The sequence below is a fragment of the Plecotus auritus genome (assembly GCF_963455305.1).
Source record: "Plecotus auritus genome assembly, chromosome: 7".
NCBI lineage: Eukaryota > Metazoa > Chordata > Mammalia > Chiroptera > Vespertilionidae > Plecotus > Plecotus auritus.
In genome coordinates, this window is record NC_137774.1 from 59,811,928 (window position 1) to 59,954,477 (window position 142,550).

A 142,550-nucleotide genomic window follows, 5' to 3' on the forward strand; every position below is an offset into this window, starting at 1 on the left:
TTTAGTTGTAGTTTTGAAATTGTTGTGCGAGGCAGCAGTTTAGGTGCTTACCTATGCCTCCATCTTGGTTTCTCCCCTCCCCCAAACACTCTTAACCCTCAAGGTGACTGTATAAACCCATATTCGCCTCTTGGCTCCTAATCCTTTACTAGTGGCCCGGTGCATGTATTCGTGCACATTGAAAGGCAGTTAATTAGAAGAAATATTTCAATATCGCTATTCGCCCTTTTTCTATAATAGAAGTGTCAACCAAATTCACGATCAACAATGACAGATCGAAACACACATGTGTGATTGGCGCCAGCGAGAGCTTTATATGTTTCGCACATGCGCGAGTCAACTTAGCCTTTTATAGATATAGAATAAACTTGCTTAATTAGACCTGCTTTCTGATGTAGCTAAACTTTTCCAGCCCAGTGAAGCACCCCAACTTCTCTTTCAGGTAATTATCAGCAACCAAGCAGTAAATATCAATAGGAAGCAGATTATTATTGCAGATCACGCAGGGAGAACAAAGGATAAAATATTTAACTGCAGCAATGTTTGACTATATTCTGTGCAGTGAGAAAACCTGAAGCTGTTTTCAAGGTCCACCATTTCTTCTTTTCAGTAGGGTCAAGTTTCTAAACTTTCTAAATCTCCATTTTCTGGCTAATGAAAAGAAAATAGGATTCCACTGAGTCTCCTATCTACCTACTCCAGGACCTCTGTGAGGATCAAATGAGATGAGGCACAGGAAAACACTTCACAGACATTTGGTTAAGGAATGAAATGTTTGCACCTGGCTATAAAGCAAGTCATGTTCCTGGGCTGAAGAAATTGTAAGGAGGCTCGTCAATAGGGAGAGGAAGCTGGGCGTTCCTATGTGAACTCATTACCCGGCACCCATGGCCACCATTTCTGGGCAGGGCTGGACTGTGGGCTGCATTTTGCACTATGGGGTCTCTGTGGCGTTGGCTGCAATTTGGTGGGCTGTTGCTTTGGGGTGGTGGCAGGGCCTGTGCCTACTTGGGAGAAGCCAAGTGTTGCTTTGTGGGTGCCAGGTCCACAGTGCCATTTCTCTTTGTGCATCACGGCAGCTCCTGCATTGAACGTCTGCCCCCTGGTGGTCAGTGCACATCATAGTGACTGGTGGATGGTTGGACACTTAGCATATTAGTCTCTTATAGCCTATATAATAAAAGCCTAATATTCAAATTATCCCCTTGACTGGGATTTCGACCGGGAGTTTGACTGGAAGTTTGACCAGGGGGTGAGGCCAGCCGGCCAACTGCCCACAGCCCCTCCCCCTGGCTGGCCCCGCCTCAGCTTATGGCAGCAGCAGACAGCTAGGGGAAGGGAGGCCCTGGCCGGCAGCCACTAGGGACCCTACCCATGCACGAATTTCCTGCACTGGGCCTCTAGTATATAGATAATAGCATTTACCCACATTATATTGGAATTAACCTATTTCTGCATTTTCCCTAGTACAATGGACTCCTTGAAAACATGAATCATGTTTTATTCATTCTACTACCTGCTAGCATGTAACCAAATACCTGTAATTAAGGCTCTATATCAGTGTTTATTAAATATTCCATTAATAATGTCATATCACAGGTTATGGTTTTAGACCTTCCTTTACAATTAATTATAACCCTCATGTTTGGATATATGTTAAAATCACCAGAATCTATAATATTTTAATAATTTGCCTATGCTGCTGTTCTCAATAATAATAATAATTTGATATGCCCTGATTTAATCTTTACAGAAAGTATGCTCATGTGAATTGCTGAAGTACGCAGTTCTGGGCAAATCCAGTGTTCCCAAACCTAGGTCTGAGATGAACTTAAATGGTGGGGATAGAACTGAGGTTTCAAACCAGTATCTAGAGGTCATATCTGCCTTGATTGACATTGTTTGCCATACAGAATTTCCTAAAAAACAATTTATGATAGTTGTCTACAGTTTTATTTAGGAATCTATATATATATAAAAGACAAGCAGAGAGGAGGATCCAAGATGGCGGTGTAGGTAAACACCTAAACTGCTGCCTTGCACAACAATTTCAAAACTACAACTAAAAGACAAAACGTCTATCACCCAGAATCACAGGAAAGCTGGCTGAGTGGAAGTTCTACAACTAGAAGGAAAGAGAAAAGAGCATTGAGACGTGCACAAGTGCTGAAAAGCTGAGGTACGGAGGCACATGAATCGGGCTGGCGGCGGGCGACTGGGAGCGCTGCTTTTTTCAACCCGAAGGGAGACAAGCTCCCGATTACTCCTAACTCCAGTTTCTGGGGAGATGCGGGGAACCCAAACTCCTACGGGGAGAAGCTGGACTGTCTGCCGTGGGGTCAGAAAGTGAGGGTGGCTTGCTTGCAGGGCTGCGCGCAGGAATAATTGTTTACTGTGCTGGGGCACGGGACGCGGGGTCACGGTCGGAGACGCAGAGCCAGCTTACTGGCAGCCATCGCTGTTTGCCACGCCCTAGCCTAGTGACACCCTGAGACCCCGCCCCACACAACCTACAAACCCACCCAAGCTCTAAGCAGTGGCTTTAGCATGTGAATGGCCTGCCCTATCGCAGCTTAACCTAGCAAACTTGCAGCCCGGGTCAGACAGCTCCAAAACCTCCAAACCCCAAGCAAAGAGGAGAAAACTGTAGTTCTCGCTTTTGCTCCTGCTGGGTGGCCTCAGACAGTAGCTGACCTGCACCCCATTGGAGATCCAGAAGCCAGTGTACCTAGTGGTCAGTGTGAGACACCAGATTTCAACTCCTCACATCCATAAGTGACACATTCAAGAGGCAGACTCAGTGAGCACCAAAGCCCCACTGAAACAAGTCCTGCACCATAAGCGTGTCTCCAGCACAGCAGTTCTTCCATTATAGACACAGCAGGTCCTCACAGCCAATTGGCCTGGAGGTCAATTCCTCCCAGTGTACCAACAGCAATCAAGGCTTAACTACACCAAGACTTTGCACTCAGCCCACAAAGGGATGTACCAAGAGTGTCCACCTCAGGTGATTGGGGAGGCTGAGCTACTGGCCCCTATAGGTCACCTACCACACAAAGCCACTCCATCAACACAGGGAAGCAGCAAAATGCGGAGACAAAGAAACATGTCATGATTGAAAGAAATGGAGGAAAGCAAACTACTGGATGACCTAGAGTTCAGAACCATATTTATAAGGTTACTCAAGAATCTTCTAAAAACCGCTGAGGAACTTAGTGAGACCTTTAAGGATCTTAATGAGAATGCCAAAAAAATGGAAAAGGACCAGTCAGAAATTAAGCATACACTGTCTAAAATAAAGAATATACAGAAACTCAACTATAGATCAACGTACCCCAAGAATCAAACCAAAAATCTGAAATATGAGGAAACAAAAAACACCCAACCAGAAAAACAAAAAGAAAAAAGAATCCAAAAATATGAAGATAGTGTAAGGAGCCTCTGGGACAACTTTAAGCGTACCAACATCCGAATTTTTGGGGTGCCAGAAGAAGAAAGAGCAAAATATTGAAAACCTATTAGAAGAAATAATGACAGAAAACTTTCCCTACCTGGTGAAAGAAATAGACTTACAAGTTCAGGAAACGCACAGAACCCCATACAAGAGGAATCCAAAGAGGACCACACCAAGACACATCATAATTAAAATGCCAAGGGCAAAAGACAAAGAATATTAAAAGCAGCAAGAGAAAAACGGTTAGTTACCTACAAGGGAGTACCCATACGACTGTCAGCTGATTTCTCGGCAGAAACTATGCAGGCCAGAAGGGAGTGGCAAGAAATATTCAAAGTGATGAACAGCAAGAACCTACAACCAAGATTACTCTACCCAGCAAAGCTATCATTCAGAGTTGAAGGTCAGATAAAGAGCCTCACAGACAAGAAAAAGCTAAAGGAGTTCATCACCACCAAACCAGGATTACATGAAATGCTGAAGGGTATTCTTTAAGAAGAGGAAGAAGAAGAAAAAGGTAAAGATGAAAATTATGAACAACAAAATGACATCAAATACATACCTACCAACAAGTGAATCTAAAAATCAAGTGAATAAAAAATCTGAATAACGGAATGGACTGGTGAATATAATAGAATCAGGGACATAGAAAGGGAGTGGACTGACAATTCTCAGGGGGAAGGGGGTGTGAGGTGTGCGGGAAGAGATTGGACAAATATCTTAACACCTATGGATGAAGACAGTGGCGGGGGGTAACGGCATGGGGTGGGGTGGGGAATCAGGTGGAGGGGAGCTATGGGGGAAAAAAAAGAGGAACACCTGTAATAATCTGAACAATAAAGATTTATTTAAAAAAAAGCAACTGGAATGACAGAATGTCCAGTCACTATGAAATGCACTGCGGCAGCCAACCAACCCAGTCAGGGCCCCGATTGCCCCCCACCCTAACCTCCCATGGCCCCTCCCCCTGGTCGGCCCTGCCTCCAACTGGCCCCCCACCCTGGCTGACCCAGCCCCGATCAGCTCCCCCACCCCAATCGGGGGCAGGTCCAGCCGGCCAACCTCCCGCGTCCCCTCCCCCCGCTAGTCTGGCTCTGATGACCACCATCGGGGCGGGCCAGCTGGACCCCACCCATGCACGAATTCATGCACTGGGCCTCTAGTTCCTTTATAAAGATTCAGAATTTTGACTTCATCAAAAACTCAGAGATTTGCAACTGTCCCTGTATTTACACACAGCAATAGTTTGTCACAGCTGAATAGTGGCCTCCCCCTTTGGATGGGGCATGTGCAAACTTCAGTGTCCCACCTGGCCAGCTTCCCTGGTTGACAGTACCTGTCTGGTGGCTATAGGTATTTTGGCTTGTAACCCCCAGTGGAGACCCAGTTGAAATAACATGATCATAAACAAGTGTTGGCAAGAATGTGGAGAAAAGGGATCCCTCTTCTTGCACTGTTGATGGATTATAAATTGGTGCAGCTTCTGTGGTAAAGACTATGGAGGTTCCTCAAAAAACAGTTAAAAATGGAACTACCATAAAACCCAGCAATCCCACTTCTGGTTTTTTATCTGAAGGAAATTAAACAATAATTTGAAAAGATATTTGCATCTCAGCATTATTTACAAGAGCCAAGATAGGGAAGCAGCCCAGGTGTCCATCAATGGATCAATGATTTTAAAACATATGACGCATATGAATACAATAGAATATTATGCTGCCAAAAAAGGGAAGGATATCTTGCCATTTACAACAACATGGATGGACCTAGAAGGCATTATGCTAAGTAAGTCAGAATGACAAATACTCTATGATCTCACTTATATGTGGAATCTAAAGAACCAAATAAATGAACAAACAAAACAAACGACTTACAGATACAGAGAACAAACTGATAGTTGCCAGGGGGGGGGGGGTGTGGAGATGGGTGAAAAATGTGAAGGATTAAGAGGTACAAATTGGTAGTTACAAAATAGTCATGGGGATGTAAAGTACAGCCTACAGAATGTAGTTAATCCTTTATAATAAAAGCCTAATATGCAAATCAACCAAACAGTGGAACAGCTGTTCGGCGGAGGGCAGGGCTGGTGAGAATGCGGTACCAGGCCAGCCAGGGTGGGTGCCAGCGGACAGAGGGAGGGAATGGTGATCAGGGACAGCGGCAACTGGTGGCGGTGGAGGGGCAATGGCGGGGGGCAACTGCTCTCCAGCCAGTGCCGTCCCCCGATCAGTCTGCCGGTTGCCTCCTGCAGAGGGAGGCCACTGGCGGCAGCGGGGCCAGAGCTGCCCCCTGGTGGTCAGTGCGCTCCCATAGGGGGAGCGCCACTCAACCACAAGCCAGGCTGACGGCTGGTGAGCACAGCAGCGGTGGCAGAGCCTCTCCCACCTCCGTGGCAGTGCTAAGGATGTCTGACTGTGGCTTAGGCTGCAGGGAGCAGGCCTAAGCTGTCAGTCAGACATCCCCAGACGGCGCAGGCCGGGCTGAGGCCCCCCCCAAGTGCATGAATTTTTGTGCACCGGGCCTCTAGTATTGTAATAACTATGTGTAGTGCCAGGTGGGTACTATAATTATTGGGGGGATCACTCCATAAATTACATAAATATCTAACCACTATGTTTATACCTACAATTAATATCTATAATAATAAAAGCATAATATGCAAATCGACCGAAAAGCAGAACGACCATCCGGATGACCTTCCGGACTACCATGCTGTGACATGCACTGGCACCAGGCCAGCCAAGGTGGGTGTGATATGATTGGTCAGGGGGCCCCATCTTCACCCCATGATTGCCCCGCAGCGGGAGGCCCAGGCCACCAGCCAGCGGGGCGATGGATTGGGGTGGGGAGGGGGGATCGTCCTAAAGAGGGAGGCCCAGGCCACCCTCTGTGCGGCAATTGATCAATCGTGGAGCCTCGGCCAGGTGGGCGGGGCCTCCTTCTGCTGGGCGATCGATCACAGAGCCCCCCCATCCATCGCTCCAAAGAGGGAGACCCAGGCTACCGGTTGGCGGCACTGTGGCGGGTGGGCAGGGCCTCCCGGCTGGTGGCCACAGAGGGAGGCCCGGGCCACTGGTCAGCGATGCTGTGGCGGGTGTGCGGGGCCGGCCAGCAATCGCCCCTCAGAGGGCAGCTCAGGCCAGCCAAGCGATCGCACTCCACGCCTGTCGCCCACAGAGGGAGGCGACTGGTGGCGGGGGTGCGAGAGAGTAGCGCCACACAGGTGGCAAGCAGTGGCAGCAGCAGGGGTGGGGCCAGCTACTGGCAGCCAGGGGAAGGAAAGCCCCAATAGGCCCTGGTTGCCGCCCAGGCCTAGGGACCCTACCTGAGAGGTCCTGGATTGTGAGAGGGTGCAGGCCAGGCTGAGGGACACCCCCTTCCCCCCATGCACAAATTTCATGCACCGGGCCTCTATTGAATATCAACTATAATTGAAAATTTAAAAATTAAATTAGAAAAGAAAAAAAGTGAAATAACATGATCATATGTTAAGAATCCCAATCTTTTTTCCTCCTTTTACATTGAAAGTGCAAAGAGAATTTACTCTTCTGATATCATTAATGCCGTTATTAAATGTGTAATGAAAGTTGCTTTTTTATATGTACCAATCAATAGAGAGATTTTCAAATGTGCACCTCTGTCTGGGGGAGGTTGGTTAGATACCCCAAAAGCCATCTTCTGCATTAACAAGTATTGTCACTGGTCTGTCAATTTGTCCAAAACCAGCTTTCTTGAGCCTAGGAAGAACTGCTCAGCCAGGTTGGGATCTTGAGATTGGTTCCTATTTAAAACAAATTTGAATTTAAGATTTGAAACACATTTTAACAGAATTTTGGATTTGAATACAGGCAGTTCTCAGGTTACGTTGGACTCGATGTACGTCATTTTATGGTTACGTCGCCATCTCCCACCCTATATAATAAAATAATAGAAGGCTAATATGCAAATCGATTGACCAGTTGCTATGATGGGCACTGACCACCAGGGGGCAGACGCTCAATGCAGGAGCTGCCCCCTGATGGTCAGTGTGCTCCCATGGGGGTGTGCCGCTCAGCCAGAAGCCGGGCTCAGGGCTGGTGAGCGCAGCGGCGGTGGCGGGAGCCTCCCTCACCTCTGCTGCAGTTCTAAGGACCCTTTGGGGGATGCCCACCTGCCAACTTAGACTTAGGCCTTCTCCCTGCGAGAGGACGCAGGCCAGGCTGAGGGACAGCCCGCCCCCCCAGTGCATGAATGTCGTGCACCAGGCCTCTAGTTTTTTTATAAAAAAAAAAAGTTGCGTCATTTCGATGTATGTACATATGTGCTTTATGTTTTTTATTATTTATTTACCACAAGTGAAGATCAGGAATTGTTATCTTTCTTTTACATTTTTTTTACTGTTTCACTTCATTACTGTTGTGTATGTGCTCCATGTGAGTTACGTAGGTGCTTATGTAGGTGGGTTCCGACTTATGGCGAAAATTGTGTTACTTCGTGCCATAGGAACGGATCTCCGACGTAACCTGAGGGCCTACTTTACATTGCTTTTCACATGCTATTGTATTTAATTTGAATGTAATAAATAATTAACTCAAGAGGTCTGTATTTGAATTCTGGGCAGTAACAGCAGTTTTTAATTTCCAGGCAGTCAGTGAGTGATGATAAACTCCATTAGCTGTTGCTCACTGCTTTTTTCCACACTTCCCTTCTGTATGCCTGTAACTGACTTGATGGTATCACTCTTAGCTGTGTTGGCTTGATTTTTCAACAGTTGGTGCCAGCTTTTTTACCAAAACCACCTGAACAACGTCGTTTTTGTACTGCAGGGACTGAGTCAGCTACACTTTTCCCGGTTCTACTTGGAGTTTGGATTTCTCTGAAAGGCATTCAGACATGTAAGTTAACAAAACTTTATACTGAATCAGGGCCTCCCACCCGGCATTAGTGCACATGTCCCAAACCCGTGCTCCTGGGTGACCTGATTGGAAAAGTGAAAGAGTTGTGGAAAATGAAAAAGACTAAGATGCAGAAATCTCATTTGGAGGTTGGGTTTGTCTATGATAATCTAGGCAAAACTTTTATTCCCAGATTGTGGTCTATAATTCCCAGGTTGATTTTGTCTTATTTTATTTGGGCTGTGGTGTTTTCAAAAATTGTAAAATTTACGTAAAATTTGTATCTCTTGACAACATCACAAGATTGGGCCCCCTTAGAACAGGATCTGGAGCTGAATAGCAGCTGTCATCTTTACAGGAGATGTGTGCTCTCCATTCTCCCACAGCTGCCACCAGTTTCTATTGGACTGTCTCATCTATTGACCCTTGAGGGCACTTCAGTTGGTGAAGCCTAATTTAATCTCCTTGGGTCTCCATTTTCTTTTGTGCTTCATTTCTTGAACACTACCTATGTGCTCAGCCCTACATTAATCATGCTGCGTGCATCATCTTTAGTTCTCATAGTAGCCCTGTAAGAGACAGATATTTTATTTCCATTTTATACAGAGGGAAACTGAATGACTTATCCAAATTACAGCAAGTGGTGGAGCTGGAATTTCAGCCCAGGGGAGCCTGAGGCTGGAGCTCTCAGCCGCTTTGCTTTGCTGTCATCTGTTCTAACTTACCTGGCATGCTGTCCACTGAAGTAATAGATTTGGGAGTGCTTTGAAAAACATAAGGGATTTTTTAAAGTTATACATTTCTGTAGTGTTTGTCTTATTTGCAACGTATAGAAGCAAAGAAAATTTCTGGGGTGGGATAAATGTAAACTCAGCTCCCTAGTTACTTTTATGCATTAAGGAAATAGTCCTCCTTTTACAGTGCAAGCAATTAAGTTCCAGACCTTCTCTAGCACTGAGCTGACAGTGAAATGAAAGACCAAGTTTTTGATGGTATTTTGACTGTTTCAAGTATTTTTGTAAAAACCTGTTACGTTATTTGCACAAATTCCGCTTGTCTTTTCCATCATCTGATTTTCTAGCTGATATCATTGGGCTGCAGAAGAAACGAACCTCTGGGGATCTGTCCAAGACAAGTCACAGGTATGGCGCTGACTCTGTGTTGATTTGTTCATTCTAAAAGATATTGAGTAGCTTTATCAGTCATTTTTATTCTTGCAAGCACCAAAACTAAATTCTAACTAATTTAAGCAGGAAGCAATTTTTTAAAGGGAAAAATGGGCAATATCCAGGGAGATTAGATAGCAGAAATCACAGCTAGCATTTAATGCCTCAGAACCATCTGGTTACGTTAGAGTTAAGGCTTTCTCTGGTTATCACTGACATTCGACTCTTACGAATTACTGTGAATACTTTTTAAACTGTCACTGGGTCTTTGTACCTCCCAGAGTACAGATGGGAAGGAAGATCTTGCTTTGACTGACATAAAGGCCACCTTCTGCCTAAGGGACACTGTTCCTCACAGTGGAGAATAAGCAGGAGGTTTAGATGCTGGCCAGCTAAAAGACAAAATGTCCATGATAGCAATGCTTTTCAAACTGTGGGAGGTGTCCCATGAGTAAATTATAGCTAACCTGTTTTTGGGGAGGGAAGGAGGTGAGTGGTGGAATAGAATGGAATAGCACTTATCAGCCTTCATTACACATAGTAAGGTACGTATTGTTCAGTGATGCTTTTTCTGTTTTCCAAAGTAGTTGAATAGTTGCACTCAATGGATGTCGAAAAGCGGTGAGGAATAACCAGCGATCGCTTCCCCTCTCCTCCAGGACTGTGCTTCCTATGACCCTCTGTCTCCAAGGCACCTAATTTCCTACCCGTCCATTACTTTCCTGTCTAGTAGATGCCCTTATCTGACTTGGAGCTGTGTTTGCTTAAACTTGAACTGTATTATAAACATTTTTGAGTAAATCACAGAGTAGTCATGAGATTCAAAGCTTATGTAAAAATGGCGAGTTGTAAAACAAAAGATATCAGGAAAAATAAATTTGATATGACTGTAGATGTTTGGGATGATTCAATAGGGGTAGTGATGGAATAAGGAGGGAATGGTGAGAGATAAGGCTTGAGGGGTAGGTTAAAGCCATGTCCTATAGGTTGTAAAGGCCATGGGAGGACTTTGGAGTTTATTATGTAGGCATTGAGGAGTCAGAGGTTTATGGCTATTTCTCTGTCCCCTTAAAGATTTTGCTTTGTTTTCTCATCCTAAATAGCAAAGTTCCCAAGGTATCGTCTATAGCTCTCTGATCTTCTTTTGGAATATCCATCTATTCTTTCCAAGATTCCATACACTCTTCTGTGGATAATCCTATATTTTTATCTCTAGGCCTGCTGTCCCAGATTCCAGGCCTGCATTTTTTATAGCCTAATGGATGTTGCTACTTGGATATTCCTCAATCATAACACAGCTAAAAGCATTTTCCTCATCCCCAAATAAGGCTCCCATCTTCCAATCCCCTTTCCTCTTAAGACATCAGTGTGTGTGTGTGTGTGTGTGTGTGTGTGTGTGTGTGTGTATATGTATATGTATATGTATATGTATATGTATATGTATATGTATATGTATATGTATGTATATATATTTCAAAGAGGAAGGGAGAGGGAGAGGGAGATAGAAACATCAGTGATGAGAGAGAATTATTGATTGGCTGCCTCCTGCATGCCCTACACTGGGGATCAAGCTGCAACCGGGCATGTGTCCTGACCAGGAATTGAACTGTGACCTCCTGGTTCATAGGTCAATGCTCAACACTGACCCACACTGGTGGGGCAAGACACCAGTCTTTAATTTAAGGACTGCTTTTCTTTTAGCTCCCCATACCCAGTCTGCATGGCTCCTTCCCTTTGCTCCTCTGAATCTCTGTTCAGATGTCAGCTTATAAGAGAGACTTAACCTGATCATTATAGTACAACAGTAATCCTTTTCCTGCCCCACAACTCTGTCTCCTTCTTTCCCTCCTTTACTTTTCTCCATAGTCCTTATCCTCACCCGTTGTTTAAAATGTTTTTTATTGAGCCCTGGCTGGTTTGGCTCAGTGGATAAGCGTTGGCCTGGGGACTGAAGGGTCCCAGGTTTGATTCTAGTCAAGGGCACATAAGCACTGAGTCGTTTTTAGTATTTTGTTCACTAAATTGAATTTTTCTGTCACTGTGCTCTACCAGTTTTTCTTGTGTAATGTTTCTTCCATATATTCCTTTTCCTCCATCCCTTCCACCATCCTAATCTAGACCTTTTCTCATTTATCTCCCTGCTCCATTTTTTGCATACCTCTGAGATTGATCTTTCTGAAAATATGGTTTGGTTATGCTACTTCCCTTCTCAGGAACTGTCTTTTGTTCTCCATTACGTATTGAATGATGGCCTAAAGTGCACACTCTTGAGCCAGACATTCACAGTGGCCTACAATTTACCTCACCCTCCTCTCCCAGCTTGTTGCCTGTACTGCTCTCCTACACAGACTTTTTGTTTTTCCCCAACTAGTCTAGTCACTGCCTTACCAGCGGCGCTCTGTGTATTTCTGTCTGACCTGGACTGCCTCTTTCTACTTAGGAGACTAGCTTTTTTGTTTGCAAGGACCAGAAACTCATCCAGGCCACCTTAAGTGAGAGGGGCATTGCTTGAAGGAAACCTGTGGCTAGGAAGCCATCTGGAGTCTGAAATGCCTCTAGTGAGGAGCTGCTCGCTCTTCCTCTTAGGGCTGCTTCTCTTTTCTGTATTCTTCTAACTGGTCAGTTTTCTGTCTTTCCTGGTTCAATTCTGGAAGCAAGCAATCTGACTAGCTTAGCTGCCATTGTCACTTTTGAACATGTCTTGGCAAGCACGTCATTGGCCAGTTTATAGATGGGTCCCTCCTAAGCTAGGCTGGTGCTTTAGTAAGTGGCTAAGGATGGAGTAGCTTTTGCTAGAATGGGCTGTTCGGAGTGACAGGCACTGTAATGGATGGGTCTGATATACCAATTATATGAATTCTTCCTTCAAGACCCAACTAATCTTTTTTTCTCTTGAACCATCTCTGACCACCCCAGCCAGTGTGTTCTCCTCCTTTTCTGTTTGTAGCTGTTGTTATTATACATTGTTTGGAACTTGTTTTCTCTTGTGTTCCTATAATTGTATTAGAGTGCAAGCTCCTTAAAAGCTGGGCTTGGGTCTTGCACATCTTTTGATTTTCTCCATACTTACCCTTCACAACATAAAGAGCCATGTCCTCTGAGATCTCTTAAACACAAATGGAATGGAATACATTCAAATGTCCTTCTCGTTTCAGGGTCTTTACCTTCTGCCAGTTAAAAAGTCAGCATGAACCTGCAGAATTACCCCATCATTCAAAAGTACGGCTCTAAGGAAATGGGCTTGACCCGGCGCCTGCTCACCAAGGAGGAAGTGAAAAGATTTCACTTTCCAGTACAAGGTTGGTTTAGATCTAATCTGATGTTGGTAACAATGTAAGAATATCTAGCAGTTTATTTAAAAACATTACTGTTGAAAGTTCTTTTTTGATGGGCTGCTTTCCAAGTGACTTGTTCTATCTTCTGTTAATGGGGAATTGAAACATTTCCTAAAGTGCAGGATGTGTGCCATGGTTGGTAAAGTGCTGAATTGACGTAGTACATGAACATGACCTTAAATAGCATTTAAATATTTAATCTGAAAGTTATTCCTTTTTTCAGTTTTCTTTCATTTCTTCTTTGTATATTAAAAAGTCAGTATGTCTTTAACACTTCTCCAGTACTTCTAATCGCCCCCCGCTCCCACCTCCATTTTCTTCAATGAATAGAACAGGTCTGGGCTCAGCCTTGGTCGATTATGTAGCAAGAATTGAATAAAAGCGATTTGATTTCTTTTTTTTAAATTTTGTTAATCCTCACCCGAGGATATTTTTTCCATTGACAGAGAGAGTAAAAGTAAGGGAGATCGAGAGAGAGAGAAAAACATAGATGTGAGAGAGACACATCGATTGGTTGCCTACTGCACCTGCTGGGGATTGAACCTGCAACCCAGGTAGGTTCCTATGACCAGGAATCGAACCCAAGACCCTTTGATGCACAGGCCAACACTCTATCCATTGAGCAACACTGGCCAGGGTTCATTTTATTTTATTACCTCTTAATCACAACAGTGATGTTAAATTTCTGTGTTTTTTTAAATAAAACAGCTCTATTGAAGTATAATTAACCTACCATACAACTCACCCATTTAAAGTATACAGTTAAAAAAAAAAAAAAGTACCCAGTTCAATAGTTTTTACTATGTTTTTACAGAGTTTTATAGCCACCACCACACTCAATTTTAGGACACTTTTATCACCCCCAAAGAAACCCCATACTATTGTTTCTCCCACAATGCCCTTAGCCCTAGTCACACTAATCTATTTTCTATCTAGATTTACCTCCTGTGAACATTTCATGTAAATGGAGTCATGGTCTTTTGTGACTGGCTTTTTTCATTTAACATGAAGTTTCAAGGTTCATCCATATTGTAACATGTATCAGTATTTCATTTATTTTCATTCTAATTCTAGCTGATGTATGAATATAACACATTTGATTTATTTATTCATCAGTTGATGGACATTTAGGTTGTTTCCACTTTTTGTTTTTTTGTTTGTTTTTTGTTTTTTTTTGGGTAGTATGGACATCTTTTTTTTAATTTCTTTATTGATTAAGGTGTTACATATATGTCTTTATCCCCCCTCCCCTCCACTCCCTGTTTCCACTTTTTGGCTCTTATGAGTGAGTAATGCTGCTGTGAACATTTAGGTACTAGTTTTTGTTTGGACATGTTTTCATTTTTCTTGGGTATATAATATACCTAGGAGTGGCACTGCTGGGACATGGGGTAACTCTGTGTTTAACCTTTTGAGGAACTACCAGACTATTCTCCAAAGCAGCTGCACTGTTTCACACTCCCACCAGCAGTGTATGAGGGCTGCAATTTCTGCACATTCTTAACAACACTTGTTATTCTCTGTCTTTTTTATTACACTCTTTGTAGTGGGTGTGAAGTAGTATCATTGTGGTTTTGATTTGCAGTTCTCTGATGACTAATGATGTTAACCATGTATCTTTTCCTCTGCTTATTGGCCATTTGCATATCTTTTCAGATCCTGTGTCCATTTTAAAAAAATATATATTTCTTTATTGATTTCAGAGAGGAAGGGAGAGGGAGAGAGAGATAGAAACATCAGTGGTGAGAGAATCATTGATTGGCTGCCTCCTGCACACCCCCCAACTGGGGATTGAGGCTGCATCCTGGGCATGTGCCCTGACTGGGAATCGAACCGTGACCTCCTGGTTCATAGGTCGAAGTTCAACCATGGAGACACAGCTGGGCCTCTGTCCATTTTCTAAAAATATTTTTTAATTTTATTGATTTTTTAGGGAGAGGGATAAAGAGATAGAAACAACAATGCATTTCTCTGATGACTGATGATGTTGACCATCTATCTTTTCCTCTGCTTATTGGCCATTTGCATATCTTTTCAGATCCTGTGTCTGTTTAAAAAAAAATTGTTTTTCTTTTGATTTTTAGGGAGAGGAATAGAGAGATAGAAACATCAATGAGAGAGAAACATTGATTGGCTGCCTCCTACATGCCCCTACGGGGGATCAAGCCTGCAACCCGGGCATGTGCCCTGACCGGGAATCAAAAGAATGACCCATTGGTTCATGGGAGGATGCTAAACCTCTGAGCTACATAGCCTGGCCTGTGTCCATTTTTTTAATTGGGCTGTTTATTATTGAGTTATTAGAGATCTTTAAATATTCTGGAAACAAATTTCCTTTTAAGGTAAATTTATTTAAGTGAAAAAGCTCTCTGTAAAATGATTTATATACCATAGGATTTCCATGAGGTGGGGGGTGGGGGATGGGGGTGGGGCAGGTGTGCACCCCGGTGCCCCTGTCTCCAGCCCAGCAAGCAGGGAAGGAGACAATGCTGCCTGCCTTTTATTGATTTAGGGTATACAACAGTTCAGCCTAGGCCCATGGCTGAACTTCTCTGTAGGAAGTTTTCAGGCTATGATTTCAGAAAATGGAAGCACATTTCTAGACAGAGATCTCAGAGAGATTTCCAGGGTAGAGTTGGGTGCAGGGTGCACTGGTGAATATTACATAAACCTTTTGCTTATCATGAAATCCTTTTAGATCTCTACTAGTATAGAATCTCATGCCCACTTTTTCTTGCTTTGTTTAGAAAAGAAAAATGCCACATCCAGTCATTTGCATGCTTTATTCATCCTCCCTTGGAAATGGTCTAGTGACTTTGGATTTAGCCATAATTTAGTTTTAATCTCTTTTCTAATAGGAGGAAGAATTGTTACTTGGTAACTGTCAGGAAGTCTAGGCCCTGTCTTTCCTACATCAGCAACCTACATTATTCTCCCAGAATCTGAAAGTCAGTAGAGAAAAACTTGAAGACAGATAGTCTCTTATTTAATCTAATAGTGGCCGGAAGCACAGATTTGTTTGAAAGGAAATGAATTAAAAGGTGGCTGACTGGGCAAGATGGGCCGGACACACCCTGGAACCAACCTCCCGTGGTCCCTCCCCAGCTGGCTGCACCTGGGGTGGTGCCATGGCTCAGAGGGCATCTGCAGAGTGAGTGAGTTCCCTCCGGCAGGTAGGGTCCCTCAGCTTGGCCTGCAGGGATCAGGCTGAAACCAGCTCTCCAACATCCCCCAAGGGGTCCCGGAGTGCGAGAGGGCACTCTGCAAAGTTGCTGTTGTACAGGGTGTGGAATGCAAATGCAAGTGTACAGTAAACCAGATTCAGGGCCGACAGTGCCCCAGCAACAACATAACCCTTGGCTGAAGGTGGAATCACGCAGCCCTGCGAGGAATCGGGCTCCCTCCTCTCTGGTTTCGGGGTGCATCACCCGAGAAACGCCGCTGCCAAATCACTGCAGCTCGGCAGCTCCTGCATTGAGCATCTGCCTCCTGGTGGTCAGTGTGCATCATAGTGACTGGTTGGACAGTTGGATACTTAGCATATTAGCCTTTTATATACTCTATGTAGGTATTTCAAGTGTCTCACTTAAAGAAGGTGTCCAGCAAATGTGTTATTTCAGTTTTCCCAAGATGAGTCTAATGATATTTACCTTCTCTGGTTCTAAAGGCAATATTTTATTCCCTTTCCTCCTAGGTTTTCCTGAGTGTGCAAACTTTGTACCTACCAAATGTAATGGTTCTGTAACGGACAAAAGTCCGTCCTCTCTTTGGACTTGACTGTGATATGGTAAGTACTTCAACTGGAGTATTGCAAACTGGGGTCTAGTCTATGATATCTTGAGTCGAATGCACCAGTGAACCAGTGCATTTGGTTCCAGGATAATTTTCAATAACTGAAAGCAGATCCTTTCACTTACCTTTTAGAAAATGTAGATCTATGCTCTAGGATGAAGACTAAATATCGCATAACTTTCCTCTAGTTGCTATGTTAATGAAACCTTTGTACATTACTCCTGTCTTTTGACCAAGTGTTTGTTGTTGCCTTGAAGACTGTGCCTCAGTTATAATCAGTTAGGCTTAGTTTTGTACATTTAGGATCAGAAGTAGGATTTCCCTGCTTAAGCTCCCTTGTGTTTTACTTTTTCTAATTAGTAAGCCACCCTTCCATGACATTGCCACCTGTCACATAGTGTGCAGAGGACAGTTTCTCAGTTCTTAACAGCGTGGCTAAGAGCTAAAGTTTTGGAGTCTCGTATCACGGTGTGTACCCTGGCTTTGCTTGTTAGTGGCTGTCATCTTGGACAAATTCCCTGACCTCAGCCTCCGCTTTTCCCTCTGGAGGGGGATGACAATAGAGACTACTACAAAGGATAATTGGTATATACACAATGGCTTAGTACTAATAAATAATAATGTATTAGTGGTACTTAATAGAATACTGGGATGTAGTATACATTCAATAAATGGTACAATTATGATTGATGTTATTATTTCCATTCATCTTCCTTAAGCACATCCTTCCCAGAGAAATTGTACTGTGTTGGTCACCTTAAGTATAAAGTTCAGCAGCCTGCCTACCTTTAATGTCATTCAGAATGGATCCTCGGGTCAGCAAGAGACTGCTGTTGTCACAGGGACCCCAGTAGATGAGGGGCGATGGCAGCTGACAGCCTGAGTAACAGCCGTGTCATAGCTCCTGACCAAAAGATTTTGAACTACCTCCCTGGGTAATTTTCACCTTCCCTTTAGCTTTCCCTAGAGCTGTCAGACTAGAGTGGAATGAGACTTCACAGAAAAGCCTGTAGCTTCTCTGTCATTAGGTCTGATCTACTTATATGTTATCAACGAAAAGCCTGGGGCACCACAACTGCAGATTTGCACCCTGAAATTGCACAGTGCCAGCGTCTAGCGCCATTACCCTTCTTGCTCTCTAATCTTCCTGTGACCTCACTTCAACAGAAGCAACCTTCCTTGTCATAGAATTTCCCAGTTGTAACCATTACCTAGCAACTGCCAAACAGCTGGAGCTTTGCTTTCTGATAAGACCTCATCTGGAAAATCTGTAAAGCGCCATTGGGCATTCATATGACCTAAGAGGTTAGTCTGACCTGACCTCAAAAGCCAAAACAAAACCAAGTGTTTTCATAACAAATTTGAAGCTAAAAAAAAAATCTTTATTTTTTCAGAGTTTAGCATGTAACTTCAATAGCATGTATACAATACAGCGATTAGGCAGAGAAAGCCAGTGAGACATTCCTCCTTCTGCCCATTGCAGCTGCAGCTATAGATTTATGCTTATGAGGCACCAAGAGGCCATCATGATGACAAAGACTATCCTAGGCCCTGGCCAACAGCTCAGTTGGTTGGAGCGTCACCCCAATGTGCTGGGGTTGCGGGTTTGATCCCTGGTCAGGGCACATACCAAGAATCAACCAATGAATACATAAGTATAGTGGAACAGCAAATATGTTTTTCTTTCTCTCTCTTTCTCCCTTTCTAAAAATCAATAAAATCTAAAAAAAGACTGTTAACAGACAGGAAAATTAGACAGCATTCATAGGAAATAATCATAGATTTGTAAACATGTTTGTCACAGAAGTGCAAAATCAGGGAATATCTGAAAAGTAGGGGATTAAATAAAATATGTTAATATCCATATAATGGAGTATTCTATAACCTTTTAAAACAGTGGTTCTCAACCTTCCTAATGCCGCGTCCCTTTAATAACAGTTCCTCCTTATGTTGTGGTGACCCCCAAACATAAAATTATTTTCGTTGCTACTTCATAACTGTAATTTTGCTACTGTTATGAATTGTAATGTAAATATCTGGTATGCAGGATGTCTTAGGCGACCTCTGTGAAAGGGTTGTTCGACCCCCAAAGGCAGGGGTCCTCAAACTACGGCCCGCCAAGGACATTTATCCGGCCCACCGGGTGTTTTTGCCTCTGCTGCCTGTCCTGCTTAGTAGCCGACTCGTCCTGGGCCCGCAGTGCGCATGTGTGGAATGTGCAGCGCACTCTCCAACTCCCCTCCTTCTCTCTGTCTCTCGACTCCGCCTCTCAGTCTCAGGTGTGATCGGTCCAGTCAGAGTCACGAGCTTGCCCATGCAGAGCCTGCTGCTGCCTGAGGACCGAGGTAAGAACAAGTTAGGATTTATTTTTTTTTGAAGTTAGGAGGTCTATTTTTTTTTTTATTTTGCAGTTAGTAGGGCCTTTTTTTTGCGGTTAAGGGGGGCCTTTTATTTCTGAAGTTAGGAGGTCCTTTTTTTTTTGCAGATAGGGGGCGCCTTTTTTTTGAAGTTAGGAGAGCCTTTTTTTTTTAAAGTTGGTTAGTTGGTTGGGGGTGGTTTCTAAGGGGGTTGCATCACAGTGATAACACAAATAGCGCTCAGTGCTAATGCAAATTGTTAGTGCTCAGAGGTAATGCAAATAGTGCTCAGTGGTAATGATAGTTGTAAGTGCTCAGTGTTAATGCAAATGGTCAGCGCTCAGTATTAATGCAAATTGTCAGCGGTCAGTGTTATCGCAAATGGTCAGTGCTCAGTGTTATTGCATGGGGGCCCCAAACTGGTAATCTGCCTAGGGCCCCATGGGAACTTAATCCGGCTCTGCAGACAGCCGAGGAGTAGGAAACCCAATTTAATTGACAGTAAGTGCATTTATATTTTGATTGCTATTCAGTTGTGTATGATGTTGTATGTTGTGTGCTGTGTAAGCCCCGGTTCACACTGTTGTGATTTCTGAGCAGTGCGAGTTCAGCCATATGCTTGTATGGCTGAACTCGCATTAGATTTGGAAGAAAAAAGGCATACATGCCTTCTTTTCTCCTGCAGTGGAATCTGATTGCATGGGTCTTCTCACCCATGCGATCAGATTCCTATGCAAGTTCACAGATCGCAGTGTGGTTCGCACAGGGCAGTGTGAACTGGAAAGGTGGTGGAGGAATCGTCTCTGTAATCGTGCCGGTTCCCGCACCGCACCAGTGTGAGCCTGAGGTAAAAGCGGAGTTCCACCAATATGGGCACTGGTGAGGCTGAAATGATGTGGACTGGCAAGGCTGCATTGATGGACACTGATCAGACTGCATTGATGGGCAGTGCAGACTATATGTCTCTGTGTGGGCAAAGTTATTGCTGGTATATTGTTTTTGTAGCACTGTATATATATATTGGTATTTTACTAATAGCAATTTGGAATCCCTAGGAAACAATGATATCAAGAAAGAGAAAAATTGACTCGGAGTGTAGGATATTCAAAGAACAGTGGACTTATGATTACTTTTTCATGCAGTACAAGGAAAGAGCTGTGTGTTTGATATGCCAGAATATAGTGTCTGTGTTCAAAGAATGCAATCTGCGTCGACACTATCAAACTCAACATAAAGATAAATATGATTGTTTGGTCGGAGAAGTGAGAAAAGATAAAATATTAAAACTGAAAAATACATTGACAACTCAGCAAAATACTTTTGTGAAGCAGAAGCAGCTAGATATTTCATCACTGTGAGCAAGTTTTCAAGTTGCCAAGCTAATAGCATGCACTGGCAGACCATTTGTGGAGGGAGAATTTATTAAAGAATGCCTTCTTTCTGTTGCCAAAGAGATGTGTCCAGAGAAGGCCGATTTATTTAGTACAGTGAGTCTTTCAGGACCTACAATTACACGAAGGATTGAAGAAATGGGAGACAGTTTGCATCAGCATTTGCAAAACTCCACAAAAATACTTTCCTATTTTTCCTTGGCACTCGACGAAAGTAATGATGTTCGTGATTCTGCACAACTTCTAATTTTTATTCGTGGGACAAATGACTATTTCGAAGTCACAGAAGAGCTTGCTGCACTGCAAAGCATCAAAGGAACAACTACAGGAGAGGATATCTATGAAAAGGTTTGCCAGACTGTGAATGGTTTGGAGCTGGACCTAAGATGGTGTGACAACTGATGGTGCTCCTAGCATGGTGGGGTCTAAGAAAGGAGTAATTGCTCGCATTAACCAAGAGATGGACAAACATAACCATTCTCATCCAATAGCCATACACTGCCTCATCCACCAACAAGTGCTGTGTAGTAAATCACTGAAGTGGGACACTGTTATGAAAATTGTGGTATCTTGTGTTAACTTCATTAGAGCTAATGCACTAAACCATAGACAATTTCAGGAATTTCTGTCTGAGCTAAATGTTGCCTATGAAGATGTTCTGTACCACACAGAAGTCCATTGGCTGAGTCGAGGTAGAGTTTTGAAACATTTCTATGACTTACTTCCACAGATTACAGCTTTTCTGCTTTCAAAAAACAAAGAAGTACCAGAGCTCAATGATGCAGAATGGAAATGGCACCTTGCCTTTCTGACAGATTAACAGAGCTACTCAACAGTTTCAATGTGCAACTTCAAGGAAAGGGGAAGCTCATCTGTGATATGCAATCACATGTGAAAGCATTTGAAGTAAAATTAGGCCTCCTCATCAAACAAGTGAAGGAGGAAAATTTCTGCCATCTCCCCACAACTCAAAATCTGTTAGCAGAAAAACCATTGGTTGCATTCCCAAACAAAACATGTGTGGATTCACTGGAAAAGTTGCAAAAGGAGTTCCAATTTAGATTTAAAGAGCTTCATCTCCATGAATAGGACATACAGCTTTTCCGTAACCCATTTTCTACTGACATTGAAAATGTGGATACAATTTACCAAATGGAACTGGCTGAACTGCAGAATTGTGACTCTCTGAAAGATGCATTCAAGTCAAGCAGCCTTCCTAATTTCTATGCATCTCTCCCCTCTGAGACATAGCCTAATCTCAGGAACCATGCACTCAAAATGGCAACCATCTTTGGCAGCACTTATGTCTGTGAACAGACTTTTTCCAGAATGAAACATCTGAAATCTCCAACCAGATCTAGACTAACTGATGCACACTTGCATCACTTGTTACGACTAGCAGTGACAAATATGGAACCGGACATTGACCATCTCATTAGCCAAAAGCAGGCCCATAGTTCCCATTGAAATACTGGTAACTTTGTTGATTTAACTTTACTTGTTCTTCATTTTAAATATTATATTTGTTCCCGTTTTGTTTTTTTTACTTCAAAATAAGATATGTGCAGTGTGCATAGGAATTTGTTCATAGTTTTTTTTTAAACTATAGTCCGGCCCTCCAACCGTCTGAGGGACAGTGAACTGGCCCCCTGTTTAAAAAGTTTGAGGACCCCTGCCCAAAGGGGTCGCGACCCACAGGTTGAGAACCGCTGTTTTAAAAGGATGTGCTGAAATAGGTTTATTGATGCAAAAACTTGTTTAAGATATATGGCAAGTGATAAAATCATGTTATAAAGTAGCATATGCATTATTATGATTTTTTTTCTTGTGTGCCCTGACCGGGGATCAAACCCACAACCTTGGTGTATCATTGGGACTGTTAGAAGTGCTCTCAACGATGTCGCAGGAATGAGACAAACACTCAGAACTGGATTGGCAAGGTAAATTGACTCCTGCGCAGGAGGGTGCTGTTCCAGCTGGAAGTGATGAGGAACGCACCTGAACAGAAAGTCCGGTAGGGTTTTATTTCCTGACCGGGTCTGCCCTGCTCCTCACTCTGATCTCTGACTTGATTGGTCAGGGCTCAGATCTCGGGTCCCCATTATTGTGTGATTGGCTAACTCAGAGGACAGGGCGGGGTAAGACAGCCTAAGATGTCGGCCCCCTGAGGGTCTGAGGTCATGTCAAAATGGTGGGACCTAAGATGGTAGCAAGCTCCTTTCTTAGACAGAAAAGATCGCTGGTTCACTCTCATAGGAGAATGCTCTGACCAGGGCAATTTTGTTTGTTTTAATGTATTGATTTGAGAGAGAGAAAGACAGAGAAACACCTCTTTGTTCCACTTATTTATGCGTTCATTGATTGAATGAATGCCCGGCCTGGGATCGAACCTGCAACAACCTTGGTGTATCTGGAATGATGTTCTCATCAATTGAGCTATTCGGCCATCACCAGAAAGTAGCATATGCGTCATGACTGCCTTTTTATAAAAAGGAACTATAAGTAAATATAATAAAAAATAGGAAAGGATACTTACTAAGATGTAAAGTGATGATCTCCAGATGGTGGGACTAGGGTTAATTTTTAATTTCTTTCTTGCTTATTAACCTTTCTACAAGTGAGCATATACTAATTTTTAAAAAATATTCTTTTGAAATGACTTTCCAGGGAAGAAAACTTGTTCATCTCCTAGCCTGTCCATTCCTTTTTTTATGGAAAGCTTCTCAGGAATCACAGGACCAAACTCAAGGGTGTGCAGGGACGGCTGGAGCACTCGCCCGCTGCTGCATCTCAGAGCGGAAGCCCCTGGGCAGGACTCAGCTTGCCGAGTGCACGTGCCTGTTCACTTGCCTTGCATCGGGAGCCTTGCACCCTCCTCCCCAGCCACTGGCTGCTCCCTTTAGCACAGGTTGCTTCTCCTTCTGGTCCTTTGCTCCTCGGGATGCCTCCACATGGTATGGACACATCACTGCTATGTCAGAGAGCAGGCAGAAGATTTAGCTAAAGTTCTTAGCCAACGCTACTTCGGCGTAGGTTTGTTTTATAATATTATCCTGACAAAATTCTCATATGTTAGCATATAGTGTCGTATTTAATCCATTTTGAAAAATTGGGGTCTCTGTTTTCCCTCTTAGCTTGTAAACATTGTTTTTATTTCTTATGAATCCTGGGATCCTAACTCTGGAGACAAGCAGGACACAGAAATGAAAAAATGGTGGAAATGCGAAAAGGGGTTTACATGCACAGTTGAGGATTGATAGATACTACATATCTACAACTACAGTCTACGTATTTAAATCCAAGTCACCACTCGTAAACGACATCCAGCGAATGATTAGCATGTGATCACACCACACTGTGTGTGGTGATTGCTCTGTTGTCATGTGCAGGCTATGTTCCCAGGTGCGCTAGGCCATGCCCCAGCCGCACATTTGTTCACTTGTGGTGACTGGTGAATGCGTGCAGTTACTAGACCTATTCAGTGTAAATTTAAAATTATAGTAACACAGCTCTGGCCGGTTTGGCTCAGTGGATAGAGTGTCGGCTTGCGGACCAAAGGGTCCCAGGTTCAATTCCGGTCAAGGGCAAGTACCTCGGTTGCAGGCTCCTCCCTGGCCTGGGCCCGGGTCGGGGCTCTGCAGGAGGCAACCAATTGATGTGTTTCTCTCACATCGGTGTTTCTCTCACATCGATATTTCTCTGTCTTTCCCTCTCTCTTCCACTCTCTCTAAAAATCAATGGAAAAATACCCTCAAGTGAGGATTTAAAAAAAAAAATACAGTAATACATATAGAAAATGTTTTATACATAATTTTAATTACTCAAATGTGTTTACGTAAGTAAAAACAGGTTAATTGGCCAATTTTTTAACATACGCATTCTGAAAACCTACTTTCTGCTTTAACGGACACCTCCTCACCCGAATTAGTCCATTATATTGAGGAGTCTCTGTCACTCCATATGCTTTCCACAGCTGCACCCGTCTGCACTCTCGCCCGCAGTGCACGAGGGCTCCCTTTCCTGCATCCTTGCCAGCACTGGCTTGCTGACTTGTTGATGGAAGCCATTGTGAGGTGGTATCTCATCGTGGTCTTAATTTGCATCTCTCCGATTAAGGACGTTGAGTATCTTATGTCTGTTGACCATCTATCTGTATGTTCTTTTTGGAGAAGTCTATTCCTGTCTTTGCCCATTTTTTGTTTATTTTGGTGTTGAGTTTTATAAGGTTTTTATGAATTTTGTCTACTAGCCCCTTGTCAGCTATGTCATTGGCACATATGTTCTCCCATGGGGATGGTTTCCTGTGCTGAGTAAAAATCTTTAGTTTGATGGTGCATTCCTGCCAGAAGCGCAGCACACCTCCAGACCAGGCTGCTCAACCCAAACCCGCTTTCCTGTGAATCTGTTGTCTAACCTCATCTCAGTGCTTGGGGTGATGATCCAGATCTCACAGGACTGCTGTGAAGGTGAGAGCATGCATTCACATACATGTTGTATGAAGTATGGAGGTTAGAGAAGAGTCTGTATGTAGAAGAACATGCATAGGCTTGGAACAAAAACTGGGCAGACTATATAGCAAGATTATCACAGTATTTATCTCTGGTTATGGGACTGGCAGATTAGGTTTTACCAAAGTGTTTCTGTGTGTAGCATCAATATAGTGCTTTTATAATTAGAAAAAATTCTATTCAATATTAACTGTCAAGTTTGGGCATTTGAGGCAGTGTTTCACCCTTTACATGTAACTTCTCAGGTCCCTGAAAGCTGGGAGCCGGGAGCCCGAACTGAAGAGCTGGATTTGGGTTGGGACACTGCAACTTGAAGCTCCTTGGAGAGGCAGGTTCCCCAGGCACAGTGGCAGCCTCCCTGCAACCAAAGCCAGCAGCTCTGCTGGGCTCCTGCCCCGCTGGCCTCCAAAGTGGTGGGAGCTGGGCCGCTGCGCACCTCTTAAGAATCTAGTCCTGGGGGGACTCGAGTGTCTGCCTTTGGGTATGGACAGGCCTGGAGTGGCCTCAGCTACACTCCTGAGCGAGTCACTCAACCTCGTGTGAGTCCATTTCGTCATTTCCTCATAAAATGAAAAAGTCTTTACTTTCAAGGATTATTGTAAAAATGTAAAGATCGTTAGTGGAAGTTGACAGAATAGTGTCCTATATGAATTATTTTCCCTCTCTGAACCTCAGTTTCCTCACTTTTAAAATGGGACATTAATACTTTAAAAATTATGGAAAGCCCACATTGTAAGTGACATTATACTGAGGATCCTCTTCCACGTGTAAGATCACACAGCATGTTAGAGCTCCCTTTGCTCCTAGGACTAGCCTGGAAGTGGCAAGGCAATTTCCTTCTGGATGGGTGGGACTGGAGGTCCCTCATGGGCCCCATCTTCAGAACTCTGCAGCAATGGGCAGGACACAGACCTCTGGGGCCCTAGTCTGTACACACTCTTTCACGGACACTCCCACCTTTTGGAAGCCAGGCAAAACACATATTCCATTCCTAAGTGCATCTGTGTGCTTTCCCTCCCACACCCTCCAGACAGCGATGCAGAGCTGCCAAGGTGGCTGCTGGAGAAACATCGCCTCGTGGGGGGGGGGGGGGGGCGGTGTGGGAGAGCAATTCCAAGGGCTTTTATAGACCTCTTCTGGCCTCCTCACCATAGTGGGGTCGTTCAGGGCACTCGGCCATGGTCAGCTCCCTTTCCCTTTGCCCTCCTTTTTGTAAATAACCTCTTCCCTATTATAAGGAATAACAAAGACTTGAAAAAAACAGACAAGTTAAAATCACATCTAGTCCCACCAGAGTTGACTGTCACTATTTTACCATTTTGTCATACTTTTCCATCATTCAAAAGCAGAGTTGTTAATAGCTGCCAATATTCTAGCATCTTGATGTGCGCCCATTGCTAACCATTCCCTATTGCCACTGAAGTGGTTCCCGAGTGAGGCTGCCAGCTTACATCCTCGCACCTGCATCTTTGGCACATACTGTATTGTGAAAATTTCCTATAAGTGAAATGATTGGGTTAGAGTAGGAACACTTAAGGTTTTTTTGATCCCAGAAAAGTTTTTCATGGATTTGTTTCAAATATTTGCCAATTTGATAAGCCAAAAATGGTTTTTCATTATAGGCTTACTTTCTGTTTTTTTTTGTACCCTTCAGATAGGAATCTACGATTTTTTCCAGAAGCTTTTTGGCTAATTGTTTTTCTTCAGTGAGTTATCAATATCCTTTGCCCATGTTTTAGTGAAGTACTTTTCCATACTGAATTTTTAAGGTCTTATGGATTGTGTCTATTTGTCAATTGCAGAAATGTTTCCAATTTGTTTTTTTTAAGTTTTAGAAGTTTGTTCTTTTATGATCTCTTCTTTCCTTATTTTGCTGAGAAAGTCTTGACACAAAGATCAATTTAATATCCACTAGCAAGTATATGTATTTTTAATGGTTAAACTTACCATGGTATATATCTTTATTCCTCCTGGCTGTGGTAACTTTTCCCCAAATATTTAGATTTTACCCAATTCCCTATCTTTACTTACCCATTAAAAGACAATGCCTCCTTTATTATGTAAGTCCACGTATATAAGAGCCAGTGTCATATTTTTCTTGTCTTGTCGTACACTAGTTCCACATTATTCTGTAGCTTCATATTTTAATTTACTAGCAATTTCAGTAGCACCTCCCAAAATAAACACAGGCAGGGCCCATGGAGAGTCCCCATCAACATGGGGATTACAAAACACTATCTTTAGATGCTTGGCTGCTGACGGCACTGCTGCCATATTCCACTAGACCTTTCTAAAGTTAAACCCAGGTAAGGGCCATGGCTTTCAGAAGACAGGCATCCTCAGGAGTCAGAGCAAAGCAAAGGAAATGGAGGGGTTGGCCTGGCTCCTGGCCTTTCCTTTCCTTTCCTTTCCTTCCCTGGCAGACCAACCCTTCTGGACCTAGAGCTAGAGAATGGCTTCCAGAGCCAACCCAGGCCTTGCTTTGGCTGGACTGAGGAGGGACGCGGCCAGTGTGCAGGTGACTCTGACGGCCTCTCAGCGCTACTGCAGTAGGCCTACCTTTCTTGCTAGACACAGTCCACTGCAGTTAAGCTCGTCTGATAACTGTATGCACAGCTGCTTGCCACCACTGAACTGAAACTTGTATTTCAGCAACAACACTTTGAATAGCTCTGGGCTCTGTACAAGCACTTAATTCTTCCCTTTGTTATTCCCCACACCTCAATTTGTAAGGCCTGTTGTGTGTGTGGGAGGGAGGGGGCGAAGGGGGGCTCGTGCAGAAGACAGGAGCCCAAGAATGGAATAAGTACATGTTCTGGAGGTTTACTTTTCAAGTGAGGGGAAAAATCACCCTCTAGATTTCCTTCCAAACTCAACCTGGAGGAAAGAATTCCAGCGCACTGAGAAAACTTTATAACCCTCTTCTTGGCTGGAGAGGATACGGCCATGACTCCCGGGCCCTTCCCACCAGGAAGGAAAAGGCGAAGCACATCTCATCCCACCAGTGCACTTCACTTACTTTTAGGAGATATCGGCATGAGGCTGGCAATCTTTGGGAAGGCCAATAGGGCCTCAATTGAAGCGAGGTGGCTGGCCAATCGCTTCCCTGAATATAAACAGTAACTAGACAGAAAGCACAAGGAAAGGAGGCTAAAGGTCATGAGTAGCCCACTCTAATCAGACTCCTATGTCAGAGCCAGATGGGGCCATCAGGAACCATGTTAGTCTAAGCCTTCCATCTCCCCCAAATTTGGCAGAGAGGGAAGTCGGGCTAGAAGAGGGGCAGGGGCCTGCGAAAGGGCATGTGTGCCATGCCTACCCCTCGCCTAGTCTCTGGAGACTCACCTGACATCCTTTTGGAAACCTTAAACTTACACATCTTAGGTGCTTTATACACACTTCGTAAATCCTAACACTCTAATGGAAATAACAGTCTTCTGATTTTACAGATAAGAAAAAGGAAACTGATTTCACTCACCTGACAAAGGTGACCCAGCAGCAGCACATGACAGCTCAGCTTGTCTCCTTTGCCTTAATCACTGCCAACCTGAGAGGGTTGCCACCCATTCAGCACAGAGCTCACACTTACTTCCTATTCCTCATGGGAATCCACGCCATTTGCTGAGCTCACACTTATTTAGGGAGTGGCCCTGTGAGGGCTCGTTTGCTTTTGCCTAAAGTACTGGGACCCCAAAGGCAATTAAGCTTGGTGACTGGGAGAGTCTGGGTCCTATACTATCTGGACTTTCCAAAGCATAGGAACTGCTATCCAATATCATGTTGGAAGATTTACTACAGGGTAAATCTTGCCCAAGAATAAAGTCACTGTTTTGTTTTTTTTTTCCCAGAATTATCAATCAAGTAAACAAATTTATTAAACGCAACAGCAGGTAACCTTCCAAATAAAAGACCATCAAAAGAAATAATTAGATAAAGACAAAAAATGTGTGTAACAAGTTAATAAAAATATTCAGTGGGCCATTTGGAGAGCATAACAGTGCAGAGAATACAAACAAAAGTATTGAGTTCAGTCAACAAGTTTGTACAATCTTAAGAAACACTGATCACAAACCAAGAGGAATCCACAAAGGTGGAGGGTCATGTGAGTAGTGGACTCATCACCTCAGCAGGGTAAGGCAGGGTGTCTGTAGGACCAACTCACCCAAGCCCCCTTTGCCTACTGCTTCAAATTCCCCCTTTGAAACCTAGAATCATTCATTAGTGCAACGGGTATGAGCAATTAATCCCAGACTCTGGGCTGGGACCAGGTCAGAGGGAAGACACTTCTCCCAGAATAAATGTGTGCTGGGGGAACCCAGGAGCTGAACGGCTTCCTTTGGCAATATCCAAGACCTGTGCTGGCAGTGGGGAGGGAGCGGGCAGTGGAAGCGGGAAGTGTGAGCAGGCTGAGCTTCCGAGAGGAGTGGGAGGAGGTGATGCCCAGCACCTGATCTGAAGCAGCACCTGATGGCCACTCAAAGCCATCGGAACCATCTTGGTTGCTGAACCAGAATTCAAGCATCTGTTCTGTCCCTCAATAAGGAAAACACCGCTACAGCCTCACTGACACGCAGGCCAGTCCATGTTACACTAAATAAATGCCACAATTACAGCTTCCCATAGGAATCAACTGCAGGGAGGGGTGGGAACCCCTCAGTACCATGCAGAAAAACAGACTGGAGTAAGGGGTCAATTTCACATGTCCTCAAATGCGTCCCAATGAACACTTGACAGATCAGTATGTGATGACTTTGCAAGAGTACTTTCACCTGGCGTCCGTTACCAAGACGGTTAAGTCCTCACTAACCAGAGACCAGGAAAATGGAAACACAGGCAGCTAACAAAGCCAGCCTGGTAGCACCCCCTCCAGCCTCGCTTTGGAATTGTGTGACTGCGTCTCCTTCTGGGCTGCACTGCACTGAAGACACTCCTATAGCATACATACAGTGCTAAAGGCAGATCTGCTTTAGTTTTTAAGCTTTTAGACCCAAGTCCTTATCCCAGTAACTTTCCACCTCTATTTAACACAATGTGGCCTAGGCTAATATATGAGACCACCTGAACGGTGGAGTCCCACACTCTGCGGGCTCCAGCCCCTGGGCGACCGGTACTGTTTCAAAGACCAACTAATACTGTGTGGCTTAACCCTTTTAATATTGAAAACAATGCCTTGTACATTTTCAACTGATTTCCTCAGGCCTGGGAGCTTGGTTGAAATTTGGATCTTCACTCAGCTCTAGATTTTTCTTACCAAAATTCAGTATGGAGTCTTGGAACCAACTCATACAAGTGGGTCCATTCAGCATGGATGAGGGAGGGGGCACTGCTGAGGCAGCCAGCTGAAGCCTATCAGTGTCATTACAGGAGGTGGGGTTAACGATATATTCAAATTGGCAGGGATGGGGAAGAGCAACTCAATAACGCAACACCATCCCATATAGCTTTCTAATTGTTAATTGTGAGCACAGAAGCTCACAAAACCATTCGCCAAAACCAACGCATTTGCCAACACAATAATTCAGTTTGTAGTCACCCTCAGATATTTGCCTGTTTTCAAAATGGCATCCGCATCCTGCCCTCTCCACACCCTGCGCTGTTAGAGGGAAGGGTCCCCTGGCTTGGCTAAGGGGCCTGCATTTGGCCTCTTCCACATCATTCCTGCTAAGTTGCAACCTATTTCTAGGGTAAGAGAAAGGGGTGTTTCATTTCCCAGAAGCATAACAAAACCTTGCACGCCCACCGTGGGTCCTTCTGCAGCAAGCCCGCTTCCTGTGGGCACCAGGGTCCAGCACCAGCTGAGCCACCACAGAACTTTGGTCAGGGACGTCAACTCGGAGGGAACTTGGAAGTCCCTCCCTGTCTGCGCCCTTTTCTGGTTCTCATTTGCATTTTTGTAATAATTATCATTGAAAATATAATTGAAAACTTTTAAAAATGGTTGTGTGGGCCTAGGGAAGATGAACAATTAAAAGCAAAACCCGCTCACTCTAGTCCACCTAACACAGGGAATGCCTTCTTGTAGGCTGGGGAGGGGGGCAGTCCTCCGGGTCCTCAGGACCCTGGGCCTCCCTCTCCTGTGCACTGGCTAGGGGCACCTGCCCCCTCCCCTACCCAATTCAGAATTGGGAAAACCAGGAGGGTGCAGACGTTGGATGAGAAGGTGGTCTCTCTAAGAACTCAGTTTGGGCATGCTGACTACCACTGAACCCACAGAACCAGCTGGGGTCCCTAGAAACTATACAAGGATCTTGTGTCATGCTAAATGAAGGCAGACAGACACCTGGCCTGAGACCCCACCCTCTCCAGCTTTTTGCTGATGGCTGTGGCTGACTTTCAAGTTCCCCATCCACCCTCTAGAGAGGCTACGAACATCAAACTCCCAGTGACATTCCCTGTCAATGTCAATTTCAGAAAAACATCGACAGCATTAACTCCTCAGATAACCATCTGTCAAGACGGGAGTCTGAATCCGTAAGGCGAGTCAAGGACCTCGGAACAAGCACTTGCTGCCAGGCTGAGAAATGTGCCTGAAGGGAGATGAGGCAGCCAGGGAGAACACGCCAAACGCTCCACGGACAAACTCGTTACCTCAAAAATATAAGTGTTTTATACGTTTATTTAAAAGATTCCCTTTTCCATCTGTTCCAAAGTTCCTGCCGCCACCCTTCAGCACAGGCTCGGAGGACATGGTTCAAGGGGAAAAGGACAAGCCCTCCACTGAAGCGAGGTAGGACAGTCAGCTCCTGGGCAGCATGTCCAAAGCTGGCCTCGGGAAGTGAGCACAGGAGTCTGGGGAACTGGGCCTCCCTCTTGTGAGGAAAGAGCTGAGACAATTCATCTTCTCTTTAGTGAAAATGGTCCACACTCAGATTCAGAAGCCTCCATCCTGATGTTCCCTGGCCCTCCTCTCCCTCCTCTAGGGCCAGTTTTAGCAGGCAAACGGGAATATAGATACATATATGTGTACATATATATTTTAGATAGGTAAAATATATACATATCTTATATATGTACATATACATATTTGGGGAGGGGAAGGAGAAAAGGGTAATGTAAACCTAAACAGTCATCACATCACCCCAATGAGCCTGACATCAACACAGATAATAAATAACGCCCGGGGTGAGCGACGACACGGCGCAGCAAGAAGGGAAGGGCACACGTTTACTATTAAATACACTCTACATTTGGCAGAGTTCAGGCCAGCCCCAGGCTTCTGCACTTGCCAGACAAGTAAGCTGATGATACTCAACATTTTTTAAGAAAGTATTCAAGCAGAGCTCCATACCACAGTTTTTCTTCAAGTCCGGTGGCTGGCAGGCAGTTTCCGACCACCAGGAACAGAAACTTTGGCTCCAAGGCAAATGAAAAAAGAAAAAAAAAAAAGTATTTCCACTTACAACATGAAAATACAGAAAATTTCATAAAGAAAAACACCTATCAAAGACTGCTTCCAGCCAAGCTGAGGTAGCGCTGCTTTCTCTGCCCTCGATGCTCTGGTTGCGGGGCTGCTCTAGAACACCGCTCACTTGACTGGCAGGGGCCACGTGCTGGTGGGACACGGCATGAAATGCAATGCGTCAGAGGGATGAGCAAGAAGTGCGGAGAGAGGGTTCGGATAAATTAGCTGGGCGGGGTTGTCACCAGAGGACATATTTGGCTGGTCCTGGCTCTGCAAGGGCTTTAACTCACAGGGAATTAATGCAACGTGGTTAACAGTTAACACTGCTAGTCAACTCCGTGTAAATCTTTAAAAATTATCACAACCGCAATTCAACCATGTAAACAGCACCACACACAGCACAGATCTGCCCTGAAACAGGATGCACAGCAGATCTGGCACTGGTGTCTAATGTTAGCTCAGCTGACCTCCAGCCCCCCGCTTGGCGCCCTCCCCCACAAACAATCTATTTGTGCAAGAAATGGCAGGCTTATTCTATCTGAAGGCTTAAAAAAAAGATACATAACATGTAGCCAGGTTCAAATATTTTGGGGGACCCCCCCAAATAAAGGAAATAACCAAAATAACCAAAAAGTGAAGAAAGTGCCTAAAACATGATACAGCATTTTAGAGCCCTTTCAGATACAAGGCAGAGAAAGGTGTAAAGTAGAAAATATCCGGATCTTCGGTAATTTCCAGAAAGGTCCATTCCTTGGCTGGCTCCAGGGCAGCGCAGCCCCGGGACAGAGCACTAAGTCTGCTCCTGGGGACACAAGCCCAAGGGCCCCGAGCTGTGCGCACCACCCCCAGCCCCTTCCCTCTTCCTCCGCTCCATCTCCCACTCCACAAAGGTATCGAAGAGACTAGGCCAGGCTTCATCTTCGCTGTAGTTGCTGAGGTCGGGGCCAATCACCTGAGTGAAGTTAAGAAACATATTCCAAGTGTCCCTGGAGATGCCCTTGACCCCCGAAGGGTTCTCTGTTAGGAAGTGTAGCCACTGGTCCAACACTGGCGGGTTGTTCTGGGTAAAGACTAGCTTCCACAGGGCAATGGCTATTTCCCGATGCAGTGACCGCTGCCCTTCTTCAGAGTCCAGGCCAAACTGAAATGTAAACCGGTACAGATCCTTGAATTTGTCCTCTTGTTTGGCTTCGGTCAAGAGGCTGGGGAACCGTGCACAGATCCCATCAATGCTGTCTGCACTTATTGCTTTGCAGCCATCAAAAAACTCCTTCCTGCAACAGGAAGTAGGGACACAATTAGTCACTGTAAACGAGAATCATTTCCTGTGAGGCAATAGCGTGGAGATAGCACCATGCAGCTGGGGGGCTGGGTGGGAATTCGACTCCTCCACCTCGGAAGCGCTGAGACTACCACGTCACTCTTCCGGGTGGGGGTGAGGACAAGATAATATGTCAACAGCTTCTAACAGTGCCTGCCTATCGGTTCATTTATTCATCTTCCCAAAGCCCAATGCCCTGCTCCCCATTCTGCAACAGGGGCTGTGCTTCACTCTCTTCCGAGGGGCCCCTCGTGCTCTCCTGATTCTCTGTGGGCTGTTTTTGGAATATTCTTGGTGACTGACAAGGGACCAAAGATTTTGGATGAACCTGGGTAACTCCCACCAGTGATCAAAATTTCCTCTTAAGAAACACAAATTGTGTATGTATTCTGAACTTCTGTATAACACCTTCAGCTCACAATATGGTCCACAATGATCACCATCTCAGAGACTGCTGCATCCACTAAAGAGAAAAGGCCTCTGAGGTCTGCTGGGTAATCTACCCCAGGGCTAGAAATTACAGGAGGAGTTCTCAAAGCAAATTCTTATTCACCCCCAGCACTTTGCAAACCACACCTTGGGGTAATCCTGCCATGCCCTCCCCCCAAAACACCCTCCATGGAGATGTATGACCATGAGGTGCCAACTACTGCTTGCTCCCGGGCCAGCTAAACACTGCTGGAGGGAGAGAAGGGGCTACTTGCCTCATGCAGTGAGAGGCACATCCAAGAGGCACTTCCAGTGCCTGGCACGCCAGGTGCAGAGCAGTAGAGAGGGAGGAAGGGAGTGGATGACAAGAGGGAGCAGAGGTTCTGTAGCAGCAGTGAGGCTGGGCTGCGATGTGGCAACAGGGCTCAGCATGGATTATGCCCTGTTCAGTGCCCAGTTATTCAGAGGCTGAACAGCTTTAGAGAAATCTGACAGAGAAATAAAGACCCAAACTCTATGAAGCCAACCCAGTTCTGCCCTAATGGACCACTGCCCCAGGTGCGCTCCCTCCTCTGCTCACCTGGAAAAGTACTGGTGACTAACCTGGTGAATTTGCACATGGTAGCAGCCTGGAACTTCCAAGCCAAGAGCAGCACTCGAAATTCCGTGGGGTCAACACAGAGGTCATTGCAAAAGCGCTCCATGCCTTCCTCCAAAATTGCATCCTCCCGCTCATCCTTGTAGCGCCTGAACAGTTCCTCCAACCTCTGCAAGGAAGACTCCTCGGCACAGGACTTGGGCTCCCTTCCAGCATCTCCCGAGGACGTGGGCAGCTGGCAGGCCTCTGTGGCAGCCTCTGCCTTCTTGGTCCCATTGACGAGGATATCCCCACCTGGCTTGCCACAGGCTGGTGGCTGTTCCTCGCGGTGGCCTGCACCTCGCCTGTTGTGTGACTTGCTGCTGGGGTCACGGTCTCCATTCTTGCTGCCCAGGGTTGATGAGGGATTCTTGCACTTGGTGACACACTGGCCCATGGTACTGGTGGCCTGGCCTCTAGAGTGGTCCCCTCTGGATCAGAAGCCCTCGCTGCCACTGGCCCTTGAATCTCAACATGCCATCAGCCAGAGGAGCCAGCCAACCTGGGAAGAAATGAGAGAGCACTCACCGCTGGATAGAGAGAGGACATGCAAGCTCTCTCCGCGGACTGGACTGCACAATGAGCCACCACGAACCAGGAGAGAGACTCCAAGTTCATCACCACCTCCCTTGTAAGCCAGCTCTATACCTTCACCTTGGAAATGCAGTGGCTAGAGCACATATGGATAACCAATAAAGAAAATTCCTAACATTCTTCTAGCAACATAGTTTACCAAGATGAGGTGCTTTATATGCAGAATGCATCCAGGAAATCTATAGTTTGCCAGAAATATTCCAAAGGAAATGTGTCTTGCCCATTGGCCATCATTTAAGAGAGTTATTTGGACTCAAGTGAAGCCAGAAGGGGCACATAAAAGGTCCATCTTCTGATGTCAAAACCCTCAGATTTTCTTTTCAAGTAGGGAGAAGGGGTGGCCACACCCACACTCCTACAGTCTCATAGTGGCCTAAAGGCGAGGTGAAGGGTTTTCACAGTTAAGACTGTAAGCAGAGTCCTAGCCAAACAGCAAAGTAAAATGTGTGTCTGGTCTCTTCAGCATTCTTTCTGGGACTCCCCCACGGAGCACGTGAAACGTCCTTTCTCCCGCCTTAGTCCACTTGAGGTCCCCAGGCCCCCGCCTCAGGTCCTCTGCCAGGTGGTATGGAGGGAGAGTGGAGCCACGTTCACTAAATGTGAATGCTGGTAGGCTGCAGGCTCAGGCCTCCAAGAGGCTGTCTCACCTTAAAGGAGGGCAGATTTACCCAAATCCAATCTCTAAATGGGAGGATAGTTGCTACATGAAAGAGATAAGTCTGCATGGAAACATAACAAACTCACTGTAGTGGTTTATTACCTATACTAGATACCCGTTGCACGAAGATTCGTGCAAGAATAGGCCTTCCTTCCCCTGGCTGCCAGCACCAATTTTCCTCTGGCACCCGGGACCCAGGCCTTCGCTCCGACTGCAGCAGAGAAGCCAAGCCTTGAGGCTAGGCTTCTCTGCTCCGGCCGCAGCGAGGCTTGGCTTCTCCAATCCGGCCGTAGTGGAGAAGCCAAGCCTCTTCAGTCTTCAGTCATCTTCAGTCTTCAGTCATCTTCAGTCTTCACTTGGGCCAGAGCATTCAGTCTTTGCTCCATGCCTGCATATGCAAATTAACCCCCCATCTTTGTTGGATTAATTTGCATACCCACTCCTGATTGGCTGGTGGGCATCATGGAGGTATGGACAATTTGCATATTTCTCTTTTATTAATGTAGACTAGAGGCCCGATGCACGAAATTCATGCAAGGGCCTTGGCCCCAGCCACCGCCCACCACCGCCACCACCATGGCTGCGGCCGGGGGCCTCTGCCTTGGCCCCCGATAATTAAAAAGGTGTTTTTAAAGAGTTGCTAGAAATTTCTGGGCCAGGAGTGAGGTGATTTCTCTGAAGACCTTGTCTACTCAGGACTCTTACTTTCAACTAGTCCACTAGAAGATCCATCTACAATTTAGTACAGGTCCCCGACTTACGATGGTGCAAAGCAATATGTATAACAAATGACATGAGATAACACTTTGTTATAAAACAGGCTTGTGTTAGATGATTCTGTGGAATACTGGAAGTGTTCTGAGCACGTTCAAGGCAGGCCAGGCTAAGCTACAATGCTTGGTAGGTTAGGTGGATTAAATGCATTTAGACACAATATTTTCAGAGTGCAAAGAGTTTATCGGGACATAACCCATGGTAAGTGCAGGAGCATCTGTACTCAGAAAATGTTACCACCTGCTACAATAGCCGCGAGCCAGAGTATAATGGGGAGGCGGGCCAGCCAGGTCAGTGCCCTGCCTCCCGCTCTAGGGAGCTTTCATGGACCTCCAGGATCCACATTCAAGCTCTCAGGAGAATGCAGTGGGCAGAGGTGCTTTTCACAGTGGCTGGAGCTGTGAGCCGTACAGAAAGAACTGTAGCTTCCTCCAAATAGTATTGGGATAACTCGGTTATCTTTAAAAGGAATTCTAAGGGCATCAGGATGTGCACGTTTAAAATGGAGACCAGAGTCATTCCTGTAGTTACTGGGGACTCCATGTCAGGGCGTGTCCCATTCTCTGCCCTCCAAGAGAACAGAGGAACAGAGACATGTCTACACAGGCCCTTCAAAGCCTCCCAGTTTCCCCAGCTTCAAAATCACACAGAAAGCACGATAAGGGCTTACTGTGGAAAATGACAGACCCGCCTAAGTATTTTTAAGTCTTTTCACGTTTTAAGAATAGTATAGCTATTAAGACATAAGCCCAGCCTATTAAAATTTTAAAAGGGAAAGGGCTAATTCTTGGAAGACCTGCATTCAAGAGAAGCAACTGTTCAAGCTGAATTATCTCAAAACAAGCAGGACTATGCCATGAGGAGAGTCTGATTTCCAGATTGTTCTTAAAGGCTAAAGCACTGACAGAAACAAAAGGCCCACACTTCCCCTACACGCTCACAGCCTGCCAGCTCCAAATTCCCCGGAGCACTGACTCACCAGGTGGCTGCTCACGCCTGCGCAGGGAGACCCAGGTACCAAGAGGCTGAAAGGGTTTCCTGGCCTCCGTCTGACCCACTTATTCCAGTCCACACCCCGACACCTCACTACACAGCTTCCTCTAAACCTGATGCCCAGGCCTTCAGGTAGGAGGGGCAAAACAGGAGGCCTCCCAAAGAGGTCCAAACCACTGACCCACCCAGCCCTCCACGTGAAGAGCATCTTTGATGATCTGACACGGCAGAACCAGCTGAAACCTGAAGGCCTTTTTTTTTAAAAAAGATATATTTTATTGACTTTTTACAGAGAGGAAGGGAGAGGGATAGAGAGTTAGAAACATCAATCAGCTGCCTCCTGCACACCCCCTACTGGGGATGTGCCCGCAACCAAGGTACATGCCCTTGACTAGAATCGAACCTGGGACCCTTGAGTCCGCAGGCCAACACTCTATACACTGAGCCAAACCGGTTAGGGCATATATAGACTGGGAGGACTAGTCCTTTCGGAAGGCTTTTAACATGCCGAACAGATGAGAAAAAGGAAAATCAATTTAGCCAGATGATCAATCAGCACAAGCCAGTCTCACATCCCTTCTTCCATTCTGGTCCTGTCTCTGAAACACCTCCTCCCGGTGGAGGGTGAGGTAAGATGGATTCAGGTCTGACGGTGAGGACACCTCACCCCGACCATTCACTGCGCTCCTTCCTATCGTGGCTTCCTTTCTTAGGAAACAGTGCTGTTCCCAGAGCCTGCCCTAGGCTGACACGGTGCCCAGCCCCGCGTCCCTGGCAGGCCACACCTCCTTTAGGTGTTTTAAAGCTGAAAATTTCCCTGGGCCCACTAGCTATTGGCTAATAGCTAATAATAGTTACCAATTACTGACCACTGGATATCGTGCCAGTACTATGCTGATAAGCCCTTTATGGACATTAAGACTCATATATCCTCACCACAACCCACTTAAAGACAGGGAAACGGAGGCGCAAAGCAAATCACCCAAGATCACAAGCACAGAACCTGGTAGGTGTGGCTTGAGAAACCATGACCCTTACCACCAGGCCACAATGCTGTGCCCCATGTCAGTGCTAGGGAAAGCCCCCCAGCAGATGGGCCCCAAGCGCCGAGTGTTACCACCCAGAGCAGCACTCTCCAAAGCCAGCCACTGGAAAGGGAGCACGTGGTCTGTGACCAGTGGCCTAAACGGGCGTCCTACCCACGGCCCTCTCCCAGGCGAGCCTGCCCCGGTGATGCAGGTAGCCAGATGCCCTTGGGCTCAGCACCCTCCAGAGGTGGGGACAGAGTGAGTCCACCAGCATGGCTAAGAGCTCCAAAGCCCAGCTCTCCATCGCTTTTTGACCCTGAATTTCCTCAGCCAGCAAAATATTCATCGGCCTCACTGTAAGGAAATGCAGACAAAGGGACCTGCCCCTCCCGAAGCATTTGGAATGGCAGCTACCAACAGCCAAGTAGTATCTGGTTAGCCTAACAGAAGCCCTGGCTTGTCCCACCTGGACAATGGGCTCCATCCAGGCCTCTGCTTCCCAAGCCCAGCAGGATACCCACCCCTGCCTCGACCCGTGCACTTGGGTTTGTTCACAGTCTCTCAAACCACAGCACTGATGCTGCTCAAAGGCACCACTGCCCGAAATACCTGGGGGACCAGGTTGTCCATGGAGTAGGACAAGCTAGGTGTTTGCTGTGCCCTGTGACGTTCTCATCACTGGTCACTCCGTCCAGTGGGGCAAGCTTCCAGCCAGTTCCAATTCCTTCCCTTTCCCTTAGGCCAGCTCTAGGATTGCCAGCCACTCATTTACACTTTTAATGGCATTGACTTCCCAGTCTGTCTCCGGCTACGTCTGTGCAGTGTCGGTGGGCACTGCAGCAGAGGCCTCAGTACAGCATCCCTAATGAATATCACTGCGAGTGCTAGCACATTATCACACACACATGCAGCGTTGTGGAGTCACTACCCCATTTCATAGGAAGAGAAATGGAGGCACACCAGGGTCAAGGAGCTTTCAAGGGAGGAACAGGAGTGAATAATCAAGAGGTGAGCTCTAGGGGTAGACAAACCTGGGTCTGGATCATGGGGGGACACCAGCTGTGTCGCTGTGAGTAGGTAAGGAACATTGGACAGCTGGCCCTCGAGGACTGGTGGTGGAGTAAATGAGATCATCCATGTCAAAAGCCTGTCCAATGCCTGTTCACAGGAAGTACTCAGCAACCATCGGCCTTTATTACAGTTGTTACTATCAAAAAGCCAGTGGCAGTCATGCCTCCCCTGTAGAACAGCGCCCTCTCGGCAGCCAGTCCAGCTCTGCTGGGGCGGGGCAGCACTGCAGGTGCCTGGGCAGCACTCCGGTTCTTGCAGTGAGTGACTGTCCCCTGCCTCCACCAAGTGGCAAAACTGAGTTGAATGGAGCCAGGGACAAGGGGTGGGGAGAAAGGAAAGGCAGAAAGAGTAAAAACCACCTGGGAAACTACTTGCAGACACAGCTGTAGCTTGGGGCTACCTGAAAGATGGAAGGCAGGAGCTGCTCAGCCTTGGCTGGACCAAGATCAGCCCCAGCAGCCCCTCCCTCCTTCCCTGCACATCAGCCTCTAGCACGCCCCTCCCTTTCTCCCCATCAGCCTGGTTGCTGTTCCTGGGGATGGATCAGCGAGCGGCCTGTCTAGCCCCAGGCCCGGTGCTGGCACTGCTAGGCTGGCAGGCCCAGGCTGCAGTCCCTGGGGATGCTCTGGACCAAAGAGGAGTCGGAAGCTGCTTCTGTCTCTCGGGCAGGCCGTGCAGTGACCATCAGGCTGGTCCCGGTCTCCTGGGCTTGTGTCTACTGCTAAGGCAGAGTCACCAGTGGGGAACTGAATAGCCACACAGGGCTAAGCCACACAGACGCAATGCGAGTGGAGATAGGAAAAGGAGAGGCGAGTATGACTGCTGAGGAAGGAAAGGTGGAAGGACTACAAGGAGGAGCACAGCTGTGGGACATGGCTGCATCATGCACACCTCACCTTCACAGCTCCCCCCACGGAGACTGCTGGAGTTTGCACATTGGGAAATGGGTTCTTCACCCTGAACAGTGGGCCAGGAAATGAAGCTAGGCCTCAGACTCCACGGCCCCCCCAGGGGGAGGTTTCACAGAGAAGGTTTCGCCCTGGTCCTTCAATGATGAGCATGAAAAGGAAAGGAAGGCCTTTGCCCATCTGGCTGATGCATGTTGAGAGGAGACTTTAAAATCTGTATCGATAGCAGCATCTTTTAAGTTACAAACATGCACTGAGGCGAATGACAAATGGAATGGCCCCATTTGACCCACTTCACCCACCCCTATGAGGAGTAGAATATAACCTTCATTTTCTCCGAGGGGGAAGCAGAATAGAGACGGAGGGATGTGGCCCGAAGGCCCACAGCCAGTCTCTAAGGAAAAGGGACCCATCACTGGCCTGGGGAGATGAGAATGGTACCTTAGCAACACCTGGAGCTCTCCAGAGATGCGAGTCAACAGGAGCAGAGTCAACTCCCAGGAAGCCTTCAGTTCAGGTGTGGGATCGCCCTGAGCAACATATGCCCGTGAACGAGTCACTTAACCTGAGCTTCTGGGGCCCCGACATTAAAATAAGGATCTGGACTAGTCCTCCCAGTCTAATACTGTGGGACCTTCACACCCAGCGAGACTGAAGTTCTAATCTGCATGCCGTCTGAGGACAGCACTTTCTTCTCCCATTTCTGCCCAAGCCTATCAGAGCCAGAGGGAAAAGAAGGTGAGACCAAAAGGGGAGTGGAAGCAGAGCCACTCCCACCTGAACAAGCAGTGAGACTGCCCCACTGTGCAGCCTCTCTTCTCCTCCCAGTCCTCTTAGCTTGAGCTCTGCAGGGTCAGCAAGGGCCTGACATGGAAAACAGGCCCAGCAAGCTGGCTCACTCTGCAGCTGGCGGGGAAGCCCGTGCAGAGGAATGCGGCGTTGGCTGCTGGTGAGCCTGTCACCTAAGGAGCATCCTGTGGAATGAGCAGCTGAAATCCAGTAGGCAAATGCTGGCCCCGAACAGTGTCAGCAAAGCACTGGAGATCTACCTGAGGCGTCCTTGAAGGAGGGGCTGATCCAACCCACCTTCTCGTTCTGCTCCTCTCTAGTCTCCTCAGAAGCAACAAGCCACTGACAATGCTGTGTTTCTATGTATTCGCACAAAGAACCCATCCTTCCAACTTCCACCTAAACAGCTGCACATTTTTACTTCTTACTTTATTTATCTGCCAGACACTCAAATGCCAGAGAGCATGAATTCCTCAGCCAGCTTTTCTCCAGCTGCCAGGGCTGGCGTGACTGCAGGCAGAAGCCATCCTTGGGGTCTCAAAGCAAGACCGCAAGAGCCCCTTAACCTCACCTGGTGGCCGCAGGTGCAGAGTGACTGGAGAGAAGGCTGGGAATGGGTGGTGTCCATTTGTAAGTTACTTCTTAGAAAGTAAATTTGCAAAAATAACCAGGGGGAAGGACTGAGTGAGTCCTTTCAATGCAATGGCCTGCTGTCACCTGTGGAGGGAAGGGTTACCCAGCAAACGAGACCCCTCTGCTGCTGTTTCTGTGCTTCTAAAGGCTTCTGTCCTACAAGGTCCTGGGCGGCACAGGACGCAGTGTGGTCAGGGTGAGCAGACACATCCCTTGCTATATCTCAAAGGTGCAAAAGAAAAGAGAGCAGGGAAGAAGGGGGAAGGGAGGAAGGAAGAAGAAAAACAATTTTTAGAAGAAAATAAACCAATTGGCTACATTTCTGTAAAATAAGACCAGCCAGGTTTGCACAAAGTAATTTTTCTTTTCTTTTTTTACCTTCACCCAAGGATATTTTCCCATTGATTTTAGAGAGTGAAAGAGAGAGGGAAAGACAGAGAGAAATGTCAGTATCAATGTGAGAAAAACACATCCATTTGTTGCCTCCTGCACACGCCCCGACCAGGGCCCGAACCTGGGAGGAGCCTGCAACCGAGGTACGTGCCCTTGACAGGAATCAAACCCGGGACCCTTCGGTCTGCGGGCTAACGCTCTATCAACTGAGCCAAACCAGCCAGGGCCCTTTTCTTTTTAATGTGTTCTTTCTGTTCCTTACTTTGTATACTTCAAATATAAGAATATATGTCCAGCTGAGGACCAAGGGCTGCAGCCAGTGTGGGTTGTCTAGAACAAATACTGCTTGCCAAACACAACCAAGCCAGTATACATGTAGTACAAAATTTCCAAATACCAAGTCATAAAGCCTTTTTGGTCTCTGGGCTCCAGAGATTAATCCCACACAACTCAAAACAACCCACAAAGGGCCGCACCACTTTGCTGAGCTGCCCTGGAATGGTTTTTGCTGTCACACTACCCACTTCTGTGCAGACAGCACCACTGAGGGCACCAGTGTTAGGCAGTCTCTCTGCTTCTTCACCACACTTTCAGTTCCTTTCACTGTTTAAAACAAGAGGGCTGTACTGGACTTGGGCTCAGTGCGTCCTACTGCAAATGGTAGGCCTGTTACACTTTGCGTCTCTGGCTGGAAGCTTGGCGCTGTCTCCTGACCTCGCAGATGGCAGCCCAGGCCCAAGGGGAGGTATAAGCTCTTGCTGCCAGTTGGCATGTGGAGGCGGTCAGTCCTCAAACACACACCTACCACATCATTGTCCACTTTCCTGCCACCATCTCAGGATTGTAGTTGTTGGCAACTGACTGACAAACATTTAACTAGTAAGAAAGGCAAGAAAGGAAATTGTGAAATAAATCAGAGGAGGAAGGAACCCAATACAGAGATGATAAGTGCCTGCATCCACATGGCTTAAAGGGGTACATGAGTGACCAGTGTCTAGATGTGGTTCCCAGAGCCACATTTCCTCTGCAGAGGCCTCAGGTTCGCCACAGAGTAACTCGCCAATCTCTTAAATGTTTGCTAATTCATTAAGAAAAAAATCTAAATCCACTAAGGCAACATTTGCCAGTTTCTTCCCAGAGGGCAGTGATGGAAGCCAACTGTGCAAGAGAGGAAGAGGGACAAGAAACGACCTGTACCATCACAGAATACCACCTTCAACCCCATTGGACACAGGCCAGCGCAGGGAAGCCACAGGCTTCTCTCCCGCTGCCCGTCCAAATGCGTTCCAGCTGTCCATACAGCTTAGAAAACAACGCGTGAAGTAAAGGAAGTGCCCTGGTATCCCACCACCCACAATTCATATTTGGGAGTCTGTCATGAAGTCTCTTTCATGAACACATATGGATGGCACACAGAGACCGGTGCATGTACATATTATGCACATGGAACTTTTAACAAAACTGGAGTTGTACTGTACATTCTTTTTTCTTTTTTTTAAATCCTCATCTGAGGATGTTTTTGTTCATTTTTAGGGAGAGAGGGAGAAAAAGAGAGGGAAGGAGAGAGAAAGAATGAGAAAGAGAAACACTGATGTGAGAGAGAAATATCGATCAGCTGCCTCCCACACATGTCCCCACCAGGGACCGAACCTGTCACCCAGGTATGTGCCCTGGTTGGAAATTGAACCTGCCACATTTTGGTGTACAGGACAAGGCTCCAACCAAATAAGCCGTCCATCCAGGGCTGTATATACTATTTTGCAAACTTTTCCATTGACACCTTTCTATATCAATATTCTCACCTCATACAATGCTTTTTAAAAAAACAGTAATTCGCCTGACTGGCATGGCTCAGTGGTTGAATGTCGACCTATGAACCAGGAGGTCACAGTTTGATTCCCGATCAGGGCACATGCCTGGGTTGCGGGCTTGATTCCCAGTGTGGGGCGTACAGGAGGCAGCCGATCAGTGATTCTCTCTCATCATTGATGTTTCTCTCTTTCTCTCTCTCTCCCTTCCTCTCTCTCTCTATATATATATATTTAAAAAGCAGTCATTCAATGGTAGTACCAGCATCACTACTAACGTACCAGCCACTTCATGTAGCCCAGAAGCTATTTATAGCCTACTAGTTAATCTGTCAAAAATGTGGTGCTGCACTGCAAAGGGGAACACGGGAGATAATGGGATTTCCTTAATCGAGTCCATTAGACTATCTTCGGCGGAGACTCTGTTCAAACATAACTAATAGTCACATAAGTCTCCCACTGAATGGGGGGCACCACAACTTGTCAATTTAATCCCATTGTTGGACAGTTAGCTTGCTTCCAATAAATAGTTCACTCTTATAAACACTGGGATAATAAACAGCAAATGCAGCTAATAAACTGAAACATTTATAATTATTTCCTGAGAATTCCTAGAAGTGGAACTAATGGATCATAAAAAAAATTATATATATATTTCAATATGAATTTTAAAAAAGTAGTGGCAACTCATAATGGCAGTCTACACTGAGTGGCCAGATTATTATGATCTCTGAACACATAATAATCTGGCCACTCGGTGTATATATCTATACTAATAAAAGGGTAATATGCTAATTAGGCTGGACATCTTCCAGATGTCCTTCTGGACAAAGCCACGGTGGTGGGGCCAAGGCAGAGGCAGTTTGGGGAAATCAGGCTGGCAGGGGAGAGCAGTTAGGGGGATCAGGTCGGCAGGGTAGAGCAGTTAGGGGCATCAGTCAGGCAGGCAGAGGTGGTTAGGGGCAATCAGGCAGAGGTGGTTAGGGGTGATCAGGCCAGCAGGGGAGCAGTTAGGGGCATCAAGCAGGCAGAGACGGTTAGGGGCGATCAGGCAGGCAGGAAGGCGAGGTTAGGAGCCAGCGGTCCCAGATTGCGAGAGGGTGCAGGCCAGGCTGAGGGGACATGGGCAGTTGGCAGGCCTGCCTGCTGGTCAAACTCATGGTCGAAGGGACAATTTGCATATTAGCCTTTTATTATGTAGGAGGATATACACGGAGTGGCCAGATTATTATGCGTTCAGAGATCATAATAATCTGGCCACTCAGTATATTGTAGTATGTATTTCTCCCAACATGATCTTGTAATACTGGCCACCTAATTAAATTTCTTAAAAAAATCCTTACCCAAAGCACAATAAAATATTATCTTTCAGGAAAAATAGCTGCCAAAGGAGATGGACAACAGGTGAAGAAGCCACGTGTTTCACTGTAGATCACGTCAGAAAGGCTGCAAATCCAGTAACTCCAAGGATTGCAAGACAGTGTTGGAAAATGATAGGGGCGGGGTAATGGGCAGGAAGAGGTTAATAAATCATAAAGGACATCTTGTTTATATCTAAATTTCCCCAAGTTATTCTCACAAAAGAAAAGCAACCTTCTGCATCCCCTAAAAAGAAATGACGACACCCATCTTAAGGTCTAATGACTACTAGTCCCCTCACTATACTGAACCAGCCAGAACCTGAGAGAATCACACTCCCGGGAAGCACAGGGCTTATGCAATATGGAACTATGGGGCCCCGAAAATGGGTAACAGGCTGGCCTAGCTTGTCCTAAGGCCCATAGGCTTATTATAGGGCTTCCTAGCCTCAGACTGGAGCCAGGGCTACTCCTGCGTGCAGTCAGACTCTTCACCCTCCCAGCATCCAGGCTCTTCCTTGGGTGATTACCCAGCTTTCACTACAAGATCCCTCTCCCTCACTCTTGGCCAAGGAGTAGGGTGGGGCTCATTATGGACCATGTGACTCAGGCTCACCAAAGCTTCACATGCCCTGGCTTCAATGACTGGGTCAGGAATATGCAGGTGACCCAAGCTAGCCCGAATGAATTAAGCACCGCAAGCACAGGAGGTTGGAGCTGCTACAGTCATCTGATCAGGGACAATAATGCCTTTCGAAAGGTTAAATGGCCCCTTCTTATGGTAGAACCCAAGAATAAACACCACCAAGTGACACAGAGACCATGAGTTTCGAAGGCATTATTTGCACCGAGTCCAATTGTACCTAAAATCAGACCGAAGCCTCCACATCAGCTATGTAAGCCATAAACTCCCCTTCTGCATAAGCCAGATGTCAGGTTTTCCCTCACAACAGAGTCCTCACCAAGACACAGGCACTGTCACCCATGTCTCTTCTACTCATAGAACAAAGAAAGAAAAGGTCTGATACCTGGGCACTCTGATTCCCAAACTGGGACCAACTTACCAGACCCCGATTTCAACACATCAGGGAACCCTTATCTGTACACTAGGACCAGTGATACCAAACTTGTGCAAACTGCAAAATTCCATTACAACTGCACCATTAGGGTGCTCTTGAAAAGACGAGCTACAAAACCTTCCCAATTTCAATTTTTGCAACCTTACGCCTCCTGCAAGCAGCTGCGTAACAGAGCACTTAGAGCTGCTTTAGTCTGCTGTGCATGCATTTTCTGTCAACTTCAGGCTCCCAAGGAGAAACCTCCCCGCACTCGGAGCCACACGGAAGTCTCTGTGCAATGACATGAGCCATCTTCGGGATGAAACAGGTATCTGATCTCACCACATCCTATGAAACAGAAAGACCAGATCTGACCAGAACCTGGCTACCCTCTTGGTTTCAATTATTCTTACTGAAACAATTTCTCTTTGGTTTCAAGCCTGTTTAGAGAGTATTCAGGTTTTGAAGCCGGGGACAGGAAATGCTCACATCTATGTGCCTTTATCGGAAAAACTTTCCCTGTAGGTTAAAACTTGAGGCCCCATTGAGCTTTGTTGTTGTTTAATAACAGTTACTGATTTCACAAATGTGCGCTCCTATGGCCAACGGGTACATTAACATGTAAAGACAAGCAGATAATTAAATCAAAATGCAGTTTTATACCTGACAGCTGGCACCATGGTGTTTCAGGCTTGGCAAATAAGACATCGGATCATTCCAGCCCAGCCCCTGCCCGCTTCCTGCCAGAGCTGCCACCACCTAACGGCCATCGCACTGTTGTCTATTAAAACAGCGCTAACAGCGAGGCCCTGTGTTCAGAAAAAACACTATGAGAAAATCCTACCATCAAGCTGCAGGATCATGGGCTCTTCAGGGCATCTTTGAAAACGTGAAGACAGCTGTGGACCCTGAAATCAATAGTACACACACTCCCTCGCAAGCTCTCAAGTGTTGTGTCCCATGACTGGGGACCATGACCTGACCGCAGCTTTTCAGAATGGCATCAGGGCTTCACCTGCACGGCCGCCCCATCCTCCCGCCCATACCCCCGGTCCCCGGCCCCCAGCTCCAGCGGTGGGTGCCTCCCAGGAGAGCAGGCCCTGCTTTGGATACAGAATGCCCAGCACACACCTGAAAGCAGGGGAAATCAAAGGTCCCGGTGACAAATAACACATGGGCCTCAGTTCCCATGCTGAGACGCATTCCCTGTCCAACCCATCTAATGTGCATCACCCTGACCCAGCACAGCAGCTCCATGGAAATACTCCTTGGCTCACTTACTGCCAGCTCCCGCTACGGGAAGGGGCAGGGGTTTTGTCAGGCCTGTTCCTGACCCTGTGCCCTCAGCTACGGCACATAGCAGCGCTGGATAATAGCTTCTGAATGAGAATGAGCCCTCTGTAGAAGGCTCTGGTTCATGTACTTCAACATGTTCATGCAGGGCTGGATAAATGAGGCCGCCACACTGAGCGCTGCTCCTGGCACAGCTATTCAGTGTGGCCGGCCCTTGAACAACACGGGTTTGCACTGAGTGGGTCCACTTATCCGGATTTCCCCCCCAATAAATCTGTACTGTACTATAAGTATGTTTTCTCTTCCTTAGGGATTTAACAACACACCAATTCTGATTACATGGTGACGTTACCAAATACTCAATGTCACAGGTGGTGGCAGCTCTGGCAGGAAGTGGGCAGGGGCTGGGCTGGAATGATCTGATGTCTTATTTGCCAAGCCTGAAACACCATGGTGCCAGCTGTCAGGTATAAACAGAGTTGGAGCCCTAAGGGTTCTTCCTTTCCCCTCTCAAGAACCGGTTCCTAAAATTCCATTTCTCCTGGGCCCTCTGCTGCTAGCACTGCACACCTCATCAGTCCTCAGGAGTGACGCCAGCACAGCTTCTCAGCCAGCACTGCACACTCCTCTCCCACTCACGCGCATTTTCACCCCAAACACAGCAAAAGCCAAAATTTGAAGTTAAAAAAGGAGATGTTTATCCTGACATGCCTCCTTTTGAGCTGCACTTCAATCCCCAGGAAAAATTCACATTAATAATGGCCATCACATCCTGGCGGGTGGCTCAGGTGTTTGGAGGGTCCCCCCATTCACCAAAAGGTCAGGGAAAGTATGGGAGGCAACTGATGGATGTTTCTCTCTCTCTCTCTCTCCCCCTCCCTCCCTCCTATTCTCCCTCCCTCCCTCTCTAAAAATAAAAACACACATCCTGGGGAGAATTAAAACATGACTACTACTACTACCAGCCATCACTGCCCCCTTTAGCGAGGGAAAGCTGAGGGGCGTGAGCCTCGGCATGTGGCATTCCAAGCTGCTCCACGGGTCTGCCAGTGGATGAGCTCCAGTGAATTTGTGCTGGTCTGAACTGCATCCTCTCACCTCAATTAACAAAGGTATCCCACTCCAGGTGTTTGCAGATGCCAGACAGAAGCCAGCAGCGTTCCTGAATAAGGCACACCAAGCACAAGGGACTCCCAGCAGCTCTCTCCTTGAGACATCTTACTCCGTCATATTTACTAAATGTGCTTGATGACAGAGAGGCTGTCCACTCAGGGCTGACGCAGGGACCTGGTCCACAAGGATGAGCCATGTGGGCCATCATGGTCCTCCATCTCCAGGACCACTGGAAACAAAGGACCATGTCTCAGATGACAGCAAGAAAAGTCCAAGGACTAAAGTTCTAATCAGGACCATCAAAACCAGATGCAGCTGCTGAAAAGCAAAGGGCAGACTCCCCCTTGCTGCAGTGGCCCACCGTTCTGCTGAACCACGTGAAATTCCCAGCCCTGGCTCTCCTGACCCCTGCCCAGTGATGATATTTGGGGTAGCAACACCAGTGGCTTTTCTAGGAGAATCTATATAATAAAAGCATAAGCAACTATTACAGCGGAATGACCAGAACGACCGGTCACTATGATGTGCACTGACCACCAGGGGGCAGACACTCAATGCAGGAGCTGCCCCCCTGGTGGTCAGTATGCTCCCACAGGGGGAGTGCCACTCAGCCAGAAGACGCTCAGCCAGAAGAAGGGCTCACAGCTGGCAAGCGCAGTGGTAGTGGTGGGAGCCTCTTCCGCTTCCGCGGCAGTGCTAAGGCGCAGCAAGCTGAGCAGTAAGGAGCAGCGAGCAGGCAGGCAGTTAGGAGCGAGGGGTCCCAAATTGTGAGAGGGCACAGGCTGGGCTGAGGGACCCTCCCCGCCCCCCGCCCTCCGCACGAATTTCATGCATTGGGTCTCTAGTGATTTATAAAAATAGAGCTTTAAATTTTAGGCCTAAAAATAAAGAAGAAAAATAGCCAGAATTAGAAGTTAGTTTTAACACAATATGTTGAAAATTGTAAGTCTAAGCACTGGCAGCTGGGGATAGGAGCCCTAGCGCCACATGACTTCTCAGTGAGCCAGAAAACACAGTCCAGGCTTGCTGACAGTGGGCGGCCACCAGCCTTTAGTCAAGGGGCCACTGGTGCTGAGGGGACACCGGCGTGGCGTCCCCCTGCCTTGCTGCAGCGGCGGCAGGCCTGACACACTGACAAGGCAGAAACAGTAACTCGCTTCTTTCCAGACTAGTCCAAGAGGAAACGTTTGAAACCATAAATATGACTCACTTTTCAGAAGTTAAGTCAGTTTAACGGGAAAAACCCTCTAAACTATGAATAAATCACCGACTGAAACATCTCTGGTTCTGACACACATTCGTGATTAAAGCAAAGGCACACACAGCATTGAGCGGCAGGCTGCTACCCTCTCAGTTTGAGAATCACTCTGGCGCACCTAGGTAAGGACAAAAATTAATCTCCAGACCTAAAGGATACTGTCTTGATAATAACATAATAAAGACCCCCCCACCCCCAAAAGGCTCCTGGGTACCGTCAATTATATAGTAAGTTCACTTCTGCCAGCAGCCAGATTAACTGCTGCTCAGGCCGGGAACCACTCAGTGTCAGCAGGAGGCCCTCCACCACTCCAGCCAAGCCAGCCTCTCAGGCGCTGACAGCAGCTCCCACAGCAAGAGAAGTCAGCCTCAAAACATTTTATAAATCCAGGAAAGGAAAATATTTCATTTATAACTTCTTTTGACTGAATTTAAAAAAAATTGTCTGAGACTATGTAGACCAAGCATGTCAAACTCGCGTGGGCTGTATGGAGCCCACTACCAATATTTTTACAGCCCAGCCAATATAACGGTATGTAAGAAACGTTTTAATAAAAATTTCGTAACTTAATTTTTATGATACCTGTTATACATAATTATTAGTAACAAACTACAACATTCGCTAATGACTGATTACTATCATCGTGTTGCATTCATTTCCCTTATGCGCATGCGCACCATTTCTATCCACTAATACTAGCAGCGAATATTATAGCAGCCGATTGCCACGTCATTAGTCTTGTACTGACTTGTTTGGTGTGCGCAACAGGAAATATTTCACTTCCGGAGAACAAGAAAAATAGGTTTATTTGCATTACACTTATTATTTGGGCAGTTATTCAGTGTCTGATAAGTTGATGTTCAAGAAAAAATATTGATTGTTATTAAAAGGATCTATTATTTTGTTAACGATGACTCATTTATTTCAACCCTTTGTATTCAGCATGTCTCTATCGAAATAAAGCCACGGTGACCAAGACAAGACATGAGTGGACCCACAGCCCAGGTCTCTGTGTGACTGTATAAAGCAGGCACCCTTCAGCCTACTGACCCGCATGGAACGTGAAGCAATAAATTTTTATAGATCAAGGCAAACTTTGTAAATTCTAATCCTCGGGAATGCTACAGTTCAAGCCCGGCCATCTTTACTGCAGTGTCCTCACAAATAGTTTAAAGTGTTACTTCTTAATAGTTCCCCTTCACCTACAAAATAAAATGCTGACTCAACAAAGCACACAGGCCCTTCTGAATTTGGCCTCAACCGCTGTCATTCTCCCCTCTCACCCCACATTCCTCGGCACCCTGACACCCGGCCATGCCCAAGAGGCCGGACATTCGTGCACTGCAGCTTTCACACGCTGTTCCCTCACTCTGCCTGGAAGGCCTCTCACTCCAGCGCTGGTCTTTCAGGCCCAGCTCAGGTCTGACCTCCCACAGGGCTCCTCTCTCTGCCCGCACACCCTCATTGATAGCACTGACACTAGTTAGTCCTGACTTTACATTTTCTAATTGTTCTTATTCTATCATTGTTAGGTTGGTTTTTCTACCACACCATAAAGGTCCTTTAAAACAAGATCCATAATAGGCACTCGAATTTATTGGAATGAATATTTGGCAACATACGTATAAACACATTTCTTTTTCCTGAAACACCATGTCTCCAATCCAGACTATATATACTTCACTTTGAATTCAATAGTGGCTCAAATTTGGAGGCCAAATGTTTCTAACTTACCAGACTGGTTTTGCATTTCAGAAGCACCTATGAATGATCCATATTCTGCCTGGGAAAGCTGGCTCCCTGCTCACATATGTCTAACTTGAGAACTATAATAGTCTGGTTCTTTCTAGAAAACATCTTGTATCTGTAGTGAAAGCTGTTAAAAGTGTGTTGTGAGAAGTTGTGTTCTGTTAATCTGCTATTGTAATCAAAAGCTCCTTTGCTTAAGCGCTGTCAGCTGTCAGAAGTGCCACCTCCAGAGGGAGCGCCTCAGAGCTTGGTGTTGAAAGAGTCAATTTAAGAATTGTATGTGAGTAGGGAAGTTAGAAACCAGAGAAGCAGCGGAAGCCTAGGCTCCGAGGAAGGAGACACTGTTCCCTTCCAAGTGGGCCAAAGCAAGCGTAGCTTTGTATTCTCTTTCTGCCAGGCCAAGCAATGATTGCGAGCTGGAAACTTAGAAAGCATTTGCTTGAATAAATTAAGCAATTCCGGTTCTTTGCCTGAAGAAGTTTAAAGAAAAAGTTTAAAAAAGTCTTCAGTCCTAACTGGTTTGGCTCAGTGGATAGAGCACTGGCCTGCGGACTGAAGGGTCCCAGGTTCGATTCCGGTCAAGGGCATGTACCTTGGTTGCAGGCACATCCCCAGTAGGGAGTGTGCAAGAGGCAGCTGAATCGATGTTTTTCTCTCATCGATGTTTCTAACTCTCTCCAGGGGTCCTCAAACTTTTTAAACAGGCGGACAGTTCACTGTCCCTCAGACAGTTGGAGGGCCGGACTATAGTTTAAAAAAAAAAACTATTGCCAAAACCGGTTTGGCTCAGTGGATAGAGCATCGGCCTGTGGACTGAAGGGTCCCAGGTTCGATTCCGGTCAAGGGCACGTAACTTGGTTGCGGGCACATCCCCAGTAGGGGGTGTGCAAGAGGCAGCTGATCGATGTTTCTCTCTCATCGATGTTTCTAACTCTCTATTCCTCTTCCTTCCTCTCTGTAAAAAATCAATAAAATATATATATAAAAAAAAACACACAAAAAAACTATGAACAAATTCCTATGCGCACTACTGGCCCGGGAAGAGTCAGCTGCTAAGCAGGACAGGCAGCGGCACCTGGAGGGCCGCATGTGGCCCGCGGGCTGTAGTTTGAGGACCCCTGCTCTATACCTCTCCGTTCCTCTCTGTAAAAAATCAATAAAATATATTTTTAAAAAAAGTCTTCAGTTACATATGTATATTTTTTTACTTGAAGTTACCATGAACTGTCCAGTTTCTAACAAGCTTAAAGGGCTTTATTTTAGAAATGAAAAGACTCCCGATGAACTGAAAGGTTAGCCTTTCACAGATGACCAGTGGTACTGGGAACACGCACGGATGGCTTGAGGTTTTGGACTTCATCATGATATCTGCACATCTCTCATTCTAACTAAATTACATTTAATATTCTCAAATGTGTGGTCTTGGATGCTTGTACTTCAGTGGAGATTATCCTGCCATGGAGATAATTATTTGTGTGATTGGGAAAGAATATTCTTTCATGTGGCTCTCATCCTCAAAAGCCCAACTACTCAGCTGCCCATAGGAGATCTTAACCAAGACTCATTGATCCAATAGCAATTTCCTGAGAATGAAATAAACAACTTCACTCTGCTTTGCAAATCCTAATCTATAGACCGAGGGCAAATGTCACACCCCTGCCCATCATCCCCTTCCAGAATTTCTCCAGAGTTACCAGCAATTATCCTATCTAATAAAATAATAATATGCAAATTAACCATCACTCCACTATACCCACAAGCCACGCCCACCAGCCAATCAGGAGCGAGTATACAAATTAACCCAGCGAAGATGGCTGTGGCCACGGAGCAAGCAGGAGGCTTGGGTTTCCCCGGCAATGGAGGAAGCCAAGCTTTCTGCACACCCTGGCTGGCCCAGGCCTCCACTCAAGGCTACAAAGTTTCAATTATAGAAGATAAATAAATCCCAACAAAAATGGCTGGGGCCACAGAGCGAGCAGGAGGCTTGGCTCTGTTCAAGGCTACAAAGTTTCAGTTATAGAAGATAAATAAATCCCAGATCCCAGGGCCTCCGCTTGGGTCACCGGGGGGCGTGGCTGGCCTGCAAACCACCACAGGCCTGTCACCCAGGCCGCCCCTTGCCCCAAGGGAACCCCCACCCTGATCCGGGACACCCTTCAGGGCAAACCAGCTGGCCCCCACCCGTGTACCAGGCCTCTATCCTATCTAGTAAAAGAGTAATATTCAAATTGACCATCACTCCAACACACAAGATGGCTGCCCCCATGTGGTCAAAGATCCTGCCCCCATGTGGACACAAGATAGCCTCCACAAGATGGCCAAAAGGGGAGGGCAGTTGGGAGGGACCAGGCCTGCAAGGGAGGGCATCTGGGGGCGATCAAGCCTGCAGGGGAGGGCAGTTAGGGGTGACCAGGCCAGCAGAGGAGGGAAGTTGGGGGCAACTGGGCCTGCAGGGAAGGGCAGTTGGGGGGGACCCAGGCCTGCAGGGGAGAGCAGTTGGGGGCAACCAGGCCTGCAGGGGAGGGCAGTTAGGGGTGACCAAGCCTGCAGGGGAGGGCAGTTAGGGGCAATCAGGAAGGCAGGCAGGTGAGCAGTTGGGAGCCAGCAGTCCTGGATTGTGAGAGGGCAGTCGGACATTCCTCGAGGGGTCCCTGATTGGAGAGGGTGCAGGCTGGGCTGAGGGACACACCCCCTCGTGCTTGAATTCCGTGCACCGGGCCTCTAGTCCTATTTCATAAAGAGGGAATATGCTAATTGACCCTCACACCATTGCAAAGATGGCAGCGCCCACAGCCAGTAAGGAGGGAATATGCTAAATGACTGCCCCGCCCTCAAAAATGGTGGCGCCCACACAGCCAATAAGGAGAGAATATGCTAATTGACTGCCTGAAGAGATTGCCAGCTCACAAAGATGGTGACACCCATAACCATAAGATGGCGGCGCCCAGTCCCCTCAGCCCTGCTGCCTGCCTCTGGAGTCCCCCAGTCCCCTCAGCCCCCCAGCCGCCCAGGGCTGGCCCGAGGCGCACGCAAGCCTCAGATGGCGGCTGCCCAGCCGCCCAGGGTCGCCTGAGGCTCAGGTAACCAGGGCTGGCCGAGGTTTGCGCTGCCGGCAGTGGCAGCAGCAGAGGAGTGATGGGGTGTCGCGTTCCCCTGATCGCTGGGTCGCCGTCCACCCCTGAGGGCTCCAGGACTGTGAGAGGGGGCAGGCCGGGCTGAGGGACCCCCCCTCCAGTGCATGAATTTTCATGCACCAGTCCTCTAGTCTATAATAATAAAAGTGTAATATGCTAATTAGATCAGACGTCCTTCTGGACGAAGCTGGGGCTGCAAGGGAAGTCCGGTCCCGGGTACCAGAGGGAAACCGGAGCCGGCGGCCGGGGAAAGGAAGACCTACTCTTGCCAGAATTTCGTGCATTGGGCCTCTAGTCTATCAATAATGACTAATGCCTGCACCAAGGGGAATGGACTATTTCAGAAACCTGAGTACAGAGATCTTGTGGGTCTGTGCAAAGGATGAATATCATGAAGTCGATTTCAGTGAGAAAAGAGATTTTTAATCCTGCAAATACAGCCTCAAGTAAAGACTTTCTCCCTTTCTGAATGCACCAGTACAGGTCAGGAGATAAGACAGAATGAATTACAAACGAAAGTACCAGCGTGAGGGCTTATGGCTTGTAACAGGTTCCACTCAGGTGGGGAACTTGAGAGTTTCTTATTATAAAATCAAGTAGAAACTTTGTATTAAAGTAATGAAGGAGGAGAAAAATTTTGGGCTACACCACTGTCACCACTTTGCTCTGTTTTTACCTACTTTTGACTAGATAGCACATGGTGTAGAAAGATAGCAGCATCGGAAACATCTTTATAGTAATCTTTTAAAACTACAATTTGAAACATTAATTTATCACTAGGAGCTATGCCAGATGCATAGCCCTTTATGCCAAGGTAATTATAGAACAAAATCACTTGCAGAACACAGGCCAACCACCAAATGTAGATAATGAAATATTACAGTGTTAAGATACACACAAAATGTCTAGGGAACAAAGTCTTGTCTGGAAGCAGCTATCTTAGCTATTACACAACTGAGATTTCAGTTTTATTCTGGAGTTTTACTTATAAAGAAAGCACCTCCCACAGAAGTTTGTTTAATTTCTACAATGCTCGTTTTACTTCTAAAGACCCCCACTATGCTGACTTTCAAGCAATATGACAGAAAGTGAAATGAAATTTTTAAAAAAGCTTGCCTCCGATGTTTAACTTCACTTTAGGGCTCACAGCACACTGTACCTTTAAAGCAGTTACCAACAATAAGTAATGTACAGGTCACTAAAATGGGGCAGAGTCTTGGCCTTCCAGAACCTAGAATACAGTACATGAAGCATTCAAGGGAGGGGTTGGCTTTTTGTCCCATGCAAGAGAACAAGTCAGAACGTACCAGGGGCATTCCAACCCCAAAGACTGTAAGGAACTAAAGAGCAGTCCAGTTTGTGGGGAAATTCTAATGGTGAAAGAGAAAGCAATATTATTCATTTTTCATTATTTAAAAAAAGCTACCACTACTAACATCTATAATTTTAAATGCTACACAATCTACTTATGGGTATTTTCACCATAAATGCACAAACAGAAATTTGTCTGTTTGCTTGAGTTAGGCAGGTCTTTAAATCCACTCAGCAAATCCAACTGCTCACACTGTGCCCATCCCCACAAAGACTTCATACAGTGAGGATAATCACAGTAAATAAGTTTTCAGGATTCAGTAAGATCATGCATTTGAAGGATATGGCATCATGCGTGAGAATTCTGAGTCTGAAGCCTTAGAAACGATCTCACCATTCCTACATAACCTCTGTGATCTTACATATTTGTTTAACACCCAACTCTGTTCACGTACTACTTTCCTTAAAAACAAAAAAGTCAGATCCACTGTGTCATCATCCTAAGCAACACTATCCTTGGAAGTCATGGAAACATGCATTGTTTTCATTCATCTGCATACAAAGACAAAACTAGTAAACCAAGCGTCCACCTAAAAACCATCTCGTCCACCTAAAAACCATCTCGTGTGCCATCGGCAGCACAAAAACACCCTCAAGTGCTCTTTCCAGTAGCACACATACACAAACGGAGCTGCAGCCACTCTGAGGAAGTGATTTAGTCCCAGGTGCTCTTTATAAAATTAAATGTATTGGGGTGACACTGGCTAATTATATAGGTTCCAGGTATACAATAACACATCATCCGTACATTGTATTGTGTGTTCACCACCCTAAGCCAAGTTTCCTCCATCACTATTTATTCCCCTTTACCTTATCCTACCTCCTCTTATTCCCCCTTTTCTCTGGTAATCATCATACCATTGTCTGAGTTTTTATTTGCTTAATCCCTTTACCTTTTTTATCCAGCCCCCCTTATCCCCTCCTCTCTGAAAGCTGTCAGCATGTTCTTTGTATCTATGAATCTGTTTCTATTTTGTTAGTTCATTTGATTCCACATATGCGTGAGATCATATGATATTTGTCTTTCTCTGACTGGCTTATTTCACTTAGCATAATACTCTCCAGGTCCCTCCATGATGTTGCAAATGGTAATACTTCCTTCTTCTCTCTCTTTTTTTTTTTTTACAGCCGAGTAGTATTCAATTGTGTAAATGTACCATCGCCATTTTATTTAGTTATCTACTTACTAGAGGCCCGGTGCATGAACTTCATGTGGTGGTGGTGGGGGGAAAGGTGTTGTATGTCCCTCAGCCTGGCCTGCACCCTCTCACAATCTGGGACCACTGGCTCCTAACTGCTCGTCTGCCTGCTTGCCTGATCACCCCTAACCACTCAGCCTGCCTGCTTGATCGCCCCTAACCACTCTGCCTGCCTGGATGATGCCCCTAACTGCTCGCCGGCCTGCCTGGTCGCCCTTAACCACTCACCTGCCTGCCTGCCTGATTGCCCCTGACCCCTCTGCCTGCCTGATCGCCCCTAACTGCTCGCCTGCCTGCCTGATCGCCAAAAAACCGCCTCTGCCTCGGCCCCCCCCACAGCGGCTTTGTCCAGAAGGACATCCAGAATGTTGTTCGGCTGTCCGGTCTAATTACCGTGCTTCCCCGAAAATAAAACATCCTCCGAAAATAAGACCTACTTACAGGTTTCCTTCTGAGTGAAATATAAGGCATCCCCCGAAAATAGGGCCCCCAGGCTCTGTCTCAGAATGAAAATTAATTTACCGTAAACTGGTCGCTAGGGCCGCCCCAACTGGCGCCTAGCAACCAGTGATGTTATGCGGAGTCCTGACGTCACTGCTGTGTGGAGGCGGAGCGGAGGTCAGAGTGAGCGGTGAGCGCAGGGCGGGAGAGAGGAGGAGACTTTCGCAGATGCGTGTAGAAGAACAGGAGGATTAGAGCGGACGGGACGCAGCGAAGGTGGTGAGTGCTGGTCTGTCTCTGGTGACACTACCTGATGCTCGCGGCCGCCCTCATGATGACTGAAGGTTCTCAGTCAGTGGCAGACCCTGCTCCAGCCCAGAACCAGGCCCCAGCAAGCCCAGTGACAGTCCCCAGGCAGGCCCCAGGGGGTAAATGTCTGATAAAGGGGTAGGGGGGATGTCTGGTGAAGGTGTTCAGTGGCACAGGGGTGGGAGGAGGGGAATCACTTAAAATGACACAGGAGGATCAGAGGGGGCAATCAAAATGACACAGGAGGATCAAAAGGGGTTACTAAAATGGTAATCCCCCCTCTGATTCTCCTGTGCCATTTTGATTCCCCCCTCTGGTCCCCCCCTGTGTCATTTTGAGTGATCCCCCTCCCCTCACCTTGATACCCCAATTCCTTTTTTTTTACCCCTAGAAATGAGCGCAAAAAGAAAAAGCTACTCCGTGGAGTACAAGAAAGGAATCGTGGAAGACTCTTGGGGCCAAAATCTTACTGCTTTCTGCAAAGAGAAGATGTTGAGTATCCGATTGGTCCGAAAATGGCAAGCAGAGTATGGTAACCTCATTGAACAAGTGAACAAGGGAAATGCTAAAAAGCGCAAGTGTGGATCTTCCGAGCTGGAAGACCTGATCTGTGAATGGGTTGTTGACAGGAGAGCAAAGGCTTTGGTTGTGAATAGGGCTCAGATTCAAGAATTTGCCCTTGCAATGGCACCACAGTTTGACACAGCCCCTGAAGACTTCAAAGCATCACAACACTGGCTGGATAATTTCCTTCAGCAAAGTGAACTGTCTTTAAGAAGATCTACAACATTGTTTAGGTTGGAAGATACTCAAGTTATTAAGCGAGCACTTGCATTCAAGTCCTTTATTGATGATGCTGACTTCTCTAAATACAATCTTTCCAACATGATTGCTATGGATGAAACTGCAGTGTTTATGGGCCAATCATCTCAAACAACAATTGAACAGCGGGGTGCCTCCTTAGCGTACATTCCCTCCACTGCTTACGAAAGTGCACGTGTTTCCTGTATTTTGGCAATTCGTCTGGATGGCACTAAAATCCCACCTTTAATCATTTCTAAGGGCAAGAAGGAAAAGATTGAACGTGTTTTGGGCGTTTTTATTCCTGAAACTGAAAAAGCCTGGGCCACACAAGCAGTTATAAGGAAGTGGGTCGATTTAATGCTGCCGCTTATTATGTGAGGGAGCCAAAGAGGTCTGCTAGTCTGGGATGCAGCCAGCACTCACCGCGCTAAAGACATGAAGACATTTCTTCACGAAAGAAAAATAGATCAGATAATGATTCCTGCAGGAATGACGGCCTATCTCCAGACTCTTGATATTGCAATAAACAAGCCATTCAAAGACAATTTGCGCATGGAAATTAATGACTACATTGAAAATAGAATGGAGAGAAATCAGCGTGGAAACTTTGTGAAACCTAAACTGCAAGAAGTTGTGACTTGGGTGAAGAATTCATGGGAGAAAATCACTGACAGTTGCATTGCAAATGCACTGCGAGCAGGCTACCTTGACAAGAAGTACTCATTTAAAGACAGTGCTATTGCTAAACATGAGAGATTTGGTCCACTGATTCTGAAAGAAATGGAGTCACAAGAAATTCACCAGGAAATTCAGGAATTGGATTGTTATGATGATGTTCCAGAAGATGACGACATCATTGTCATTGAATAAATGAGTAAATTCTTGATACTGTAGGATTCATAGTTTGTCTGGTTTGTGTTGACAACTACCCTACTACCGTACCGTATACAGGTAATAAATTTCCTTTATTTTCATTTAACAATAAATGTGTACCGTATTCTTCTTCATGGAAAATAAGACCTAGCGTGTCTTTGGGGCAAAAATTAATATAAGACACTGTCTTATTTTCGGGGAAACAGGGTAGCATATTACGCTTTTATTATTATAGATAGGCAATTGGGCTGCTTCCAAATCTTGGCTACTGTAAGTGAACATAGGGGTGCATATACCCTTTTGAATTAGTGTTTTGGGTTTCTTCGGATAAATTCCCAGAAGTGGGATCACCGAGTCATAAGGCAGTTCCATTTTTAATTTTTTGAGGGAACTTCTTACTGCTTTCCATAGTATAGTCCAAAATGCTTTAAGTCACGGTTAAGCAAACAGACTCCAAGAGCCACACAGTAAGTGGTGGTAGAGTCCAGACTAGAATCTAGGACTTAGTCCCAACATGATGGTCCCACCAGAGTAGCATCTCCAGGTGGGTGAGCTACAGGGAGCTTAGGGACCTGGCCTCTGGAGTTCACAAGTGACCCTCAGCAGCTGGAAAGCCCTTTGCCAGGGAGTCTGGGCTTTTCACTTTCTCTGAGAAACAACACACACCACGTAGTACCTGACAGCCCCTTCTCAAAGAATGGGCCAGCTACAATAAATCTGTCCTTCACACTGACAAAGATAAAACATCTCCTGAATCTGTTTCTGATTTTTTGATTCAGCAGAACCCCAGGCCCTGAGCCGGTCCCCATCGCTGCCCCACGGATGCTCTGGAAGTTTAAGGAGGCAGGGTTCCACCTCTGTGCTTTAGGCTGGCTTTGGAACAGGCTGCAAGTTTCCATTACAGTTGTTCCTGTGTCTTCCAGATGCCCAGAACAGGTTTATTTTCCACACACTATGCCACACAGCCCCCTGTAAGGGGAGAGAACATTATAGAGTTCCTGGCCCTTTGGGAGATGCCAATCCTGGTGAGTTTAGCTATGCATGCATTTGGCTAATAATAGCTAACTTTATTAAATTTTAATTATGTGCCAGGTACTGTGCCATATCCTTCAAACGTACTATCTATGTGAATCCTGGAAATGATTTACTGTGGTTATCCTCACTTTACACTTAAAGGAAGGGAGGCTTACCTATGCTAAGTGGTAAGTAGGTGGTAGGGTTCAGACTCAAACCCAGACTGACTGCAGTCTGACGCTCTTAACTGATGCCCTACATACACTCGACTCTTTTCAAAGTCACACTGAAAGGAAGCATGAATTCCATATACCAAATTTCTTACTAAGTGGGCTCATTCTTGAATTATGGAGGTCTAGAGAGCGAGTAGCTGTTGGTTGAGCGGTGTTCTGTGCACCTAAAGGTTGCTAGTTCAATTCCCAGTCAGGGCATACACCTGGGTTTTGGGTTTGATCTCCAAGAAGGCAGCCAATGGATGCTTCTATCTCATATCTCTCTCTTTCTCTCTCTCAGCATGTCCTTGGGTGGGTATTTCCTTTAATATATAAAAAAAGATTATATATATATTTGGTCTTTGTCCCCAGTTCCAGTTAAAGCTCCTAAAATCCTAGGACTTTCTTACTCATAGGAGTGCCCTTTGTTATTCATCAGGACCACATGGAGTTGCTGCTCCATGACTCAGGGTGGTGGGCCCTTAGTTTCAGAGAGGGGCTGGCCACACCAGAAAGAGCAGGCACAGGATTAAAAGGTAGAAACTTTCAGTGCCACCTCCAGAGCACAGGGGAGGGAAAGTCGGCTGGAGTTCAATCACCAAATGCCAATGAATTAATCCACTGTGCCTTCACATAGGAACTCAATGAAGCTGACCAAGGCTAGGAGCATCAGGGCCGGTGACCCATCCAGGTGCTGGGAGACCAGTGTGCCCGAAAGTGACCCGGAAGTTTTGTGCCCACAATCCCTACCATGCCCTGTGCATCTCTCCCATTTGGCTGTTCCTGGGTTGTATACTTGAGAATGAAGCTGTAATCCTGCATATCATGCTGTCCTGAGTTGTATCACATGTTCTGGCAAATTATGCCTCCCCCCCTGGGGTGGTCACGGGAACCTTGCAGTCTGCAGGCAGGAGTGCAGGTAGCTTGGGGCTCCTCAATCCTGGCTTGTCTCTGAAGTGGGGCAACACTGTGAGACTGAGTCATTAACTTGTGGGGTGGGCACTAACTCTAGGCAGTTCATGTCAGAACTGAACTGAACTGAATTACTGGACACTCAGCTGCATCAGAGAATTGTTGGAATGACATAGTTAATAACCTCAAAGAAAAAGGTCCACATTAAAACCAACTTAGCCAATGCCTTAGAAGCCACTTCCCTGCTTGGTTTAATTGTTAGATTTACCTCTCTCACTGACTCAGAGCCCTGTGTGCCAGTTTCGGCACTAGCAGGAACTCTGGCCCGATGGACAGATCCACAGTACCTGTTAAAATAATGTTTCTTTAAAAGAAGACCAAAGACCTCATTTCACCTGCTAAAGAGAACATGGGATGTTATAGAAGTGTGAAGTGAAAATGGATTTTATTTAGTTGAGCATTTTAGTTGTGACTTATTTCAGTTATTATAGCTCCCGTGAGAGAATCATGTACCGCCTCAATAGTGTTCCCTGTGGACAGCAGGCATTATAAATGACAATAGACACCACCTGAGCATGAACTGAGGCAAATATGGATGGACTCAAACTCGAATGGACCCAGGGATATGACTCTCCCTCTTGTTTACTAACTTCTGTCAAAATCAAGTCAAAGGAGACAGATCTCTAAAAAGTTAGGCCAGTGCTCCATAAGCTATCAATCGGGACCAGCTAGCTGATCTTAATGACCAATCAGGTCAAAACAGCCTCTGTGTCCTGCAGGCATCCCTCCCCACCAGGAACACAAACTCCAGGCCCAGAAGAGCAGCTGTGGTCAGGACGCTGATTACCCAACGCCACAGGCCCGCAGCTCCCTCCTCGCGAAAGGTGTTCCCTCGCGCTGGGCCACCTTCTGGGACGACTCCTTCCCCACCACTCTCCCCACAGCAAGTGCCACTGTGAGCATTCTCCATCCACTTCCCGCTGGACCACCGGCAGTGCTCTTTACCCTATAGATCCAGTCCACAATACCTCCTCCTCCGCCGCCTCCTCCCCGCCACAGAACCCCATATCTCACTGCCTCTAGAGAGGTCTTCAGACTTTCAGAGTTAGGAAACCCACAAGCAAAATTCTCCTTGCCATAGGCATCAGCTACAACCGTTTTAAGTAAATGACAAGTGACAAGTTATTTCAAAGAAAAACTGACTAGGAGAAAAAAGAACCATGGAAATATTCTTTAAAAGAGACATAGAACAGTCATTCTTGATTCCACTCATCTAGAAGAAAGAAAATGTCGCAGCCAGGGGAAATGCCTCCTCTGAGGACTCAGGCCTCCCAGCATAGCATGCCCAGATCCTGCGACTAGGACCCAGCACCCTCATAGCAGTGGCATTCCCAGCCTTCCCCTCCTGTCTAAAGAGCAGCCAATGGCAGTCATCAAGTAGAGACAAAGCAAGTATTCAACAGAAAATAAATTTGCTTCATATTTTAAAAAAGGAGGTGGCCACTGGAGTTATTTCCACAGGGTTTCCCTGTTCAGATTCCAGGGAAGGTCACTGGGAAGAGGAAGTATTCAACTTGGCATTTTGCAAAGGTATTCTCCACAGCTAGCCCACCAGCTGAAGAACTGGGACTAATAAAGACTCCTGTCCCTTTCAGCTAGGGCCTGCCAAGGGACAGCCAGCTGCTGGCTAGGCTCACCACCCTGACAGCCTCACGTGGCACAGGCTGGAGGCGGTGCAGGGAGTCTTCTGCAAAAGAACAGCAGTTTGTGACAAAACGTTTGCGTGCAGACCAGGAATACAGACCAACCCCAAGGGTCCAATCAAACTCAAACTGAGTGCCAGCAACGATGCGTGAGGCAGCGTAAATGAGGAAACAAGCAATGCAGGGGCCCAATTCTAGTCCTGTGGCTGCCAGTTTCTTGCTGTGCAACTTTAAAAGCAAGTTTACTAACCTTTCTAGATTTCCATTTCCCTACTACATCAATGCTTTCAACCTGTTTTCAGTCTCAAAATATTCTGCTTGCCTGACATCTTAAGGGAAAAATCAATATAACAGAATATAAAGTAACTTTCACAGAGTAAAGCAAAATGTGGTGAAATGGAAGGAAGACATCAAGCCCCCTTTTCCTAGATACTCTAGCAATGACTCCTGAGAGGGATCCCCATAGCCCAGTTTGAAAAAATAACACACTGGATATATTCTAAGATTCTTTGAGGGTCTTTTTTCTGCTTCTTCCTAACCTGGAAAGAGAGGCGTTAACTGAATTCTCTATACTTAATGCTATGACTTCAGTCTTGTTCACAATCAAAATTATGGGTCACACACCAACCCACTTTAGGCGAACACTGGCAGAGTCCAAACCCTTCACCAACCAACAAGAGCTCAAAGCTATACCTACACGTTGCTGTCTTGATAGAATGGAAGCAATCTGCGAATCAGATAAGGAGGCAAGTCTTTCTGGAGAGATTGGGGCAGTGGCTACAAAAAAATGCTAACCATCTCCAAAAATGAGAAGTCCTACTCTGTGCAGTGTTGCTATAAGATCCTTGTCAGTCGTCATCACATCTGATCATGATCTACAGGCCTCAGTGACAGAGTTAGTTCCAGTCTCCAGGTCCTGGGGCTGAGCCTTCCAGCAGAGCAGGGCAGAACAGGAAATGGAAGAGGCTTCCCTACACTGCAACCCAGGCTTCCATGCTGCAACCCAGCCCAAACCCAACAATCCAGCCCAGCTCACAGGACACTGCTGAGCAGGCCCAGCCCTCAGGACATCAGGGGAGTCATTGCTCCAGGCCTGCCACGCCCTGCAGTCAGGTGGGTGGGGTGCTGCCATAGGTGGCTTGTTTTGCCACAACAAAAGCAAATCATCACTCAAGACTGACTTGACGAGCTTACCTATTCTGATGTATGGTATTGCAATAAGGTCTCATTTGCAACATTTTAAAGATGATTTGGCACTTTGCCCCTCCCATTTTCTACTTTCAACATCACAACTTCAAAGAATTAGATAAGAGTTTGAGCCACTTCCAACTTTTTCTCTCATTATTTCACTAAGTTAATATGTTAAATTCTACTTTTTAGTCATTCGTTAAATGGTCAGGTGTGGTGGTAATCTCCTTGTTCCCCCAAAAGAAATAGGACCCTCCATTACCTAGAAAAACAGACACAGAACTAGTGAAACTTGATTTGAATTCAAAGGCACTAACTCAATTAAAATCCAGTTCTACTGTGCAGCGAGCTTCAGGACATGTAGAAAGAACTGATCAGGTTCACTGGTATCAACATCTGTAAACAGACACACGGAGGCCAGTGTAAGATATGAAAGCTGGGGAGATGGGGTTAACGTGTAATTACCATTGTTTCCATCTGAGTTACCCCCTCTTCACCTCACACCAACTGGCAGCCAGTGTACAGTGAGCTGTCCGCCCTGCAGCATATCTACCAAAACAGCAGCAAAGCCTGATGAACTTAAGACCTCTAAGGCAACGCACATATCCACACTCAAGTGGCATCTACTGGCCCACCTTTCGGCAGTTTGTCCAAAAGTCCCCGAAGTTTAAGAAACAAATTCACTGGTAACCAGATTAACTAGCCCGGCTCCTAGATTCTAAGTTCCTTTAGATTTGTGCAGTCTTTCTCGAAGCACGAAGCATGTTTAGTGGCCAATGTAGGAAGCAATGGGGTCTCCCAGCATTCAAGTCCCCTTCTACCCATCCTCCCCCTTCAGAAATTAGAAAAGAGCCACCAGTCTCCAAACTGGCTGATGACACCTCAGCTTGCAGAATATTTTCATACTTGAGATATAATAAATCATTGCTATGAAGATGAATAGAGGACAGTTTAATAATCTATTGGCTAGAGCAGTGGTCGGCAAACTCATTAGTCAACAGAGCCAAATATCAACAGTACGACGACTGAAATTTCTTTTGAGAGCCAAATTTTTTAAACTTAAACTATATAGGTAGGTACATTGTTATTAACTTAATTAGGGTACTCCTAAGCTGGCCTTTGCTAAAAACTCAAGGGGCCAAAGAGCTGCATGTGGCTCGCGAGCCGCAGTTTGCTGACCACTGGGCTAGAGCATTTGTAGTCCAGCATTAGGACACAAAGTCCAAAATTCTGTAACCTAGGCCAAAGCCAAATTATATATGTACTAAAGGCCCAGTGCACAAAATTCATGCACTGGGCCAAGGGGGGGGGGAAGGGAAGTTCCTCAGCCCAGATTGCCAGAGGGCACAGGCCAGGCCGAGGGACCCCACCAGTGCACAATCGGGGATGGGGAGGGACGCAAGAGGTTGGCCAGCTGGGGAGTGACCACAGGAGGGCTCGCATGTCCAGCCCTCTCACCCAGTCCCTATTGGCCGGACCCTAGCAGCAAGCTAACCTACCGGTGGGAGTGTCTGCCTCCTGGTGGTAAGTGCACGTCATAGCAAGCAGTTGAGTGGCCTTAGCATATCATTAGCATATTACGCTTTGATTGGTTGAACGGCTGACTGGACATTTAGCAGATTAGGCTTTTATTATATAGGATTATATAGGACTAGAGGCCCGATGCATGAAATTCAATGCATCAGGACTAGAGGCCCGATGCATGAAATTCAATGCAAGGGGCTCGGCCCTCGCAGCCACTGTGGCTGCCCTTGGCTGTTGCAGCCGCGGCAGCAACCCCGGCTTCATCCAGAAGGTTGTTTGGCTGTCCAGTCTAATTAGCATATTATGCTTTTATTATTATAGATTATTATAGATGAGAATCACAAAGGAATTCTCCATTTCTGAGCTACTCTGCAGTACAGAGGGGGAATCCATTGTTTGCTTCACTCCAGCTGTGCACTCTAGTCGCTTGCTTGCTAACTAAAAGACTTTCTCTTTGCCTTCAAATTGGAATTCAGTAATTCAGTACCAGGCTCTATTCCATCCCCTTCAGTAACCCCAAGACTGCCCAGGAATCTCTACTCAAATTCTGACAGTCCACCTACCCATGCTACTAAAGTACTAGAACCTACAACAGGCGTCAAGTCCTCAATTTCTGATTCATTTCCCTAAACAATGAATGGTTTTCTTTCTAATACTGACTTTACTACAAATAGATCAAACAATGCATAAGCCTTTCAACCACTTGGCTCAAAGAACCAATTCACCCAAAGAACACACTAGTCACTGTTGTGGGGTTGAAAGGAGAAAATGGCATCTTCTTTGTTTTAGCTCACTGCAACATGGCAGAGGGCCACGTCCAGGAGGGCCTTGCCAGTGGACAATCTGGTCAAGGTGAGGTGGAAAGTAGCTGACTATTGGAAATGAGTGGCCCCAACAAATGGCAAAAGGCAGTTGTATCCCTTGGTTACATGGCAGTCCAAAGACGCAGACATAGTGGGCCTGAGCCCACCATGGTCATTTATCTAATATGATCCACTGAGTGAACTTCAGCACCAACCCGCATCTCAGCTGAGTGTTATTAGTCACTATGCAGACTAGACATGAGTAGAAATACTGCAACATAAAACCCACCTCCCTAAAAAAAAACAACGTTAAACTTAGATCTTGATGGTCATCTTTATAGACCAACAGGGGCATATTATCATTTGCCCACCCTTCAACCCTAAATTCATGCATAGCTGGAAGCAAAGGAGGATTCATATACTAAAATACATTTGGGGTACTTGTTATACAATTTTAAATAGTAGCATATAGCCTGTAAGGAAAAAGGAAAAGGTATGCTCTCAATTGAACATCCATTCAATTATGAAGGTTGAGATTTACCTGCCAGAAAAGACCCATGTGACCACAGCCACCTCCTTTCCCATTCTCAGCTGGGTGACTTTTTTATTCAAATTACAATAGCCCATCAGTAAGTAGCTACAAAACAGTAAGTGTAAGACTGTAGGAAAGGCAATAGAAAGGATCAAAAGGAGCATCCATCTTGTTATCTGCCTACCTATTGTGATCCCTGCCTCCTCCTCTCCGACCTGGGCTCTCTTCATTCTCCCCTTTGCTCACCAGGCTCTGGATAACTGCTGCCCCTTCCCTGTCGTTGCCCTACCTTCACACCCTTCTCCACCTCACCCTTTCTTCCCATCCCCCAGACCTTGCCATAGTCACTCCTGCTAGGTACTGCCCTCTTAGCAGCGCTCTTTTTAGTTAAAGCTCAACTCAAGTGTCAGCTCCTCAGAAAGGTGTTCCTTGAATGCATGCCAATCACTGTCTATTCAATCACTCCTGTTTTCTTTGGCACTCATCAAAATCTGATTTATATGTTTTTTTATTATGTGTTCCCACCCGGAACCTGATGTAAGCTTTCTGAGAGTGGACATTATGCTTGTGTTCATCTTTTTGTGCCCAGGGCCCAAAACACCAGCTAAGCCCTTAGTAGCCATTCACAAATGCTTCTGGAATGAATGAATTTTGGACCTTTTATTCAATGACTCCAGATCAATTAAGGTGAGAGCAGCAGCCACCCTTTTGTTGCATTTCTGTGAAACACCTCAACATGCTGTTACTTGTAAAATCAAAGCATTATATAGTTTTATCAGACCCGAATGAGTAGGTTAACTGTTCTCCCAGCAATATGCTCTCTCTTTAACCTAAGGAGCCCCAAAATTAGACACTATCTCTTAAAGTTCTTCAGAAAACAGTTCCAGGTTCAACAGAGGATTTCCAAAGAAAATATCAACAACGAAAACAGGAGCCATCACACACGTCACTGTGAAAGCCCTGTGACAGGCTGAAGGAGCACATTTGTTTTTTGTGGTTTTTTTTTTTAAAGCCAACAGAACAACAATAAAGAGACCTTCTTCTCAGTCATTCTTTGCTTTCTTCAAATAATTGTTTCACATCTGTTATCGGTTTGTTTTCTTCTTGAAAGCAAAACTAAACAGGTCACATTTTCTCATTTAAGACCACCTATACAAAAAAGAATCAGCTAAATAAGATGGGAATCAGCTAAATAAGATGGAAATCAGTACAAGCCGAATGTGTCACTGAAAACTTGTGGGCCAGACATACAAATAGATGTGGGTGGGGGGAAGCGCTACTGTCCAAGTGTAGAAACAAGAAAGTAATATTGGGTTTTCTGTTCTCTGAAATGCACCATGAAGTGTGGGGGGAGAGAAACACAGAAATCCAGAATTAGCCTAACATCAAATCATTTTGGAAAGAGTTGACACCATGTAAATTCCTCACACGGAAAGTATTCAGAGCAGGAGACCTCGATTCCTGGGCTGTGATGCCATTCAGGAATCCTTGCAAGGGCTCTGAATTCCAGTATTCACAGGGGGAAATGTTCATCTAAACGGGAGCTCCCGGGACTGGAGAGGTGCTCTCAACGTGACAGCCTGTACCCGAGCATTTACAAAGCTTGCATTTAATTGAAGATCTGGATGGAGGCTGAACCCCAAATTCAAAAGAGGGGACCAAGGTACCAAGTTCCATAAAGAAAAACACAGACTTCGATAACCACCTAACCACAGAGAATTACAGTGGAGGCCAGGGGTGCGTTGGGGAATGGGGGGGATAAGGGGTGAGGGGCAGTGGGAAAAAAGCAACACATTTGTCACGCCGTCCCACTTACAATACAGGATACAGGCAAAGCCTCCTACCTACTACCTCGGGCACAGATGGCGATCGCTATAGCAAAGGTGCAGAGGAAGGCCTTCAGGTCTGAGCCCCTTAATCCCAGGGCTGTTAATGATTAAAGAGCAGGGTGGGGGTGGGGAGGCACGCGCGGGCGGGGGCGGAGGGAGCTGGAGATTCACCGCCACCTCCCGCCTCGCCGCGCTTACCCGGGCACAGGACCCGAGTCTGCACCCCTCCCAGGGCGGCGCTGGGGTGGAGGCGGGGGCCGGGGCTAAGTTTTCCGAGCCCTGGCTGACACGCGCGGGCTCCCCTCGCCTCCTCTCCTTCCAGAGGAACCAGTCCAGACAAGGCGCTGACTTCCACTCCTCCCGTCCACTCCCTCTCGAAGGTACCCAACCCCCGCCCCTTCAGCGCTCCCCCTTTTCCTCGATTCGGGGCCCCCCAATACTCACAGTTGCTCCAGAGGTTCCTCCAGTGAAACCCTTTCTGGCAAGGACGGCGGCCCGGCGGGTCCAAAGCACCTACCATCCCCGCTCGCGTTTCCAGACTCCCTGCCCCGCCGCCGCTGCCGCCACCCCAGCCGCCACCCCAGCCGCCGCCGCCTCCTCCCCCGCGGCCCACCGGCCGCGGCCGCCCCGAAGCCCCGCCCCCCCATCGCCGGCGCATCATCACTTCCGGTAACCCCGCTGCCGCGGCTCCCGGAGGAGAAACAGAGGGGCGGGGACGGGGAGCGTGCGTCACGACGTACGCACGTAGGAAGCCGTCGCCAAGTGAGTGCACAGGCCTGGCCACGTGGAGGGCGGGCGGCGGGCGTTGGGCTGAACCATTGGGGCTGGAAGGGGGGCGTGCAGCGGGAAGGGGACAGCGGGAGTGGCAGGAGGCGGGTTGTGCAGTGGGCTCCGCTGCGGGCGGATGGAGGAGGCGGGGCTGGAGTGTGCGATTCAAGGGGCTCGTCGACCGCAGACCTGGGTGGGCTCTCCCGGAGGTCCGCCCGTGCTGCGGCCCGGCCGCAGGGCCTGCCGAGGCGTGCGCCGCGCTGCGTGGGCTCCCGCGCTGCCTCCTCGCAGCGCGCTGGGCGTCCGGCGCTTTCGAGCGTAGGGGAGGCCGGACCGGCGCGGAGTGAGTGCAGGGGACGGAGACGCGGGCTCCGCGCGGAGACTGCGGGGGCGGGCGGGCTCCTGGGGCAGGCTGGGGTGGGGCGAGGGGTCGACGTTGCTAGGAGACGTGCCTGTGTGACCCCAGCCTGGAGGGGGCGGCTCCGGGTCGCGCCTCTGACCTCCGGCACCGGTCCAGGGAGCGGCCCGAGGCCGGGAGGGGGAGTCCTGCGGGGACGCTGGGTTTGCAGCCCACCGGAGGCTGTCCTGAGTCCCTGGGTCACCGAATGCGAATGGGAGATTCGCAGGGCCTTGCCGGGGGCGAGACGCCCCGCGGGAGTTGACCCAGACGCAGCGTGTCGGAGGCAGCCTTTCCAGGGTAGTGAGAGCCTGCGTCGTAACCTCGGTGCGCCCAAGGGCTGTGCGCCCAAGGGCTGTGCGCCGCGACTTTATTCGAGTCCAAGAGAAAGTTAAAAAGTAGATCAATAAGGAAGATATCAGCAAGCGAGTGCCCCCAAAGACAATGACGCCCGATGAGTTGGTGGAGAGGGGGGAGTGCCCCTAAATCGGGTAAGGTGGTTGCGAGGAGGCAGGCTTCGCGGAGGTCCGAGGAGAGGAAACTGGCTGGAGGGCTTTCTGGGGGGAAATCAGCAGGAAGGGTCCTGAGGAAGGAGCCACGAGGCGGCCTGGGGCTGGGACAGAGGACGTGGCGAGAGCGGTCGGTGGGAGAAGGAGCAAGGCTCGATCCAAACAGCCTTGGGGCCCAGGGTCAGGGTCTGTGTTATGTTCCCGGAGGGTTTAAGGAGGGGAGTGCCGTGATCTGACTTAGAGTTTTAGAAATCACTGGTGGCTGCTGGGTAGAGAAGGCGGAGGCCGGCAGGCCTGTTGGGAGGCCGCCCGGAGCCACGGGAGAGGGAGGCAGTGTTGCAGTTGCAGTGGAAATGGAGAGTTAACTTCACAGCGCGTTTTGTTTTGTGTGTTTAAAAGAGAACATTTATTTTAAAAGTTACAGAGACAAAGGAAGGGCCCTTGGAGCTTAAGAGACATCATGGCAAAGGTACTCCTCTTTGGAGGGAGTCTTCGGAGAGGGGGGCGCACAGAGTATTCTGGAAGTAGACTTGCAGGACTTGCTGAACTGGACGCGAGGGGAACAGGAGAGGGAGGAAACAAGGATGGCTCCTCAGGGAAACTCTTTAGTCAGCGGGGCTCATCCACCTTCCCCTCCCTTCCCTGGCGGCGGTGCTTTGGGACTTGTGCCCCCGCCGCTTGTGTCCGTCATAGCAAACCTGGCTTTGCTTGTTGTTTCGGCCTGTCTCCCCCGCAGACTAGCCTTTGTGTCCTGCTGGCTCCTAGTGGAGAGCCTTACCCAAAGGGTTCACCGTGTGGCTCTAGCTAGGTAGGAACATGTTCATAAGATGCCAGCCACAGACCAGCAGCTTCTGCAAGGGGTGTTGGTCCCTGCTGCTGCCGCCACAGTCTAGATGTGGTCAATCTCATAAAATCAGAACAAGCCAAGGCCTGGGTTTCCGTCTTGGATCTGATGCCCACACCCGAGGAAGAACTACGGTGGCCGCCCAGTGGCTGTGGAGAGGCCCTGCTCTTTGAGCAGGAGAGGTTGGCCAGACAGACGTTGCCTGCAAACATTGTTCAGCCACAAAGTGCTTTAAATTATTTTTTAAATTTACTTACTAACATTTAAAAATTGGGCATTTGAAGCCTTGTTTCCCAGCATGTTGTCAGTTTGGCTCAAATAAACAAAAAATTTTAAAAAGAAATAAAAATTGGACATTGAAATCCAGATTTTCAGCTTCATTTGAAAAATGAGAGAATGTGGCAGCACCAGCCGGAGGTTCCTACCTGGCTCCAAGGAGCTCTGCTGCTTTGCTGTGGCTCAGTGCCTGTTCGCCAGTCTCTCCCCCACCACCTACCTGACCCCTGTGGACATAGGATTTGCAAGGTCGGTCGAGAGCTGTGCAGTCTGCATGTAGCCACTAGCTACCTGTAGCTGTTTAAGTCAAATAGAGTTTAAATTCAGTTCCTTGGGTGCACTCACCATATTTCAAGTGCCCAAGAGCTGCATGTGGCCAGTTGGGTATTTCAGTCACTGAAGGTGGAGCTGGAAGGTCCTAGGTGCTAATGGTTTCACACTGAAAACTGACAGTTGTTCCTACATGGAGGAACTTTGTGTAGGAAGGAGCTCAGTGCCTCTAGCTGAGCTAAGTCGATTTGATGGCTGAGGGTACTTGGAAACTAGCATGACAGGAGGGGCCCTGCACACAGGGAGGTATGCACCAGATGGTGGGGTCAGCCTCAGGGCTGGAGGGCCCCAGCTGTATCTAATGTTAGGGGCAAAGTATTTTTTCAGTTTCCTAACCCAGTTCCTTAGAAAATAATTAGGAAGGAGGGATCTAAACATTCATTTAAATTTACGTGTTTCGTTTGTGGGTTTTTCTAATTCCTATGATGAGTTAAAATCCTGAGTAGTTATGAATGAAGGAGTGGGTTTGATCTTTGGCATGGACTTAGTATTTATCTATCTCCAGCCCACACACACTTCCAACTCTTAACTTGTGGTAACTGGTTCCCAGCCCCACTGCCTGACCCCTTACCTTGTCTTCATCTCAAAATACACACATAAGGAACCAGTTTGCTTTTTGACTTGAGGTCAGAACGTTGGTTTTCATTTAGAATTCCTATCCTGGAGGGGAAAACAGCTGTAAATGTCACAGATACAATAGCCTGATTGGTGTCCCTTTACCAGTGCAATCTTCTGTGTTCCCTGCCTGGTATATTTAGAATAAGTGTACTTAACCCATAAAATCTTGTTTGGGAGAGTTTAAGTCTTCCAGACGTCAATAGTTTTGTTTTTTCCCCTGTGTTCTGGAGATTCCCATATTACGGGGCCAAACTGATGCCTTTTCCTTTAGGTAAAATTAAAACATGATCTGCCCTCTGCTCCCTCATAGCAGTTGTATGAGTTGGGACCTCCATTTTCACTTTCTTTGTAAAAAGATACTGTTCAGAAAGTAGCTGTGGTATGATTAAGTATGCCACACAAGCTCATCCTGAGATTTGCAAAACTGGGTGGCATTGTACTTCCCTTTTTTGGATTCCAGTAACCAAAACCTGAACCCTGATAGGAAACAAGTCTGTGGAGTGTATGTGTGTGTAGGGGAGGGAAGAGGGGGGGTTGTTTGCCTGATTGATGGAGGGCAGGAGGACAGAGAAGTGTGGGGCACAGTTCAGCTTGAAGGCCATTGGATTTGAGTGAGGATGATACCAATGGGATATGGATGTACACCAGAATGTAGGGAGTGTCTCGGACCTAGGAAAAAGTGCCCTGAGCATAAACAAGGAGTAAGAGATAAAGGAAGAAAAATAGGAAGGGAAGCCTGATCCTGCCTTTGGTGTTGTCATCTGCATTATATTTTCAGTAGGAAGTATATTCTGTGGTCTGAAGATAAACAGTGTCTCCAACAGGGCCAGACACTCACTGGGAAGAACAATAGTCCTGTACATACAGGGGTTTGAATGAGCAGAGGGAAACAGCTTTAGGAAAATCCATTACTACCACAAAGCAGTACATCTGCCAACAGGCCTCTGTTTCCTTTCTCTCTGCAGATAAAGCTTAGCACAGAAAACTTAGCACAGATAAATGAGGCCTTCATGTCCTCCTGTTCAGGTGATGTTTGCCTTTGTTAACACTCCTGTGCTAAGTGATTTGCATGGATTATCTGTTGTCACCCCATTTTACATCATTTTACATTTTAAGAACGTGAGGCTCTGGAAGACACGCCAGTGTAGTGAAGTCAGGATTCGTTAGTTCATTGCTTGCATTATACCGCCTCTTACTTATGTGGAAAAACTCTAAGACAGTCGTTACCTACTCTGCTACCAGGGCCAGCTTGCTTTGGTGTTAGAGCATTTCATCTCCGTAGAGGTTCTTCAAATGAAAATTTTTTGGTTTCGTTTTGACTCCCTCATCATTTGGGTGTGATGAGCCTTATTCCCCAGAAGGATTGTTAAAAAAAAAAGTATGAGAAGCCCATTTTCCTTTTATGTTTGGTTCTGTTTCACAGAAACAAAGTAAATCATTTTGGTCCAGTGGATGAACCCTAACGGGCTTTAAATGAACTGAGAGTGAGGCTTCCCTACAGCCCTGCATCTTACACTGCCCTGCATGGAACTAACAAGACTCCTCCCCAAGGAACATGGAGGCCCACAGCATGGCTCTCAAAACCAGCATTGTGAGGGTTAATTCGTGTTTCTAAGTGATCTAGGACCTCCATTGGACAACCTGGCCCACATAGCACCACCTGTATCTAAGATGAGAATGGACGTTTGTGGTGCTATTCTGTGTGTCATTTATTCTAACAAATGTACACGGTATGTTAAAAGTAGGTTTATAATTACGAGCACATGAAGCGGAGTTTATTCTTGTATTATTTATTATTATTGTACTAGAGGCCCGGTGCACGAAATTCGTGCACAGGGGTGTGTGTGTCCCTCAGCCCAGCCTGCACCCTCTCCAATCTGGGACCCCTCGAGGGATGTCCGACTGCCCGTTTAGGCCCGATCCCACTGGGCCTCACAATCCAGGACTACTGGCTCCCAACTGCTCTCCTGCATACCTTCCTGATTGCTCCTAACCGCTTCTGCCTGCCAGCCTGATCACCCCCTAACCACTCCCCTGCAAGCCTGATTGATGCCTAACTGCTCCCCTGCCAGCCTGGTCACCCCTAACTGCCCTCCCCTGCCAGCCTGGTCACCCCTAACTGCCCTCCCCTGCAGGCCTGGGTCCCTCCTAACTGCCTTTCCCTGCAGGCCTGGTTGCCCCCAACTGCTCTCCCCTGCCATCTTGGTCACCCCTAACTGCCCTCCCCTGCAGGCTTGATCGCCCCCAACTGCCCTCCCTTGCAGGCCTGGTCCCTCCCAACTGCCCTCCCCTGCTGGCCTGATCGCCCACAACTGCCCTCCCTTTAAGGCCTGGTCCCTCCCAACTGCCCTCCCTTGCTGGCCATCTTGTGGTGGCCATCTTGTGTCCACATGGGGGCAGGATCTTTGACCACATGGGGGCAGCCATCTTGTGTGTTGGAGTGATGGTCAATCTGCATATTACTCTTTTATTAGCTAGGATAGAGGCCTGGTGCATGGGTGGGGGCCAGCTGGTTTGCCCTGAAGGGTGTCCCGGAATAGGGTGCGGGTTCCCTTGGGATGTGAGGTGGCCTGGGCGAGGGGCCTGTGGTGGTTTGCAGGCCGGCCACGCCCCCTGGTGACCCAAGTGGAGGCCCTGGTATCCGGGGTATATTTATCTTCTACAATTGAAACTTTGTAGCCTGGAGCGGAGCCAAGCCTTCTGCTTGCTCCCTGGCAGCAGCCTTTTTTTGGGGGATTTATGTATCTTTTATAATTGAAACTTTGTAGCCTTAAGCGGAGGCCTGGGCTGACCAGGGTGTGCGGAAAGCTTGGCTTCCTCCATCACCAGGGACAACCCTAGCCTCCTGCTCTTTCCAGCTCCATGACTGCCGCCATTTCTGTTGGGCTGTATTTATCTTCTATCATTGAAACTTTGTAGCCTTGAGTGGAGGCCTGGGCCAGCAAGGGCAGGCAGAAAGCTTGGCTTCCTCCATTGCCAGGGAAACCCAAGCCTCCCTCCTGCTCTCTGTGGCCCGTAGCCATCTTGGTTGGGTTTATTTGCATATTCGCTCTGATTGGCTGGTGGGCGTGGCTTGTGGGTGTAGCAGAGTGAGGGTTAATTTGCATATTGCTCTTTTATTAGATAGGATTATATTCCATACAAACAACTGTAAACCTACTTTTGCCCCATCCTGTGTTTTAAGCTCCAATCATGTGCCTAGCCTAGGAGTGTAATGAATGAAACATAATCCTAATCCCCTTCCCCTACAAAATGTGTGTTTTGTAGGTGGAAAGTGAAAAAGGCACCATTAAAAGTGAAGGGAGCCGAAACCGGTTTGGCTCAGTGGATAGAGCGTCGGCCTGCGGACTGAAAGGTCCCAGGATCGATTCCGGTCAAGGGCATGTACCTTGGCTGCGGGCACATCCCCAGTGGGGGGTGTGCAGGAGGCAGCTGATCGATGTTTCTCTCTCATCGATGTTTCTAGCTCTCTATCCCTCTCCTCTCTCTTCCTCTCTGTAAAAAATTAATAAAATATATTTAAAAAAAAAAAAAAAAAAAAAAAGTGAAGGGAGCCAAAGGGTGAGAATCAACACTAGGCATAGCAGTGTATGAGTTGGGACCTTCATTTGGCAAAAAGGAAGTCCCAGATGTAAGGAGACTGGGCCAAGGACCCGGACCAACCACCATTGGTGCACAGTGAACACGTAAGACTGACTTCGGGTAGATTTCATAGTCTTCACCTTCTGCCCATCCCTCAAAGTCATAAAGTACTTGGGAGAGAAGTTTGATTACATTCGTCCTGGTGAGGAAAAAAATGCACCCAGGGGCAGATCCTGAAAGCGAGTCGTTCCGGAACTTGCCTTTTCTGCCCTTTGTTTGCAACACTTTTTCTTCAGTAGAAGGCAAAGCCTCCTGAGAGTTCAGCATTGGGAATTTTGACATTCCTGAGACCAGAGTCATGCTCTATAAATTTGTCAGGAGAAAGGGAATGTTCATCTCTGCTCTTAAATGCCCATATTCATGCTGCAAGGTCTTCCATAGGTGGGGAAAGGGTGAAGTGGGTGACATCTCCCCTGGGCCTCCTGTAAAACCAAGGCCTGCATGTGCTGCATAAAGGGTGCTCCAGATCCTGGTGGTCCATGAGGTCCAAAAGGTTGGCGACCGCTGCTCCAGGACACCTGAAAGTCCGGGAGCTGGGGTGTGGTGGGGGCAGCAGGGGGCAGGCACACAATAGCCATTCCAAGTGGATGGCTCAGCAGAAGGAACGTGTAGGCTGGGCAGCAGGTGCCTCAGCAGCAGCTTCCAATTCCTCTTTCAGGCCCACTGTCACAGTTTTTACTGTTATTTACCTATTTGTTAAACAAGCTTAAATATTTTGTAATACATTTATTTAGAGGAAGCTGTATCACTACAAAATGAAATTACTTTAAATCATAGTTTGGTGGGCAGTGAGAAAATATTTTTATTGTACATCAAGAATCACCTCCCCAGCCAGTCTCTGGGATGCCTGCTGTAGGGGAAGCTTCTCCGACTATGACCGAGGCCAGTGCAGCAGCAAGCCTTGTCATCCTCATCGTACCGCACAGGCTGCACTTGGCCGGGCTGGTGACTAATCTTAGCTTGGGATTGCATGCATGGGGTACGATTTTAAGAAAATAGGCCCCTTTCCAGTTTCTTCCATTCACACTTAATATCTTATTTTTTCTTATTCTAGAATTTGGGATTAAGGAGGTGAAAAGAAGCAGAGTTTAAAGAAATATCTATCTTCTATATATATAAAAGGCTAATATTTAAAGCGTCCCCTGGGGAGTTTGACCTGAGACTGGGAGTTCAGTCGCTTGCTGTGATGTGCGCTGACCACCAGGGGGTGGTGCTGAACGAAGGAAGGCCCTAATCGGCCCTGATCGCTGGCCAGGCCTAGGGATCCTACCCGTTCACAAATTTCGTGCACCAGGCCTCTAGTCAATCATAAGAATGAAAGTTACAAAATTTTTACTGTAAAAATTATGTACGAATAGACTTCACAGGCAGTTCATACTGCAGTTCAGTTGTGGACCTCTGAACAATTTCATATTTCTGATGTCCTGTGGGAAATCCTAGCAGACCCCATTGCATCAGATCAACCCCTGAAACTAGAGAGGAAGGAAAAGGGCTGTAGGTTCTGCATCCGTGAGAGGTCAGTGATGGTTTGAGGAATAATTGTTGGTTTCCAGCCATTAAATACATAGGAAGGAAGACTCCTAGTGAAAAGATACTTTTTCTAAACAAGTTTCTTCCCAGGAACAGAGACAAATATAAATCAAAAGGATAAGAACTTTTTAAACTTTTTATATATGGCTGATGATGTTTCTAGAATCACAAGCTTCCATAGCATGAGATTTTCGTTTATTCAGCAGACATCGGTTGACTAGCATTTATGCACCTTGCCAGGTGCTGAGCATTCAGCAGTGAATACGATGGATGTGGTTACTGTCCCCATGGAGGTTAGAGTCTATGGGGGAAGACAGACATTGACAGGCCATTTCTTGAGTGATCACTGCTACAAAGAAGGAATACAAGTTCAACAGAGAGCCCTGATCTGGTGTATATGGTGAGGCAGAGGGTGAGGGGGAGAGATCATCCGAGACCTCCATGTTTTCACGGAGAACTAAAGGATGACTAGGGGTTGGTAAGGTACATGGGAAGGGGTCAGGAGAGAGCCTTCTAGAAATAACAGGTACATAACCCTAAGATAAGAAAGAATATGAGTTCCCCAAAGAACTGAAAAGATTCTAATAAGGAAAGAACAACAGAGGCATATTTTTTTTCTTGTTTTTTTTTTTTTTTTTTTTTTTTTTTTTGCACAAGAGTTCTCCATCCATTCCTTTCCTTAATAATTGAACCAGTGGGACACCAGAGTCAGTATCCAACTGTCTTAAGAATAAAGCCTGAGGTCTGTTGACCACAGAATGTTGGTCGAACTCAAGATAACACGTTGGCTTCAGATGAGTTTCAGTCGCAGGTCATGAAACAGTAAGAAGGTAGGGACCACACCCTCATGAAACCAGACATTGGCCTTGATAGTGATGAGTAGGGCCCTCACTCCCACTCCTTTAGCCACCATGATAATGACCTTTTCCTATAACCCATTTCCTAGAAGCCACTGGGAGGCCAGGTCTTTTAGCATTAACTTGCCTGTGACTATGGGCTGGGCACCATTTCCTCACCTGTAAACCTGTACTTTCTTTGCTGCAAACTCCTGTTCCCGTTTGATTGAGCTTCAATGCATATAGGTAAATGGACCCCTTCAGTCCAGTAACAGAGGTAGGCTTTCTATGTCAACTGATGTTGGAGAGGAGACATCACTTATCTCCCTTTCAGGATTAGTTTTCCCAATACTTAAACATTAAAGTGTTTTGAAAATAGGCCTGTTAAGTACCAATTGTTCTGCTTGTTACCAGCCAGTGCCTTAATTACAGGGCTCCTGTGTCAGATTCTGGTGTATGATCAGTTGCTGAGGTTTTTAGAGGAGAGAAGGAAACCAATTAAATTCAGACTTAGCAGGACGCTACTGTGTTAATATGCCAGGCTCTGCCTCCTCCAAGTGCCTGTAACAGGGAAGTGAGGCAGTCTTTAGCAAATGTTCGTTACAGACTCCCTGCCTCACAGGAACTGACTCACAGACGTTCATTGGAAACCATGGAATTTTAGGGAGAGCCAGAAACTCAGAAACCTTTCCTTAGCAGGAAAACGTCATCATCTCATCTGGGTTTTTATTAACTATTGGTCACAGAGCATGATGTTCTTTCTCTCTTGGTTTTTATTAATTCCTTCTAAGCAATTTCTCTTAAGCATCGTGGACGTCAGAATTGGTGTCGACTGTTACCTCAGTCCTGTTAACTTTTGAATTGGGTGAAGTTGTGCTTTCAAGCTTTTCATCAAACAGTTAAGCCTTGGTTCAGTCTTCGTTGCTCAGGAAAAGTCACCAGGGTCAGGATGAATAGAACGGGCAGTCATTGTTGAAAGAGAGACTCCCTGTAAGGTGAATTCCTTGTAAGCACGTGGAATTTCCGGGTTGACACCTCCTTCCAGCTCCCATCTCCATTCTTTAGCTGCCCAAGTTCTCTTAGACCTTGGGCTGCCAGCACACTGTCTCCATCGTCCCGCCCTGCTTGGGTGGGAGCAGCCCCTCCCTGACCCTGCACACTGTCTGCAAAGCCAGGGTCCTGGTGAGGAGGCCAGTGCCTGGCCACGTGCTTCCTTTCTGATCTGTCCTCCTCTTCTCAGCCTCCACGTATTAGAGGCAGGGCAGGGCCCATGCACTAAGTTTGCCTAATCAGGATCCTCCAGGTGTGGGCCTTCTTTCCTGATTTAAAGTTAATGGCAGAGAAATAGGCTGAAGTTTTTGCCCAAGTAAAAGAAGAAAATACCTAACACCCAGCAGCAGGAATGTGTACACGGAGTGACTTCAGACGGTGGACTGAATGGCAGTAGTGAGAACAGATGAACTAGAGCAGTGGTCGGCAAACTGCGGCTCGTGAGCCACATGCGGCTCTTTGGCCCTTGAGTTTTTAGCAAAGGCCAGCTTAGGAGTACCCTAATTAAGTTAACAGTGTACCTACCTATATAGTTTAAGTTTAAAAAATTTGGCTCTCAAAAGAAATTTCAATCATTGTACTGTTGATATTTGGCTCTGTTGACTAATCAGTTTGCCGACCACTGAGCTAGAGCTAAAGGAACAGCATGAGGGGTCTCACAGAAATAGGCAAAAAAGCAAGTGACAGGAAGGCAAGGCCTTTCACATACACACGTAGATACAGTGTTTAAACTTGCGAAGCAATACTGTATCATGTTAGCTAAAAAGACGTGTGAGACAAACCCTTCAGGCTAGTGTCCTAGGAGAGAAGCAGGGGAATTGGACTTGGAAGAGGGACAGTGAGGGTCTCAACTATACAGTTTATCCTTTAAGGTTCATTGTGAATATGTGGCTATTATATTACTCTCTGTATCATTTTGTATATCGAATATTTCATGATATTAACAGGAATTTAGTTTTTTAAAATAGTTACTTTAGGGAATGCATTTAGGTAGGGTCTTAGCCAGGTTCTCTCCACATAAAACATTGTTGTCTCAGAGTAAAACCCAGAGGGGCCATGGACTTTAGTCATCACCGAGATTTTTAGTTCTCCGCATGCACAGGTCTGTGGACAAGGAGGTAGACCAACAGCGCCAGAAATCTTTTCAACAAGGTTATGATGAACTAAGGTAGAACTGAGCCTGCAGACACAATTTGCTTGGCCTTCATGGTACCCACATTTTCCAAAGTAATGAATTCGTGTCTTTTTTGAGATTTCATCTTTTAAAAATCTGGAAGGCCACCTATTAAGCTATCTGGAAATCTGGCATCGCTAGGCCCTCTTTCTACATGGCCGGACTGAGTAGTGGCCTTCCCCTTTAAGGGGGCGTGTCCTCTCCTTTGGCCACTGGCCCCCAGCCAGGTTCCCTGCTGGCTGGCCCTGGAAGAACTTGAGTTAGCAACCCCTGCATTAAATTCAGTCATTAAAAATGTGCCTGCTCCTTGGAACCCAGGGCAGTGATGTAACTTACCAGCATACACACCGAAAGCCTCATCCCGAGTACTCTGACCAGCTTAAAGAAGAGTAAATGTGTTTTGGTTTTGCCATGTTTGTGAAAATGGCTGTCGTAGGAAACGGGTGATGCATGCGGTGATGCACAGGCCAGCGCGGTGATGCACAGGCCAGCGCCCGCCCGGCAGTGCCACCAAACAGATTGCCTGAGAAAGTCATTTTAGCCTAATTAAAGAGCTTGATTTTAAAAAATGCACTTCTTCCAGCTGCCTATTCCCAAGTGGGGTTTTTACGCAAATTTTCCCTCTCCTACTTTGGTGAGTCCGAGGATGACCACAGCAACAAGACAAGACGTGCTCGGCCTCTACCGCCGAATCTTCAGGCTTGTGAGGAGATGGGAGGCAGCGTCAGGGCAGGTGGAAGACACCGTGAGAGAAAAGCAGTACATTCTACATGAAGCCAGGACGCTGTTCCAGAAAAACAAAAATGTGAGTAGCCTCAGTCGGAGATCGGAGATCACAAGAAGGAGAGCAGCTTCCTGTGTGTGTTTATTTATTTTCTGTCCTAAAGTTGAGAGGACTGAGCAGTCACAGTGGCAGAGCATGGCGGGCAGGCCAGAGGCACAGCCACCGGAGACTCTGCTGGGTCTCTCCCTGCACTGGCCCCAGGTCTCGCAGCTGAGTGGCTCAGCGTCCTCAGCAGGCTCAGCAGGTGAGCTGAGCCAGGCAGGGAGGGTTCCGCCTGGAGCAGCCCCTCACCCCTGCGCCTGTTGCGGGCCACTCCCACAGGAGGGTACACAGGTTTTGGTTTTTGTTTTGTTTTTACAGTTCATAATCTATTCAAAGCCTCCAAGTATAAACCCATTCTTAGGGAAGAGAATAGAATTAAGCACAGGATGCCCTTCATGACTTAGCTTTGTACTCAAGCCTCTTTGGCCAGCAGAGTGAGTTTGCCCTCTGGGACCACAGAAGTGGGTTCAGTAGTGCCCCAGGAACCCGTGTAATGGCAGGGCACCCTGACAGACACCAGGGCCAAAAGCCACCTCTGAGGGGCTCCGTTTTAATCATCCCAGGAAACCCTCAGGCATCTTGTGGGAGCTCCTCAGGAAGACTGCCTGGTACAGCACACGGACGAGGCTGCCAGCTCCTGACCTTGCCACCTCCGCGTGGATCTCATGGGTCCCATGCTGTTGCAGCTCCTTCATGAAACTCCCTTTTATCCACTCTGGCCCCTGCCTCGGTCTCCTTTCTGGCCTGTCTGCGTCACACCCCTGCTGCCAGCTATAGGTCCTCTGCAGGCCAGCCGTGTGTGCTGATGCCCAGCAGCTGCCTTGCGGTTCCAGCTCCCATATGTGAACCCCACCTTGGCCTTTCACCACCTCCTGCAGGATACCCCCAAGTCCAATGGCCATGTGACCCTCCAGCTCCTCCACACTCTGCTCCTGGTGCACATCATGCGTGCCACACCAGTGTACACGTAAACCCGAGGTCCTTAAACTGCCCTGTGAGGAATGGAAATCAAATACTGCAAGTAGTGTTTCTGTTTATTTTTATTGCATCGTTTCAAAATGTCTGTTTTGTGTATATTTATAATGAAATTATTGGTATATTTAATTAACTTAATACAGTGCCTTACACTCCAGAGGGCCTGCCTTGTGAGTGTCATAGATTGACAAGCGTTACAAACACTTCGACTCAGTTCACCTTCAGGAAGCCTTCCTCAGTTTCTCGGCTCACCGACCCCGGATGAGCCCTGTCTGAATTCCTAGGCAGTCATTGATTATGTACCACTGTGCCTTTCTGTAGCTTCATGGTCAGGGTGTCCTCTCCGGCGTAAAGGCAGGGACCATGGCCTCACAACGCCCACCCTGGTGCTGGGGATGCCACAGTAGCACGTGCTCTGAGGACTGCTAAGACCCCTGGGTTTGCCTCTGCTTGAATGGGCCCAGTGTGGTGGGAGCCGGAGGACGGTACATAGTGAGATTTTTGTTATGTTGGGGGAGGTATGTGGGCTTTTCAGTTTAACATATGTGCTTGTTTTACTATGTATAGAAAGAAAAGAGAGTATCAGGTACTTTCACAATTACTATGCTTAGGAGAGTCCATTTAAAGAAAACTTTATTTTTTTTAACTTTTATTTCAGAGAGGAAGGAGAGGGGGAGCGAGAGAGATAGAAACATCAATGATGAGAGAGAATCATTGATTGGCTGCCTTCTGCACGCCCCACACTGAGGATCGAGCCCACAACCTGGGCATGTGCCCTTGACTGGAGTCGAACCTGGGACCCTTCAGTCTGCAGGCTGACACTCTATCCACTGAGCCAAACCAGCTAGGGCATAAAGAAAAAATTTAATGTTAGTGTAGGTGGCGGGGAGATACGGCAAAATCATGCAGGCAGCCTCTGAAAGATAGCTGTCCAATAGGAATGAATGAAAACTATACCTATTTTTTTTTTTTTGCCATGAGATGAAAAAGGTTGAAAATCACTGGGTATTTGAATCTGGAGGGAATATCTATGAGAATTAAAAATGCATGAACATATACCCTTTGACCCATAATTCTTCCTCTAGGAAATTATCTTTTAGATATATTTGCATATGAGCCAAAAAAATCTAGAGGGATCCATAACATATTTGTTTATAATGGCAAAGATGGGAGATAACCTGAATGTCCAACAGTAGAAGATTGGTTAAATTATATTGGAATTTGGTACAGCTGTTCAAAAGAACATCCCTAGCTGGTTTGGCTCAGTGGATGGAGCGTCAGCCTGTGGACTGATGGTCCCAGGTTCAATTCCAATCAAGGGCACATGCTGGGGTTGCGGGCTCGATCCCCAATAAAGGGCATGCAGGAGGCAGCCGATCAGATTCTCATCATTGATGTTTCGTTTCTATCTCTCCCTCTCCCTTCCTCTCTGAAATCAATAAAAATATATTTTTTTAAAAAAGAATGGGGCAGTTTTATATGCATAAATATAGAAAGAGCTTCAGTTTATTAGTGGAAAAAGCATGGTTTAGAACAAAGTGAGCTATCATTTGTGTAAGAAAAAAACCTTGAGTGGATAAAAAAAGCTATAGTACATTTACACAGTGGAATAGTATGCAGCTGTAAAAAAAGAGGCTCTCTTACCCTTTGTAATAGCATGGATGGACTTGGAGAGCATTATGCTAAGTGAAATAAGCCAGTCAGAGAAAGACAAGTACCATATGAACTCACTCATTTGTAGAATCTAATGGACAAAATAAACTGACGAACAAAATGGAACAGACTGGCTGGTGCCCGAGGGGAGGATGGTGGGGGATGATTAGATTAAGAAGGTGAAGGGATTAGCTAAAGAACATATGTGCAGCCCTGACCGGTTTGGCTCAGTGGATAAAGCGTCGGCCTGCGAACTGAAGGGTCCCAGGTTCGATTCCAGTCAAGGGCATGTACCTTGGTTGCAGGCACATCCCCAGTGGGGGGTGTGCAGGAGGCAGCTGATCGATGTTTCTCTCTCATCGATGTTTCTGACTCTCTATCCCTCTCCCTTCCTCTCTGTAAAAAATCAATAAAATATATTTTTTTTTAAAAAAAAAGAACATATGTGCAGCCCAGCCGGTGTGGCTCAGGTTGAGTATTGACTTTTGAACCAGGTGGTCATGGTTTGATTCTCAGTCAGGGCACATGGCCAGATTTCGAGCTCCATCCCCAGTAGGGAGCCCGCAGGAGGCAGTGGATCAATGATTCTCATCATTGATGTTTCTATCCCTCTCTCCCTCTCCCTTCCTCCCTCAAAAAAACCCCACAAAAAACATATGCATACCCATGGGCACAGACAATAATTTGGTAAAGGCCAAGGAAAAGGGAGGGTTCAGGTGGGCAAAAGGGGAGTGGTAGAGGAGGACTCCTACAATAATGTCCAATTTTTAAAAATTTAATAAAAACAAAGAAAAAACCTACATGTATACATGTATGCTGATATATGCAGAAAATACACTGGGAAGACAAACAAAAACCTGCTAGTAATTGTTCCCTTGAGAGGGGAACTGGGGGACAGGGGTAAGAGGGAGACTTCATTTTATAAGTTTAGTCCACAGCAAATTTTATATTAAACTAGAGGCCCAGTGCACAAATTCGTGCACCAGTGGAGTCCATTGGCCTGGCCGGCAATTGGGGCTGATTGGGGCCCATCTTGCCCAGTCCCGATCAGGCTGATTGGAGCCAGGAGGCTGGCCACCCCAAGGGGCCACTGGGGGCTGGCTGGCCACGGGGAGGGACCTCAGGAGGTTGGCCAGCCACGGGAAGTTGGCTGTGGGAGCGCACTGACCACCAGGGGGCAGCTCCTGCATTGAGCGTCTTCCCCCTGGTGGTCAGTGTGCATCATAGCTACCTGCTGGTTGTCCGGTTATAAGGGTCGCTTAAGCTTTTATATATATTATATATAGATTGCTTTTGAATTTTTGAATTATCAATATTCAATTTACTGAATGGTAAATCAAAAGAGTTTCAGAAAACATGTACCTGTATTCTGTGTGTGGCATTTAGAAAAATGCCTGTTTCGTCTTTCATCAGCTCACAGACACAGACCAGATTAAGCAGTGTATAGATGAATGCACAGCTAGGATCGAAATCGGACTGCACTACCAGATCCCGTATCCAAGGCCAGTAAGTGTGACCCAGTTAACACGTGGTGGGTACTCGTCCTTTGCCGAGTGTTTGTCTAGAAGGCTAGAGCTACTGTAGGAGGCATGTTGGAAACAAGCTGTCCTTGCATGCCATCAGCCTATCATGACCAACCAAGACGCCAAAGAAGCCTATCTCCTACGTGTACAGCTTTCCCATGTATAGAAGGGAAAGCCAGCTCACAGTTACATAGCGTTATCTTTTGCTTTTCACATTTTTATGGAAATATTTTCTTCTTATATTAGACAGGGTTGTTGTTAATAAAAGAATAAAGTTCAAACATTAAAGGCATACATAAGATAGTGAAATTTGTCAAAAATTTGCACCCTGTGGAAGTAACCCCTGTAACTAGTGGGTTGACCATATGAAACTATCAATTTTCTACCCTTGATCTACAAAAAACTGCTGGTAATTGTTTCTTGAGAGGGGAACTGGGGGACAGGGAAACGAGGGAGACTATAAGTTTAATCCACAGCAAATTTTATATTAAACTAGGGGTCTAGTGCATGAAATTTGTGCACTGGGCGCAGGGGGGTAGGGGGGTGGGGTGTCCCTCAGCCCGGCCTGCACCCTCTCGCAATCCGGGACCCCTCGTGGGATGTCCAACGACCAGTTTAGGCCCCCGAGGAGTCCCAGATTGTGAGAGGGATGTCCAACTGCCGGTTTAGGCCTGGTCCCTGCAGGCCTGTGGGAGTGCACTGACCACCAGGGGGCAGTTCCTGCCTTGAACGTCTGCCCCCTGGTGGTCAGTGCGCATCATAGCAACTGGTCGACTGGTCGTTCTGTCATAACAGTTACTTAGGCTTTTATATATATACTAGAGGCCCAGTGCACAAAATTCGTGCACGGGGGTGGGGGGCCTTCAGCCTGGCCTGCACCCTTTCCAATCTAGGACCCCTCGGGAGATAACTGGCAGTCGGACATCCCTCTTGGAATCTGGGACCGCTGGCCCCTAACTGCTCACCTGCCTGCCTGCCTGATCGCCCCAACCACTCTGTCTGCCTGCGTGATGCCCCTAACTGCTCCCCTGCCTGCCTGATCACCCCTAATTGCCTCTGCCTGCCTGATTGCCCCTAACCGCCTCTACCTACCTGCCTGATCGCCCCTAACTGCTTCCCTGCTTGCATGATTGCCCCTAACTGCCTCTGCCTGCCGGCCTGATCGCCCCTAACTGCCTCTGCCTCGGCCCCCGCCACCGTGGCTTTGTCCTGAAGGACATCAGGATGGATGTCCGGAAGATGTCTGGTCTAATTAACATATTACCCTTTTATTAGTATAGATAGTTTTTAAATTTTTGAATTATCAATATTTACTTTATATTATATTGGCTCAACCTAATAGTTTGGTAATATATCCTTGTAGTCTTTTTTCCACACTCATGTACATACATTTTCTTAAACTAGTCCTGTGTATGTTGTTTATTGCCTGCTTACTTTACTTCCTGGCTTCTGGGCATGACTGCCTCTCTCTTTTTGCATGGTTGCCTTGCATCCTTTTGTGAGAATGAGCCCTTCCGGTAGATGTTTAGGCTGGTCCCAGTTTGCCACCATGCACACATCTTTGTGTACATGCTTTCCCTCACCTTTGCATTTTCATTTTACTGTGTGGTTTGTGGCTTTTCCCTCCATGCAGGCAACATGGTCAACAAGAGCCCAACTCTGGCATCAGACACATCTGGGTTCAGATTCGCTCCCCCACTTTATGTCTAATCTCAGCAAGTTGTAACTTCTGAGCCTCCATTTTCTCATCTGTAAATGTGAGGATTAATGACTCTAGATGTAGTGCTGAGCAGAGAGCATGGTATTTAGAAAATGCTCAATGATATAAGCTGCTGCAGTGATTATAATTCTTAATATCATTATTCTTACTTTTCTTACTCAGATTCACCTGCCTCCAATGGGCCTTACCTCACTACGAGGCCGGGGACTTCGAAGCCAGGAGAAACTGAGGAAACTTTCCAAACCAGTATATCTCAAGTCTCACGATGAGGTTTCCTAATCCAGGGAAAGTGTATTTCTCAGACGATGAGCCAACTAGGTCTTCAATGTAAACCAGATGGCAAAACCTTTCTCCTTGATTAGGGCAGAAATTCAATTATCTTCTTTAAAGCCTCCCAAATATTGGTACTGACCTCATGATGTGTGCTCACAGTGTGTCATGGCCTTGCTATCTGAGGGGATGACACTAATCCTGGCGGTCGCAGACCTTACGGCCTCCCCGAGGGAGGAAGACTGGAAAATGGCAAAGCTGCTCAAGGAAAGTCCTTGCCTGGCCTGTTGGCTGACACTGAGAAGCCACCCAGTGTCTGGGTTTCTTATGGCTGCTCACAAACAATCTACCTCCCTCGGAATATTGTAGGCTTTCTTTTTAAGTTATAGATTTGCTTACAGGTGGGCTTTCCTCCCTGGCCGGTGTGGCTGGATTGGGTGTTGCCCTGTACACCCATAGGTTGCCGATACCAGGCAGGGCCATGTCTGGGTTGCGGGCTCGATCCCCAGTTTTTGCTCTCACATTGATGTTTCATTCTCTCCCCCTCCCTTCCTCTCTCTAAAAATAAAAAAAATCTTTTTTTAAAAAGTGGGCTTTTTGTGTGTGTGTTGTCATCTTTAGACCCTCCCAATTTCCAGACAAACATTCCTTAAAAAGTGCACCATTGGGTTCCTCACAGTTTTCCCTGGAAATGTTGAGACCCATGCCTGGCTCCTCCACGCACATGCCGAGAAGCACTGCCTCTGTTAAAGCATAGGTTACTTCATCTTCAAGCGTGGACTTAGGATGCACTTGGGACTGGAAGGCTCGCTTGAAACTCCTACTGCATCATTGCAAGTATTTTGCCTTAACATAATTAGAATTCACAAGGGCAAAGCTGGCTTTCAAGTTATGTCTAAACAGAAATGGAACAAGGAGAGAGTAAAACGAAGGATTTACACTTCCGTGTGTGTGAGGACCCACAGAAGCAGCAGTTGATAACTTCCTTTCCACACCTAGGTTGGGGATTCCCTTGTCACATGGATCCTCTCATTCAAAATGGGCATTCTTTCCCAGGCTCCTGGGAGCAGGGGTGTTGCTTTCTATGCTCCGGGTAAGTACTGCAGGGTTTGGCAGTGAAAATGTCTAGAACTATAACTCTATAGAATACAGCATTACCCTGTTTAATACTGCCTGGCGAGTAGCAGCGTGTGCAGATTTAACAATTGCAGCTCCAGGCCTTTGCGGAAGAGAAATGTAACTGTGCTGGCAGGTGTGTGGGCCATTCAGTGAGTACGCACCCAGCCTTGCTTGAACTGGGAGGCATGAATCTGCTGACCCACCAGGCACTCCCCTTCCATCTTGTCTCACTGTGGAAGCATCTCCCTGCCACGAAGTACTTCTAATGTTTAAGTGCCTCTCATTCAACATGGCCTGTGCACTCAAACAGCCAATGAAATGGTGACCTGTTCTCGGAGGACCAAGTGACCGCGGCTTCCTGGCTCCATCGCAGTCTTGGTAACTCAAGGTGACTGTGCAGTTTTTGTCTTGCTCTGTTGAGTGTAGAGACCACCTTTCCCACCCAGCCTCCTCCAAGATGGAAGTCCATCTAATTGCTAACTAGCCTCAGTTTCTTCTGTGTGCCAAGAATCTTACCTAAAAGTGAATTTTATATGCCTACTCTTCTTTGCAAAGATGCATATTCTTTTTTCATTTTCTCTCCAAGACAATAAGATCTCCATGTTTTGGTCTTTTAAAGGCAGAACCTATCTTCCTATATTCCTTCTCTCAATGAAATTTCCTTCCAATACTCACATGAAAACCACCCAACACTAGATTTTTAAAAAGCAAAGAGTAGCTTGGTGACAAGGTTTGTCTGCTGTCACCTGCTGAGCCATTGGGAGGCAGGCTGATGCATCTGGCCGGGCTAACCACTGGCCACCTCTGCCCCAGGTGTTGGGCTCCAAGGCACCAGCTTCTGAAGAACAGGCTGCTCTTCCACGGAGAGACGTTGGCTCATGGCTCATGGCAATCTTTCTTTTCAAAATGGAGGAAATGTTTTAAGTTATAAAAATGTAATCCATTATACAGAAACATTCTGTCCCTTGACCCCTAAGGAATGAAATGGCCAGTCCCTGCCTGCTAGGGTCTTTCTTCATTAAGGGTTCAGGAATCTGGAGAAGGAGCTGTGTGTAAATGAATTGAGAGACTAGACAAGAAATATAAATTTGTAAGGCATTTAGGGGGAGCCAGGGAGGCTTAGCTCTAGTGACTAAACCAGCCGTGGGCAAACTACGGCCCGCGGGCCGAATCCGGCCCGTTCGGCTGTTCTATCCGGCCCGCAGAGCCGAAAGAGCGAAGGGTTCTCTTGCTCTCCCCTCCGCTCCTTTACTTTGAATTTATATTAGTTCACACAAACACTCCATCCATGCTTTTGTTCCGGCCCTCCAGTCCAGTTTAAGAACCCATTGTGGCCCTCGAGTCAAAAAGTTTGCCCACCCCTGGACTAAACTCTCTGAATCTCTGGACCCACGGCCCTTTATTCACACATTTTGCCCTTTAGCAAAGCAGATATACATATCAAAGGTAAGGTTTGGTAAACAGGTTAGGGCAGTGGTCAGCAAACTCATTAGTCAACAGAGCCAAGTATCAACAGTACAACAATTGAAATTTCTTTTGAGAGCCAAGTTTTTTAAACTTAAACTATATAGGTAGGTACACTGTTAACTTAATTAGGGTACTCCTAAGCTGGCTTTTGCTAAAAACTCAAGGGGCCAAAGAACTGCATGTGGCTCGCGAGCTGCAGTTAGCCGACCACTGGGTTAGGGGAATTGCCTTTCGCTATTCCAGCAGCAGGTAATAACATGCAGACTTTCAGCCCTGCTGAAAATGTCCATTCAACCTTTTGAGGACTTCTCGCATTTATTATATTCTGCTGGCCTTAGCCCCCAGCACATCACCCTTTTTGATTTAATAAATTTTATAAGAATGTATGCCATTTGCAGAGCTCGGGTCCTTTTAAGATTTTTAGATTCAATAACAAGGATTGATTTCTATCATGTCCTTTTAAATTGCTGCCAGGCATCAAAGGAATCAGTCTGCAGTAAACTCCCTTTCTGGGCCAACAGTTCTTTGAGTCCCCTTCCCAATCATTGTCCCCTGTAACATGACAGCAATGATACTCTAGTTCTGGATGGTGGATAAATGGTGAGCAATGGCAATGCAGGTCCAACCTTCTTTGGCTTGTCCTGGGCAACCTGCAGCGACGCACAGCTGCTGATTGCTAGCATGGCAAGTCGTCTTCACCATCCCCCATCTCTAGACTGTTTTTCTTTTGTCTCGTCAGCGTGTTGCTTGGAGCCACTGCCATCTGTGGCTGGAGTAGTCTGGTCAGTTCCTCTCTCGGATCCATTGTTGCAGGAATCCACACGGGCTTGGAGGAGTTCTCTGGAAATATATAAGCATATTCTTGACCAAAGGTTAATAAAGTGACCTTTCTATAAACTAGACTCAGGATCTTTCATTTTGCCCAAACCATTTTCCTTTGGCTATTTCTGACACCATGTGTGTCTTGCCATCAGCATTACAAGTGAAAAAATTTTTTAAGTAAAAATGTAAGTAATTAGGCTTGATGTAGTTTACTTACAGAAGATTACTATCCCACCCCCCTTTTTTGTTTTAAATAATATCAAGAGGCTTTTGGAAATCCTGTAATGCACCCTTAATAACTTTTAATTTAATTCTTAGCACAGAAGTATGACTGGTCTGAATTCATTGCATGATAAGCAGTTTTTACTATGAGATGAACCATCAGTAAAAAATTAGTTAATGCTCCAGAAATAGTCTCCTGCCTAGTACAACTAAGTTTCCCTGAATATTCACTTATTTTAATTTGCCAATTTAAATTAGTGTGAAATAAGGCTTATTTTCTAACTTTACTTGTCCTTGGCTGTGGACAGTAAATGATACTAATTGATTTTTTACTATCAGTCTTTGAGTATATTTATATAAGCTTCGTTTAGGGAGGCAAAATGCAAATTATTTACTTTTCTTTCTGAGGCCTAATACATTGACTTTTAATTACAGTTTTCTATACATTTGAAGGAAACCTCCCTTTATTTCCTCTCAGAGTAATTTCTAGGCCATACTTAGGAACTTTCTTTTTTAAAAACCTTTTTTCTTTCTTTTAAACTGAGCAACACACTTGGTTGCTTTGCAGATGTTGGCTGATACTGCTGCCTACATATTAAGTGACTTTATTTATGGTGACTTTATTATTAGATTTAATGCTTGAATAATAACTTTCAGTTTACCCTGTAAATATTAGCAGAAGAGATATTAAAATTTCTCCTTTTTATTAAGATAAAATTTACTTTTAAATGGCATTCTTTTTGGCTAGTGCTCATTTGCACACACAGAGGGATTATGGGAGGTCTTAGTAACTATTTTTACTAGAATTGTTTATAAAAATATTTGCTTCTCATATAACTTAATTTATATGAGACCTTGATTATATTATAAAAAGCAATTTATTAAGTAATTAAACTAGGCATCTCTTATTGAAAAAGTAAAGTAAGCAAACTTATACGTTTGACCTATGAAGTATAGATGGTGTCCCATCCCCCCAGCCTATCTGAGAGCAGGCTACCTGAGGGCTATTGCTTGCTTTTGTTTTTAAAATTCTGCTGCTTCAGAAATATTCAGCAATCTTGTCCTGCCCTCCCTTAGAGGTTAAAACCTTTGTAACATTTAAAATATATGTCTATAAATAAAATATAGTTGTTAATATTTATTTGATACAGCTTTCTATGTGATTTCAATTATATTAGATCGGCCTATTTCAAAAATATTTCTTTTAAGAAGAGAGAATAAATTCTTGAACCACTCCAGGGCCCTTGGAGTGTCCTAAAATCATCTCTTGGTTAAATTCTTGAAATTTAACTTGGAAAGACCATCAAATATATATACTTTTTATAATTATTCTAAAAGATATCAATTAAATTTAAACTGGTTTTTATATTAAAAATTTGGTTCAGACCATAGAATTAATTCTCTTTTTTGATTAGACCATATAAAATATTATATCTTAGAATTATTTTCTCAAAAATAAATTTCTATACTTTATGCATTTTGTTATTACAACTATATAATTACTCCCAACTTAATTTGAACTTTAAACTCTTAGAAGCCTTAAATTTTAGCTGGTAAGTTATTTCTCAGATCAGTAGTTTCTCAGATTAGCATTTTTCAGACTAGTAATAACTTTATATTTTTAAGAATATATTCCAAAAATACAATACATATTTAATTAATAAATTCAATTCTATCCTTTAGATTTTTCATGTGAGGAAAACTCAGATTAAAATTTCAGTATTTTGTTATCCTAAAATACTTAGACATTCAATAAATTTTTATTATTTAATTTAGCAAACTCCAAAGCTCCAAGTTGCCATAGACTTTGGAAAACCAAATTTCTGGCTGGCAAAAGGAGGGGGAAGCTGGGAAGCAAGCTTGTAGCCATTTAAATGTGAAATCGCCACATTCTGAGAGAAATGTGACCAGCCCCCTCCTCCATCAAGGAGTGAAACTAGTTTCTCCTGGGCTACTGGAACTTCATTATTAATACACTAGAGGCCCAGTGCATGAAATTTGTGCATGGGGGTGAGGTCCCCTCAGTCCAGCCTGTACCCTCTCCAATCTGGGACCCCTCGGGGGATGTCCAACTGCCGGTTTAGGCTCGATCCCTGGGATCAGGCCTAAACCGGCAGTCGGACATCCCTCTCACAATCCTGGACCGCTGGCTCCTAATTGCTCACCTGCCTGCCTGCCTGGTCGTCCCCAAACTGCCCCGTCCCTGCGGGCCTGGTCACTCCTTACTGCCTGCCCCCCCCCCCCCCCCCCCCACCGCCAGCCTGGTCACCACTTACTGCCCCCCCTGCTGGCCTTGTCACCCCCAACTGCCCCCCTCTGCCAGCCTGGTCACCCCTCACTGCCCCCCCCGCCAGCCTAATTGCCCCCAACTGCACCCCCTGCCAGCCTGGTTGCCCCTAATTGCCCCCCCTGCCAGCCTGGTCACCTCTTACTGCCCTCCCTGCTGACCTGGTCATCCCTCATGGCCTCCCTGCCGGCCTGGTTGCCCCACACGGCCTGCTGTTAAGTCATTTGGTCATCCCTCAATAACCTCCCTGCTGGCCTGGTCACCCCATGCAGCCTGCTTGTTCAGTTGTTTGATCATCCCTCACTAACCCCCCTGCCAGCCTGGTTGTAGGCAGCCATCTTGTGAGAGAGTGACAGTCAATTTGCATATATCTCTTTATTGTATAGGACTAGAGGCCCGATGCATGAAATTCATGCAAGGGGCTCGGCCCTCACAGCCCTGGCTTCATCTGGGAGGTTGGTTGTCCAGAAGGACATCCTGTCTAATTAGCATATTACACTTTTATTAATATAGATTATTACTGAAAAGCTTCACCACAAATCCTTCATATTAGTTACATTTATTTATCCATGTTTCAATAATTTTGAGATTCTAAAGCCAATTATTATTATCCAAGGCATTTTCTTTGGCAAATTCTGTAACAGAGATAGCTTACTGACTTCTAGCGACCTTAATGTTAACTTTGGGATGTGGTCCATTATTATTCAAAAAATGCCCTCTATTATGGAAATACCAATCTTGTTGCTTAGAACCAGCCTGTATTTTTCCCTTTGGGTCATTTTCGCCATCTTCTTTCTTTTGAGAAAAAGTTTTTGGTTTTTTTCTATAACATCTGCAAAAAGATTGAGCTCAGCCCAAAATCTTATCCAAAATCGGATGGAGTGCTCTTTTGTTTTAAGCTAGCTTTCTCTCTTTATGAGTACAGAAATCCCAGATGCATTCATAAATTCTGCTAAATTTTTAAATGACGGACCGGGAAAAAACATGGCGAAGATGAGACTTTTCTTAGCACTCTCAGGAGTGGGCATCCATTTTACAGGATTATCATGTGTCTCCCCACCCCCACATCCTGCTTCCTTTGGGGGAAAATTCAGTAAATGGCCTGGCTACCAAGGCCTCCCTTCTTATTTAATTAAACCAAAGGCATGCTTAATAGACTAATAATAAACATATTAAACCAAACAAAAATGACAGAAAAAACGACACTCAACAGATAACATATAGACAAGACTTAATAAATCACAGTTCTTTTCCCAAATCTTTTCCTATTCTGCGCTCCATAGCATTGACTGGCCTTTAAAGTTATTTTAGCTAAAATCTGCCTGTCCCAAGGCATCCTATGGTAATTTTTAAACAAAGCATCAGAGAGTTCCATGGCGAGAGGATTAACAGCTCCACCCTCTCTGGCTGCCAAGTCTTTCCATACTAGAAGCAGAACAAGACCCCACATAGTTAAAGATGACAATGGCACTCTTTTTCCTTGAGCCTGATTTTAAAAAGTACCTTTTGACATTTTAATTTCTTTATAATTTTGCCTTTTGATCAAATTCTTCCCCATATGGCCTGGCTTGAAACAAAAGATGCCCTTGCCCTCTTTGGATCGCGACTTCCAAAGCTGGTGCAAGCTTTATACACAGTGAATCTCCCCACCAAATTTACGGTGATCCCCACCTTTACCGGTGACCTCCACCTTTACCAGTGATTAACTTATTTTCTTCACTCTGGTGAATCTTCTTCTCCAGATGTCCGTGTTTGGAAGCCATAAATGCTAGGGTCTTTCTGCATTAAGGATTCAGGAATCTGGAGAAGGGGCTGCGTGTAAGTGAATTGAGAGACTACACAAGAAATATAAATTTGGGAGGCATTTTGGGGGAGCCAGGGGAGGCTTAGCTCTAGTGACTAAGCTCTCTGAATCTCCAGACCCACACCCATGGCTCTTTATTCACACATTTTGCCTTTAACAAAGGAGATATACACATCAAAGGTAAGGTTTGGTAAACAGGTTAGGGGAATTGCCTTTGGCTATTCCAGCAGCAGGTAATAACATGCAGATTTTCAGCCCTGCTGAAAATGTCCATTCAACCTTTTGAGGACTTCTCCCATTTATTATGACCTGCTGGACTTAGCCTCCAGCACCTGCCTCCACAGCTTTTGTTGCTAAAGAGGGAGTTAGACAACTGTAATTAAAATGCAGTTGTTTCTTAGCAACCCCCTCAGTGCCTTGCACTTGCAATGTGACTTACCTGACCAGTGCAAGGTTCATGGATTCCATCTCACAGGACTAACAATCTCACTTGGAACAGTAAGGCAGCTCCAGCTCTCTAGCCATTCTGACTTTCTTTTCCACCCTACCTTGAGCAGGAGACTGGCCCCTCCTGTCTCCATTGCTCCTGGCAAGATCAGCACTCCCCACAGGCACTTCTCTCCGGGGTCACTTAGCTGGTTTGTGGTCTCCTAATTCAGAGGCCTGAAATCAGAACTTGGTCAGCCCCATGTTCCCATGAAGAAACAAGGTTTTGAAATGAGTTTGTTTCTCAGAAGCTTCCTGTGATCAGAAGAAATCAAAGATCCGAGGCAGGCCTTCCTTCTGGTGAAGCCGAGCAGCAGGCAGACACTGACTCTTGCACAGCCCATGTCTTGCTCAGATCAATGGATGGCCCGAAAGAAGCCACTCAGAGCCAGTGTGCTTCATGGGAGAGTTAGTTGAGAAGTGATACTTTGAGGACTTGATTTTTATCTCCTTCAGGATTCTCTTCTACTTGGCCCTCAGAAACAGTGGACATTTCTTGGACATGGTTGAAACTAATCTAAGATTCCACATCACAACATTGCGAAGTCCTCAGCAGGGGGCAGCACGTGCTGTGAAAAATGCACTGGGTTTACAGCCAGGCTGCCTCAGCTCCAAACCTAGCTCTGCAATGCAGCAAAGGCTGGGAGACCTCAGGCCAGTTACTCAGTCTCCCAACCTGGATCAAGCAAGATATCTGAAGGCCTTGCTGCGACTCATGGCACAGCAGGCATGCACGAATATTGTTTCTCTCACCTCTCCTTTCTTCCTGAAATTCCAGCCCATCTGTGTAGGCCAGCACTCCCAGGGCCACCACAGACCAGCTGTGGAACGCTGGGCTACTTTCTAAGCCTTCGCTTCTGCATCTCTAAAGTGGAGATATGACCATACCTACCACTTGAGGTGGTTGTGAGAAGTGCATTTTAAACCTTTCATGAGCCTTAAAAAGTAAGTCACAGCCTCTTTCAACTTCCGAGAGGCCCTGATGTCAGCCCTGTAAAAAAAAGACTAGGAAAGATGCGATTAAAATGCAGTGTCAGTTACAGCAAAAGAACAGGGGACAGTACCCGGGCTGCTTATCCACAGGGCTAAAGGCCCAAGGGGAAGCGGCCTGTCTCAGTAGCTGTCCAGTTTGGGGGCTATTACTAACCTCCCTTGTAACATGGTTTCTTAGCTGTAGAATGAGGATGATAGTTATAACCTGCTTAATAGGGCTGCTCTACAGCTGGCTCAGAGCAAGCATGATGTCAGTTAACTTCACCTCATCGCCTTCATCACGCCAAGCCCTCTCACGAAAGGAACACCAGACGGCAGTGGAGAACGAATGCGCTTTATTTCGATGTACAGACAGATGCCTCAGTTATCCAGCTGGCACAGGGAGGCCACCCCGCGGTTTATCCAGTGCTTCTGGGGCCTGTCCGTGGGGAGTTCAATGGAGAGGACATAGTTGGTAGAGTGGCCCGTGGTGGACAGGACGCCCCTCCGGGCGCTTGTCTTATAGACTGGACACTCGTATAGGCCCTGGTGCAGAAATGCTGCGCTTTTCCCAGGCTTCAGCCAGATGATGGGCAGTGGGTCGTAGAGGATTTTAGGGAGAGACTCCTCGATCTGCATTGTGTTCCTGTCCCAGCGAGCACCTTCTAAGAAGAGTCCTTTGATGTAGGCCCCGTCTTCTGGGCTGCTCTCCATGACGGCTTCTTGTGTGGTTACCTAGAAGAGAGGGCTATGAGTTCCGGGACCTGCCATTTGGAAAAGAGCAGCCTGGCTGCGATGTCTGCCTGTCCCAGCATGCACCTCCCAGAACGCTGGCTTCTGTGATGAAATGGCTGTCTGCTGCCCACGGGCCAGGTGCCCTTCTGTGTGGCAGGCATAGGGCAGGCACCAAACTAGGAGCCAGAGGCCACCTTCAATGGAACTAGCTGTGACCCTTTCTGACCCGGGACCTCTGAAGTGAGGGTAGGTCAGAAACAGTTATCTGGGGAAGAAAGAGAGCCTGGCTTGTAGTTTGGTTCAATTTCTGTGGTCTACAGACTCCCACATGGCCAAGTTCAGGCCACCACCTGCTTAATAATCAGTTCCAACTGGCTCTGGGGAGTTGGTATGAGCCAGCTCTAGTTCACCACAATTTATTTATTTTTATTGATTGATTTTAGAGAGAGACAGGAAGGGAGAGAGAGAGAGAAGCATCCATTTTTGTTGTCCCACTTATTTGTGCAACTCATTGATTGATTCCTGCATGTCCCCTGACCGGGATTGAACCTGCGACCTTAGTTTATTGGAACAATGCCCTAACCAACTGAGCTAAGCGGCCAGGGTATCCACCACAATGAGACTCCGAGGTAGTAAACTCTAATTCCTTCCAGTAAACGCAGAAAATGGCTCAGGTAGGAGAACAGGGAGTGGTGGGGGTTAGGGTGAACTACAGAGCATATGCTCCATTCTAAAATCACCCAAATTCTAATTGTTTTGTTATTGTCAATGGAATGTTTACCCCATTTTTACTTCTAAGTACTTATTGCTAGAATGGGAAAGGATATTGATTTTTGTATATTTAACCAGTCACCTTACAAATTCTCCTATTCTTATAGATATGATTTTAGGGTCTCTTAGTATTTCTAGGTATACAGTCATTTCAGCATCAAAAAAATGTGATTTTAGCCCTGGCCGGTTCAGTCAGCCTGCGGTCTGAAGGGTCCCAGGTTCGATTCCAGTCAGGGGCATGTACCTTGGTTTTGGGCACATCCCCAGTAGGGGGTGTGCAGGAGGCAGCTGATCGATGTTTCTAACTCTCTATCTCTCTCCCTTCCACTCTGTAAAAAATGAATAAAAAATAAACATTAAAACAAAGAAAAACACATTATTTTAAAAAAATGTGATTTTATATTTTTTCTAATGTTTATCCCAGTTATTTTTTTTTAGTGCATTAATTTTGGATTAACATTGTCTTCAGAGTTAAGTTTATTCACAAACAAAATTGAGCCTAGGGCAACCAGTTTGTGAAGTCTGGATTAGATGATCTCAATCAATCTTTCCACAGAGTTTAAAACTCTACAACCCGCCAGTCCCTCTGCTCCTTTCTCTCCAGAGAGTCTGACAGGGTGATACTCCACCACTGACAATTCCTTTAACTTTACCCCAAGGAAGGGACTCCCCAAGTCCATGAACATCTCTCCAAATGAGGAGCTGCCACATTAACTAGACAGCATAGGCGAATGCTTTCATTTTTCTTAGTATAAAGATGGCAGATTTTTCCTTTGAAAAGATAGAACCCTTTTATATATACAGATACATGGCCTTGGGAATCCCCTGGTTCTGGCAGGAATAACTTTTGGAACTACTTTAGTTCATGCTAAGTATTTCATTTGTATGTCTCAGAAGCACTTGTGCCCGCACATGGAACGTTCAGACCAGTAAGGAAACAGGCAGCACTGCCCCTGGCTGACCCCAAGCACCCGGGCCGAAGCTCCTACCTCAAACTCAAACCCAATGTGGTCGATGGGGATGGTGTACTTCCGGGCATAGTTCTGGGAGACACCTGTCAGAAACGACTGCGTGAAGTAGAACCCAGAGATCCAAAAGACCACAGGGGGCCCACCGGCGATCCAGTCCTGGGGCCACAGAAACAAAACTCAGTCCACACAAAGCCCACGACAGCATGAGACAGGCACTGCAAACAGGGCCCGTTCAGAAATAGCTTTTCTCCTTTCTGTGAAATAGGCGCCTTCCAGTTTAGCTTATGTTTCCCACTCAATGAAGGTACAAAGAAATACATTTCTGCCCGAAGAAACACTCGGGGAAGCTGGGTCCAGGCTGAGCGGCAGCCAGTCCTTGTAGCTGAGTGGCCATGCTGCCATTGGCCAAGTCCCCTGGATTCTTAGGACAAACATCTTGCTTTTTATGTCTAATAATCCAATGTTTACAGGCTAGCTCAAGAATTTTAAATTGCCAGGAGCCAAACCAAATGTATCTTTTAGCCAAATCTGGTCCACGAGCCACCAGTTTGTGACATTTATAATAGTTCCTGCACTTGCCTCCACAGGCTACAACCTTTCTAAGAATTCTCAACTCCCTCCTGCCCTCCACTCTGGGGAAACTGTTCCCAGAGGAGCAAATCCAGGCTGCAGCGCGCTGCCTCGCCTCCTCCCACCGCCTCTAGTCTGTCCTTTCCGCATGTCCTGGCCACCTGAGCGTGCATGCCGGGCACCTGGGACCCCCTGCCAGGCACCTGGAAGAAGGTCAGGCGGGCCAGCAAGTCGGCCACATAGCCACCCAGCGGCTTCAGCGATGGGTAGGACTTGGCCATCCACATGGCCGGCACTTTGCCCACGAGCATGCTGCTGAAGACGTCCTCCAGCTCCGAGGACATCAGGACCTGCCCTTTGATGGCGCGGACCAGGCTGATGAGGCTCTTCCGGATCACTTTGGTCAACCTGTGAGGACAAAGGCGTGCTCAGCCCCTGCCCAGTCGCCTTCCCCAGGACACGGACTCCTGGCTCCTGTCACTTTCCCTTTAAAACGTCAGACAGTTAGTGTATGTTCACGGCAGAAAACGTCTAGAGCTGAGAAAAATTAAATCACCCAACTGTCTTACCACTGGAAATAACTTGATGCACATATATCTTTCCAGATTTTTCTGTATATAAACAAATTATTTTTAAAGTAATTATACTAGATTATTTTTTTTGTAATCTGGTTTTCTCTCTTAGCATATAGGGATCTTTTTTTCCAATTTACAATATTTATCCTTTGTAATGACTGTAAGGTGTTCCATTTTATGTAACTACTAGAGGCCCGGTGCACGAAATTCGTGCACGGGGGAGGGTGTCCCTCAGCCCAGCCTGCACCCTCTCCAATCTGGGACCCCTCGAGGGATGTCGGACTGCCCATTTAGGCCCTATCCTAACGGGATTGGGCCTAAACGGGCAGTCAGACATCCCTCTCACAATCCAGAACTGCTGACTCCCAACTGCTCACCTGCCTGCCTTCCTGATTGCCCCTAACCGCTTCTGCCTGCCAGCCTGATCACCCCCTAACCACTCCCCTGCCAGCCTGATTGATGCCTAACTGCTCCCCTGCCAGCCTGATTGCCCCTAACTGCCCTCCCCTGCAAGCCTGGTCACCCCTAACTGCTCTCCCCTGCAGGCCTGGTCACCCCTAACTGCCCTCCCCTGCAGGCCTGGCCCCCCCCCCACAACTGCTCTCCCCTGCAGGCCTGGGTCCCCCCAAACTGCCTGCCCCTGCAGGCCTGGTCACCCCTAACTGCTCTCCCCTGCAGGCCTGGGTCCCTCCCAACTGCCTTTCCCTGTAGGCCTGGTCACCCCCAACTTTCCTCTCTGCCAGCTTGGTCACCCCTAACTGCCCTCCCCTGCAGGCTTGATCGCCCCCAACTGCCCTCCCTTGCAGGCCTGGTCCCTCTCAACTACCCTCCCCTGTTGGCCTGATCGCCCACAACTGCCCTCCCTTGCTGGCCATCTTGTGGTGGCCATCTTGTGTCCACATGGGGGCAGCCATCTTGTGTGTTGGGGTTATGGTCAATCTGCATATTACTCTTTTATTAGATAGGATAGAGGCCTAGCGCACAGGTGGAGGCCAGCTGGTTTGCCCTGAAGGGTGGGAGTTCCCTTGGGGCGTGGGGCGGCCTGGGCGAGGGGCCTGTGGTGGTTTGCAGGCCAGCCATGCTCCCTGGCGACCCAAGCAGAGGCCTTGGTATCTGGGGTTTATTTATCTTCTATAATTGAAACTTTGTAGCCTGGAGCGGAGCCAAGCCTTCTGCTTGCTCTGTGGCGGCAGCCATTTTTTTGGGGATTTATGTATCTTCTATAATTGAAACTTTGTAGCCTTAAGCAGAGGCCTGGGCTGGCCAGGGTGTGTGGAAAGCTTGGCTTCCTCCATCACCGGGGGCAACCCTAGCCTCCTGCTCTTTCCAGCTCCGTGGCTGCTGCCATTTCTGTTTGGATTTATGTATCTTCTGTCATTGAAACTTTGTAGCCTTGAGTGGAGGCCTAGGCTGGCAAGGGCAGGCAGAAAGCTTGGCTTCCTCCATCGCCGGGGAAACCCAGGCCTCCCGCCTGCTCTCTGTGGCCATAGCCATCTCGGTTGGGTTTATTTGCATATTCGCTCCTGATTGGCTGGTGGGCGTGGCTTGTGGGTGTAGCGGAGTGAGGGTTAATTTGCACATTACTCTTTTATTAGATAGGATTCCCCTATTGCTGAAACTTATTATTTCTACATTATTGTCCCTGCAAACAACATTGCTAGGAATATTCATTGATATCAATCTCTGTGCAAATAAATAATGATTTGCTCACTAAAAGGAAAAAGTTTAGGTCAAAGGGTAATGCAATTTTAATGGTTTTTATCTAAATTGCCATTTTGACCCAAACTGTTCTTTTTAATAGACTATGAAGCGCACCTAAGAAAAGGCAACTGAAGGGCAGCCTGGGAGATGCCACCCGTGCCTGTCCATCCCTGGCCTTGTGACCAGGCCTCGCCACGCCCAAGGGAATGCACCTCCGGCCCAAGAACCTGCCCCCAGAGAGAGCAGTCATCTCTAAGATTTATGAAATCCCAGCCAAATGGACACGAGAATGGTCAAATGCTAGAAAGGATTGTGGCTGAGGGACTGAGATGTCTGCAGTAAGAAAATGGAAGGGTCGAGCATTCTGCGCACTTGCTTCACTGAGGAGTCCAGGGCAGCGTCCCACAGACCTGAACCGTGACACCTGGACTCCTGCTTGCAAAAGTCTTCCTTCTGTTCTTGCAGGTAGGAGCTCTGCTCGCTCTGAGGTTTCAGTACCGAGGAGAGGACATTTACCCAGAAGACAACCATGGTTCCTCTGAATTGGAAGCTGGACTGTCACGGAGTCCTTCGGGGCTTCTCGTGACACTGGGTGATGGCAGTGAGGAGGGATGTTCGGGTGTTGTCCTGTGTGACCCGTCCTGACCTCACTGGAAAACAAGGCTGCTTACCTTGTTGGCTTGTCTGACCACAGCCAGTGGCAAAGGCTGTGGCAGCTGCCACCCCAGGACGAGCCTGGGGCCTCGGCAGGGGCTGGAAGCCACCAGGCCTGGTGCTTGGACGTATGAGGACTACAGCCCCTGGTGTCAAGTTACCTGACTCGCCATAGTGGTGCCACAGCCTAGTTCGCACCCCATACTTCGCTTGGTTCCCCCAAATAGCCAACTGCTTATTGACTCCAGAGAGGAACCCTAAGGCTGGGGAAGTCAAGAAATTCTTAGATGACATCCTTCTAGTTCCCTCGTCCCTCAGAGTCAGAGCTGCCCCGAAAGCTGAGCAAGGACCAATGAGGCAAATGGAGGCAGCCACACATGGCGTCTGCAGCACTACAACCTTGGAGGCCACAGCAGGGAGTCTCCTCGTCTGGCCTGGATGGTCTTTGGGAACCTTGTAATTTTGACTATAAATCAAGATAATCCCAGGGCTCAGTGCTATCTACAGCACCCAGAGAAGTGAGGAGAGAGCCCATGCCAGCCCATCACCCCTTCCCTGCCTCTCGGGAGAGGCCATGGGATGAATGTCTCCCCTTCCCTTGCTTCATTTACCCCAATTTCACATATTGGCTAAGTGCACAGGCTCTGGAATCAGACAGCCTGGGCTCAAATTCAGTTCTTCCACTGAATGACTGTGTGACCTTGCACTAGTTACTTAACCCATCTGGGTCGAAGTTTTCCCACCTATAAAATGGTGGGTGAGGGACTACTAACTGCATATTTCAAACAACTGCTCTGAGGTGGATGCAAACATATGCGTGGTGCTTGGAGCCATACCTGGCACCAAGGGCGCAAGGAAAGTGGCGCAATGATTGCTTCTACTTGTGCTTGGTATTGGTTTTAACCTGACACCTGACTTTGCAGATATCAAACGAATGAGTGAGTGAGTGAGTGAGTGAGAGAGAGAGGGAGGGAGTGAATAGGAGGAATGGTTTAATCTTGGGCCAGTACTTGTTGGTATAGTCCTATCTATAGCCCTCACTGTGGGCGAGACGAACCACTTCCACTGCAGAGCACCCTATCAGTGTCCACTTCCATCACTGCCAATGTGACCCCACCCCCGACGCCACCCCAGGACCCAAATAAGCCTGTCTGGCCCACCTGTTGAATCTGATGAGCTCCTGCCTCAGGACGGTGTTCATGGATTCCTCATAGACCACAGGGTACAGCTTCATGACCACTTCCAGGTCAAAATCCTTGGGAAGTTTGGAGAGTATGTCCTGGGTCAGCTCCTCAATCACTTCCTTAAAGGGCAGAGGAGCGTGCATAAGAAACAAGCCCGAGGCCAGGGACTGGCCTGGTGAACCTGAAGCCGTCGGCCTGGGTCTTTGTAAACATCTGCTGGACCTTCCTGGAATGTTCCTACAGGTAAAGGGGTGAGGTGGTGGGGGAAGACCCTCACACCATTGGGGAAGATGTCACCCTTGGCCCAGAAAGTCACAAGCTGAGCAAAGGGGGTCCTATTCTCACACCTGGAGGGAGCCAGCGCGGGAGCCTCGGGCAGCCCTGACGCTGCAGAACCCCAGCTGTGCATCCCTGGGTGAGGCTCCCACAGCTCTCCCCGGGGTCTTTCAGGACCCACCCCTGAGAGGACAGCCTCGTGCAGGGCCAGTGACAGAGACTCCTGGGAAGGCGTAGCCACACCCCAGCATGAACAAGGCGGTCAGAGCAGTGGGCCTTGCCCACCAGGTCTATAGATGGAGGATGGCGATCTGACCTCGAGAGGCCCCCAAAATGAGCCCAGGTGCTTCCAGCACGTGAAGCAAATAAGGTTGGATCCCACGTGAGAAAGTCACCTCCTTTGCGTTAGCACCTTCTCTCCTCATTCCCTCCAGGAGAGTCGCAGCCAGTGCTAACCGCATGCCCGGCACTGGCCCCAGCAGCGTCTGGAAAGAAGCTGCATCTGCGAGGCTGCCATTTTCTGTTTAGTGGCTGCCACGGCTTTCCCGAAATGGGGTGGGTTTCCATTAATGGTGCGGGCGTGCAGGTTTTGAATAAATACTTTTAAGGCAAGTAGAGTTGGATTTTAAATATTATGTGAAGGGAGTATAGGTCTATGTGGGTATAGCAGTGACTCCTACAAGTCCCATAGCTGACGTCGGACACACTGGTGCTTTTTGTGTCTGAGGACTCTCAGCAGCAAGACAGGGCACCTGTGCCCCCTGCCAGGCTGTGCCCCCTGCCAGGCTGTGCCCCTGCCGGGCTGTGCCCCCTACCAGGCTGTACCCCCCTACCAGGCTGTGCCCCCTGCCAGGCTGTGCCCCCTACCAGGCTGTGCCCCCTGCCAGGCTGTGCCCCCTGCCAGGCTGTGCCCCTGCCGGGCTGTGCCCCCTGCCGGGCTGTGCCCCCTGCCAGGCTGTATCCCCTGCCGGGCTGTGCCCCTGCCAGGCTGTGCCCCCTACCAGGCTGTACCCCCCTACCAGGCTGTGCCCCCTGCCAGGGCTGCTAGGCCCCCACTTTTCTGCCTCCTTGCTCATCTCTCACAGTCCTATGCCCCCGGATGGAAAACCTCCTGGGTAATTGAACTCAAGTCCAGTTACCTGTGGAGATTTGCCACTCGCGCCCGCCTGTCTGGGGAGCGTCAGCAGCACCCCCTGAAACAGCTGGTTGGTCTCCTGGTTGTCCTTGGTGATGTCGGCGTTCTCGTGGAGGCCGAACACCTCTGGGTGGGCTGTGATGGGGAGGTTCCTGAGGTACTCGATGTAGGACTGGAAAGAAAAGCTTCAGGTGACATACATGTAGGCTCCTGGGGCCCCACAGGTCCCTCAGGGCTTGGCCAGACCCAACCCGGGCAGAACTCACACTGAGCAGGGAATGGGCACACGCACAGGCACGCACACGCTGTGCAGGAAACACACCCCAAGCTCGTCCCCGTGCTGGGGCTTTGGAGCTAGACAGAATGGGGCTTGGACCAGCCCCAACACACTCTCACTGCCATGGCTGGTCCCGGAGCCTCACTCCCTCATCTGCCCGTGGGAAGGCAGGGAACGCTGTGAAGGACACGCCTGGGCACACAGCGGGGCGCAATGAGAGACGCCCTTCCCATCCTCCCTCCAGATGTCTTGTTTCCCTCGCTCCTTTCTCATCCTCCCGTCCAGTTTTGGTCCCTCCCCTTTCACCACCTTCTGAACCTTTTTTTTCCAAGTAGCATTTGCCAGGCTGTTCGCTGCCAAGGCTTCCCCTTAACGTCCCTCTTCCCCCAGGAATCCCTCCTATTTTGAGAGACCTGGTCTACCAAATACTCAGTATTCATTATACAATAATGATGTCTCTCTCCCGGGCTTTTAGGAATATTGGGAATAGCTTAGGGCCCAAGGCAGGAGGCTCAAGGCGACCCCTGGGCCCTCACTGGCTGCATGGCAGACCCACCCCGGGAGCAGGGCCTTCCCTCCACGCCTCACCTGGTAGGAGCCATGCGGGGGGATGTAGTAAATTTCCCCGGGAGCGACATAGTAGTGGTCCTGCTCGATGTCCTTGCAGTAGAAGGTGGACAGCAGGGACAGCAGGAGACGCCTGTCTTTGTCGTCAGTCACTCTGCCTCCATAGTTACACTCCCCTGGAGACAACCGCAGAGGGGGAGGCTGAGCCCAGGCACGGGCACCGTGAGCTTGGTTACTAGCCAAAGCCAAGGATTGAGCCCAGGAGCCTGTGGAGACCAGGGCTGCTGGGGCAGCGCTCAGCTGGGAGGAGAGCAGATCTGTTTGCTGTTGCGGCTGCTCAGAAAGAACCCAGGCCACCACGTTACGTGGCAAACAGCTAAACCGAAGCAAAGCGATGCAATCACCAGTGATGGCTCCACAGGCAACAAGCAGCATCTAGGCATCTTCTACATGTGTGTGCACGTGTGTGTTTGTGTGTACATACATGTGGCAGACACTATAGAAATGTGGTTCCGGTCAAGAGCTCTGGCATGAGGCAGTCCTGGGCTCCAGCTCCAGCTGATTTCTGGGTTCCAGCCTCTGCCATTTACGAGCAGCTTCCCCACTGTCAAGACGCCGAGACAGCACCGAGCCCATCGCACCAGGCCCATCACACCAGGCTGGGGAAGCATGAGCAGCAAGCGGAGCACAGGGCTCGTCCGCCTAATTATAGCCGTCACACGCCTAGGAGGCCGAGGCCAGCCCCTCGCCGCTGCTTTGGGGTATGGCCCCCTCCCACTCCCATAACTGCATTCTCTGCGATTAGGGCGTCTGCTCAGATTTCTACAAGAACCAGGGGCATCAGGGCACCTGCCAACCCGGGACACATCTTCCAGCTGGTCCAGGTCCAGGGATGTGGTTCCACCTGGTGTTTGGAAGTTGTGGACAACACACTAGCCTGCAAGGAGGGGACGTGTGCATGTGTGCGTGTGTGCGTGTGTGTGCGTGCGTGCGTGTGCGTGTGTGTGCATGTTTGTACGTGTGTGTTTGTGTGTGTGTGTGTGTGTGTGCGCGCGCGCGTGCGCGTGCGTGTGCGCAGGACTCTCCAGAAGGGTCGGCTCATTTCCAGTCCAAACCATTCCAGAAAGAGGAAGGTCTACAGACAAGAAATAGGAAGTATGACCCAAGTTGGGAGCAGAGGCCTGTTTTTCTTGGTCCCGAGTTGGAGGAGGGTCCTGGTGCGTGGCAAGGGAGGGGCAGGACTAAGGGGAGCTCCCAAGCTGGCGAGCTCCCGTTAGTCCCGTTTCACCGCCATGGACGGGAGGCACCGCAGCTCGCTCTGTGACATCTCAGGCCTCAGCACAATTTAGCCTGAACATTAGCGGCTTGTGCACTGTGACGAGGTTGTGACAGTTGCAGACTGCAGTACGAAAGGGAGCGCAGTGTGTCATGGGCACCAAGTGAAGGTTGTCCCCTGCAGAGACCGCCGGGCCTGTGACCACCCCTGCAACTAGCTTTCCTCAGGGTCGGTCATGAGCCCCTGGGTCTTGCGTGTATGAGGAAGGTGACTTCCTTCTGGCCACTTCTCTGCTCTCTGAAGCACGAGCGCAGGCTGGGCCACACCTCCTGCCTTAGGCCTCGCTGCTCCTGCGCAGGCGGGGCTGGAGCATCGGGAAGATGATTGCATCACCATCCAAAGGCGGCTGCTCCTGGGTGAGGGGCTCTGCCGAGCCCTCAGGATCACCCGCATCTGCTCTTCCCTCCGCACACAGGAAGGCTATGCTATGGGCCCGTGCGGGTGGTGGGGCAGGCGACGTTCCCATGCATTTCATTCCTGGCACGAGCTCTTTAGTGCTGGCCTGTGGCACTGACCACACAAGTGTATGTTGAGAGGGTGGCATCAAAAGTTGGTGGAGCCCGGCCCGGGTGGCTCAGTGGTTGAGCATTGACCCACGCACCAAGAAGTCACTGGTTCGATTCCCAGTCAGGGCACATGCTAGTGTTCCAGGCTCAATCTCCAGTGTGGGGCGTGCAGGAGGCAGTTGATGTTTCTCTCTCATTGATGTTTCTATCTCTCTCCCTAACCCCTCCTCTCTCTAAAATCAGTAAAAACATGTTTTTTAAATAAGTTGGTGGAGCCTTTGCCAACTGTGCCCCTGACATAATTCCAATGAGCAGTAACTTTTGCCAGTTCATGCTGGACATGTAGATCGGGCAAGAAATGGGCCTTTGATGCCTGACACCCTTGAGATGTGAGGCCTGTTTGTTATGTCAGCCTAACTAGTCTATGGGGCCTGTTGGGGGTGGGGGGGACAGCTGTCCTCCAGCTGCCGGCACCCGGCACCCGTGGGCAGGCTGGTCTCTGAGCCTCAGGCAGAGCTGACTGAGCTGCAGGGTGGTTGGACACTCAGTCCGTCCGTCCGTCCTGCCATCTGCAGAGGTGCCTGTGCTTCTGGAGAAAACCCTCCCACAAACCAGCTCCCATGCACTGATGCCATGTGTCCCTTGGGGCTTTGTGTCGGACACTGTGCTGAGTGAAGGTCTGTGTGACCTTCTGCAACTGAACTTTATCACTGGAGAGCAGGACTTCTCAGCCTTGGCACCATTAGCATGTGGGGTTGGGAGTCCTGCTCGGGGGGCTGTGCTGTGCATCCCGGGATGTCTCGCACAGCCCAGCATCCCCCTGCGGCACTCCCATTTAGCTGTGACCACCCACATGTCTCCTGACATTGCCACATGTCCCCGGGGGTCAAAATTGCCCTCTGCTCTCCAGCCTCAGTCTCATCAGCTGTGAAATGGGCCACTCACAGCGCATAGATTGCCAGGACACCCAGTGCACTACTCCGCTGTGGACAGAGTGGCTCTGTGGAAAGCTACCTCCCAGGTGATGGGCTCACAAATCCCTAGCTGGGCGAGCCATGGTGGGGAGTCTCTCCCAGGCCCATGACTGCTTCAGTGACAGGCTGACCTTTGTCCTAAGCAGGCCCCAACCACTGTTTCTGGGCACCCAGGGTAACGCCTTTGAAACGCCTCCCTGCAGGCCCCTCAAGTGCACCCCCTCAGGACAGGGTAGCCTGACTGTCCTGTCACTGACCGCCTTGCTCCCTCCCCTTCCACGCAACCTCCCGCGGTGCCTCCTAATTCCACGAGCACAAACCAGCCGCAAACCGTCATGCTGGGAAGCATTTTCTCAGTCTGTCCAGGTCTGGCTTCCAGGCGTGCCCTCTGTTTGGCTCAGATAAACTCTTACAAGAACTCTCTACAGCCCTGGCTGGGTGGCTCCATTGGTTGGAGCGTTATCCTGTATACCAAAACGTCATGGATTCCATTTCTCATGAGAGCACTTACCCAGGTCTCAGGTTCCACCCTGGTGGGGGTGCACACGGGAGGCAGCCAATTTTGTGTGTCTCTCTTTCCCCCTCCCCCTCCCCTTCCCCTTTCCCTCCCCCTCACCCTTTCCCCCTCCCCTCCCCTCCCCACCCTCCCCCTCTCCCCCTTTCTTCCTCCCCCTCCCCCTCCCCCTCTTCCCTTTTCTCCCTCCTCCCCGTCCCCTTCCCCCTTCCCCCTTACTTCCTCTCCCTCCCCCTCTCCCCTTTCTCCCCCTCCCTCTCCCTCTAAAAGTCAACACATCCTCAAGTGAGGATTGGAAAAGACCGCTCTGCAGGTTTGGGCAGTGTCTGCAAAGTCCCTGCCCCAGGCCTGGGGAGAGGAGCTGGGCAGCCCTTAGCTCTGGGGTGAAGAGATGGGAGTGTGGTCTGCAGGGCATCCCATTTCCCACCAGGCGGCACTGTGACCCCTGGCCATGGCATTCCAGTCACTGAGCACATCCCTGTTTTACCCTTGAGGATAAAACCAAGTCTTCTACACCTACAGCCCTCCATCCCAGACAGCAGGCGACGGACACCAGGCTGCCGTGTGGCCATGCTGACTGGATTGCTTTCACACAACTGCAGGGTTCCACCTCAGGTCCCTCCGTGGGGAACCTCTCTCCTCATCCCCATCCCACGGCCTCTGCCCCTTCTTCTCCCACTTATAACCCCTTGTCACCCCTCAGAACCCATCTCGGTGCCTTCGGGGGTTTTCCACGACCATCTCCTGCCTTCCAACTCCGCATGCGTTTCTCTTGTTAACTTATCACCGCGTTGTCATTAGAAACAGTTCCTCCCTGTGAACCATGAGGGTAGGGATTAATATCTTAATTTCTTTCTCTTTAAGACAATATCTGGCCTGGTGGCAGCTGGTGCGGCTCAGTCTGCTGAGGGGAACCTGAGGAGTCGCCGAGATGGCGGAGGAGCAGGAGGACGCGCTGCAGAGCCCCTAAGCGCACAGTACCTGTCAGGTAGGTGAGAGCGTCGAAGGGCACGTCCTTGTAGTCATTCAGGAACATCTGGACCTGCCGCACGCTGATCCTCAGGTCCGACTCATTGAACTCGTAGGGGATGTTCCAACCTGCGGGGGGCGGGCAGCGGGGCTCAGCGTGGCCAGACAGAGGCTCGAGGGGGCAGCCTCACCACGGACTGCGACTGCGGCCCTCACGGAGGAAGTGGCCGTCCTACAGCCAAATTCCCGCGCCTCCCCTGCGGAGGGGGTGCGGCGCCTGCGGTGAACGGGAAGTGTCAGCCAGCTGGACACTGTGGAAGCACAGGGCTCCCGGCCTGCCAGCAGGGCCAGCAGGGCAGCGGGGCAGCCAGCTTCAGGCACTCCCTCCCCACGGAAACGGGAGGCCCTGACACTGGGGTTTGCTGAGAAAATGCCCGGGGCCACACCAGGAACCTGAGTGCGACCCGAGCTTGGTGTCAGAAAGCGGTCGATGGGGCCTGTGCCCAGTGGAGTCGCTTCATCTCCTGAAAGGTCACACTCAAATTAAAAATAATAAAATGGCAGAGTCATAACTCATGCTCTGGCAAACCGGCTGTTGGTTGCAAGCCAAGGAGGTGCCCAGACTTTGGGAGACCTGCATTGGGGGGCGCGGGAGACTGCGGGAGACCGTGGCCCGTGAGCAGCCAGGCGGGTGTGTAGAGGAAAGGAGGAGGATGCTCATAGTATCATCCAGAGACAGTTGCCTCCTGATCTAAGGAGAACCAGCTGAGGGGCCCTGCAAGGGTCATTTGCAGGCTGTTGAGCAGAATCAGTGGCAGCCGCGGTGGAGAGAGGGATCCCACCTGCAGCAGATGGCAAGGGTGGCTGTCAGCGTGCGCTGCTCTGCCCTCATGTGGGAATCAGTCAGTATCTAGTTAAGTTAGGCCATGGCTGGGTATGTTCATGAAAACATTACTTTTATTTTTTTTTGAGAAGCACAGACAAATATGTCCCAGCATATTTCTTTCATTGTCATGCGCATGTGAAAAGAGCTACCTACATGCTATAAACTACCTGGTGGCGCTCCGTGGACAATGGCCACTGTGCCCAAGATAGGCGCATACACACCACAGGGGCCCGCGATTCTCTCACCGACACGTGACTTCAGCAACACCTCTTTTCCTGGCATCCACATTGACCTGGTTATGGGGTTGCCAGGTTTATTAAATAAAAATACAGGACCCTCGGTAAAGTCATAATTTCAATAACCAACAAGTCCTTTTCAGTACATGCGTGTCCCAAAGGCTGTGTGCGCACTTCTCTCATGTCTCCCCACAGCCCTCTGAGCAGAGCCTGAGCCCCGCCCGCCCGCAGTGACCGGCCTGGCGCCCAGCTCTCCTACCTAGTGGCCCAAAGTTCCGCCTCTCTTGAACGATGGCGTGGAAGAAGCAAAGGCCAAACAGCAGCTTCTGCCACATCTCTGCCTTCGTGCAGCTTTGGAAGAAGACGGGGTCGGAGATGGGGTCGTTGAGGTAGGAGCGCAGGAGGTTGGCCCGCAGCCCTTTGGGAGGCTCGTTGGTCATTTTGATCCCATTCTGGAGAATGCTGACTGGGAACTTCTCCGAGGGGTAGCTGGTCAGCCAGAGTCTGGAAGGACAGCAGACCCAACTACTTAGAACAATGCAGTAACTTAAATGGAAAAACCAGCAACGAATAACATGAGCCACCACCCACTGAGCACGCCGGTGCTGGCCCAGGCTGAGAACCAACATGTCCCTCCCAGCCGCTTTGTAGGGGTTTGTGACCTCTCTGACCGGAGAGGACATGGAAGCTTGGAGATGCCGAGTGGCTGTTTCAAGTGCATACCACCTAGACGTGGCTGAACTGTGATGCGAGCGCGGGTCTCCCTGCCGTCCAGGCCCCCGCCTCCCGCCCCTGCTGGACTGGCCGAGCGCTAAAGCCCGCACCCAGGAGAGGCGAAGTGAGCAAGCTTCCAGCTCCCAGCTACTCAGAGCCTGGCTGTTAGAGAAAAAAGGGGCAGGCGGTGGAGAAAAGGCAAGCAAACCAATGCCAGTAAATGCATCCTAGAACCAAGACCACAGGACAGAAGAGGAATAATGTCCCCGTGGGAAGAGAGGTTTCTATTGGGGAGAGAAGTCTGCAAACTATGGCCAGGGCGCGGAATCCAGCATGGCCTGCTTTTGTAAATGAAGTGCTGGGCCCTGGCTCTGCCCCTCATTTACATACGACTTGCTTACGGCTGCTTTCAAGCAGTTGACTAGTTGCTACAGAGACCACGTGGCCTCAAAGTATAAAATAGTTATCTGGCCCTTTACAGAGAAAGCTTGCTGACCGCGGTCATGGAGGGGCATTGGAACAGGCCCTGAAGATATGGAAGGCTTCTGCCTTCAAAATATAAAATTTTCTCTTTGCCCACAAAAGTGGGAGCATATGCAAAAGTATGTAGAAGCAAAAAGATGAGAACTGCACCTCAGCCAGGTTAACACTTTGGCACACTGTCCTCCAGGCTTTCCTGCAATGTTTTCTACCAGAGCTCCATGGCACCCTGTTTTGTTTCATTTTGCAGGAATTCAAAATTCTACAACTAGAAGGAAAGAGAAAAGCACACTGAGACTCAGAGGATCTGCGGAAGGCAGAGATACTAAGACATGCGCGTGCACGCAGAGAGGGCGGGCAACTGAGTACAAGGCTGGCTTTCTCAAGCGGAGGGAGACAAAAGCTCCCGACTGTGCTGAACTCCAGTTCCAGGCAAGACTCTGGGGCTGCAGACTCATTCAGGGAGAAACTGGACTGTCTGGCAGCGGGTGAAACTTGAGGGCGGCTTTCTCTCAGAGGTGCTTGCAGCGATTACCACGGGACACTAAGACCCAGGGGCCTCTTAGGGCAGGGCTGATGGGGAAACCAATGCTGTCTGCTCCACTCTGAGACTCCGCCCCATCTAAGCTGAGCACAGAGGCTTTTGCAAGTCCTGTCTCATAAGGGTATCTCCAGCACAGAAATTCTCCCAGCGTAGACACAGCTGATCCTGACAGCCAATTGGCCTGGAGGTCAATTCCTCACAGTGATACCAACAACAATCAAGGCTTAACTACAACAAGACTGTGCACACAGCCCACAAAGGAGTGCAAAAAGAGTGTCCACATCAGGTAACTGGGGAGGCTGAGCCACTGGGCCCTATAGGACACCTACCACACAAAGCCACTCTATCAACTCAGGGAAGCAGCCAAAATGCAGAGACAAAGAAACAGGTCACAAATGAAAGAAATGGAGGAAAGCAAACGACTGGATATAGAGTTCAAAATCATGGTTATAAGATTTTTCAAGAATTTTCTAGAAAATGCCGATAAATTTAGTGAGACCCTTAAGGATATGAAAAAGGACCAACTAGAAATTAAGCATACACTGACTGAAATAAAAAATATTATACAAAAATCTAACAGCAGACTAGAGGACCGCAAGAATCAAGTCAAAGATTTGAAATACAAAGAAGCCGAAAACACCCAACTGGAAAAGAAAAAAGAATCCAAAAATATGAAGATAGTGTAAGGAGCCTCTGGGACAACCTCAAGCGTACCAACATCCGAATTATGGGGGTACCAGAAGAAGAGAGAGAGCAAGATACTGAAAACCTATTTGAAGAAATAATGACTGAAAACTTCCCCCATCTGGTGAAAGAAATAGACTTACAAGTCCAGGAAGCGCACAGAACCCCAAACAAAAGGAATCCAAAGAGGACCATACCAAGACACATCATAATTAAAATGCCAAGAGCAAAAGACAGAGAGAGAATATTAAAAGCAGCAAGAGAAAAACAGTTAATTACCTACAAGGGAGCACCCATACGATTGTCAGCTGATTTCTCAACAGAAACTATGCAGGCCAGAAGGGAGTGGCAAGAAATATTCAAAGTGATGAATAGCAAGAACCTACAACCAAGATTACTTTACCCATCAAAGCTATCATTCAGAATTGAAGGTCAGACAAAGAGCTTCACAGATAAGAAAAAGCTAAAGGAGTTCATCACTGCCAAACCAGTATTATATGAAATGCTGAAAGGTATTCTTTAAGAAGAGGAAGAAGAAGAAAAAGGTAAAGATAAAAATTATGAACAACAAATACATTTCTATCAACAAGTGAATCTAAAAATCAAGTGAATAAAAAATCTTATGAACAGAATAAACTGGTGAATATAATAGAATCAGGGGCATAGAAAGAGAGTGGACTGACAATTCTTGGGGGGGAAAGGGGTATGGGGGGAGCAGGAAGAGACTGGACAAAAATCGTACACCTATGGATGAGGACAGTGAGGGGGCGGTAAAGGGCAGAGGGTGGGGTGGGAACTGGGTGGAGGGGAGCTATGGGGGAAAAAAGAGGAACAATTGTAACAATCTGAACAATGAAGATTTATTAAATTAAAAAAAAATGTAGGGCTTTCTTTTCAAATTCTAGACCCCTATATACCCTTTACAATAATGACAACATCCAGTCACGAGAGGCTTGCGTTCCTGCATGGCAACATCGGTGGTATCAGCAGGGGCCGCTCTTCTTAAGGCAGGGCTTCTCCTTTACCACAGTCCCCACTGCTCCCTATTGTGTCCAGCGCTGAGGCTGACTGCCAGGATGATTGCTACTGTACTGTGGAAAGTGGAATTCCTCTGCCCAGTCCTCCTCACACATTTGTGTTATAGTCCTGGCTCCTGTAGGTACTTGAGTTCCTGACTTTTGGATTAGGAACATAGTATAGAGGACCTTAATGAATGATTTTTTCTTCATTGAGTGTGTCATTAATGGTCAATGAATCAACTCATCATCCCAAATCAAATAGAATTCTTGAAACTAGTATATCCCACGTAAACTCTTACAGAATCCTACCTGAGTCTTACATGGATAGAGTCAACTATGGCCTAGTCTGATTTTGTAAATAAACACCAAATACTTTCCTATTTTTAGGCAGACATGACTAAAATGAAAATATCCATTAAGCTTTGGAGTAGAACAAGAGTTGGCAAAATCCCTGTAAAGGATCAAATAGTTAAGAGCACAGCCTTTGCAGGCAGGTGGTCCTGCCACATTACCTGTAGCATGAGAGCATCCTTGATAATATATAAGTGAGCATGGCTGTATCTCAACAAAACTTTATTCATGGACAATGACATTTTAATTTCATATCATTTTTATGTGTCACGAAGTATTACTCTTCTTTTGATTTTTTCAACCATTAAGAAATGTAAAAACTATTCTTAGCTTACACACCAGACAACACCAACCAGTCGCCTGGGCGTGGCCTCGGCCATCTGGCTGGCCCTGATGGACAGGAGCCTCCACTGCACACTGGAGCTGAAAGGGGCTTTGAAGTCTGTCTGGTTCATCACCTTGCTCTGCAAATGCACAACCAAACCTACTTGCTGGGCTTTAAAGTTCACAAAAATCGCACAGCTGTTTCGTGTTTCATGGCGCCTGAGAAATATGGGCCAGAGCAAGGACAGCGGAGCCTAGATTACAGGTGAGATATTTTTAAAGACAAATAATTTTTAAGAATCAGATTTGTTGACGTTTAATGTACCTTTCCAGACACATTTCCTATCACCTCCCCTCAACAACATCTCACAGCATGTGCCCCAGAGTCCAGCATAGCTTCTCAGCGCTTCCTTAACATGCATCTTTGCTTTTACAAATGCTGTCCCCTCTGCCTGGAATGTCCTTCCTGGCAAACTCCTATTCATCTTTCAAAACCCCAGGCCAATATCAGTCCTCCAGGTCTCCCCGACTCTCCCTCCCCCTCTCTGTGTCCCATGGCCCTTCTTAGAACATGAACATTGTTTCTCTGCAGGCTGCCTCCTGCTAGACCAAGCCTCCTAAGGGCAGAACTGTGTCTGTCGTCTTCGCCTTCCCCGCCACCAGCATGGTGCCTGGAGCTCGAGCTGTGGCAGGACCGGCAGTGTGGGAGCGTCTCACCTGAAGCTGACGTTGGTGTTCTCAGGAACAATCACCTCCTCACAGATCTTCTCCAGCGCAGGCATCCAGCTCGTGGCCAGGTGGCAGTTCTGTAGGACCACCCAGGTCCCATCTTTGATGGCGATGTTGATCATTTTGGCCGCAATAGGGCCTTGGCCTTGGCCAAGGGATATGATCTGTGTTTTGATGCCTCCCATGCCAAGATCTTCAGCAAACTTCAGCAGGCCTGGGGCCAGGAAGAAAAGGGGCTTTTAAAAGAGAATGAGCCAGCGAAGTCCATATTAACAGTAATGTCACAGGAGGGGCCACATTACAATTCTGGGCTCCAAAAGACACTCACTGACTTCTGGTAATTACAAATAAGTAAGTCTCGGGGGAAGTTTCAGACTTCTGTAAAGATGGAGAACAAAGATACTATTGGTTCCTCTTTTGCTCAGAATATACAGACATTCTTGATTTTTAAAAATTACAGAAACTGAAAAAAAATCAGAGTTTGAAGGAAAGAGAAATTCCCAGGTACCAAAAATAAAGACAGAAATCAAAACAAGAGATGAGCACAGAACCAAAGAAGGAGCTGGGGTTTTAGAAATGTATTTTCCCAGGAAAAACAGGTGTTTGTGCAGCGGAATTTCAGGGAAGTCTCTCTCACTTCCCTCTCCCCCAGAGGCAGCAATGCTGCTAGGTTTTGTGAATCCTCCCGGAAATATTTATGCGCTTAAATCACGCAGAATAAGATTATCCTTACACAAATCGTATAACACCACATTTGCTTCCTTCACTCAGACTTTTCTCTCATCAGTGCATTTGTAAAGGCCTTCTTCTTTTTCATGGTTACATAGTATTTCACCATTGGAAAATACCACACTTCATTTAACCCGTTCACAAGCGGGTGTTTGTCCATGGGAGTTGGGCATAACTTTGCACTCAAAAGAGGTGGGGTGCTGGAACTGAGGTTTTTTTAAAAAAAAATAAATAAATAAAGTAAGGATCCTCAAAGGGCTGCACCTTCATGGAGAGAAGGCCAGAAATCTGGTCACTGACTCAAGAAGCACCGTGGAAGCTTGCCACTGGCTTGTAGCCTGGATGGGAAAATAAAAACTCTCCAGTGAGAAATCAAAGCACGCAGCCTACATCACAGGCAAGCCCACACCCTGTGCCATGGGTCCCCCCATATACAACTGACCCGGAGCTGGAAACCCGGGCACCACTGTTTGCATATATAAACTCTTCAGTTAGGGCACGCCTGAAACCCAAGAGAGGTGAGACTCCCACAGAACAACACACGCTTGCTGTTTGTGAACGCACAGTAAACAACTCCCAACTCCCAACCACGCTCAGGGAATGACAGCACAGACAACAATGGGAGAACTGATGCCCCAAGGATTACACACGGACTCTGCTGTGGGCTGAATTCTGCCCCCTCCAGATCCATATCTTCAAATCCTGACTTGCAGGACTGGGACTGTGACTGTGTGGAGACAGGTCTTTACAGAGGTAGTTACAGTGAAGTGAGGTCATGAGGGTGGGTCCTCATCCACTATGACTGGTGTCTTTTTACGAGGAGATGAGGACACGCATAGGGAGAAGACCCTGTGCAAACACAGGAAGCAGGTGGCCACGAGCAAGCGGAGAGGCCTCAGCAGCAGCTGCCACCCGCGCCCTGAGCGTGGACTTCTGTTCTCCAGGACCGGGAGGAACCACGTCTGCTGTTCAAGACACCCGTCTTTGGTATTGGTTGTGACAACCCTGGCTGATCTTTGGCGATAACGTATTGGCACAGGAGCCTGGAAAGGAGACCCATGGCTCCCAGCTGCCTCCTCTGACTGCCTTCCCTGGCAGGTGCTGGCTCCACCTGGGTCAGGTGCGTGTCACACCCCTCGGCCTTCGCCCAACACTCCAACCTTGTCATTTGCATTTCTGACATTCTTCCTTCATTCAGCAACAGAGACAACTAACGCTTTGCGATCCCTCAACGGAATAAAAAACTAATTTCTGTCAACAAATCATACCCTTTAATAAGCACAAATGATTCCTGGAAAAATACACAACCTTGGAACAGTGGTTACTCCTGGGAGCACTAGCAGGAGGAGGCACCTTCACTCTACATAAGCGTTCCTCAGCCTCAGCTCTCCTGACACGCTGGGCCGGATAATCCATTGTTGAGCCCTGTGCACTGTGGAGTGTTTAGCACCCTGGTCTCTACCTACTAGATGCCAGTAGCATCCCTAGTTGTGACCACAAAAATGTTTTCCACTTTGTCAAATGTCCCTTGAGGGCAAAATGGACCTGGTTGAGCCACACTTCTACACCTTATGGCATTGTTTGGTTATTTTTAAATCATGACTCAGTATTAATTATCCAAAAAGTTAAAAAATTAAAAGAAAAGAGGAAAGCCCAGCTGAGAGAAGCGATAGTCAGAAAAAATGGTTTAAAACAAAGGTGGCCAATTAGCAGCCAGGCTAAATCTAGGCACAGCTTGGCCCTCACACAGTTTTTAAGACAACATTTGAATGAGCTATCAAGATGTAAAAAGGAGTGCTTTTGCATTTCTTGTTTCTCTTGAAAAAATCAGATGATCTGGCTCACATCGCCAGAGGGCACAGTGGGTGGAGTAGCAGCTGGCCCTTTAGGAGGGAAAGAAGCCTGCAGTCACCTTGTCCCACCCCAGCCTATTCACTGCTCAGCCTTCAGAGCCCTCTGAATTTGAGACGCCTGCTAAATGGGATGTGCTATTGCCATCCATTCACACTTTGGGCTCTTCGTGTCCTTCATACAACAGTCTACCCTTACCTGCCATTGGGTCTGCGCTGGGAGACAGTACGAAAATCAGGGGTGTGCAGCAGCTGGAGTCACTGTAGGACCCCTGGAGGTCAAATGTAGGGGCTTCAATGTACACGTTGCCCATGTGCTCAGCAATGAACTCCCGGGTGGCTGGGATCATCTTGTCGGGCCGCAAACATCGGAGGATCACCATCCTCTCCAACCCTTGAAGAAACTTCCAAATGCCAGGGAACTTCTCCTCATGCGGGGATGCTGAGTCATAGATGAGCTTCCATTTATCAGCATTTTCTTCCAAATGTTCCATCAGCCCTTTCAATCCTGGCAACGAGGATGCACGAACCACTTCGGCCCATGCTTTCTCAGACAGCCATTCAGAAACTGGGTTGGGGAAGGGGTTGTCCAGGGCAACGCCTCCAGTTAGAAGAAAGTACCAAATTTCCTCATTAATTAGCTTTTTCTCTTTCAAGATGCCAATGGTCAGGAGGAGGGAGAAAACCAGCTTGTCCTTCTCAAACAGAGAGCGGCAGATATTGTTGTAGATGCTGAGGGTGAAGTACTCAATGATGTACTCGATGCGCAGGTCCAGCTCCTCACTCTTCTTGCTGTGTACCAGCGACTGCATGTAGAGGTTGATGAACCATGTCAGGGAGTACTGGTACATCGGCTCGATGTTGGCCAGGTCAGAGATGCAAAAGAAGATGGTGGCAGAGTGGATAGCCACTGGCTTGTAGCCCATCCGAGTCTGGTCAATCTGCGTCTCTGTCACCGAAGCAATTTCCTGTTTCTCAGAGATCTCTTCAGACAGCTCCTTCGAGGAGGACAGGACCTTGATGGCAGTCTCATCCTCCAGGATGTTGCCCTCTGACAAGGAGAGGACCTCTAGGATCTTGTCTTCAATTTCTTTTAACTGCTTCTTGTTCTTGGCACTTTCCACAATCAGCTTGTTCTTTTTCTCTTCCAGTTCTGGCTTCTCCTTGGCAGCCACGATGCCAAGCAGCTGATCTTGGAGGCCCAGGGGGGTGATCATGAAGTTGAGGAGGCAGACTTTCACAGCGACTTCAGGGAGGTAATGCGGGTTCCTCAAGCGGGTTGTGATGTATAGCTTGAAGTCCTTGGAGTATTCGATGATGTTTTCACCCAGCCGCATGTACTCCACCCCTTGCTGCCTGAATGTGGACTTGAGCAGGATGGGCTCAATGAAGGCATCCAGCTCTGCCCCCACGTTCTCTAGTAGGACAGGGGTGCCGAACTGCAGGGCATTCTCCAGTGTCCTCACATAGTTGCTGTCCGAGAACTTGGTGACAGACAGCTTGTTCACTTTCTCCATGTTCTTGATCCACTTATTGGCCTGCCCCTGAGGGTCAATCATCAAGGCCCAGCGTCTGGAATTGGACACAATGATGCCATTGTCGATGGAGAAGGAATCAACAGGCAGCCCGGCGATCTGCCAGGCTCGGGTTTTTATGGGATCCCCTAATGTGTTGCTGAGACTGAAGTCACTGGAGCCGGGGATGACCCTGTCGTTACACTGGGCCAGCCACTGCTTTTGGCACTTGGCCCGATAATCCACAGTAAAGGCCCCCAGGTAGGCCACAGTCCCTGCAGACACCAGCACATCCCCAGTCAGATTAGTATAGCGGATCCCCAGCTGCCGGGCAGCCTCTGTCCATCGGTCCTTCTCTCCCCCAAGACCGCTAATGAGCTTTTCTGCCCTGATGAGCTTCTGGGAGCAGATATCAATGTTTTCTTCCAAGATCATCTTCTTGGTGTTCATCTCCTCAAATTCATCATTCAGGGCCTGGAGGCGGTCCTCCACCAGCTTCAGCTCTGCTCTCTTCAGGTTCAGCTTCTGCATCTGGATGTCCAGTTTCCCCTCCGCCTCCCTCAGCCGCTCCCGCTTGGGAGCGACCACCTTGGCCACGCGGTCGTACACCTCCATGGCCCTCACCCACTTGCACAGACCCTCACAGGCAGATGACACGTTTTTAATGACGGCCGGCTGGAAATCTGGGTGGTCGATAAATCTCTCTCGGATCCGTTTCATGATCATTAGGGGGATGTTATCTTTGTCATATGTCTTAAGACTCTCCAGGAACTTCAGATCTCCAAGAATCTTTCTTGATACCCCCCAGTAATCTTCTATCATTTTGCCTGTGAGATGAGCAAAGGGATAAGACTATCATTAAGATTTCTGGCTGAGACTTAAAGCTTTGCAGTGAGGGCTCCTCGAATCTGGCAAAAAAATTCAAATCCTCCAGAGGACTTTAAGGGCAGAGAAAATACTCTGCATGATACCATAACGATGGAACCGTCCTTATATATTTGTCCAAACCCATAGAATGTGCTCCGCCAAGAGCATTCGATCGTGTAAACTATGGGCTTTGGGTGAACCACGTAGGTTTGCTGTGGTGGCAGATGTTGATAATGGATGGAAGAGGCTGTGCATGGGTGAGGGCAGGGGAATATGGGAAACCTCTTTGATGTGAACTTAAAGTTGCTTTAAAGATACAAAATCTAAATAAAAAAAGGAAAGTCTAAGCTCCTCATCATGGTCTGGGAGGCCCACTGACCTCACCCCCTCATCGCTGCCTTGCTCTTCAGACGGCAGTCACGAAGGGCCTTCCTGCCCCGCCTCGCTGTCCCGATGCTTCCCTACATGAGCTGCGCACAGCCTGCAGCTGGCTCCTTACCAGACTGTGGGCTCATTTTAGAAACTACCCTCATGGGCAACAGAGAAGTTTCCCTAGATGACCCCCAACGAGCAGCCCTGCACCCACCCCCAGGATTGCCCTTCACCTCAGCTGCTAGAGCGCCCATTCTTTTTACAGCGTTTGTTGTGAGCTGTGACTTTTTGCTTACTTTTTATTGCCGGCCTCTCCTTCCCAGTGGTGAGCGGGGCTGATTACTGTTCTCTGGTGCAGTGCCTGAGACTTGGTCATCCATAGTATATATTGAATGAATGTTGCCCCTCATCCCAGCCATAGATGGAGAGGGCAAAGGAGTCACGGGCATGTGTTTGGAATATTCTTTTTCACGTTTGGGAGGTGGGTTGGATGGAACCCAAAGCATCCTCCCCGTGAGTGAGTGGGGGCCCAAGAGAAGGGGAGGGTGGGAAAGAAGACTGTAGCTGGACAGAGGCCCTCTGCGACCTGCTCATCCCAGGCGGCTCCTTTAAAGGCTGACAGGTGAAAAGGCTGGAGGCCTTTCAGCTCATGGCACTGTAACTGTCGCTCATCCAAATAAGCATCCGTGAGCCCTGGCTGCGGGGCTCAGTTGTTTGGAGCGTCGTCCACGGTGGAGGGTTTGATTCCAGGTCAGGGCACATGCCTAGGTTGCAGGTTCGATCCCTGGTTGGGCAACCGATTGATGTTTCTGTTTCACATTGATGTTTGTTTTTTCCCTCCTCTCTCTTTCTCTCTCTCCCTTCCTCTTTCTCTCAAGTCAATAAAAAAGTCCTTGGGTGAGCATTAAAAAAAAAAAGCTGTACTTGAGGCATCATATTAAGTACAACAAGTCAAATGTGTCCTGTTTCTAATGCAAGCACAGCAGTCACACATTTCCACGGAGGTTTTTGTTTACCGTCAGGAAAGTGACCTGCTCTGTTTAAATCCAGGATGCCCAAACTGACGCGATTGCTCGTTTGCTGCCTGGCTGAAGGCTGCAGGCTAAGTGAGCAGTGCACGTAATCTGTGTGACCTTTGAGATAGAAAGGCGAACCATGGGTCCTGTGCAGATCATCAATGACCCAAGAAGAGAAATGACTTTTGGGATCTGGCCATGATTCGTGCACCATTCTCAACCCTGGCTGCACCTTTGAACCACAGGAGTTCAAAAAAATACTAATTCATGCCAAGGCCATGCTGACCAACTGAGTGAGGATCCCCATGGCTCTCGAGGCCCCGCTGGTGGGGCCTGGGTTTCAGCCTCTTCATGCCCCGCTGGTCCTGGGTGCGCTGGAGTGGAGATGTGCTGGCTGGCTCACCTTGCTCAGCCCCACTGAACACACCGCACCTGCTGCCCTAATGGACCCCGGTCAAGTCCATACCCAGCTTGTCCATTCCCCATCCCCTCTGCATCTCCTTCACGGGGCTTTTGGCCAACACCACCAGGAAAGAGGGAGTGCTAACCAACGGGACGCAGAAGCTGCAACCTTGTTTGATTCCAAGGCACCTGTCTTGATACAAGAGCCTACGTAGAATTCAGATTTTAAGGAGACTGGATATTTACCTATTAGTGCGTCTAGTCTCACTTACATAAGGTGCTCTCCTTCCGCCCCTGGAATCCTGGTCTCCCCACCTCCCTCCCAGTCTGCCTCTGCCCATCTCTCTGCCTCAGATTCTCCTCTGCCAGCTCATATCCCCCTCCCTCTTCTCCCGCAGTGTCTTTGTCTCCTTGTCTCTGTCTCTCTCTTCTTCCACTTGCTCTACGTTTGCGTCTCTCTCTGTACCCCTGCGTCTGTCTCCATTTGTCTCTCACTCACAGCCTTGGTGTTTGTCTTCATTTCTCTTCACAGCATCCATGTCACTCTCTCCCGTTTCTCTGTCTGACACTGTGCACGAGTCTCTCTCCAGTCCTCTCTCTCTGTCGCTGTCTCCATCCGCCTCCTAATTCCTTCCCCTCAGATCTCTCCCTGTTCATGACCTCTTTGTGTCTATGTGCCTGTGGGTCTCTATGACCTTCGGCTTTGTAATGATTTGCAGGCAGGAGCTTTGACTGCTCAGCTCTCCTGCAACACCAGCATTTTCCTGGCTCCTGGGAGGAGAGGGGCAGTGAGGAGACACAAGGGAGCTCTCTGGTCTGGAGCACACACACAGTCTGGCTCCCCTCTCGCTTCCTCCGGGATTGCGCACACTGCGGGGTGTGTGTGTGTGTGTGTGTGCGTGTGTGTGCGTGCGTGTGTGTGTGTGTGTGTGTGTGTGTGTGTGTGTATGTGTGCGCACGCGCTGGGGAGGTTACCGCTGCCACTGGGGTCCGGCTTCCTCTCGGGTCTCAGCCCTTTCATGACACAGATGCTCTCCATGACCAGCTTGACGGGGCCTGGGGGATTCTGCATTGACTTCACCAGGGAGATGTCTGCTGGGTTCAGGGTGTCGAGTGCAGCCAGTGCGGCCTCCAGTGCTGGCATGGCCTCAGCCAGGTCCCCCTCACACTCGTCCTGCGGGCAGCACGGGGACAAAGGGTGAGCACAGCGCCTGACATGCCTGGCACGGGGGAGGATGTGGCTCTGCTCCTGGAGAAAACCGTCCTGGAGGGGGTGGGTGGGGCTCTCTGGGAGGCCTGCATGGCCCTTGGGGGCTGCAGCCTGGATGCCTTGGACATTAAGAATTCAGATGGTTTGTAATCTTTTAAAAAATCAAGCCTTTGTTTTTTAAACAATTCCCAAGAGATATACGCAGTGGGGACCAAGGATGGGTTGAGAGATGAAGGATGAGGCTTCACAGGTGAGTGACAGATGGGAAGAGGGTCAGGGCCAGTTTAGGGAAGACAAAGGTGTGCGGTGCGGGGCAGGGAGGGTCGGGATCATTGCGGCTCAGCAATGGGAAGGGGTAGGGTCAGGGACGGGGGAAGCAGCATGGGCGGATGCAAGGCTGAGTGTAGGAGTGAGGAACAGGGATAGAGACAGGAGTTGGATAGTGACACCTGGGAGAAGACATTATTTCTTCACTTAAAAACAAAATTAACACAATGAAATATCAGCCATAAAAGTACTGATTCATGAAATAACACAGATAAGCCTTGAACACTTTATGCTGAGTGACAGGAGCCAGACACAGAACCCCAGCTGCCACATGATCCCATTTACATGAAATGTGGGGAGAAATCCTATGAAGTCGGTGAGTAGCTGCCAGGGGCGTGAGGGGAGTGGGGGGCTGCTTTGTGGGGAGGAAAATATTCTGGATTCAAATAATGCCGATGGTTGTAAAACTCTGTGAAAATATGAAAAGCCACCGAATTGCATAATTTAAAAGGGTGGATCTAATGGTGTGTGAATTATGTCTCAATTAAAAAAAGAAAGCTTAACATTATAAAACATTTAGAACAGGAAGGGATCTTATAGATTAGTTAGACAGTGACTAAATAAGAAAGAAAAAGAAGAAAAGAAAAACAAGGTTTTAGGAAGCAAATGAGTTAGCTCAGGTTCCGCAGCTGGTCAGTTATGGCACCAAGCTCCAAGCCTGGCTCCCAGCTTTGCCCGCAGCCCAGGGTGATCCCCAGCCGGCGTGGAGTGCAGCCTGCAGCCCAGGGTGATCCCCAGCCGGCGTGGAGTGCAGCCTGCAGCCCAGGGTGATCCCCAGCCAGTAAGCGGACTGGACTCCACAGGAGCTTCAGTCTGAGGCAGAGCAGCGAGCACTGGCATCTAGATCCTGCAGGTTATGATGATGGGCAAACAGACACAGGTAGTCCTACTTTCCCACATATGTGTGTGTGTATGTATGCATGTATGGGTACATGTATCATGGATTCTTTATTTTAGGTTTTCTGCTCTCTCATAAACCTATAGCAATGATTTATTTAGCTCCATTAACTTCAAACACCCCCCCCACCCATAAACAAGCCATGTCCGTATCCCTCTATTAAATAAATGAATGGCCAGTCCCAGGCCACTCCATTGGCCCAGGTCAGCCACGGGATGTACACGAGTGGAGGCGGAGGAAGAACCAGCCCAGCCCACCTCCCTCGCAGCAGCTGCACAGCTGGGTGTAGGGACCGGAAGCCAGGGCTCTCCCTCAGGGCCCAGGCCTGGGTTCCAGCTGCTTGCTTGTCAGGCGTCTCAAACTCGCTCTCATCGTGACATTGCCTGCCAGGTGATTTCCCACCCTGAGCGCATGGGTGCCCCTCCCCAGGCCACCCAGAGAGTCTGGTCCTCGGCTTGGGTGGGGCCTGGGCCCTGCACTTCAAGCTCCAGGTGAGTCTGCTCGGCAGTTTCCTGGGGCAAGTCCGGGGCACCCCCAGGGCACCCCCGAAGCACTGAGAGCAGGCAGGGCCAGAGGGGGGCTACTTGGTGGCAAACCGTCTGCCTAACATGGTCATTAAAGTGACTACAGGACATTTGGGGAAAATATTTTGGATATGCTGTTAAGAAAATTTTTAAAGCATGACATAAATTGCAACCATGCTATGACAGCAATAATGGAAAAGGTGTTAAAGTTGACTTTTTTTTTGTTTTTTGGCTAATCCTCACCTGAAGATATTTTTCCTATTAATTTTTAGAAAGAGTGGAAGGGAGAGAGGGAGGGGGAAAGAGAGAGAGAAATAGAGAGAGGAACATCAATGTGAGAGAGACACATTGATTGGTTGCCTCCTGAATACTCCTTGACCGGGTCCAGGGATCAAACCTGCAACCCAGGTACATGCTCTTGCCTGGGAATCGAACCTAAGAGACTTTGATGCAACAGCAGACGCTCTAACCATTGAGCAACTGGCCAGGGCTAAAGCTGACTTCCCAGCAGGGCTGTGTGACACTGTTGGAATGTGCCCAGCTCTGCAGTAATCCTGGCATCATTTGTCCTCACTAGGAAACATGATTCATTAACTTAAAAGAATCGGCCGGTTTAAGCCACTGCTGTACTTGTGGGGCCTGCGTTCTGTCAGCCATTCCCCTCATCTCCTCGCAGGGCGCCCTCCAGGGTCTCCCTCACGGGGTGAAACCAGCCCAGGACTGCAGCCCTCGAGGCTCAGAAAAGGACTGGGCGCCACATAAAGTCTCAGGGACTCACACAGCACAGCCTCCTTCCCCTGACTCACCTCCCGGACCTCACTCCTGTCCTGGAGGATGGCAGAGCACTGCCCTTCCTTCCCAGCCAAACCAGGAGTGAGTGTGTGGGTCGCTCTGCACCCTCCCTGCCCCTCCTGTCCCAGGGACCACTGCTCCCCTCACTCTGCAGAGCAGAGGCCTGGCTGTGAGGCACCCACGCGTGGCGACAGGCTGGCCTTCCTCCAGACAAGTCCTGGCACAGGGTAAAGAACCACGTCAGGGGGTGGCTAACACGGGCCCTTGAGCTGGTGTGTTGGACACATGTGACACGCCTTTGTTTTCCCTTAGTCTCCCTGGTTTACAGATGAGGAAGCTGAGCAAATGCTGAGCCCTGAGGTGCCTGATTCTACCAGGAGGAGCTGCAGACGAATGTGCCTCCAGGGCCAGGCCAGCCGACACGCCAGGCAGGGGCTGGTTGGCTCCTGAACCGGGACACCACGGGCAGCGCCATCCACGCTTGACAGCTGCGCCCAGGAAGGGGTCCCGGGTCGCCCGATGCTTGACTTTTGTTCTCAGAAAAGCTGACACTTTAGAAATTTTACTTGCAATCTCTTGATTTTTAAAAGTTGATAATTATTCCAAGATCACAAAAGAAAAAAGTGTGTGTCACAGTGCGCCCCTGCCGCCTGGGCCACACCCTCATTGCGTGATGCTGAGACCAGGGGTTGGACCCCAGGCATCTCCGCGAGGCCAGGCCTCAGGACTCGTTGGAGGGAGCCAGCCTGGAAGGCCTGTCCTTGAGGAGCTGCCCCATTATTTATTGACCCTGGAAGCCAGATACAGGCCACTCTGGTTCAAGCTCCTATTGTAAGAATGGCCAAAAGGATTTTCTAACTGCTGATTGGGAGCATTCTGACAAGCCTGTTACACTAAGTGCCCCGGGGTCCATCCTGCTGACTGGCTGCGCAGCTGTGCAAGTCCATGCTGTTGACTCTCGGATACTGTCCTGTCGCTCCTGCACCCAAGGCTGCCGGGCTGCGCTAGTGGAGCTGTGCAGCTCAAAGTGCTTTGAGAGATCTACAGCTCCACAGGAATGCCATCCAGGCTTTCCTCCAATAGCTGAGAGCAGGAAACGCCTGTCCCAGGACCGGCAAACGGAGTCCTCTAGGTCAACAATCTGTCCTTCAACCAATGTTCGTTCCACCCTATGACATGCCAGGCACACGTGAGCAAAGACGTGATGGAGGAGAAAGAGGTGTCCAATCTGGAGGAGCAGCATTCTTGGCAGAGCCGCCAGGTGGTGCAGGGCCCTGGGTGGGAATGTGTCTTGTGTCTTTTTTTTTTTTTTAAATATATTTTATTGATATTTTACAGAGAGGAAGGGAGAGGGATAGAGAGCTAGAAACATCGATGAGAGAGAAACATCGATCAGCTGCCTCCTGCACACCCCCCACTGGGAATGTGCTCGCAACCAAGGCACATGCCCCTGACCGGAATCGAACCCGGGACCCTTCAGTCCACAGGCCGACGCTCTATCCACTGAGCCAAACCGGTTTCGGCTTGTGTCTTTTTAAGGAGCAGCCAGGAGACCAGCATGGCCCAAGCAGAGTGAGGGACTCCTGGAGATGAGGGTCGATCATACTGGGTCATGTGGGCCTGACCTGACTCTGAGAGAGACAGAGACTTCTAACATGGCCACGGTCCCTGGACACAGCCGGGGGTCAGGGTGTGCGCTCACCACCCAGTGGCTTGCGCTGCTGGGACAGTCACCCGCCCTTTCCAAGCTTCATTTTTCTCATCTGCAGGACGGGCGACCACACATGTCCCCCAGAGCTGGGTGGGCTGCCCTCCTGCCGGCCCTTTGTACCTTGATGCCCTGAGCAACAGCGGCAGCGGCGTTGGATTCTTTTTCGTCTGCCTGCACTAGGAGTTTCTTGGCATCGGCTTCGATGGTCTCCTCTTCGATTTTCACCATCATCTTGGCAGTCTCCTCGGACGTCTGGATGAGTTGGGGTTGCAGTGCGGTCAGCTCCACTTGCATGACGGCCACCTAGCAAGGGGCCGGAGTGTTACGAAAATGACCGAGAGGCAGGTTGGAAACCACCCTTCAACCTATGTATTCGCAGAAAGTTTACTTTAATGGGGTCTGTTGTTGGCTGGAGTTGCCTCTGATCTTTCAATGTCATAGTTCACACCAGGCATTGCAGATACCGGGCACCCTGCTCGGCACTAGACACATAAACTTAAAACCTATCACAAGGCTTTTCTCATGGCTGAGCCCATCTTCTAGTGTTGGGGGCAGGAGAGGGAGAGCAAGAGCAAGTTAGGGGGAATCTACTTTATTTATCCATTCATTCATTTATTTGAGAAAGGGGGAGAGAAACATTGATTTGCTGTTCCATGTATTTATGCACTGTTTCCTGTATGTGCCGAGATCGGGGATCAAACTTGTAACCTTGGCGTATCTGGGTGACGCTCTGATCCAGCGGTTCTCAACCTGTGGGTCATGACCTCTTTGGGGGTCGAACGACCCTTTCACAGGGGTTGCCTAAGACCATCGGAAAACACAGATATTTACGTTACGATTCATAACAGTAGCAAAATTATAGTTATGAAGTAGCAACAAAAATAATTTTATGGTTGGGGGTCACCACAGCATGAGGAACTGTATTAAAGGGTCGCGGCATTAGAAAGGTTGAGAACCACTGCTCTAATCAAACAAGCTCCCAGTCAGGAAAAGCCTACATTTTTTTCAAGTCTGTGAAGAAAGCACATGTGGTCGAGATGCATGGGATGGAAGGAACTTGCAGGCCGTTTCCCTCTCCATAACATTTGAACGGTGTGAGCACCTCTGACGGGGGCAGCTGGCTGCTGCTGAGGGAGGGGTGCCATTTCACAGGCAACTCAATGCATTAGATGTTCCCGATGCAGAGCTGGGGCTCCCCACCTCCTGGCAGTCCCACCCACTGGCCCTGGTTCTGTGTCCTTATGTGAAGAGGGTTTGTGACCTTGTGCTGAGGCCCGGGAAGCGCGGGGAGAGAAGCAGGCGCCCTGGCCTGGCCATGACACGGGCTCTGGACCATGCGGGTCTGACTCTCAGTTCCGGCCTGACCTCTTGGGGCACTGATTCACTGGGCTGCGTGACTGTGGGCAAGTCACCTGGCCTCTCTGTGTCTTGGGGTCTCTGGGTGAGCTTTCCTATTCATAGCACTGTGCCTGCAGAGGGCTCACGGGATGTCACCTGGCACCTTCATTTTCTCTCTCTCTAAAAGCAAAGGATCCCGGTTGGACCCAGCTCGCCAGGAACATAGCATGAAGGATGCCCCTACATCCTCCCCAGCCCTGGGCTGCAGTGTTCATGGAATTGCTGGGCTTAGCAATGGGCCAACCTACTGGCAAACATTCGGTTGTCTCGGACCTTTGTTGGTGCTGAAAATCCCTGTCTTAATGTGGCCCTCACTTTAGATCACTGGTCAAGATGGCCTATCCGAGCACAAATGAATACAAATTCATATGCCAGGCATTTGGTATTTGTGTCAGCTTTTCAAATCCTCATGATAGCTCTACAAAGCACAGACTATCACCTACTAACAGAAGAGGACACTGAGCCCCAGGAGGTAGGTGAGTTGAGAGCTGGGATTGGAGCCCAGGACTATGACTGCACAGAGCCTGCTACTAACCATGGCCTTATCCTGCCTAGTGGCCCCTGGCAGGGCCAGGGCCAGGGTAGGCCAGCAAGGCACTCACCTTGGGCACAATATTCAAGGGGGCACCAGAAAACTAGTACCATGATAAATAGTATTTTGTTGCAATATTTTAAGTCAAAATGAATGCCCCAAATCCAAAATGAACAAACTACCAAAATCTTGAGTAAAGACAACTCAATGTGCTGGGTGTGGGAGGAGGCCGTGAGGGCGCCCTGTGGGGCGTGGATGCTGGGTGCGGCACTCCTGAAGGCAGCACCTGGACAAGCCCCCCTGCGCCCACCGGCCCTTGGCCTCCGCCCCTGCTCTGCGGTGGCTGTTCTCACCTGGGAAGCTGCGAACTCTAGTTTCTGCAGGCCTGTCAAGTAGCGGCTCCTTATCATGTCAACCTCTTGCCTCTTGCTATTCAAGAGGGTCTTGAAGGTTAGGATCAGCTCAAGGTAGGAGGTGGGGGTGACGTAATTGTGTCTGCGAAGCGTGTTGTAGTAGTCGAGTGACAGCTCCTTCACACTCTCCTGGAAGTATTTGCACATGGAGACGACCCTGCCAGGGCAGAGGCGGTGGGTGAGGCCAGAGACACCAGCACGGCTCTGGGTACAGATGTGAGGATGTGCGAAGGCGCCCTGGGTGGGCCCACGGAATCCCAAATCCTCCAACTTAGGTCAGCAGAGCCACCAGAAGGACTGGAGAGGTTTGTATTCTTACTGAACGATATTGGATCAGGTGACCCTAACCTCCTGTCACTCTGTGGTCACCAGGCTGGGCAGGAGCTCTTACGTTGGGCAGCCTGATGAAGCCTCCAGACTTTGAAGAATGATGTTTGTAAATACAGAAAGTAAAATAGGATCACACAGGAAAGCAACTATGTTGAAATAGAGTTTTTCAAAATATTTTAAAAACCAAATTTGTTTTATAGTCACATATATGCTTAGTAGGGGTCAGCAAACTTTTTCTCTGTCACAACTACTTAATTCTGCTGTTGTGTCTGAAAAAGGGGGCGTGGTTCCAATACAATTTATTTACAAAAAAAACAACAAACAAAAACAGGCTGCAAACTGGACCTGTAGGAATTAATGTTTGCTAACTGCTGCATTGAATAACATTGGGCAGCATGCTGGAAGCTACCATAGTTTTGAAGGGAATATCTGTAATGACTATGAAAAAGCCCTTGTTATTTTTATTGGTAACAAAGTCACAGGTCCTGCTAATACTACTGGGTTTACTGCCTACATTCATCATGGAAGAAAATGCAAAATCCCAGCTGGATGTGAGAATGAGATGTAGATTTTCCCCCATTCATATTCACTCACCCCTGGAGTTCTATTCATGGGCCTACAGACCCAGGCTAAGTCTTCTGGCCTACAGAACAAAGTCCAACATTCTTAAGACAGAACTGAAAGCTGTGCCCACTCTGAACCCCGCCTGCTTCTTCATGTCCCACCCATTCATCCAATAGCAGTCCCAGGCCCCTGCCAGGCACTAAGGACATAGAGGCAGACAATGCAGGTGGCATGGCCCAGGCCTTCATGAAGCACCCAGGGTTTGACAGTCTAATCTCTTCCCTTACCCCAGCTTTTTATTTGTTTTCGTGGATCTGTGCTTTGCACATCGAAAGTAAGTTTTCTTTACCCTCAAGAACCCATTCTACCCCCCTGGCCCTGGCAGAGGCTGCCCTGCTGAGAATAAGAGCTCTAAGACAGCAGAGTAGATATCACTATACAGGCAGTCCTTGGGTTACCTTGGACTTGACGTATGTTGTTTTGAGGTTACGTCGCCATCTCCCATTTATTTATAAAAAAAAAGTTCCATCATTTCGACGTATGTACATATGTGCTTTATGTTTTTTCTTATTTATTTACCACAAGTGAAGGTCAGGAATTGTTACCTTTCTTTTACATTTTTTTTTACTGTGTCACTTCATTACTGCTGTGTATGTGCTCCATGTGAGTGACGTAGGTGCTTATGTAGGTGGGTTCCGACTTATGGCGAAAATCGTGTTACAGCACCGTAGGAGTGGATCTCCCACGTAACCCGAGGACCTACTGTATTCAGGTTCTTACAGCTGTGGCAACAGTACATTCCCAGGACAATCCTGAACAATACAGTTTTACTCTTTTTCAGAAAAAAATGTTTTATTTATTAAATAGCTAACTAAATGTGATTTAAAAGTGTTTCATTTATTAATAGCTAACTAAATGTGATTTAAAAATGTTTTGGCTCAGTGGATAGAGCATCGGCCTGCGGACTCAAGGGTCCCGGGTTCGATTCTGATCAAGGGCATGTACCTTGGTTGCGGGCACATACCCAGTGGGGAGTGTGTAGGAGGCAGCTGATCGATGTTTCTCTCTCATTGATGTTTCTAACTCTCTATCCCTCTCCCTTCCTCTCTGAGAAAAATCAATAAAGTACATTTTAAAAAAAACTTAAAAAAATGTTTTATTAAATAGCTAACTAAATGTGATTTAAAAGTGTTTTATTTATTAAATAGCTAACTAAGTATGATTAAAATTATAAGACTTTTAAATCTAAATTGAGAAATCTTAAAACAAGAATAGAGCCAATATCTGGATTTTCAATTCGGAATATATGCTTGGGGTACTAAAATGCAGCTAACACTTACGCTATCCGAATATTGTCATCAAGTTCCACATCTTCCAGAAATTTGTTAGCCACCAACTCCAGGGCATCCGTGGGCCAGGACTGGAACCAATCAATCGTGCAGCAATTGATGAGTGAAGGGAACATTCTTAGGCGGTTCCGAAAGGCATCCCCAATTGGGCTCATGGCTAATGAGAAACAGACCTTGTTAGTCCCCTTCCTCCACGGAGGCCCAGGGCAGACCCCCTTGGGTCTTACCAAGGACTCTGGTGAGTGGGCATGTTCCCTGCTGTGCCCTAGGACTGTAACTGGGAACAGTCATGATGAGTGCCTGGGAAGTGTGTGGGATGGGGGGGGCGGGCGGCTCATGGGATATTTTAATGAAGTTCTGCGATGGGAATTCAGTGACTGGTCTCCCATTCCTATTATTGTCCCTTCAAGATCCTTAGGGTCCATTTGCCAGAGTGATTTGAACCCTTTGATCTACTTGCCACGGCTCTCGTACACAGCTCTTTACAGAGGTATGGAGGCATCAGCTTGTCTCCATCCCATCCAGCCACAAATTTTGGGGTCTATACCGCAAATATCATTCATTTTTTATTTAGACTCAAGGTGGTAGAGAAAGTGTGATGCACAGGTAGATGTGTGAGAAGGTCAGTGTGGCTGAAGGAGAAAGAGAGAGGGAAACTTGGTTTGAGACCAGAGTGGAGAGGATATGAGGATAGTCTGGCAAGGAACCTTATAAAACCATAGGGGAGGAATTTGGGTCTTCATCCTAATAGAAAGCAATTTAAGTGTTTTAATTCTTGGGCATGCATGTATGTGTGTGAATATACAATGATCATATTTGCAATCTATGAGAAAACCTCATCCTGGCTCAGTGGGACAGAAAGGTCTGGAGCGGACAAGAGTGGACATAGAGAGCCTAGTTAGAAGGCTGCTGAGGTGAGGCCTGGGGAGGTAAGTGGCTCGGCCTGTGTGGGTCTCTCTCTTCTCACCAAGGACAATGTGAAGGTTCTTCTTCACCCGCTCAATAAAGAAGTTATACATAGACAGAGGGGTGACATCAATCTTCTCGCCTGCTGTCCTGGCTGCTGTCTGCATCTTCTCGACAAGGTCGGCCTTCTCGTCCGCAGGGAAGATGTTGGGTACATCGCCTGTGTTCAGAAGCATGTTGATGTCCTCAACAAAAGACTCATCCTTGACCTGGTTGTCAGCGAAAAGGAACACGGTGCTCTTGGTGGCCATGCCGACCTGCAGCATGATCTTCTTCAGGTCCTCCCGCCAGTCGAGGCTTGAGTAGCTCTTCGTGATCTCGATTTGGTACAGCTCGTATGAGTTCATGAATGTGGACAGTTTGCTGGCACTCTGCCGCCCACTGCCCCCGATGCCCACCAGGAGCAAGTGGCCTTTGTCCTGCTTCAGGACCCTGCAGATCCTGGAGATGTGCTCAATGGCAAATCTGAACATGACCAAGGACATGGGGGCCTTGCTGATGTTGTTGAACTCATCTAGGTAGTACTCCATGACCACCGTGAGCTGTTTCAGGTCTGTGATCTCATCATAGATTTTGGGGTCACTATCTGGTTTGAAGTAATCTCCAAAAAAGAGGCTATGGATATTATCATCGACGATCTTTCCAGTGGGTGATAGGTGGATGAGAACCTGTGGAAAAGGTAAGTCCCAGTCAGGCACTGAGCCAGTGGCCCAACCAGGATGGCAAAGGGAGGTATAGAGGAAGGGAACAGGAGGTGAGCTTGTCTCCCTCAAGCACATTCTTCAAAGACATGGTTCATTAACAGTTTAAAAAACAAAACAAACCATGATATGTGGGTCTGATGGTTGTAAAGACTATGATGGAAGGACATTAGTGAAAGGCATGTAAAGCGAGGGTCATGCTTGCTAAGTAGTTAAAACATTGGTGGTCAGACTGTAAGATTCCCCACAGGCCTCAAAGGGAGACACCATTTTTAAAAGTACTTGCTCCTTCACCAAATAGAGGTACAGGTGCTTCCTCTGGCCCCACTCCGTGCCTAGAGTAGAAATGTTTTAGATGCTTCCTTTTCCTGTATTACAGCAGGGGGGAGGTGGGGCGGGGGGTGGGCTCTGTTCCTGGTCTCTGGCTGCAATGTGAAAACACTTTTGCAGTTTTTCTATGGAGAAATCAGAGCTTCTTAGAAATAGAGGTAGAACGAGCCCTGGCCAGTGTGGCTCAGTTGCTTGGAGCATCATTAAAATGTTTAAATGTTTAATGTTTGGTGTATCTCATGCACCAAAACATGGTGGGTTTGATTCCTGGTCAAGGCACATGCCTAGGTCACTAGGTTACTGGTCGGGGTGTGCACAAGAAGCAACCAACTGATGTCTCTCTCTTTTCCCCTCACCCTCCCTCTAAAATCAATAAACATATCCTTGGATAAGAATTTTAAAAAATAGAGGTAGAACTAGATGATTCTTAAAACAACTTTTTCTTATATGAAATGGGAAAGAGAAAAAATGTATGAATGGGAAATCATGACAATCTTTCACTTGGGTTTACCAGGGCCTCAATCAAACCATGAAAATTTATGGTTCCTTTCTCAGCTCACAAATTAATTTGACCCTGAATATGTATAAACAATAACATCATATAGCCAATCACTTGAATGGTTCAAACCCTATAAGCTACCAGGGATGTGGAGCACAGTTGGGACTAGTGGTGTGTCACACATCAAGTGACTCGTTGCTCAGTGCTATTGCTTTAGGTCAGAGAGCAGACTGAGAGTCTCCCCTGGGAAGGGAACCTGGATTCACACTAACATGGCCAAGTATTTGGGACCATTTCTGAGGCCAAATGATCATAGGGTCTGGCTGACCTTCTCCATGGTGTGCTTGAAGCAATTCGAGGTGGTTTCCTTCACCAAGTTGAAGAAGACCTGTCTGTCCTCATCGTCAATCAGCCGGTCATAGAAAACCCGATAGACCTCATGAATCCAAAGCCGGATAAGCTTCTCTACATCCTGGAAAGCAGAGTTGGTTATCTGAATGATGTGCCTGAGGGGGCAATTCTCACATCCCAGTTGGCTTGAGAATGAAACAAGATCATGCTTTCAAAATGTTAAGCACAAGGCCTTGCACAGATTCGACACGTAGGAAAGTTAGCTCTTGTGGCTAGGAAGTGTGGCATAACCTTGGTAACAGAAGCGACCGCGCTGACCTGCAGGTGGGAGTGAGGACAGAGCAGCACCCCTTGGATCACCCGGGAGAAGTCCCGCAGGTTAAAGACGTAATGTGACTTGGAGGGAGTCGGCAAGAAATTCTCCACAGCAGCTTTGTAAATCGTCATAGTAGCCTGTACCAGCATCTTTCCATACCTTGGGAGAAAGGAGAAGGTAGGCCAGTCAAGGAGAGGCCAGAACTGAGGGCCCCAGACCAATATCCTGGAAGACACAGCAACCTCTTACCTTAAGAAGATCACGTCAAATCCTTTCCCAAAGTGCCAGTCAGCAATGGAACCAAAAATCTTGGTTAAAATGTCATCCTCAAAGGCGTTGATGGAAATGACATTCAGGTGGCGGGTGAATCGCCCTGGAAGACACATGCACACCCTCTCATTCCTGGGCCTGGCGCTCCGCACATGGGAGCTGTTTCCCTCTGCCTCCTACCCCAGCTGTGCTGTGCTATGGCCGCCTCTCGCCACGTGGCTATTTCAACTTAAATTAATGAATATCAAATAACAGTACAAGTTGGTTTTCCCAGTCCCACTAGTCACACTTCAAGGGCTCAAGGGTGACATGTGGCGCTGCTGCTACACTGCCTGGGCGGATACAGGTCAGCCTTGGGCCAGACTGTGGCAGCTCTAGGAGCAGGGCTCACGCTCGCTTCAAAACATAAAGGCACACCTGATCATCACCAAGATCATCAAGCAATTGGAATACTTTTATAGAAAGGGAGCATCGCCTGCCACTTACTGCCTACATACCAAACCCATTCTTCCCCAAACTAACTGCTAGTAATTTGGTACCCTTACATATGTACATCTGTCTATGTTAGATATCTATGCATCTATACCTATATATTGGCTTTATTGAGATATAATTCATATTATCCTTACATATCTACATCTGTCTATGTTAGATATCTATGCATCTATACCTACATATCGGCTTTATTGAGATATAATTCATGTTATCCTTACATATCTACATCTGTCTATGTTAGATATCTATGCATCTATACCTATATATCAGCTTTATTGAGATATAATTCATAGTAGTTTTGATAATCTGGAACCCATTTTCCAGTAGATTACTCAAAAAGGGCTTATGTTTTTATACTTAAAGGCCAGCTTTGCTGGCTATAACATTCTTGACTCTCATTTTGTTCCCGTGAGTATCCTAAATGTTATTCTATTTTCTTATGGCGTAAAGCATTGCAGCTGAGAAGTCTTAAGATAACCTAACTTGATTTTGCTTGTCCATCAGGTGCTCTTTTTTGCCTAAATGCCCTAAAGGTTATTTTCTTTAATGTCCAATAATGTTACTAGTGTATGCCTTGATAGTGATCATTTGAAGTCTGCATCCTCAGGTACATGGTGTACCAAATATGGTCACCAGCCCATTTTCCTCTCTTACAGATGAGAAGGCCACAGAATCGGAAGTCTGGAAATGGTACTAAGATTCTTATGCAAGGATGTATACTCCTCAACTGTTAGATGAGGAGATGATGGGAGGGGGTCTCATTTATTTGTTTATTATTATTTATTATTATTTCTCTCCAGGTGAGTTGCTCTCCCTTTGGCAATGTGAAGAGTTATAACAAACACCACAGGTAAAGGGTCCTGCAGCCCTCGCGGAGAACACCTGGCTGGCATCCCCAGGAAGACGTGCTGGCGCCTGAACTCTCTTTTTCATCTGAGACTCTCTCACCCTCTCCTTGTCCTATTTCCACAACTTTCAACATGAAGTCTTCCGATGCTGCTCCCTGGAGCAGGCCCAGCCTGCCCTGGCCACAGCTGCACACACTTTCCTCCTCCCTCCATCAGAACAGAGTGCCTGAGGTGTTTGGCTCTGCAGGCAGGGGCGGGGTAGCAAGGAGAGGAATAAGCTTCTCTTTTACATACCAGTAATGTCATTCCTTCCTCCCCCGGGGGGCCCCATGGCTGTGACCAGCAGCACGTCCACAATGTCCAGCTTGTTTGTGTCTTTCTTATCAAACCAGTGACCGTGGTCCATCCATTGCCGCAGGAGCTCAATGGGGGGCTGGGCCCCATACGCCTCTTTGGCTGGCATGTTGAGGTCATCTGGGGAAGAAGCCAGGGCCACATGCTGTAAGTTTAAGGGACCCTCTGCTCTCACAGGACGCAGCAGAAGACTCTTTCCTCCACAGGAGAGTCCACAGTCAGTGTCTCACCCCCACTCTGGGCAGGGCTCAGCCCACGGACGTTTTGACCTACAGGAAGAGGTTTCCCTGGTTCTGCCCACTGTGACTTTAAGGCTACATAGATTGGCATCACAGGCATTTAATTTTTTCCCATTCCCTCCAACAAAATATACTGATTGCCTACTGTGTGTTAGACATTTTAATTTCTGGGGCTATGATTTCTGGGGAGATGTAGGGAAGTCAGCCACATCCCAGCTAACAGGGTATTTAATTTGACCAGCAGGTGTGGAGCAAGGCTTTGGACTAAGGCTTTGGTGGAGCAAGCTACAATGGCGAGAACAGACGTGACTTTCAGGCAGGAACTGACGTCCCGGGAGCTAACGCCCAGTCTCTGGACAGAGAGGGCGCACAGCACAATGGAGCTTAATGTCTCCCCATACAACACTGGCTGAGAGCCCTGCTTGGGAAGGGTGGCATTTTAGGAGTTTTATACCGGTTATCTCATCTAGTCCAAATAATGACTTTGTCAGGAAGACCGCTTTACAGTTATGTTGGAGGTGAGGACCTGAGGGCCCTGGGAGTTAAGTCACAATATGCATAGGGGTTGAAAGTGAGATTTCAAACTTGATCTGTAAGGCTGCAAAGCTTAAACTGTGTCCTTTAAAATGTTTAATTGAATTTATTGAGGCAATATTGGTTAATACAATTATATAGGTTTTAGCTATATAATTCTATAACACATCATCTGTATATTGTATTGTGCATTTACCACCCAGCCTGTTTTTGGACATACCATAAAAATAGGAAGGGAAAACAGGTTGGAAGAAAGAAGAAAGGAAGAAAAAGAAAGGAAAATAAAATAAAAAAGAACCCTACCTTTAAAGAGCTGATGTTAGCTGGCAAGGATACAAGTACATGCAATGTTCATTATCAATACGTGAATTTTTAAAATTGATTTGAGAGAGAGGGAAAGGGGGAGCGAGAGAAAAATTGATGTGTTGTTCTGTATAGTGATGCATTCATTGATTGCTTCTTGTAAGTGCCCTGACCAGAGCTCAAACCCACGACCTTGCCTATTGGGCCGACTCTCTAAGCAATTGAGCTACCCAGCCAGGGCAACACATCAGTTTTAAAGGCAACAAGATAACTTAGAAGAGCAGGGCATCACTATAAATAAATGGGACTCTAGTTGAAATGTATTTGGCATCCCAAAGCCTGGGTTTGGGCCACAGCTCCACAATTTTCCAGACGTTTGACTCCGAACAGGAAATTTAACCTTCTGGAGCCTCAATGAATGACTGGCAAAATAAGAATGGCAGTTAACGACCTCAAAGAGTTGTGGAGTTCAACTGAGATAAGTGAGGAAGTGTTTTGTAAACAGGTAAAATCTTGGGAAACATCAATGTGTTATTTCACATTTATTGAGCAAATATTGGGTTTCTTCACGTACTGATAACATATCTTATCACAGGTGTGTGCTGCTTTTGGAGATGCAACAGGATCAACACCGCAATCCCTTCTGGAACTGCGTCTCCCCACAGGGTCACCTTGCCTGGCCCATGGCTCACTCAACTGCACCCCAGGAGAAGCTGGGAGCCTGGCTCAGGCAAGGACGCCTGGACCATGTCTCACAGACTAAAAAGTTGGCTGCCCGCGAGTGTGGCTCAGTGGTTGAGCATCTACCGATGAACCAGGAGGTCATGGCTTGATTCCCAGTCAGGACACATGCCCCACTGTGGGTTTGATCCCCAGTAGGGGGCGTGCAGGAGGCAGCTGATCAATGATCCTCTCTCATTTTGGATGTCTCCCTCTCCCTTCCTCTCTCTGAAATCAATAAAAACATATTTAAAAAGTTAATAAAAACTTGGCATGTAGTACTTGGTCAACAAATACTTGGTAATGGAAGGAGTCAGAAGAAAAAGCAAAATTAAAGAAGGAAGAAAGGGAAGGAAAGAGGAAGAGAGGGAGGGAGGAAGGGAGGAGGGGAAGGAAGAACTAAATTTTATTAACCGGAAACATTTTATCCATCAGAGAGAAGACTGCAGAGTGGACCGGCAGCCGAGCGGGGAGGAGCCTGATGGCATCCAGGCCTGTGCCTTACCCACAAACACCACCGCCTTCTTCCCGATGGGGGGCCCAAAGAGGCCCTTCCGCCGCCGATCCAGCTTGGACATGATGATATCCTGGGTCTGATAGGCTGAGGTCCTGGCAGAAAAATTGAGGCAGTTGGGCAGGTAGATATTTTTGGGAAGGTGGAGGAGGAAGTTGTTGGCGATAGCTGATTTGCCAGTGCCTGTCGGTCCCACAAATAGCATTGGAATCTCATGGTCCAGGTAGGTTTTCAAGAAGAAGGATTGCCGGGCCGTCTCCATGGTGGGGATGATGAGTTCTGAGACCTGTACCACAAAGACATGGAAGAGCCTTGGTACCTGGCCCAGGAGGCTGGGCCTTGGCATCCAGAAGACTCAGTTCCATCCTTACTACCCACTCAGCTTCATCCCTTCTCTCATTCACCTTGAATATTTAATAGTCCCAGGAGCTTAGCTTATTATCCTGTGAAATGTGGTAGTGATGGCACCTCGTCCATTGAGCTGGTTTAAAGATGAAATGAGATCACGCATGTAAAGA

General features: G+C 47.7%; 4 protein-coding genes across 12 annotated transcripts in view; 2 read left to right on the top strand and 2 right to left on the bottom strand.

Moving 5' to 3' along the window:
- Positions 1–5,638: 5,638 nt before the first annotated feature.
- On the top strand, positions 5,639–17,315 carry REXO5 (RNA exonuclease 5; the record flags this gene model as incomplete). The annotated part of the gene is given in 9 exon segments (XM_080677414.1): positions 5,639–5,749; positions 8,260–8,310; positions 8,314–8,328; positions 9,373–9,465; positions 9,467–9,470; positions 12,650–12,669; positions 12,673–12,793; positions 16,524–16,585; positions 16,587–17,315. Coding segments are annotated over 9 exon segments (546 nt in total). The 3' UTR covers positions 16,656–17,315.
- Positions 17,316–23,060: 5,745 nt separating this feature from the next.
- On the bottom strand, positions 23,061–70,612 carry DCUN1D3 (defective in cullin neddylation 1 domain containing 3). The gene is made up of 3 exons (XM_080681878.1): positions 70,437–70,612; positions 34,633–35,168; positions 23,061–33,553 (listed from the first exon to the last, which is right to left on the bottom strand). The coding sequence occupies exons 2-3, from the start codon at positions 35,061–35,063 to the stop codon at positions 33,070–33,072; spliced, it is 915 nt and encodes a 304-aa protein (XP_080538004.1). The 5' UTR covers positions 35,064–35,168; positions 70,437–70,612; the 3' UTR covers positions 23,061–33,069.
- A 128-nt stretch (positions 70,613–70,740) lies between these two features.
- Positions 70,741–89,524, top strand: LYRM1 (LYR motif containing 1). Of its 8 annotated transcripts, XM_080681882.1 has the most exons (5): positions 70,838–71,103; positions 72,091–72,135; positions 82,606–82,771; positions 86,834–86,926; positions 88,826–89,524. In XM_080681882.1, the coding sequence occupies exons 3-5, from the start codon at positions 82,613–82,615 to the stop codon at positions 88,940–88,942; spliced, it is 369 nt and encodes a 122-aa protein (XP_080538008.1). In that variant the 5' UTR covers positions 70,838–71,103; positions 72,091–72,135; positions 82,606–82,612; the 3' UTR covers positions 88,943–89,524. The 8 variants fall into 8 exon arrangements, with proteins under 8 accessions (XP_080538011.1, XP_080538006.1, XP_080538008.1 ...); XM_080681885.1 differs by lacking the exons at positions 70,838–71,103; positions 72,091–72,135 and adding an exon at positions 70,741–70,754; XM_080681880.1 differs by lacking the exon at positions 72,091–72,135 and having other exon boundaries at positions 70,806–71,103.
- Positions 89,525–98,452: 8,928 nt separating this feature from the next.
- Positions 98,453–142,550, bottom strand: part of DNAH3 (dynein axonemal heavy chain 3) — a gene marked incomplete at its 5' end in the record, with an annotated part of 199,493 nt that continues 155,395 nt past the window's right edge. For both annotated transcript variants that reach the window (XM_080680101.1, XM_080680100.1), the window contains 20 exons: positions 98,453–98,847; positions 100,608–100,745; positions 101,363–101,567; positions 105,250–105,392; positions 106,689–106,856; positions 107,550–107,704; positions 111,840–111,956; positions 113,209–113,453; positions 117,783–118,008; positions 120,573–122,714; positions 125,520–125,718; positions 130,127–130,309; positions 132,290–132,506; positions 134,584–134,749; positions 135,560–136,226; positions 137,417–137,560; positions 137,758–137,914; positions 138,005–138,128; positions 139,663–139,842; positions 142,024–142,318. In XM_080680101.1, the coding sequence (XP_080536227.1) occupies positions 98,494–98,847; positions 100,608–100,745; positions 101,363–101,567; positions 105,250–105,392; positions 106,689–106,856; positions 107,550–107,704; positions 111,840–111,956; positions 113,209–113,453; positions 117,783–118,008; positions 120,573–122,714; positions 125,520–125,718; positions 130,127–130,309; positions 132,290–132,506; positions 134,584–134,749; positions 135,560–136,226; positions 137,417–137,560; positions 137,758–137,914; positions 138,005–138,128; positions 139,663–139,842; positions 142,024–142,318 (6,225 nt within the window). In that variant the 3' untranslated portion in view covers positions 98,453–98,493. The remainder of the gene's footprint in view (positions 98,848–100,607; positions 100,746–101,362; positions 101,568–105,249; positions 105,393–106,688; positions 106,857–107,549; positions 107,705–111,839; positions 111,957–113,208; positions 113,454–117,782; positions 118,009–120,572; positions 122,715–125,519; positions 125,719–130,126; positions 130,310–132,289; positions 132,507–134,583; positions 134,750–135,559; positions 136,227–137,416; positions 137,561–137,757; positions 137,915–138,004; positions 138,129–139,662; positions 139,843–142,023; positions 142,319–142,550) is intronic.

What these genes read in the sequence shown, in the direction of transcription:
- DCUN1D3 (XM_080681878.1), bottom strand. Translation starts at nt 35,063, where the DNA reads ATGGGCCAGTGTGTCACCAAGTGCAAGAATCCCTCATCAACCCTGGGC. An exon ending in ACCATGTGCAAATTCACCAG is followed by an intron (nt 33,554 to 34,632) that starts GTTAGTCACCAG and finishes TTCCTGTTGCAG; the next exon opens with GAAGGAGTTTTTTGATGGCT.
- LYRM1 (XM_080681879.1), top strand. Translation starts at nt 82,535, where the DNA reads ATGCACTTCTTCCAGCTGCCTATTCCCAAGTGGGGTTTTTACGCAAAT. An exon ending in TGTTCCAGAAAAACAAAAAT is followed by an intron (nt 82,772 to 86,833) that starts GTGAGTAGCCTC and finishes GTCTTTCATCAG; the next exon opens with CTCACAGACACAGACCAGAT. An exon ending in AGATCCCGTATCCAAGGCCA is followed by an intron (nt 86,927 to 88,825) that starts GTAAGTGTGACC and finishes TTTCTTACTCAG; the next exon opens with ATTCACCTGCCTCCAATGGG.